This window comes from Arctopsyche grandis, chromosome 10 (assembly GCF_051622035.1).
Source record: "Arctopsyche grandis isolate Sample6627 chromosome 10, ASM5162203v2, whole genome shotgun sequence".
Classification (NCBI taxonomy): Eukaryota; Metazoa; Arthropoda; class Insecta; order Trichoptera; family Hydropsychidae; genus Arctopsyche; species Arctopsyche grandis.
In genome coordinates this window covers 17186792-17299165 of record NC_135364.1, presented here as the reverse complement: position 1 = coordinate 17299165, position 112374 = coordinate 17186792, and the positions used below count along the sequence as shown (strand labels likewise).

Here is a 112374-nt window from a genome sequence, read left to right as displayed (position 1 = left end):
TGTGGCTCAGTGGCGTAGCCAGGATTTTGTCAAGAGGGGACTTTTGACAGGAAAAAAGGCAAGATAATTTATATTTAATTAATATAGAATCACATCATAGAAAAATAAAGTAAATACGTAATAAACATATGGTATGAACAAAATTCAAATAAAATAAAAATAATGAATACTTTGAAAAAGTACGAAACAGATCCAATCTTCGCGTATTTATCTAATATTTTTTCTGCACTAAAATTTACAGCCAGCAGCATAGCTCGGACGTTAAGCTTCTGCTCACCGTCAAGAAGGTGCCGGGTTCAATCCCTGAATGAAAAATGAATTTTTCAGAGTATGCTGTTGGTCAGACCTGGATTTGTGACTCCAGGTTGATTGTTTCCTATCAGAGTTTGCCAATTTTCTCTGATTTCATTGTTGAAACGGTTCCCGGAAAAAAAAAATGGCTAAAAATCCTTCCTACCTACTATGTCACCACTATTTGAAATTTGATTGATGTACAATAAAATTTTATGTACAATTCATAGATCTCTCGTTAATTTGCGAGTTTTTGCAGTTTCTCGCAATTCAACGACTTATAATAAAAATGCTGCATTTGTATTTGTAATTGGCCAGGAAGGCGCATTAGGATTTACCTGTAAGGCCTTCCTGGTATATATGTAAAATAAAAAAATAAAAATAAATAAAATATCTAATAAAGCAAGTCCATTTAGTCGATTTTCCGACATCGTATTACTTAAATATGTTTTTAGTCATCGTAGTGTGGCTGTTGTCACCGGAAGTGTTGCTAGAATTTTTAGATGTATGTAAATATTGAAGTATTGCAAATTGCTCTAGTACTTATATATTGCCACCACATTTCCAACTCTCCAGTTAGAATGCAAGGCCCACAAAATATATCTTGGTTGTAAATTTCCCCCGAAGTCTTTATCTTATTTTTTAAAAAACTTGATGGTTGAGAGCTTTTTCCATCAGGAAGCAAACATTGTAAATTTTCAAGTATATGTTTACGTCCTAAAAATCTGTCTTGGATTTGGGATAGAAAACTATCCAAAAATGGTACAAACGATCAATAGCGACAGGAGTGGGATATTTTGCTGCTGACTGCACTCCACCAAGGGGGGGGTTCAGACCCCTGGACCCCCCCCCCCCTTCGCTACGCCACTGCTGTGGCTAATATGTTAAAATAAAATAAAATATGTAGTCATATACACAAACATACATGCAGGGCCGTGCGGTAGATTTTCTCAGTATGCCAATTAGTATTCGAAATGCCGTCCCCAAATTGTTTTTTCTAACCTTCGATTATGATTTAAAAAAAAGCACAAAATTTACGAATACTATGTTTATTTTGAAAAATAACTATTTTAAAATAATTAAATCAACTATAACAATCTATTACAGTTTTACCTTTCTAACTTATATACTTTAGCAAATTCGTTAATCGGGGATGTGTAATCTAGAGTGGCAGCTAAAGTAGATTGAATAGAAATTAGATTACTAAGTTTGTTTGGCTTATTGAATTTCTTAAGTAGTGTTTTATTAATTTTAATTTGTAAAAAAATCTTTCCCCACTAGCTACAGAGACGGGTGTGTTAATAAAATTCTCAGAGCTACAGCAGCATTCGGACAAAAAGTAATTAAGCTATTTTGACACAAATAATTTGAAACATACCAAGGTTTTATACTGAATATTAAAGTATTTTCGACTGAAAGAATTGACTGGAGACTGGCACAAAAAATTTCTAGCGTTTGGTCTCATATATGTACAATTGATTCATTTTTTCTTCTATTCTATTTTTCCAATATTTCCATTATTTTTATACTTTAGTTTAGTTATGTAATGTGCTATTTAATCATATTATAGCTTTCATTCTTTTCCTTTTCATTTGTTTATTTTGTATTTACCTTTTTCATTTGTTTTTTATATTTGTAAATTTCAATTTCTTCTTATATTCTATCTTATAACCTTTTCCAAATATTTTAATACTATTGTTTAATTATGCAATGTACTACATATTTTGTCATGCCTTTATTCTTTACTTTTTAATTTGTTTTCCTTATATTTATCTTTTTCATTTTTGTAAAAATCTATTATTGGACTCGGATGTTACATATATTATTTATTTACTTTTTGTTTTTTTTTTTATACCTATCTCTGTACATCCTGTCTGTTGATTTTTCAATTAATAAAATAAATAAATAAATAAATAAAATATCCTTCAGTTTTAAAATGTCATATATATAAACTAAAAAAAATTGATATTGGTTTCCAGAAGAGGGAAGCATTCATTCAGAGAATTACGAGTTATGTCCAGAATATAATTGAAAAAGTTTTTAAAATTTCTTCTATTAAGAGTTCATCGACATTTCGCTGGTGATGCCGCCCCCCTTCAAGGTGCCGCCTAATGCGGCCGCATCACTGTATCATAGCACAGCGCGGCCCTGCATACATGTTACTGTATAATATTATATAATAACATACATTTTTTACCTTATGCACGTATGAACCTATAGATACTCATGGTGTATAATCAAATATCATAAAAAAATTATTGCTCAGTTTTGTACAGAATTAATAATAGTAATGAAATATTTTTTTGCCTAAAATACACATTAATGTATGTGTGTGTGTGTATATATATATATACACTACCGTCCATATGTTTAAGACCAAACCTATAACTCGATTTCTAATGTCCATTAAAATAATTTAGCGTAAAATAGTTCAAAGAAATGGGTATCATTTGTTTCCCTACACCCTTGGATTTAATTTGAGCAAAAAAAACAGGGATTATCCCATTGGTTTGTTGTTTTTTTTATATAAGGGTTCAAAATGGGCTCAAAGACACCGCGTGACGAATCGACACATGTTGCAATTCGACAACTCTACTATACGCAGTTTATGTTACGAACTTTTTTTGTTATTTTATCCTGCTGATATGACATCGAAACAGTTCAAAATAATAAACCCTAAATTAATTTGGTTCAGTTTAATCTGATCAGTCAGACTTTGAAGTCGTACTAGCGGAAAAATTTATAATACATAAAGAGGACAAAAATTTTTGAAGAAATATGGGAAAAAATAAAAATCTCACCATGGAAACTCGAGGAGCCATTATTGCTCTTTACAAACAGCAAAAAACCCAACGATATATCGCCGAAAATTTGAATATTTCGAAGACTGCAGTACAACAGACGATAAAAAAATTCCAAAATTCTAACAACATTATGGATTTATCAAAATCAGGACGTCCCAGAATCACAACACAAGCATTGGATCAACAAATGATATTATTGAGCAAGCGAAATAGAAGGATAACGGCACCAGAAATCGCCTCTGACATAGAAAAGACAGCCTTCAAAAAAGTATCGGTCACCACGGTTAAACGTCGGCTGATGGAAGTGAAGCTGGGAGGGCGCATAGCAGTAAGAAAACCATTATTAAGAAGAAATAATAAAGCGAAAAGATTAGCTTGGGCTCTTCAGCATCGTAATTGGTCAATTGAAGATTGGTCAAAAGTGATTTGGTCCGATGAATCGAAGTTTGAATTGTTCGGTTCGAAAAGACGAGTTTACGTCCGGCGCACTCCCCAAGAAAAAATGATGCCAGACTGTGTGCTGCCAACAATCAAGCATGGTGGTGGATCCATAATGATATGGGGATGTTTCTCAAGAGCTGGAGTTGGGAATTTAATCAAAATTGATGGAATTTTAAAAAAAGAAGGGTATTTGAAAATTTTAAAAGAACAAGTTTTGCCGTGCGGCCGGAACTTATGTGGGCATGATTTTATATTCTAACAAGATAATGACCCAAAACATAAATCAAAGCTATGCATGGACTTCTTACAACAAGAAGAAGAAAAAAATAATTTAAAAATCATGAACTGGCCTCCTCAATCCCCCGATTTAAACCCAATAGAACTTTTGTGGGACGAATTGGACAGACGAACCAGAATCCATCGCTCAACATCCATAAATAAGTTTTGGAATCATCTACAGGAAAGTTGGAAGTCCATACCTCCCATCACACTTCAAAATTTAATAAATAGAATGCCGAGACTATGTGCAGCAGTGATTAAAAGTAAGGGTGGGTTTTTTGACGAAAGTTCAGTTTGACGTTTTTATTTTTTTATAATTTTATGTTTATTAATTGTTGTAATATCTTTATTTATTTTAATAAATGCGTATTTTTTGAACATAACTGAGTTTATATTTTTTAAATTGGTCCAAAATTGTGTAAAATATGCTCCAAAAACACTTTGGTCTTAAACATATGGACGGTAGTGTATATATATATATATATATATATATATATATATATATACATATATTTACATAAGAGAAATATGTAAAAATCAGCTTAACTTACTTTTTTATATTTTTTTATAAGCGTGTCGAATATATATTAAGAAAATCGACTGATAATATTAGTTTGTAGCTTTATATCAGATTCACGTCTCGGATATAACCTATCCGCAATTTGGAACACTTCTTATGAATGCGGAACATTATGAACACAGGTACACATGTACTACATGTGTAAATCAAGTAAAAATTCATTTATTTTCAAAATATTTATTAGAATGTTATTGAAAAGAACGAATTAATATTCAACTTGCATTTATGTATACATATTTTAAATAGTTCAAATAAAAAGTAGGATCATATGCACAATAAATAGCATTTTTTTTCATTTACCAAAACAATGGACATATGAGTTGATCGCTGATAACCAAAACTGTATTATTTCTATCTAACTTGTTCGCGTCTAAAACAGCATAAGCTTTGGACATTGTATTGGGAAACGGGAACCTGTTTCTGGTTAAAATCCACACGAATTCTGTAAACCCAAGAAATTACATTAACATTATCAGTATATTTTAAAATATTTAAACAATAAACTAAAACGACATGTACTGATATGATATAAGACAAAGCTTGAACACGAATAGACGACTGAAAAGCTGCTGTAATCCGTATCCAAAACCCACTGTGAAACTGGGAACATAGCTGATGGGAAAGAGACTCGAAATTTTCCTTGCCCTCTCTTGCTAACAAACCTCGCAGATCCCGTCATCGTAGTCGAACTCAAGTCGCTTGAAAAATTTGCAGAATCATTAAAATACGTACCTATAAAGGAAATTAATCAATGTATGTATGTAGTGCGACTTACGTATTACCCAATTGGGTATTAACCACCACAATGGATTCATTTAACGTCTTGTATGTGGCTATGCCACACCTTTGATTATATCCTTGAAAGGAATTGGGATATTTTGCCTGTTCATACCACTTTCCCATAAACTTAAATTAATTTACATATATTATTTAATAGCAGTTTCCATGTTCATTTTAAATAAAAATTGTTTAATATACTATTTTAATAATATTGATATATACTGTACATATGTATATAATTTGGCTAAGAATATTTTACAATCAACATCCAATAATAGTACTGAAAAACATTCTTCATTCATGTGGTATCGACTAAAAATTGGGTATAATTATTTTGCGACAAACATATTTTTTTAATTTAAAAAAATTACACGTACATATGTTTGTATGTATGTACATATGCATGAATATTTTATTTTATTTTTGTAATAAATGGTTAGTGAAATGCCAGAAAGAATAAAGCATAAATAAGAATAAGATGAAATCATATGTAATTGAACATTAATTTTTTGTCTATGGATTTTTAATTTTTAATACCTGAAAACTACCTGAAGTTTAAGTGAATACCTTGGAAATGCTAAAATTTTGTTTGATTGAAACTGGTGGACATGGACCAGTGCTGAATTGTTGGGCCTGGCACACTGCCACCAAGGCACCGAATATGTACAAATATTTGATCATTCTTCTAAAATAGTATTTTCCTTTTAAAAACATATACAGTAGCGTTAATTCAAAGTACACATGAATTAAATAGATTACCGTAAAAATTCTAGGCGCCTAATTAAACTAGCAAATGACTTCTAATTATAACCGAACACTTCTATGCCTTTTATTGTGCAGTGCTACGAATCGAAAATCGTTTTTTTACAGAACCGAATTAGACATTACTTAGTGGGGTACTCGTTATGTGTAATAATGATCATAGAACTAACATATTTAATATAAAATTATATATTATTTAATATGTAAATAAATAACATGTAAATAAATGACAGTAATCTACAGATAATTTCATAAATACTGCTGCTTTTGTATTTAAAAAGTGATGCCTCATAGCATTTTATTACATGATAAAATAGTAGAAGTAGTAAATAAGTATTTATATTTGGCTCAAATAATAGACATGTCCGGTAGTACAGAAGACGGAATAAAGAGACGTATGAAATAAGGATAGAGTGCATTTGGATAAATTAATGTTGTTTTTAAAACAAAAAAATGACACTTTGCCTGAAGAAAAAGATCTTCGATCAATGCGTTTTGCCAGTGATGACGTATGGATGTGAAACGTGAACATTGAACGCCAAGATGCTACAAAAAACCCAATGCACTCGAAAAAGCATAATGAGGAAAGACAAGAAGTGAGACACGTGGGAGAGAAGTATGACAAGGGTAGTGGACATAGTGGATAGAGTAAGAAGATTGAAATGGCAATGGGTGGGCCATATGGCTAGAAGAATGGATGGATGGTGGATAAAAGAATTGTTAGAATGGTACCCGAGAGAATTCAAAAGGATTAAAGTAAGACGCGTGTTGGAGAGGCCTTAATCCAGCAGTGGATGGTGAGCGGCTGTAGATGATGATGATGATGACATTTTAATATACCTATCTGCAAATTGTTTATGCACATAAATGTTAAATATTTTTATAGGTACATAATATTTTGATAATATTAATTAAATTAATTTAAAAAGTATTTCTTATAAAATTAATATTATTACCCAATGAATACCTTTGCATTAATTAATTCATTATGTCTAACTATTTGTATTTACAAGGTGGTTTATGCTCAATGTATTTACCTCCGATAAACGTTTTAGATTGGAAATAACGTGAAGAAACTTTACATCGTTAAAAAAATTTACATACATACAAAACTAGTACATAATTAACAGAATATAAATATTTTTTATTTAGTAATATACATACGTACATACATATAATAGTTATTTGGGTAAATAATTTTATATGCCTTCCGAATTATATTTAATCAAAAATATTTTATTTGCAACAGTACAATATACACACGGGTAATTTATGTACATATAAATAATATATTGAACCACTGTTATTATTGAAATCACTTGAATATTGATCCTTCTAGAAGCATTGTTTATATTACAAACATTAATTTATTTTTTTATGTACATATGTAAAATTTAAATAACATTTTTTACTTTCTTCCTTTGCGTGTTAATTTAACTCTATCTATACTATACTATACTTTCAACGCATTTTTTTTTTAATTAGAATTTTTTTATATAAGATATCGCGTATGAAATATCAATACTATTATATAATCAAAACCTTTTACATACATATATTACTAAATGTAACTTTTTATTTACATTTAGAATATTAAAAATTTCAACGAACGGATCCATAATACAAATGAAGATTTTTGTTTTTTGGATAAGTCTAGGAAGATAAATGTTGAGAAGCGCTGAAATAAATAACAGTGGCCTTGATTGATTTCAGTTAAAATACCCTTCGGCTCGTATCAACATCAGTTCAAACAGTTGCATATTCGCTTTTTGACGTGGAATTTGGTAAGGAGAATAGAATAAGCAAAATTCAATGAAAATATTTTAAATAGATTTCATTTTAATGTGAGAAATATTTATCGATCATTTTAATTTAAATTTTTTGACTGAATGCATTTCTATTCATTAAAATAATAATTGCACTATGGTTGAAAAGTTAAAATATTAGAGTATAAACTTCAATGATGGTAATAATGATTTTTTAATTTTAATAGCAGATATTTAAAAAATGATGAAATCCTTGTGGTTCCTTTTCGGCTTTGCTGTAGCGATTCAAGCACAAGTTGCCATGATTGGAAAATGTCCTGATTTACCAGTAATAACCGATTTTGATGCAAGTAGTGTAAGTTTCTTTATAATATCCATATACTTAATACATTAATTATAATAACTACATACATATAATACCTACAAAAACGTTTTAAATGCAAATTAACCGAATTTATAGAAGATTAAAAAAAAAAATATATATATATATATATATATATATATATATATATATATATATATATATATATATATATATATATAATATACATATATTCAATAACGTTTTAAATGCAAATTAATCTTATTTGTAGAAGACAAAAAATAAGAAATTGTTTCCAATAATGTGTAAGATATTTTTAATTATTATTATTTTTCAGTATACTGGAAAGTGGTATGAATATGCAAAGTATTTTGCAGTATTTGAACTTAATGGAAAATGCATCACTGCAACTTATACTGCTGTTTCTGGAGGTGTTGCCGTGTTAAATGAACAAATTGACATTAAGTAAGTGGATATCATTTATGTATATCAAGGATATGTGGATTTTGAGGGTGGTTGAGAGTGGCAGTGGAGAGAGTAAAGAGATTGAAATGCCAGAAGGCGGGTCATGAATATAGGCTCGAGTTATCCAACATCAAATACTCGAGTATCGAATAGTAAAATCTTAAAATACATTTCAAATGATTTATCAGCCTATTAGTTGTCGATCCTTTAAATCCATCGCTTTTACCACATTTATTACGTACGGTGAGGGGTTAATTGTGCTCATTTCTTAAAAAATAAGCCCAAACTTCTGATCCCTTTGATATGTCTAGAATAGTATACATTTATACAATAATTAGTGTTCCATTATTTTTATATAATAAATAGTAAATATATTTAGCAAATCACTAATTTCCGGTTATTGTAATAAAGTTATATTTAATTAAAAATTAAATATAACTTGACAAGTAAGACTATGGAGACTATGGCTAAGGATATAATTTTTTGAATGTATAAAATTATTATGTGTAGTAAATATATGCACTGTCATTAAAAAATATACATATATGATATATGTGTTTCATAGGACCAACCAACCGAGCTCGATCGGAGGAACTGCTAATTTCACAGAAGATCCAAGTGTAGCAAAACTTTCTGTAGTTTTTCCATCAATTCCGTTTGGACGACCTGCCCCATATTGGGTGTTGGATACAGATTACGATAATTATGCCGTAGTCTTCTCTTGCACCGAATTTTTGTTTTTCCATACGGGTAAATATTTAAAATTTACATAAATATGTACATACGTATCACCGACATATTGCACTTATTATGAACATACATATGTGTGTGTGTACATACAAATGTACATTGTCGAAAATATGAAATAAAATTTTAGCCTGTTTTGATATTAGACTTTAAAAATTCGCCTCGTCTGAATATCTGAACAGAAAAATAAAATACAATTATATTTTTCAGAAATCGTATGGATTTTGACGAGATCACCAGTTCCAGATCAAGAAATTGTGGACCAGGCTTATGGTGTAATGACAGAAAATGGTCTTAAAACATCCTTGTTAATTCCTACCGACTTGAGCTGTTTTAATGTACCTACATAACTATTTTAAAACATTAACTTAATGTAGAATTTTAAATATGGTTGTAATCAAATTTTAAACATTAAAGCATTGCAAAATATTTATATAATTTCACTTATTCATATATAGCTTTTTTTACGAAAAAAAGAAACACTTACATACATATGTTTACTAAAAATAGATTAACAGCTAATTACTGTAATTTTGGTGGATCTTTTAAAGTGGGTTCCAACTTAAAATACAAGAGTTAAGAGGGCTGGACCCCAGAGCCTTGTCCATACAAACGTATTAGACTTCTCCCTTCCTCAATTATGGCACTAGAGAAATTATTTTTTAATATGCTATTTATATCCACTTTTTTGATTAATCAAAAAATCAAAAATCAAATAAATCAAAAATCAATTAATCAAAAAAATAGAATCATGCCTATGGTGGATATCCATAGGATATTAAAAAAAAATTCGGATGTGACCAATCCCTGACTTAATTTATGTATGTATTTGAGGAATATAAGAAGGTTACAAAACAAATTTCGATATTGAACCGTACAGACAGATTATGAAGTACTAATAACTATGACAGCATTTTCGATACAAATTGAGCGCAAATGTATGGAAACTGGCACAAGACAAGACTTCCGGTCGTCAGATTTTATTCAATTTTTTTTATTAATTAAAATCACTAACAGTATTATACACAATAAATATCAAGAAGATTAAAATAATTTAAAAGGTCAAAATAAAATAATGAAATATTAAAAAAAAAATACTACTTCCGGTTTACGAATTCTGACCAAAACCTTATCAGCTTTAAGTTAGTACATAAAGAATACAAATATAAATTTTCAACTTGATACGTTCAGGGGTGTGGACAGAGTAGTGGTCTCAACATTTTTGACCTTTCCAAGAGAAAAAATGCCCACTTCCGGTTCATTAAATTTAGTGACTTTTTTTATATTTTCATCACATTAATACAAAAATTATACTTGAATTTTTTCGTGAAGAACACACAAGTTAAGGGGTTGAAAAAAATAGTGGAAGAAAAATCGAACAAGAGTAAACTGCCACTTCCGGTTGAGGGATGCTTACCAAATTTTAGACATACTTTTTTATTACACTCAAACTTGTAGATATGAAATTGCAGTTCAATAAACTAAAAGATTTCTGAGAAAACCATAAAAAACCTCGATTCTCTAGAGTAAAAGTACTACTTTCGGTTCAGATAAAAATATTTAAAAAATATAAGATTATAAAAATTATTATTTCTATTAAATGTAAAAAAATTTCAGTCCGATTCAGTTAGTGGTTTGGGAGATAATTGAATTCAAAAACTATAAGGGGAGGTACCATTTCCGGTCAACTTAAAAATTTACGTCGTGTCCATAAGAATTTCTGTAACCAATACTAAGTTTGAGTTCGATAGGACTAACAGTGTTCAAAAAATCCCCAAAATACACACAGACACACACACACACATTTTTTCTATATCATGAAAACGTGATCAGTGATCGTTTCTGAGTTCGAATCAGTAAAAATCTCGAGTTCAAATTTTTGCATGATCACAAAACTTCATCTATTGTTACTACGTACATAGATAAAGTAATACTTTCTCTAGTGCCATAATTGAGGAAGGGAGAAGTCTAATACGTATGTATGGACGAGGCAATGGTGTCCAGCCCTCTTAATTGACATCGTTAGCAATCTCTGAGCAAAGGGGTAAAACGAAATGTACATATCCACATACATTTGTACAAAATGCATTCTTGACTTAAATTTAATATATTTTTAATTTCGTTGTTGTGATCAGGATCCTTCTTTTATAATACAATGACAATATTTGTAACACTTTCGCCACAGATTTACACCAGGGCGTCACTACATATAAGCATCGATAAAATAAAATAAAACATAGAATACATAATATATAAAAACAAAGGCAAAATAAGAAACAAAATAGCAAGCAGCATAGCTTTGTGGTTGCGCAAATGCTAACCACGGAGAGGTTGCTGGTTTCGATCCCGTGGATTTACCTCGATTGTTTATTCCAAGTATTTCTGTAGTGCTGCTGGTCAGACTTATTTGTGACTCCAAATCGTCGTTTCCCATCAGAGTTTGTCATTTTATCTGATTTCATTGTTGGAATGGTTCTTCATTAAATTGGCAAAAACCATCCTGCCCACCATGTGTCAGCACTATGGGCGAAATCACACTGCGCAGTATGTGGAACGTTTTTTTTAAATAGTTTTAAACAAACAGAAAAAATAGGGTGTACCATTTAAAAAATGTATAATGTATTAATTTCTATATGTATGTATATGTTAAATAACATATGTCGCTCAGGGGCAACCCGAAAATAACATCATGGGAAAATATCAAAATTGGATATAATAAAACAGGCGAAGAAGCTATCAAGTTGGTACATGCCACAGGAGAAGAGAACAAACTGCGGTGTCTAATTTAACCGAGTTAGTTGGGAACATCTGAGCTCAATTCTGCAAAAAATTCAGGATTACTCATCAAACCAACCAGGAATTTATAGACATATTTTCCTAGATACACTCTACGTCGAATTATAACATTAGTGTCTATCAGCGTTTCTAGCAAATAGGCACTAGGATAGCGCCAAGGATATCGATATATGTATACGTTAATATTTATTACTAGATTATCATACTCGTTTTCAGGAACGTGAATCCGAAGACAGTATATTTACATAAATTATAATTATTTATGTGCTTATATGAAAATGAAATAAACATAAAAATATTTCACAATAAAAAATAGACAATTTCGATTATTTTCAAACAGTACAGTGTATTATAATCTCAAAATTTCGTATATTTTTCTACTTATGTATGTATACATACATGAGCATGACGAGTTTTAAACGTTACAATGTAGTCATCTAACAATGAAAATAGAACGTTACATGTAGTCATTCAACAATGAAATCAGATAATTATTGTATTATGTGGTCCTGCAGTGGAATTCGACCAATGCATACACGTACATACATATGCATCTAAATCAATTCTTAAACGTTTGCGGCAAACGCAAAATTATATAAAATAAACTTTAGTAAAATTACTATCGTAAATATATGGAAATATATCGTTTATATGGAATTAAACCAATTTGAATTTAAATTTTTAGAAAATTCTTGGGAAATGACCAGAGAGAGGTTGGCTCCTGGAATAGTTTTGCAACGCACATATGGTGTTTTGGATAAATATAAGATTTCGCGAGCATTCTTCGTAAAAACCAACCAGGAAGATTGCACAATCCAACCAGTTCCCATTGAAGCCGTAGATCCAACTCCAGCAACAGATGTAGAAAGCAAAGAGACAAAGAAAAATGCAGGAGTGGTCAAGAGCTCCGGTTTGGTTGAAAATCCAGAAAACAAGCAAGAGGTAACACATATGTTTGAATCAAAATTTTACTTAGTGTGAAGTTTGTGTCGATTAAAATGTAATTATATTTCAGGTCGGTGCTAAAGTGAAGAGCAGCCAGGAGTCTTCAGTAAAGGCAGAATCGGAATAGGAACCATTGACAGTTCCAGAATTGATCCAATCTTTGGTAGACAAAGCAAAACCATCTGCTGATCATCATCCAGATCATGTTGTAGATCCAAAGCCCGAAACTGAAGATAATAAAGAAAAGGAAACGCCCGAAGTGCCTCCCAAGAATACTGCAAAACCGGAAAAAACCATCATTGCCGAAAAATCTGAAGTAGTAGAAGAGGAAAAACTTGAAGTGAAAAAGTCTGAGATTCCAGTGGCTGACGTCAGCAAGGTCGATCCTTGAAACAATATTATTAGTAATTAATTTATGGGTAAAATTAGTAGTTGTATTAAGTTAAATTAAATGACTGCATATGTGATAACTTCGATTGGTCAAATGCCAATGGATTATGTAGTTGAATACGATATACAAACGAGTATTTGGTTATTTTAAGATCATATTAAATTAACTTACTCGTGTTATATAAGTACATACTTTGTATTGAAAGAAAAACTGAAATGATATAAAAACATTGTTTATATTCCAAAAATTAAATTTTGTCTAATCATCAATGTTATTGGTAGAGATTTGCATCAATTAAAATGTTTTTTTTTTTAATATAAAATATTTTAATCCCAGATAATACTTTATTTGTTGGAGATACATTGGAATCGTGTGTATTTGAATAAACTTTTTCACATTATTTTATATAATCGGGGTGGATCGGATTTCTAAATGAAAAATTTTAATGATAATAAATAATAAAATATATATTTTCACAATAAAAATACATATTTTTGGTTAAGTATACATATACAACATGTGTACGAATCTAATAATTCGATGATTTATTTTATTCGTAAATACATATATGTATAGGTATAATTGTACACAATATTAGTTTAATTTGTTATTATAATCCTTATATGTAAATATAGTCTGGTCTAGTACCAGAATATATGATAATTGTAAATTTGGTTAGTAAATTAATAACATATTATATAATCTTTGTGAATTAATTCTGTAATTATATTCTAAACCATTACACGACTTTTAAAATAAAATGTTTTACATGATATTACTGCATATTACATATTATGTAATACTGACACATTGGAATAGTTTAATTAGTCTTTTGGTCTTCTAAATTCGGCCCTGTAACAAAATTTTTTTACCATTTGAAGAATTTGGCAATAAAAGGACACATTTTGGCTCACTTTCATTATCCAAGAAGACAGCAAAGTCAACAAGACAACTCGGCTGAAGATTGAAAAGTTTATGTAAGTATTAGCTGAACCCGGCATGCATTGCAATGCCACAATAACGCATGCAAATCCCGTTCCCGTTCCCGTTCTCATTTGTCGGTAAAACGCAGGCAGCAAACACGTTGGTCGCGATGCGAACATTTGAAATTATAACGTTGCAATGAGACTCATTCCCATTTTTCCCGTTTCCGTTCCCGTTTTTGGGCAATTTTTTTTCACATTAATCTTTCCAGACATGCATACAACAAATCCTGAAAGTTACATCGTAATCGGTTCCGTGGTTTAGGAGCCTATTCGAGACACACACACAGACATTAATTTTTATATATACATATATAGATTAATTAATATTATTATTGTTTAATGTTTAATTTTGTGCATTATGTCGAAATTTTGTTGTAGAAAAATGTTGAGGATTTTGATATTTTTATCTGTTGCTGTGGCTGTAAGTCAAGCACAAGTATTCGCCTTGGGACCATGTCCAACAGTGACCGTAAAACAAAATTTTGTTCTATCTGCGGTAAATATGAGCCACAATTGAATTTTTATAATCTAAAATTTTTATGTGTATTTTACGATTATTTTTAATATTTCAGTATATGGGAAAATGGTATGAATTTGCCAAGTATCCAAATTTTTTCCAGGATTTTACTGGAAAGTGCGCCATCGCCGAATATAGCCTCAACGCTGGAATAGTGAATGTTGTCAATACGGAGCTGAGTTCGTAAGTTGAAATTAAGTGGTCACATTGTTGAGCAAAATTTTGAAATTCGTAATTCTTGTAATTCAATATGGATAGTTATTACATAACCGATTACAATTTCGGTTTTATTAAAACATGCTGAATTTGTTATTATATACATGCATACGTATATATGTCAATATTTAACCAAGATTATCATCGTGTGGATTTTAATTTAGCGATTCAACCAAAAAATCAATCTCAGGCACGGCTAGTTTTGAAGGTGCCACGACTGAAGGAAGATTATCAGTGAAATTCCCGAATTCTCCTTTCGCGGCTCCTTATTATGTTTTGGATACTGATTACATCAACTACTCAGTGGTTTATGGATGCGCAAACTTTTTCTTTTTCCACGAAAGTGATTATAAATCGTTATCTTTTTTTTTTGAATATTGGAAAATATGTTACGGATAATAAATACGTTCATTATTTTTTTCAGATTTCGTCTGGGTTTTATCAAGAAGTAGATTTACTTCTCTTGATACGATTACAAAGGCTAGTGCTGTTTTGGATGCCAACAAATTAGAAAGGGATATAAAATCTTTAATTCCCACTGATCAATATACATGCCCCCTGATTTGGTAAATAAACAAATAATATAGAAAGTTGGATAACCCAAATGATGACATTGGATAGAAGAAATATTGAATTTTGTAATATTAAAATATTGACATGTAATTTGTAGATTAGTAATATTAAGCCGGCGATTAAATTGAAACATGTTATATGAGCATATGTATATGAAAATGACATTCATAGTTTTTATAATAAGGCATATTAAGAATGTTCAAACTGAGCTTTTAATGAGTATATATGTATGTACATACATAAATATGGTCGCCTAGCATGTTACAAACGAATAGCGGTCTTCAGATGAATTTCATTTACATAGTGTGTAGTATTGTAGATATTTGTGTAAGAAAAAATAAATACTAAGAAGCATAAGATTTGGTTTGATTTTATAATATTTTATAATATAACCAGCAACTTAGATCAATGCTTGGCATGTAATGCTTTCAATTGTGTGGTCACGGGTTCTATCCCCTATGCTGCTGGCCAGAATTTGGATACGTAGCTCCAAAGTCGACCGGGTCCTATCAAAGATTGCATATTTATCTGATTTCATTGAGTCGGTTCCAACAAATTGGCAACCTTGTCCTAAAACGTACATACATACATGCATATACATATATATGTACACATCTAATAAATAATTTCGAAAGATACTTTGTATGTACATATGTATGTAAGTTTGTAAGTATTTTTGGTTGGAAACTTCGAAAACAAAACAAAGTTTCTATGACGACGATTCGTTTTTTTTTTTATTCAAATAAATTTAATAAAAAACAAATTAATATTTACTATTAGATTCGCCATGTACAAGCTGTTTATATTACAAATACTGAGCGAAGCCGAGTAAAATAACTAGTATATTATTTATTTATTTATTTTATTTTTTTATTTTTTTATTTAATTTACACCAAGAAGGCCTAACAGGTAAACCCAATGCGCCTTCCTGGCCAAAGACAATTATATAAACATATATGTACACCATTCAAATATACACAAATACTTCCACGTATACACAAATACACATTCATACATACATAAATATAAAAATACACATATATACATATACATACATACACACCTACACATATATATATTCACATATACATACATATATATATATATATATATATATATATATATATATATATATATATATATATATATATACATATATATATATATATATATATATATATATATATATATATATATATATATATACATATACACATACACAATACATACATCCATATACATACAAACATTATACATGCATATACACATAAACACATAAATCATTACAATTATATATGTATATAAACGATACTTATACACAATTTTCTCATGTGGTGATCTATTAGTGCGGCGCACCGACATCTCAGCGCAAACCAACTTAGCGCCGACCTTTTGGCGCAGACAACTCAGCGCAACGACAATTCAGCGCATAGACTATTCAGCGCAAAATCAACTTTTTTAGTAAGTTTAAAATTGGTTGAAATGCACGATATATATATGGTCACCCATTGAAATGCATGATAATTTAAATCAATGGTCGATAAATACGTCAATACATACATACATACGTATACGCGTACATTTTAGATATGAATAGCAGAACCCATGAAGACGGGCTTACAAATATTGGTCTAGAATCCGTTCATACGTAATATTTTTTACTGTCTATCCTGGTGTAGAAACTCTTTTTAAGAAATATTTTTTGCGGAACTCAAAAAATCAAAAAAGCAAGGATTCTCTCATTTTTTATCAAAAGCAAAGTTCATAAAGAACCTTAGTTTAGAGACCCTGCATACGTAAAATTTTGAAAGTTTAGAAACCCTGCTTAAAAATAAATTTTTGCGGCCTTAGTTGAGAAACCCTGCTGGCTTAATATTTCAAGGCACAAAGAGTGTCAAATAAATTCATTCGCATTTATGAAATTATCATATCATGTAAATATGGCCGACAATTTCAATACAGTTATTCTTTTTCGAAAACGCATTTAAAACTTATTGAAAAAATTGATTTTGCGCTGAATTATTGTTGCACTGAATAGTCCATGCGCTAAATTGTCATTGCGCCGAGTTATCTGCGTTGAAAGTTCGGTGCTAAGTTGGTTTGCGCTGATTTGTGGTGCCACCTTATTAGTGTGGAATTTTATCCTAAAGATACACTTTTAGGATAAAATTCCGTTGGATATATTATATACAAATTTTATATTTGTTTTGTATTTATTCTATCAATAATGTACATTCGTTTAACAGATTGCTCCAATACGATGAGTGTGCTATAAAGATTAATAATTATTTATTAATTACTTAAACAGGTATATGTACACCCATTTATTAAACACGACATCTATGGTCAAGCGATTAACAGCCATAGAGAAATCTATAGACATATTTTTTAACCATTTTCTAATCATCGAAAATCGAGATGCTGAATGGCTCGAATTTTGCGAAAGGGTTAGGACAAGGTTGCCAATTTGTTGGAACCGACTCAATGAAATTCTATAAATTTGCGATATTTGATAGGACACTATCGACTTTGGAGCTACGTATCCAAATTCTGGCTAGCAGCATACGGGATAGAACCCGTGACCACACAATTGAAAGCATTGCATGCCAACCATTGATCTAAGTTGCTGGTTATATTATAAAATCAAACCAAATCTTATGCTTCTTAGTATTTATTTTTTCTTACACAAATATCTACAATACTACACACTATGTAAATGAAATTCATCTGAAGACCGCTATTCGTTTGTAACATGCTAGGCGACCATATTTATGTATATACATATATACTCATTAAAAGCTCAGTTTGAACTTTCTTAATATGCCTTATTATAAAAACTATGAATGTCATTTTCATATATGCTCATATAACATGTTACAAATTAATCGCCGGCTTAATATTACTAATCTACAAATTAAATGTCAATATTTTAATATTACAAAATTCAATACTTCTTCTATCCAATGTCATCATTTGGGTTATCCAACTTTCTATATTATTTGTTTATTTACCAAATCAGGGGGCATGTATATTGATCAGTGGGAATCAAAGATTTTATATCCCTTTGTAATTTATTGGCATCCAAAACAGCACTAGCCTTTGTAATCGTATCAAGAGAAGCAAATCTACTTCTTGATAAAACCCAGACGAAATCTGAAAAAAATAATGTACGTATTAAGTATCCGTGACATATTTTCCAGTATTCAAAAAAAAGATAACGATTTATAATCACTTTGGTGGAAAAAGAAAAAGTTTGCGCATCCATAAACCACTGAGTAGTTGATGTAATCAGTATCCAAAACATAATATGGAGCCGCGAAAGGAACATTCGGGAATTTCACTGATAATTTTCCTTCAGTTGTGGCACCTTCAAAACTAGCCGTGCCTGAGATTGATTTCTTGGTTGAATTGCTAAATTAAAATCCACACAATAATATTCCTTGTTAAATATTGACATATGTATATACATACATATTGTATGTGCATGTACATTAGAACAAATTCAGCTACTTGTAATAAAACCGAAGTTGTACATTCTATTATGTAACCACTTAATGGTTACATAATGTGACCACTTAATTTCAACTTACGCATTCAGCTCCGTATTGACAACATTCACTATTCCAGCGTTGAGGCTATATTCGGCGATGGTACACTTTCCAGTAAAATCCTGGAAAAAATTTGGATACTTGGCAAATTCATACCATTTTCCCATATACTGAAATATTAAAAATAATCGTAAAATACACATGAAAATTTTCACATTATAAAAATTCAATTGTGGCTCATATTTACCGCAGATAGAACAAAATTTTGTTTTACGGTCACTGTTGGACATGGTCCAAAGGCGAACACTTGTGCTTGACATACAGCCACAGCAACAGATAAAAACATCAAAATCCTCAACATTTTTCTACAACAAAATTTCGACATAATGCACAAAATTAAACATTAAACAATAATAATATTAATACTTACATAAAATTTTCAATCTTCAGCCGAGTTGTTGTCTTGTTGACTTTGCTGTCTTCTTGGATAATGCAAGTGAGTCAAAATGTGCCCTTTTATTGCAAAACTCTTTGATTGTTAAAAAAATTTTGTCACAGGGCCGAATTCCGACGTCTAAAAGACTAATTAAACTATTCGAATGTGTCAGAATAACATAAAATGTAATATGTAATATAATATCATGTACAACATTTTATGTATTTTAATAATCGTGTTATGGTTTAGAATATAATCATAGAATGAATTCACAAAAAATTACAAAATATGTAATTTACTATCCAAATTTTCAATTATCCTATATTCTGGTATTAGACCAGACTATACATATGTATAAGGATTATAATAAAAAATTAAACTAACATTAACGATTAAGCTTTGTAATTTGTTTCTTAATTAATTAAAATTAATTTTAAAAAAAATTTCATTTTTAAATAATTTAATATTATCGTATTAAAAATAAGTGATAGTAAAAGGGCTACGGAGTGCGATATTTGAAATCATCGATGGAATATTTGCAAGGCTGTGCGTTGACGATGACGATGCAATGTCGGAACAAGTAGGAAAGCTTTTCAACAAACCCAAAAAACGTATGTGAAGCCAAATAGACTAGTGGTTAGCATATAATGCTTTAAACAAAGTGGTCACGGGTTCATATCCCACTGGTTTCTGTGGGCCACACCATGGATTTGTGTCTACGGGTCGATCGTTTCCTATCAGAGTTTGCCAATTTATCTGATTTTCATTGAAACGGTTCCAACAAATTGGCAACCTTACCCATTTTCTCAGCAATCTCGGATTTCGCTGAATTGTATAAAATGCTGCAAAATTTTAAATGTAACCATGATTGTCATGTGGATGTTAATTGATATGTATTTACTGAATTGTTAAAAATGTAACTGTGGATGTTAATTGATATGTATTTACTGAATTGTTAAAAATATGCTTCAAATTTACAAATTTGACCATAGATGTCTCTATGGATGTTGATTTATATGTATTTACTCTGTATATATAATACAAATGTACAATTTTTCTGGCCAGGAAGGCGCATTAGGGTTACCTATTAGGCCTTCCTGGTATAAATAAATATTGTGTAATCATCGAATTGTTAGATTCGTACATATGTATATACATATGTTGTATATGTATACTTATTCACAAATATGTATTTTTACTATGAAAATATTAATTTTATTATTTATTACCATTAAAATATTTCATTTACAAATCCGATCCGCCCCGATTATATAAAATAATGTGAATATGTTTATTCAAAAACAGACGATTCCAAGGTATCTCTACCAAATAAAGTACATATTATCCGGGATCAAAATATTTCATATTCAAAAAAACATTTTAATTGATGCAAATCTCTACCAATATTGTTGATGATTAGACAAAATTAAATTTATGGAATATAAACAATGTTTTTATTTCATTCCAGTTTTTCTTTCAATACAAAGTATGTACTTATATAACACGAGGAAATTAATTTAATATAATCTTAAAATAACCAAATACACGTATGTATATACATAGTAATCAACTACATAATCCATTGGCATTTGGCCAATCGAAGTTATCACATATGATATAAATGATCTCTAAATAAAAGACGAAATTTAATTTATAAAAATACTTTATTAATCACTTGTACATCAAAGTATAATTTACCATGCATGAAACGATTAAATCGATCATAAATTCCAAGTAGGAACACTATTTGGCACTATGACTTGGGGTAGTCATTTAATTTAACTTAATTCAACTACTTATTTTACCTATAAATTAATAACTAATAATATTTTTTCAAGGATCGACCTTGCTGATATCGGCCACTGGAATCTCAGACTTTTTCACTTGAAGTTTTTCCTCTTCTACTACTTCAGATTTTTCGGCAACGATGGTTTTTTCCGGTTCTGCAGTAATCTTAGGAGGTACTTCAGGCGTTTCCTTTTCTTTATTATCTTCAGCTTCCGGCTTTGGATCTACAACATGATCTGGATGATGATCAGCAGATGGTTTTGCCTTGTCTACCAACGATTGGATCAATTCTGGAACTGTCAATGGTTCCTTTTCCGATTCTGCCTTTACTGAAGACTCCTGGCTGCTCTTCACTTTAGCACCGACCTGAAATATAATTACATTTTAATCGACACAAACTTCACACTAAGTAAAATTTTGATCCAAACAAATTTGTTACCTCTTGCTTGTGTTCTGGTTTTTCAACTAAACCGGAGCTCTTGACCACTCCTGCATTTTTCTTTGTCTCATTGCTTTCTACATCTGTTGCTGGAGTTGGATCTACGGCTTCAATGGGAACTGGTTGGATTGTGCAGTCTTCCTGGTTGGTTTTTACGAAGAATGCTCGTGAAATCTTATATTTATCCAAAACACCATATGCGCGTTGCAAAACTATTCCAGGAGCCAACCTCTCTCTAGTCATTACCCAAGCATTTTCTAAAAATTTAAATTCAAATTGATTTAATTCCATATGAATAGACGATAGTAAGTTTAGTTTTATATAATGTTGCGTTTTCCGCAAAGGTTTGAGAATTGATCTATGTAGATACATACGTGTATGCACTGGTCCAATTCCACTGCAGGACCACATCACACAATAATTATCATAATCCGTATCCAAAACTGAATATTGGGTATCATAAGGTACTGGAAGGGATGTATATTTAACAGACAGCTTTCCTTCGCCATCCCTTCCAACGACCTGAAGTTGACCCTCGAGCACGCGCTTGACTCCAGTACTACAACGAAAATGTGCAAAATTTTACATCTTAACTCAAACTCAATTATGCAAGAGTAACGCCATATATGTATACTAACAATGCACTTCTGATCTCATTGGAGACCCAGACCCTGCCATCGGGCATCTTCTCGTAGTTGGTGGTAACGCAGCGGCTCCCGAGTTCGGTCACCGTGAAGTACCTCTCAGCTTCGTGCCACTGGCCCAAGAACCGGTTCATATTGAAGTTCGCCATAGGCTGAAAATTGTACCATCGTTGATTGTCAATATTTGCTTGGTCGTGGTCGTCGATGAGGACGTAACAGTTTGTTGGCACCGGCCGTAAAAGTTGTTGTCCGGTCAACCGACTCGGGTCAATGTTAACACGACTTGGGTTAAAAACTCTTTGTGGCATCACAACAATAACGCGATCATCACGATATGATTTCATATTCGAAACACGGTTACCATGCATACATATGTACGTATTAGGGATCCGAATCGAATATTCTAATATTCGAGTATTCGAATTATTCGTCTGATTTTTCAGCCATTCGTTATTCGCATATTTCATCAACTATTCGAATATATTATAGTTATTTTTTTAAAACATTTCATAAACAAGTTATATTTCGCGATTTTACAATACATATAAATTTATATCATATTCGTATACACAAATGTATTTTAAATGTATCATGCGTGTGCAAGTACATAAAATGGTCGATTGAATGCCACGTGCCGATTCTCAGAATTCTTCCCGAAAATAGAAAACAGAACGAATGAATGAGGTAATAAGACGTTACTAAATAAATTATTCCAAAATCTGAAATTATATCATTTGCAATTGAACTGATGGAAAAAATACTAGTTTCAGAAAGCACTTACTCTACTGACTCTACTGACGAAGAAATTGAAATTAACACTAACAATTTCGAAACAATTATGGAACAAGAATTGGTAAAAACCATTTCAAAAATTACACAAAAGAAGATTTCAAAAAAATTGAAAAAAAAACAAAAAGCCTGTATATCCTGGATACCATACCCTACTAACAATAAAGCCGACATCAATAGCGTGTGAACGAGTATTTTTTACTGCAGGGTGGAAGAAAACAAAAATTAAAAATAGACTCGACAATGAAACATTCAACGGGTTATTATTTCTTAAATATCATTTTCTGAAACTAGATTAAGATTCTTCCATATTATATTATGTAAATTTATTTTCAATTGCAATTTTCTCAATTTTTCAAACTATATTATATTTTATATTATTTTAGTTTTATATGTTTTTTTAATTTTCTTGATAAATTTTCTTCAAATTATGTTTCTTGATAAATTTTCTTAAAATAGTGTAATCGATGTTTAATACATATACATATAATTAATTTATTTTTAAATTTTCAAATATATTCGAATAGCACTTGATTTACTATTCGATATTCGAATAGTTGAAGTCAATTGAAGTTAATTGACAATGAAACTATATTTCGTATATAATAACTTTTTTGATTTAAGATTTATTGATAGAAAGTTGAAACGACTGATAAATAATGAGAGATACAATTATGAAGTCTTCTAAATAGTCTAAACTTTTTGGAGAGTTTTCCAAATAGATTATATAATACGAACTTTTTGCTATTTATTTTAATTTTTAACGTAATATAATAATTTCCAACTTTACAAAATACATATTTTATGTGGATATTTCCATACATATGTATATACATTAATATAATGTAAGTTAATTTAGCAATGAATGTATGAAAGATTTACATATACATATGTATGTATATTGGGCACAATATACATATATATTATATCTAGATAAATTTAAATATTAATTAAACAATAGTTCGATCTTGGAATTACTTCTACTTGAGATTTGATTTTTTTTTTTTTTTTAAATGCTTTTTATTATTACGAAATTATTCACAATACATCTTATATCTATTTTAATAGCTACTGATCTACTGATCATTTTCTATTTTACAATTTAATTTAATTTGTTTAGTATAGTATTATATTATTCTAATGTTAATGTACAGCGTAATTGTTAATGTACAATGAGATTTAAAATAGTCAACCCATATATACAACCTATTATTTTATAAAACGTGTTTTTAACTGTCTCAATACCAAGCTTCCGGTGCAAATTTATGAAAAACCTAAAAGAAAAATTTTAAAATGACCTAAACTGGAATTTCCGTATAAAATTTGGAACCCTCATTTTAAAAATGACATTGTATGTTTAGAAAACGTCCAACGAAAATTATTTCAATCAAAACGTTCTTTAAACGGTTTAATAAAGGCGACTGTATACTACAACGCAACTATTATGTAACTAGTTATCCTTCTTGTATTGGCGATTCCACAATAGAAGAGACAATTGTGTTTGACGTTGAACGAAGAATTAAAAAAAAAATTGTCAAAGAAAATAGCTTAAATAAAAATAGCCTCGACTTTAAAATATAAATAAAAATATACATACTGACAGATGGTAAAACATTTAATTTAAAGAAATCGTTCGTTTAAAAAGATATAGCTAAAAAGCTATAAAATCAGCTTCGACTGAAACTGAAAGAATTTTTCCATTGCTGGAAATATTTGTGCCAAATCTAGAAATAGGCTTTGTATTATCATTTAAATATTTTAGTATTCTCAAGAAACTCTTTCAAATAAATTTATTTATATAATTACATTTTTTATATTTTATAGATATATTTTTTATTTAAAAAAAAAAACAAATTTTATATTTATAAAAAAATAATTAAATTGAAAATAAATTTTTTCATCATATGGGATCCCGGAATCCCGGGAACGATCCCGATATCCATCCTGTTTACGGAAATTGAAAAAGTCCGGGAAATCAGAAACCCTAATACACACGCAATATATTCGAAAGTTCATTTAATATTTAATTTATAATAATAAATAAATCTTTATTGAATTCGTTAAACTTTATCTCATTGTATTATTTTATAAAATTATCCTGTGAATTTTATTTGGAAGTTTTAATAATCAGCAAATAAATACGCGTAAATAAAAATGTAGTTTTTGAAAATTGTACGTATCAAAATTTTCATTTATTACCTGATAGTCGGGACACCATCCGAGGTTCGGTATTTGAGCCTGGACCACTGCGACGAAGAGGAAAAGCGTAAAAATTTTCGCCGACCACATCTTCGTTGAAACCTTAAAAACGGAAAAGCGTTCGCTCCACAACTGCAATCAATCCAACCACTCCGTTACGACGTTCCAGAAGCAATAGCCTGTCGAACCGATATTCAACCATTTATATACACCAAGAGGCTATTGGCCTGATGATGTAAATACTTGCCCTTCGAGGTAAACGATGATACTGGTACATAATCTATTTCAGATACTGGTACATAATCTATTATGAAAGCAGTAGTTAAGTTTATTGTGCGTGCGCATGAAATTTTTCACTGGATATTCAGTTGGCAAAATGTTACGTGAAGTGAAAGATAAGTAATTTTCTGTAAGATTTATCTTACTCGTGAAAATACACTATATCTTTATATGTACATATGTATATTAAATGTATATCCACCGACAAGTCGATAATAACTTATTTTAACTCTGCCCTGTGCGCATAACGCATAAAATTTCTTTGTCCATTTAAGGATGGAATTTGTTAAGTATTGTTATTGCAGAATTTTGGCATGAATTCGTTGAAATAAGGAGAACAATAGCTCGTCTTGAATAATTGATAAATCTTTACAAAAGCTCTACTTCCACAAAATAAATGACCGGCGATCTAGTCCGCGAACCGGCCGTTTGTACCGCTATTCCGAAGCCTTTATCTCGATTAGTCGATCGTAGAACCTGATCGGATAGCATGATTTGTAAAACAGAAACCGGCCACTTTTTAACTACAATGCGTGTTATAGTTTTTTTTGAAAGATACATACATACATACATACATGAGAAGAGTCATTAACTTTACAGGCCCAATTTAATAAATAAGAAAATATGAATATGTGTGTGTATGTGTCTACGATAATGTGCATATATATGTATATATATATATATATATATATATATATATATATATATATATATATATATATATATATAGATATATATGTATATGTAAGTTCATGAAATGACAATAACCATGATTCAGGTTTTAAATTACTCACATATTATACCTACATGTGTACAACATATAAACTTTCATGAGAATAAAAAAAAGTAAACACGCCGAAAATAATTTGGAAACTTGAACGCGCGTGTTACCACGAAACCCAAAAATTCTGTATTTCCTACAGTATTTTACGAATATATGTATGTATGTATTCATTATCGCTGAATACTTGCTTATGTTATGTACATATTTAACCGTTTTTAAGTGGAATATACCGTAACGCTCGAAGTGTTTACGCGCAATTTTCTGTATTTTCTTTGTGACCTGAAGCTTTATCGGATAGAAGCTCTTGTCCATGTGGAAGCCAATGGCCTGCTTTGCCCTTCATAGGCGAACAGGTGACCCGTGTGAAAGCCCCACCCAACTTCGATACAAAAACTCGAAGCACTTAACTATCTCGATGGAAGAATCGTTCCCCATATCTCAAATGTTGACTACAATCTCATACCAAAACTAGTACTAGCGAAAATTCCAATATGTTATTTTGTAACAACTTGATTTATCGCTGTGATTTTTTTTATGATAGTACATTCGATACGAATGCTTAATCATTGTGTGCGTGTTTTTGTGTTTCTGTGAATCTTGTGTTGTTTGCGTATTAATAATAACGGTACATTTACTTATGCAAACGGAGCAACGGCTTCTCTATGCACGTTCCAACACAAAAAGGCTTCGCCAATTACACAATGCATACATAGCTTGTACTTGACATTACAAATTAGATTAATTGAAATGGGTAAGTAAAGTAGGTTGTGTTAACACATATTAAAAATATATACAATTTAATAAAAATATTTTTATTAATTTACTAAAATTTAAGAACACATTTGCTTAACAAAATGTTAATAAACTAAACTCTTTACCAAATTTTTACAGTTGCACTTACATAACGTTACTATTTACACTATCTATTTTTTTATAATTATTACTTACAATAACAAAAATTAAATTAAAATTGTGTAAAGAAAAACTATTATTTACAACAACACCTTTGTTTTTTATACATAAAATATACTTAAACGTTCTCAAAAAATATATATATAATATTTATTTATTTATCAGTGTAATTTTATTCGTCATCACCATCAATATAACTGTTATTTAGGATGCTTTTCCAAAAATTTTTCATGGCGAATCGTTTCGGAAAAGACTCACCCGGCTGTATCACATCAAATCTTACTAACTAGTTGAAGAAAAAATATAAATATAATTTTTAATCTGTTATGGAATCAATAATTTGGAAATGATTTTGAAACTTATAACAGTAAAAAGATGGTAGAAATAAGATAAACAATACATAAATATATTCTAGCGGATATTTTTAACACAGATCAGACTTTCGTTTGTAGATAAGCTAGTAAGGCATACAATTTTGATATAATTAATTAGAAATATTTAAAAAATATATATATAAATTGAACAATGCTAACCACATTAGTAAACTTTAATTCATCAAACAGCACAAATAAGCGAAACACGCTCTCTAAATGTTTGGCAATCAACTGTAAGAACGTCATGGACAGTACATTTGAATCAAAAGTACACTCAAGTGATAAACACCAAATAAAATAATGATCAACACAGGTATATAAAAGTATAAAACCTTAAGTTTTATCCGAATTTTGAGTATATCTTTAAATTTTCACCCGTTTTTAAATTCGAGCCAATAGAGTGCATCTTACAATTTCTATTACTGCAAACGTATACATAAAAAAGAAATACATAATAATTATAAAATACAAGAATTAAATAAAAACGTTACGCCACAGCAACTTGCAAGCCTCAAAAACTAAATTTTTCAATTTAAAAAAAAATTTCATTTCGAAATTGGACCAAAAAAAGTGCAGTAAATTTTCTTCATTAAATAATTAATTAAATAAAAATTAAATTAAACGTTAACTAATAGTGCATGCAAGAAGTGAATTATATGCATTTTTAATACTGAAATAATAATATCATGTGATTTGTAATATCGTGTGTGTGTGTTTTAAATGTGGGTGCATTTATATGTGTGAGAAGTGAATGTGTTAAAATTCACGTATTAAAATTTAACTGCACTTATGCGTTTAAATTTTAGTAAAAATTAAAATTCAACAAATGTGTACACGTCACAAATCAATTGATCCAAGAATATAACAACGAAAAAATAAAAAGAAAACATTATAAATAGTGTATGTTCTTAAAATTACGCAAATAATAAAAAAAAGATTCAGAAGGAATGGCCAAAGATTGTAAAGGAATTCTATTTTCTATATTAATTAATATCTTTAATTTTATAATCAGAGATCGGTTGACTTTAATCGGTGGCGTAGATGACGTTATGTTATTAACGTTTGATTTATATAATTTCCAAATAAAACATTAGATTATTTAATGCCCAATTTATTGTGAAATAACTCATCTATAATAGTAGTGACGGATGAAGAATATTAAACTTTCAACCATAAACTTCAAAAATACACATGTGTATCTTACTCATTGTAATATACCTATATATATATATATATATATATATATATATATATATATATATATATATATATATATATATATATATATATATATATATATATATATATATATATATATATATATATATATATATATATATATATATATATATATACATATATATTATATTATAATTGGATACCAACCAAAGATTACAAAACGTTCCAGAAGTCACTACTAATATTTACCACACATTGCTAAAATAGTTTTAGCATCTCTGGTCTGAAATTTTTTTCCTAATAAACAAAAGCTTATAACCGAAATACAATAATTTACATCATAAAGAGGTAGATATGTGATCAAGCATATATAATAAATAATTTGACGATCGTTCAAATACTTGTATCTAAGTAGAATTAAACTGGCAATAATTCCTCAAATAACAAATAAACGGTACATAATCAAAAATGGCTATAAAAACTTTTTTTATGAAATTCTAGTGATAGTCGATTTAAATAAAAAGAGGATTTCGCCATTTTCAATTCTATACCGCAATAAAAACACCACAGTCCATTTTGGATTATAAATAATGAACTAATTCAACAAACAAATCTGTCAAATACGCCACAAAGTCATGAATCTTTCGATTATATATTAATATTGGAATCTATTACTTGTACATTCGTTTCATTGTAACATTCACCTAATAAGCAAATAATAAAATAACATTTAATTTATTTACACACTTTCAAAGTGCACGTTATGTGGTTTTTCATTAAAAAATTGTCACACAATTTTGCATATTCATTCATCATGCATTATAAAATAATATAAACATTATTATTTTTTATTATAAAATAAAAAAATAACTTTAACATCTCATTGTCAACAACAAACATTATTTATTAGAACAGATCTATTTTAATTTTAATTTTTTTTTCTTATTAATCTTTTTTGTTAAAATCTTTGGTGTATATTTATTATAAATATACGGAAGAATATTAACAAATATTTTGTGAACACATTGTTTCTCATTAGCGTTTTATTAATTAACAACATCATGAGAGCGGGTTTCGGGCCGATCACGCAAAAGGTTAACGTTCAATTTCTTTTTATATCATACAATATATTATACTGGCAATTTTTACACATCAACACACCCTTCAAGAGTTTTTTTATTAATTTAAAACACATTCGACACAAATGACACTATCGTTTTAATATCACAATATTATTTATGTTTATTCGTACATTATCACTTCCTAGCTCAACATCATAAATAACCAAGCTTTACTTTTTAACATAAATTAATACTTTCGTGTAATTCAATACATGAAGAAGGAATAGAGAGGAATTGATTGAAGGTTAAAAATGAGAGAATATGAATAAGAAAAGTTACACATAAAAATAATGAAAGACAATTAACCGATAAACCAAATCGAGCCACCTTATTCTAGTATCAAATAAATAAACTCGAAGGGTGTATCAATATTGTAAATATTGTTGACCTCTGACGCGATCGCCCCCGTCAAGTCCGTCATCGAAAAACTAAAACTAAGTCTTAACAACATTTAATCAAAAATATTATCCATATCGGTGGAACGGTGTTCATGTTATAAAATGACACTATCTCAAAAAAAAACTATTAATACACAAATTCAAAATAAATACTATATCTGTTTTCTATAATTGGTCCCCCCCCCCCTATTTCCTCCGTTCCTCCTCCCCTGATGTGTTATAATTTTTAAACAAATCATAGCACAATTGGACCACTGGGGTTTGAAACAGACTATTAATCGAAAAAACGTGTTAAAATCGTGGATATTTTTATAATTGCCGAACTCAAGTCCTATAAGTCAACTGAATGTGCATGTAAATGTAAGAATTTAATATTTCTACAGAGAATATACATACATATAAATACATATGCTTGCTTCGATAACAAAAATAAAATATTCAAAAACATTTTTAATATGTAATCAAACCATGAACGAAATATTCGTGCAATTATTTGAAATTTTTTTACCACAATTATCAAACACGTTCGATCGCCTACTAGTCATTTTATATCGATGTTTTGTTTTCATTTTATAATTTTCTTTTAAGAACACAAGTAACAAAATAACGTTTCAGGATTGTATTTAGAACTACTATGTACATTCCTGAGGCAAATTCATAACAAATCAACCTCAAAATATCAACAGTTTAAACAGGTCAGCCCCGGGGGGCAATAAGGCCTACTACAAAAAAAATCACTGGGGAGATTCACCGTAAGCCTTTTTCACACAAGACTTTTTCTCCTCGCCATTGTTATACATATTCATATACAAAATCATATAAATATATACAATCCTCGCATTTTTAACATACATAAAAATTCACATCTAATTTGGTCCTAATTATTTCTGTACATATACGTTTACATATTTTGGTGGGGATGGTGATGCTATTCGTGCAGATTTTTACTGAGTAGCAGATTATTGTGCGGACCGGACAAGTGCCGTATCAACTCGGGCATCGCCTCAAACGATAACTGACAGAAACAACAGTTGAACCGGCCGACAATGTTCGTACGTCCATCGTTTTCACTTGAGGATATGACGTTTCTGTGTACAGAGCACAGATGCTTCAACAGATGAGCTTTCTGCTTGAACATTGCAACACACAGTCGACAAGCGAACGGTTTTTCACCCGTGTGCACGCGGAGATGAGTTTTTAAATTCCAAGACATGCCAAACTGTTTTCCACAATATTCACAACGATACTCTCGCACTGGCGGTTGTTTACTTGAGCCCTGCTCTTCGTCTGGAGGTGGGTAAATAGGTGGTTGATCATCTGTAGCACCGACTTGAACTTGACATAGAGGCCAAGCACCCCAAGATCCAGCACTAGGTGGTCGGTGGTCAGGAGGCGCCGGCGCCGGTGATAACCCTCGCTCTGATAGGGGAAGCGGAGCCGATGCACTCAATGGATGAGCCAAAAGCCGAGGACCTACTTGACCTATTGTCTTTCTGTATCTCAGTTGGGTCATCTCTTCAATATAACTAGGCGAAAAAGGCACAAAGGGTGGATTCTGGGTGGGCGAGTTGTGGAAACCAGGTCTTCGTTTCCTATGTGGTGTGACTACGTAGTTCTCTGGAGACGTCTGCACCAACGATATGAGATCTTGATCGGGCGGTTTCAGTTGACTGTAGTCTTCGTGTTTTAAAACTCTTGAATCTAAGTCTAAAGGTTCAATATAGTGAGATTTTCTTTTGACTCGGGCATGTGACGCCGCATGTTCATGTACTCGCAGCGCTAATTTTTCGGCTAACTGTCGCCGGTGAAATTCCTCTACTTGATATTCTTCTGTGCTTGAAAATGTTGATCTTCTTCGTTGGATTGGCTGTAAGCAACAACAAAAAAAATTTTATATTTACACATTATTTTTAAGACATATACTACTATCTTATTGTCAACTATTTAAGTTTACCTTGACTGTTAATGCATCTGTATCACCATCCCGAGAGTTTTCCGTTTCACTATTGACCTGTTCAGAACTTCGTGCTAGAGACAAGTTCACAGGATTCAATGAGCTTCTTCTTCTGACACTGACTCGACCACATTCTTTATTTTCATCACCTAACTCATCGTCCAACTCGCCCTCCTCCTTCTCATCGTTACTACTCTCTGTAGACATGACTTCATTTTTAACCTTAACTAGTTCGTCCGATTTTGTCTTTCGACTTTTGTGTTCGGTTTCCTTACTGCAGCCAGCGGACGGCGTGGTCCTCTCACTCTCCGAGTGCGATGAACCACCAGGAACTGTGTCGTGTTGTGATTTGCTGCTCTCATTGCTGTTGATGTCAGTTTTCGAGGACGTTCTTGATCTATCCGGTGGCTTTATGTGATGTCTGTCATATTCACTGGGCCTCAAATCTTTCATGGATTTCCATACGTCCGATTTGATACCCAACAATTCGAACAACTCTCGCATATCATCTACTTCTCCAGACTGAAACATAGAAAAATCAACAGTAAATATATATTTCATAATAAAAGTAACACAATAATTATCATGATATCACAATAAATTTTAAATTTGGAAAGTTGTATAATAAAATTTATTTTAAAAATAAATTTCATGGTTACATTTAAATAAACATCAAATGTAACATCATTGTATTTGTTTATGATTGAATTTAAAATAATAAACAATCCTACTATGAAGCATTTACTATTACAATTTTATTATTTAAGTACAGAAAGAATAAATCTAAATAAATAAGTAATTAGATTGAGTAAAATATTTAGATTTAAATTATCATTAGTATTAGAAATAAAAGTTTATTATAATTGTTATTTAAAACAATGGCGTCAAATCTTACTAGTATTTTAAAATATCAACAGATGCCTCAGTTTAAACAATTTAAATATTTAAATAATTAAAAAGCAAGTAATAAAATTCTAATGACTATTTTAAAACGCAACCAAATTTTTATAGAATTATTTAAGATGAATTTAATAATTTGCACAACAAAAAGTAAAACAAAAAAAATAAAGTAAATGATTTCTTGGATACAAACCTCAATATACGCCTGACCACTGTATATAAAGTCCAATAGATGTCTCATGAGTTTATTTTGTATACCAGACATATGAATAGCAATTGGATAATCCTGCAATGGTGTGTCGTCTAAAATTTTTCTGTAATTGAAATTTAAAATATTATTAATTACATAAATATATTTCTATTATAAGAGACAATCTACTGATATAGAATAACAGTTCCCAAAAGACATAACAAACTATACAATTTTCTTTTGGGACTGCTAGGACTTTTCAACTATGAAAATAGCAACTTCGTTTATTGCAAAACGATGATATACCTGATGAGGGGGCTTGCAGCAGCGACGACGATACGATGTGCATGCAGGGGTGGTCCACCCTCGCAATGGAAGCGCACGTCTGCGTGCCGACCACCCCGCCAGGCTGCACCCACCTCCGCAGCGATGCACGCGCGATGCTTGCCGTAGCTCAGCGTCAGCAGCCCCTCCACCATGCTGCCGCCTGAAAAAAATATTTATAAAATCTTAAAACATTGCCGAAACCATATCCAAAATCCCGTCTTAATCACTGCCTTAATTCGACTGTAATCCGTCGAAATGCCGAATGCGGTGTGGCGTGGGTACAAAGACCGAATTCAAGTCTTTCAAAGTTTACAATACATGTTTATAGTATGCGATAAATTAAAGTTAATTACTCTCTTACTTGTCAGAGTGATGAAGTTGGCATCGGTGTAAAAAAAACAGAAACATTTTAATTTTTGATTAAAATGTACCGCGATCGTAATCTGAGAATGTAATGTAACTCGGCGTGCAGTTTCTCACGGTCAAAATGGCGATTCACACAACAGAGTAGTGAACTTAAAGTGCATAAAAAAATTGTATGACTACCAAACAGTCTACTAAGGCTGCACATAATCATTATGAGTAGTCACCGGAGCCTGAGGGGGCCGTGTATTGTTCAAAGGTTGTAAATGCATTGTTAAAGGTTTGCCGAACAATGGATAGCACTGTGACTATCTTACCTCTAATTATGAGACACATAACTCTCAAAAAAAAATTTTAAAATAACGACCGAGATTGTTTTTTGTAAATCTTTCAATGAATTTTAGACTAATTTATAATACAAAAATAGATTTTAAAAAATAAAAAAAATGTGAGCTCGTTTTATTATTAATCAAGCAAGTAAAAATTAAAGCAAATATGTTACATTATTCAATGCTTTATTTATAGTCATAAATATCAACGGCTGTCAATTAGTAAGCAATTTATAATCTATAATAAACCTAACCCAATCTGAAATGTATTTATTTTAAAGAGATAAGGTATATACAGACCCGATGAGAGGCGGGAGGGGAAGTTGGGGTTAAAGTTCCAGGGCCCGGAATACTTGAGGGGCCCCATTTTGGGACGTTCGACTGATCAATATTGATATTTTATATTTTTCTACATAAAAATACATATATTTATTTAATGATAAATGTTTATTATTTTTCGATCCGCGCATTCTTTGTGAAATCGTACCTGATATATTATACATTCTTATTCGATTATTTAAAAAAATAGCATTTAACATATAAGTGGGTATTTTTCTAATAGTTCTGATTAAAAATATATCTACATATAAGGTTTTTTTGATCTTTCATAGGATATGGAATTATTTTTCCAGGGCCCGGGATTCCTCTTGGCAACCCTGGGTACATACATTAATGGACATGTTTTTAAAATTGAAGGTGAACGAAAAGGCATCCAAAGTAAATAGAAGTTTAAAAAAAAGTATAACACATGAAATATTACTATACTTACTCCAGTTAATATATAATATGTACCATTATGTATATTTAACATAACTAGTTTATGAATAATTTATTCGCAAACCAGTTCTATAGTGGGAATCAATTACGTATGTGTATGTATGTACATTTGTAGCAATAATCAGTTCAATGAGGAATCTTCCAATGTTTATAAACAAAATTTCCGATGAAATTAGCTGTTTTGAACGCATCGTATTTAAGTAATCGATGGAAGCATATGAAACGTACGAATCTATTTTACTTTTTATACGAAGTACTCTCGGCATTTGCGTAACGCGCGTTTTGCGAAAACGTTCTCGTTTCATAATTGCTCAACAAATCTTCGGATAATAAGGCAATTTTCGCACATTGAAATCTCTCGTCGATAATACAGCTCACCTTCGCGCCGAGCGGTTAGCAGCTCCTTTCACATTTGCAAGCGGTTTCCATTGTCGCACTATGGCCGCCGCTTTTAACAATGGCCGAAGTTGGAAAAGTCCCCCACCAGCAATCGCCAACAGCGGATGAAAGCAACAATCGGCTCCAAATTCAACAATAGCCATTCGAAAATCCAAAACGAACTCGGATCATCGTTAAAAAAACAGCCCGATCATCGAAAACCACCGATCCAATCAATCATTCAATACAATGAAGAAAATCCCGGAAAAATCGTAGCACAGCCAAAATTTTCAAATGCAAATATTCATTTGATCCAATCTTTATATTATGAAATATACAAATATGTACAGAGCGTTACGAAAGCGTGCTTGATTCGTTGTTGAATTGTCCAAAATGTGTGTAATATGAATTATGGACACTTGTGAGTATTCAAGTACGTGCGATATGGAATCGATTCCGAAAAAAAGAAATTGGGTCATAAATAAGTGTGTGTAGATGATTATTGTTACCAAACGTGAAACGAGGCTATCTTTCGACAGTTGCGCAAAGAATACATGGAAGCGAAGATAAGAATATCGAAACAAATAATCATGAGCCCCGTTTCCATAGGGGAAGTCGGGAAAACTCCTCGACTTTGTCTACCTATATAAAATCATCGTATTCGAACATGTGTATGTATGTACAATACAGATCAGGGATAATATTATCATTGAACATTGGATAAATAATAGAAGAGTATATATTAAAACATTATAGGATGTAAGGAATATTCGAATTCACTCCTATTTTTCGACACTTTCGTTATTCATTCTCTCCAATTTTAACTTATTTAATGCATTGTTTTAACAATTAAAATGAATATATGATATGTATTCTAAGTAAAGTTTTTAAGGAATATATATATTATTCTGTTTTATAAAAACAATTTACTAAATACGAAGCAAAAAATTTTCCACACATTAATTATAAAATGTTTATGATAGTAAAATTTATAATATCAGTCATGTGAAATTCGTATAAAATACGTTGTATATTATTAAAAACAAGGAATTCAACCTTCTACTATTTAAAAATAAATACAATTTTAATATATAATGAATATATTTAGTGACATTTTTTAATGAAAATTATGTAAGAAAAAATAATAATTTTTTTTGACAGGTATTTGAACCTAGGACCTTGAGAGCAAGATACGTGGTCATAAATGTATGTATGTATGCATTAGAGTGGACCTCACTTTGCCTAAAAAAATATTGAATAAGCATAAAGAAAATTAAATACATAATTTATCAAATTTCTTTTTTTTTTTTCAAAATACTTTTGACGAATAAATCTCACGATTTTGGGGATGATATACATTTTGTAAATCTTCGACACTCATTCTATATATAACTTTAAAAGAATTAAAAAAAGAAATCCCGTATATGAAGCTTTTGTAAGCAAAGTGAAAGCTCCAGGGAAAAAATGAATTATTCATACATTTTACTCCAAAATTTACAAATATTTCTGCACCTACTTATAAAACAAACTAGTTTGTTCATACACAAACTATTGGTTTTATCTTCAAATAGACGATTCAAATAGTGTCGCATGAAACTTTTAGCTATGAAAAGTTTTGAGCTGTCAAAACCTTTGAGATGTCAAAACGCAAAGTATTTAAAAAGGAATTTCCATGGAAACCACATTACCACATTGATGTACTTCTCGTTTCTGCTTATTGTAAAAATATTGCAATCCAGGATAAGCATACATACATACATAGAGGATGGTACAAACGATTGAGAATACTTATTTTATGCACATTTTAACTGGCCAGATTGGTTTATGTATGAACTAACAAGTATGTTCATGAACATAGTTTGTTCTTGTATGTTCATGACATACATATGAACATATATACGGACTTTTCAAATATGTAGTTTCATACAAAACTCACATCACAATTTTCTATTCTCCAAAGAGGAAATGGAAAATCACTGGAAAACATTACACCAACAACTACAGTAGCAGGAAAATAACATGGCATAAATCGTATTTGCTTGAAAATAGTACTTCCGGAGTAGTTTCCCGCTGCCTACTGAAGGTTAAATGGTAAACATCACATTTTATATGAAAACTCGATCAGTAACAAACGGCCCAGTTTACACTGCATCACCACAGACGAGAACATATTATTTCACACATCTGAACGACATGTGCACGAACGACACGGTGTGCCAGCGACAGCGAGACCTTGAGCGGACTAGAGAAGTGTGCCACGTATCTATGCTATGTGTATAGTGAATGTGTTTTATACACATGGCGAATGTACATTTAGATATGTATACACGGTAAAATCAAAAAGTACTACGAATGAATGTACAATTGAGAAAATTGAGTCAGGTCATATTCTTGGCGATCATCCACCGAGTCTACAATAGATTGGAATTCTGTGAAACGAAATTTGGCTGTCCATACTACTGCTGCTTATTTTTTTTATTTTTTATTTTTTTATTTTTTTTTATTTTACATATATACCAGGAAGGCCTTACAGGTAAATCCCAATGCGCCTTCCTGGCCAATTACAAATACAAATACAGCATTTTTATTATAAGTCGTTGAATTGCGAGACACTGAAAAAACTCGCAAATTAACGAGACATCTATGAATTGTACATAAATTTTTATTGTACATCAATCAAATTTTTCAAATAGTGGTGACATAGTAGGTAGGAAGGATTTTTAGCCAATTTTTTTTTCCGGGAACCGTTTCAACAATGAAATCAGAGAAAATTGGCAAACTCTGATAGGAAACGATCAACCTGGAGTCACAAATCCAGGTCTGACCAACAGCATACTCTGAAAAATTCATTTTCATACTATACATATACAAAAACGTTGCATTTATGCAACGTACGGAATGAAACACGCCGATTACAGATGGCTTTCTCATTAAAGCCGTCACTCATACATCAAATCGAACATGTACGATATATTCCTTATACTTTTTGATCACATCTAGCAAACGAGCGAGAGTGTGTGTGTAATTTGGTCGGTGTCAATTGCTGTTGCACAACTCGGTGGAAGATGGGTACGACGGAACGTGAATCGAAACGCGTGCTTCGGCTCGCATGAATGGGCCAATGTGAGTGTAGTTGCGGTCTACCACTGGGTATATGTATATTTATACATATATATATATATATATATATATATATATATATATATATATATATATATATATATATATATATATATATATATATATATATATATATATATATATATATATATATATATATATATATATTTAGTACAGTGTGTGCCAAAATTATGTGCGACAGAGACGACCGTCTAAATTCGGTCTGTTTGGCCACGTGGTTGCGCAAGCCGAGTTTCCGTGGAAAGCTGCTCTGCTCGACAGATTGTGCAATCGAACAGTAACGTGACGACTCGTATTTTCAACTTCAAAACCTTGAGGGAAAAGTAATGGCTCTTCTAGATAAGACTTTGTATACCCCATCATGCAAAATTACGGTTTAATAAAGTTTACTGTGAAGAGGAAAAACTGATGTATTCAAATGACAACTTACGTGAACAGCAAACATGATTGGTATTTGTAAAGAAGCATTATAGAAGATTACTATATAACTATTCAGATATACATACGTATGATATTATTTTCAGTCATAAGTATGCGAAAGTTAGCCACTTTCGATCTCCATCGAAATTTATATGAAAGAAAAAAAATCTTGTTTAAAGAAAATGGTAAGGAAAAAAGAAAAGAATTTGAGTTAACAATACTAAAACGGATTATGAATAAGATAAAATCAGAAAATATCGAGAGTTTTAAAAACCCATATTTAAAAAAAAAAGTTGTATGTAGAAAGGATCCAACGACAAATTACTGAAATGGCTTCCGATCTAAAGTCACTTTCATATGATATGAGATTGAAAAGAATTAATATTTACACTTTGGAGACAAGAAAAATGAGAAGTGATCTAATTGAAGTCATAATTGAAATTATAAATAACCATTACAATTGTCCTATGGTAAACCTCCTTACTTTTAACAACACTCTTCTTAGAGGTCATACCCTCATACTCCAAAAATATATTTACTTCAAAATAATTACAGACTCCATGTTTTCAAATAGAGTGGTTAAAGTTTAGAATATTTAGTCTGTCCAATAAATTACTAACTTAAACTTTGTTGAAAATAAAATTGATGATTTAATTTAAATAAATGGAGTTTTTTAATTGAGCCCTTTTTAATCAACATACATATATAAGTTCATATTTTGTATTTTCTCTTGTTTTTTTTATTTTCATCTATTTTGCGTTATTTTCTTATCGATTTTCATTGTTTTTGATTTTTATTTTTATTATCTTATTTGATATTTGTATTTCCGTACTACTGTATGATTATCAAACCCCTTGGGTCCATCGGTTTTGCCACCTTTCCAGAGTATTCTTAAATAAATAAATAAAATAAAATAAATTCTGTCGATTATGTAATAAATATAAATGCCCGATCCTTTTGCTACTAGATTTTCATCTGGTTACCAGGTGAAAAATCGATGGTTAAAAAAACGGTGTTTTTTTCTGTATTCATAATCAGTTAAAAATAAAAGTAGGCAATATTTGTCTACACTTGGATAAAATTGGAAACAGAATTTGGACATATGTATTGTAATTCGACGGTCATGAATTAATCATTACGCATTGGAAGTCTTCGGCGAACGAGCTCAAGGCTAGATTGTCTAATTCTACGAATCGAATGGGAAAACTGATGACCTTCCAATAATTTTCTCGTACATGGGAAAATCCTACGAGAAATATAAACAAAACCTACTGCTAAAGAAAACTACGTAAAAATAATCACAGCGATGACCTTTCCGAATAAAAATTATACAATTTTTTTCAAGATTAGCATACGTATGTAAATTTTATAAACTGTACAGGAGAAAATAAACAACTTGTAATATCGTAATATGATATGCATCAACGTGTACAGATAAAGATCAAAAACACACCAAAATTCTTATAATAAACGAGTACGTATAATACAATTTAAATTTGCATAAGAATTCTGCAAAATTCGTTCTCATGATCGTCCTCAAACTTTCACGTGTAATATTAACAAAAAGTAATACACATAAATCGTTCATTACCTTGCATAAGAAAGTAAATGGCCGATGAAGCATAAGCCCATGAAAATTGTAAAACGAAGAGATGAGATCCCGGAAACCACAAGCGTAGGAAGCCACTTTTCTGAAAAGAGACACAAAAAACATGAATTAATGAACCGATATAAAAACTAACACCATACATAATAAAAACAAAATAAAACGATAGTAATAATAATTCAAGTTTGAAAAGGCATTCATTCCGTCGTAAACTCTCCTCCATCATCAAACTCGTCATTTGCATACATAATATTTAATTAAATTGTACGACAGTGTCGCGGAAAAAAAACCCACATTGAATTAAATTTGATTCGAACTCGTATAAAAATGATGCATATCTAAAATTATCATTTTTAGTGAGCCCGAGCTTTTCATATTACTACACAATCAAGGATAGCGAGTTTTTTTAGCACTCATAACAAGACAAACGTGAATGCCATGGGAACTTATTGTGATAAAAAAAAGACTCGGGAAATGTGTGACTCTAACATTAGAAATAATGTGAACTACATTTTTTATAAGACAATAATCACACTCAGAATCTTGTATCATCCTAAATCGCAATATGCAGAAATTCATAAAATTTACTGGACTAAATTCGAGCAAGTGATATTCATTGCATGGAAACTGTAAAATGCAATCAATTTATGCATGTATGTACCTACTGGTGTGCTTTTTTGTCCAAGACAGCAATGCTCCGCAAGTCATACATTTTTTATCAGATTTGAATTTAAGATACATGCAGTGGATACATTATAATGTGCAAATGATCGTATTCACGACACATTCATATATATTTAAATAAATTGAAAAATATGAAAACTTCAAGCGTTTCTACGACAGTGAAATGTATTAAAATCGGATGAATGATTTCGATTATGATTTTTTTTTTCATAACCTTGCCATAATATTTTTTTCGCTTTCTGCTTATTTTTAGCATGGACGTTACGTTATAAATATCGATGGAAAATAACCAGAAATAATCGGAAATTTTTCCGTATTTTCTGTAGTTATATTTTGGTCTTGGAAAATATTGCTAGGATATTTCACTCAATAATAAAATAACTAAAAACAATTCGTGAACGTCTCCACATCTTTCTTTGGAAATTTATAGCATTTCTTTGACTATTTATGTATGTATGTAAATATTACTGACTAACTATTTATGTATGTAAATATAAATCGTTAAGGATAGAAAGCAAATAAAATACATATGTACATATGACAATGGTAACGAAAAAAGACACAAAAAGGATGTTAATACAAAATTTTATGTCTACTACCAAAATTTATATAAATATGCACAAAAAATTTAGGATTCAAATGCATATTTATATAAATTTTATATCTTGTATGGAAAAAGTTGAGTGATCATCACATAAAATATTGACACTGTGATTAATTTTCAAGGACATTCCGATTTCACATTCGCGATACAGGAAATGAAGAGAAAATTTCATGATACGTACGTATACATAGATACATACATAAAAGTTATGCAATTTAATTGTCAATAGGGAAAAAAATATGTGACGACCTTGCTCGTTGAATACATTAATTTTTCGACGCATAAATTTACATACGATTAATTTTCTAACACGTTAAGGTCCTGCCACAACGTGAATACGATTATCACACACATCATATCTCATACAGAATGGGTACGTCGCATAATTCGATTATTTCTTCTATTAATATTCCTAGCGCACAGACCTAAAGAGGATGTCTCCAAATTCCTCGGCCAAATTTGGGAAGCGGTTCAATGTCAAACCGTTTGTATTATAAATAATTTGGCTAGGAGACGACCTTATTCCGCTCACGCAGAGAAATTCTACTAACACACAGACACATATTTACATTCGCCAATGGCGTAATAAATTCTGCATTACGATCGAATGTAACCTTTAAATTCGGTGGCTGTTTTGATGTCGATGAATGCATATTCCTATTTTGGATAGTGGATGCGTCAGACGGCTGGCTATGTTGAAGCCATGCCATTTGACGAAAACTATATCTAAAATCCGCTTTCGTAGTTCGAATTGTTCGGTGGATGCTTTCCAGTCGGACGTTGCGCAAAAGTTTGCATTTTCCGATCGGAATAGTTTCGACAGAATGGCTATTATTGGCCAATCTGCTTCGACGGTCAATTTTGTCGAAAGTAACCGTTTCAAAAATATCATTTTCACACAAAAAAAGGATTCGAAAGAGAGTTACATTCTCTACTGATACATCAATTATTATTGTAATCAATAAACACTAGAAAATATACATACACATATCAAACGATTGAAAGTAACACGAAAACGAAAGAAGAGTTTACAACACATACACAGCACAAACCATCAAGTGCGCGTAAACAGCAGTTCGAAATATATTCTTTAGTACGTTCTATATGGACACATTCATATGTTCCGTAATATGTACGTGACATATGCGTAATAGCAGTAGCCGACACGATATATTTATATTAAACAGCAGTACATGTCACCGAAACGTATGCAGTCAAGTCAAGCAGAACCGGTTTTATTTGGCGAGTGCACCCGTACTAACTAAAGTGCTGAAACGTCAGATTGTGACAATATTGACTCAACGATATGACGCAAGCAATCGCGCTTTGGAATGTATATGTAAACTGATTTTACTTTACACTCGTCCAAAACAAGAATGAATGTACCGAAAACGGACGGTGCTGTATAGTATGAATATAAGTAGTCTTTTCCATGCAGTGCTGTGCCGAGCTGTTGACGTTCAGTGCTAAATAATATAAATAGACCTTAAAATGGAATTACAATTAGTTCAAATGATTTATATTAATCTCTTTTGGGCAATTAAAAAATATATCATCATTACAATTGAAAATAAAAACTTCTGACTTCGTATTCAAATATAATATTTAATGTTATAAAATTTGATGCAGACTAAAATTTTACATTTCAGTCACGTTTAAATACAATAAATACATACAACATACATACATATGTATGTTGAAAAATCAGATTTAATTAGCAATTGCCCAAAAATCTACATATGTATACGTATGTATTGACATTTTTATAATCATATGTACATACATACATACATAAAAATAAAAAGAGACAATTCTTCAATACGTGTATGTATACCTATGTATATAGGTAATTGGATTAATTTCTACTGACAGTACTTAATTTAGATTCTAATCCACTAGTTTTATCTTTTAGCATAATTTTGTTAATATAAAAATACGTGTGTACAATATATTATGTATTTACATAATTATCAATGAATGCAACACGTCATTATGGTGATAATAGTAAAACTTCATTAGAAATGAAGGACTGAACACCACAATAAAATGTGGTTTGAGATTAAACGTGCGAATGCGTGTATAATATTCACTATCAGCATTTTCCACATTTTATCAATCCATTGTCTTTACATTATTATATTAATGAATACAATTTTTAAAAAACCACGTGGCAACAATGATCGTCAAACATTATATATGTACATATGTACATGTTACTTTCATGTCTCTAAAACTAAATAGTAAACTAAAAGTTTTAAAACGATCGGATAAAAAACCAAACTTTGTCTCACAACCAAATCGTTTGCACGATAAGAAGAGGTATGTAAAAAACAAGTAACCTTGAACTTTTAAACTAAATGATCAATAAATCTTGACTCAATAATCGTTTAGTTTAAAATTAATTAAATCAGCACTTGAAATTGCACACATTCTCGATTTTCTATCAAAAATGATTCAACAATATTTCTACACACTAAATAAAACAAGAACAAAATTCAAATCAAAGCAAGAACTCTCGCTTTCAAGGATTTTTCCATAAATACACCTGCAATCAATAAAAAAAACGTTCAATTCGCTATCGATTGTATTGAACGATACTGCACTCTCACTGACCGTGTGTGCAGTTTTAGTACATGTACAAAAATGAATGGAAGTTGAATGCACTTAAATTGCGGTCACACACACACATGTGTGTAAGTATGTATATAAATACACTAAAGATAAAGGTAAAAAGTGCAACCGAAACAATAAAAGCAATGAAGTAAAAGTTAATAACGCGCACGTTCGATTACATTGCGATAAGAGTTGCGCCAACCCTAATTATATCCGCGACCGTAACGCTTTTCCGAGTGATTTTCACCGGTGACCCAATTTTCCATGGCGATTTTCCGACTTTCCGATTTCGCCGACGGCCCCGCGCACATTATTTAATTATGCAACTTTTCGCACATACAATTTATTTATTGTTAAAAACTAACGTTGCGTAAACTCGTTGTATGCAGTTGTGTTTTGTTGGCGCAATATACATATGTATTAAAGTATTCATACTGGACATATTTGGTATACATATGTACATCTACATAACCAATGTATGTAATACATAGATGGACTCTAGTACGTATGGTGTCGAAGGTCCCCACTGTTAATGACAAACAATACGTGGTCGTTGTAAATATGACATGCCGCGGTCAGATTTAGATTTAGTACAAGATACATACATACCTACATACATAAATTGCTGCTTTTCAAACTTTTCCTATAGGAAAATTTTTAACAAAAACCTACATGCTTAAGATCCTAAGCTATCTGCATATGACTAATATTTGATAGTGATTTTCCTGCTAGTTTCTTGTGCATTTACAGTCGAAGTGTATTTTCAGTTTTAATATATTCCAACTACCGTTTTAGTTCATTCATATTCGAATATAGTCCACTTAGTAAATTATATACACTTTCAATAATATGCGTCAGTTATAATATAAAAGTACTTTTGACAGCTCTGATGTTTTTACGAATGCTTAAGAATTCAATAATGCGTTAATATTTTCTAGGTATTGCGAAAAATAGTAATGAGTATCGTGTTACGATAACTCTAAGAATGTGTTAAAAAAATGTGACTTTCCTACTCAATTTACTAGTCGAGTGACATTTTCACGAAAACCTAACTTCTCCATCTAACCTGGTACCAACTTACTGTTTAACTGTATTTTCAGTTGTAACATATTTTGACCAGTTGGAATGTAATTCGCAATTAATCAACTTACGTGGATTAGACATAATATATTCGAATTAGTCAAAATACATATATTACAACTGAAAATACATTTCAACTATAACGGTAGTTGGTACCAGATAAGATATATCTTAACTAGTCAAAATATCTTACAATTAAAAGATAAAAGTTCAGCTGTAACATATATAATACATTTACCTTTCATTGCTCTGCTTTGTTATTACTATTTTGCTACAACATAAAATTTCTTGCGGTTTTATCTAGTGATAATTATTAATCAAATTATTTTTATATGGGCAACTTTATATTACATATGTACATATGTATAACGATTACCTTTGATGTTTTAAAAAAAACTAAAACTCATTTTATACTAAATAGCCTTAAGGTGCAGACAAAGTGGTAAGCGTCAAAAACATCTCCGGCTTGCCTAGTATATACCGTAGCAATCCTTCTCCTCGAGTGTTTTCAGTGATATTTTATCCTTATATTGACATTAACAGTGATCGATAACGATGATTCCCATATTTGAAGAAATGTAAGAGAAACTTGTCAAAATTATAAGACACGCCTATCACAGCTGCATTCTACCTAGGCATGTCGTGCCGCACTTATTATCGTGCTTTTACCATTAGACTACATCTGATATACTTTTCTATTTTTTACTTTATCTATATACATACATATGTATATACAGATATACGACATAACAATAGATTAAGTATTGCGTTCGTGAGAAATATCGATTGATATGTAATCACTATCGAAGCATTAATCACGTTATGATTTTTAAAAAATATATTTGTATTTTGGAAATATGTAATTTAAACACTGTTACTCTGGATCTTCATATTGATTAATTAAATACTTACCGTTTCGCTTTAAAATTGTTAAAAAAAACTATTAATATATAAATTATTCCCGAATTTCACTTCCTTAAAATTTCATTATATGTTGACGTTAGTTATTAGCCTTCACACTTCCTTAAAATCCATTAAATTCTCTTACTTCATTTGTATTATTGATACAACCCATATTTAACTAGCTTCTTACATTCATATGTACATACATACATACATACATATATGTACATACATACATATACATAAATGTAATATAACTAAAATGAGTATTTTTTCCTCTTAATTTAGTTTTAATAGACGAATTATAAATAACATTTCAAAAGTATTTTAAAAACGATATGTTTGTGTAGTAAAACTACACGAAATAAATCGTATATGTAAAAATAATGTCTTCGAAATTCATATTGGACAACAAAACTACATGCATGCATAAATCACAATTTAAAATAACAAAAAAAACATCACACCTCAACAATAGGCATCATTGAATCAGTGAAAAATATTGATTTACATATGTTTATATATGTATTACAAAATTTATATTTATATACACATATACTGGAACCATTTAATTCTAACGTTCTAATTTCCCAACATTCAATTGTACATGTACATAGATATCAATCAATCCAAAATAAACCGTGTCATACAAACAAACAAACCACCAATGTCTTTGATGTTTTATGTGGTGTGAACTACGCACATAAATGGGTCACAAATCCCGGAATGCGCACTTTCGTATTTGCAGTTCGAAAATGCACATCTACTGACGAATATAATTGCATGCGATTATAAGTCCGATACAATTGCATAGTCGGTGTTGCAATAAAGTTGCACGTGCGCGCGCGTGCACGTGCGTGGGTGAGCGCGAGCGCGAGCAAGATGACGCACTCATCCGCTGCACTCGCGGATTGCAACGAGTCTGACCTACATAAGTGACTGCATACACAAATATATCATCATCATCGCCATCATTATTATGTATGAATTGACGAGTAATGAAATAGTTCACCGGTGAAAACATTGGCCATTGATTTACATATTAGCACCAATGAGTAAATATATTTAAATCGGAAACTCCTATGGGTTTGAATATTATTAAGCACTTCCAACAATTATTTATATATTAAAACATATAACAAAAAAAATTTGTGCATTCCGTACGGTAGCCATTTTATGATTTCGTTAACTGTAATTAAAAATTAGCATTTCCCATCACTGGGCATATGTATGTATTCTTCCTGGTTAGGTGATTGTTGCCCACAAAGCGCTCGCCCTAAAGTCACTAAAATCTCTATAACGGAACATCTGGCAGCCGAAAAGTCCATCATACTAACGATAACTATCACACTAACGAGAACTCGGAGTGCCAAATATTCCGTATTCGCGATTTCATGGCAAAAATTATCTTTTGGGCGATTGCAATATGCGTAAATTACGCACATTGCAATGGCGGATAGGAACCGTGCTTTTTCCAGAAATCAGGGCGTTTTGGATCTATTTACAAAGCTAGAGTGCAAAAAAAAAGTTCTTCATAAAATTGAACAAAGCACAGCGAGCAATTGACAATGAACGGCACACTTCAGGTCCTACCTCTAAGCGTAATAATCCAGTTACCATTCTTCCTCGCATTTATTGATTGATTTTCTTCTTAAATGTCAAATTTTGCATTTCAAATATGATTTACGTGTTCATTGTCAAATTATTTTGATGCACCTTTATTTAAAGAAATAATAGATAAGTTTATAGTTATTCAAGTTATACAATGTACGTCACAATACAAAAATTTATACAAATTCCTATAGATGATTATTTATTATACATACATATGTAATACGGCGATTTTTTTTTTGATTTTCATCGATGAACCTAGTGGAAAACTTTCGTCGAATCAAGGGAATGTTAAATAAAAAAAAATACATTTATTTAAAACAATGTCCTGTGACTTCAACCAATCGTTTTATCTCGACAAAAATTTCGAGAAAGTGAGTTTTTTTCATATATCTCTTTTTCGAGAATAGTTTTGATTTTTTTACTGTTTTTTTTTAAATAAACACTCAATACTCAATATATGTACATACAAACACTCAATATATGTACATACCTTAAAATTGAACACAAAAAATGCCCAAAAAATTTTAAGAAACAGAAAAAGACCAAAATGACAGGTTTGTAAATTGAGATCAATCAATAAATTGCATATTTTCTACGGTACAGGTCTTTTTTTAAGTTAATTATTCAACATAACAAAACGATGAAAAGAAAATATTAAATAATAACAATGAATAAGTACCTAAGATAATATTTAAAAAATCGGGAGCTCAATAATAATGCAATTGAATTCAAGATTCATTTCAAGCAACTTTCATCATAAGTAATAGCACAGACAACATAAAATTTTACGATACAGATTAGATAAGACTCGTCACTACAATGGGGAGATAACTTTACGCAAATGCTTTCATTATTACGTGTATACGTAGTACGTACGCACACTGAAAATCTTTAAGATAAGCGAATTTTCACGCTTCAAGATAAACGAAGAAAGTAAAAAGAATCACTGGAAAATAAACCGGAAAAATACAATGAAAAATCTTCACGTTATAACTATGTATTTACTATGGAATCGTGTATGTTTGTATTTATTATTTTTTTGCATTCATAAGTAAGCATATGACTAGAATTATAATTTGCAAAAAATGTACTCAATAGTATCAGGAATACTCGGGAAATTTTCCCCGTCAGATTCGCTTTCGTGTAACTGAGATAAATATGGAAATTGCATGGTATTCAAGTTGAGTAGGTCACGCTCATCACGTAATACTACCACAATGTAACGGTAAGTAATGCTCCTGGTTTTATTCCAGTCGGGTAATACGTATATATGCACATGTGTATATAGTATTACGGGTTGTAACGTGGTATGGTCCAGGGCAGGGTCTGTATTAGTGAATGGATGTTGTGCAGCTCACTATTTTGCAATATACATAGTCGACTGCGCGCCGCCACTGTCAAAACGTACGCAACGCCATCAAGGAAGCGCCCGGATGCACACCTTGCACTTAACTGGATATTTATCGTCAAGGTCGTTGGGGAATATAATACAATTTAAATTTGAATGCGAACATAATACGATATTTGTTTCATGTAAAGATTTAATTTAATGTCTGCTGCGCAAAATGTAAAAGAAATTTTTTAAAGATGTATGGGACGCTGTATGCTCGTCATAACGAGAAGAGTAAGGAAACGGAATACGTGGGTAAAGTATGACAAGAGTAGTTGAAATAAGGGAATAGTGAAGACAATTGCCGGGTCACCTAACCAGAAGAACAGACAATATGTTGACGAAAGAACTGTTCAAATGATACCCGAAATAATGTAAGAGGATGTGAAAGACAGGCGAGAAGAGAGATGGGTGGATTAAATAAGATAAATGTTTTTAATGACATGGATGAGAGTCATCCAAAACTAATGGAAACGTGTTTTGGAATCCTTGATGTTGTATTATGTAATTATAATATAACTTCATATATTAAATAATATTATAAATGTTTTATTTCATACAAGTATGCAATTATTAAAATATGATAATAAAATTTTAGCTAATGAAATAACTAAAAAATTATTTTTATAACCGGATTAAATTTGTAAATAAGATCCGCAATAAAATTATTACTAATTTGTTTTCAAATCATATTTATAATTAAATAATTAAATTCCATAGTCCAAACATTCTATCGGACTTTTATTTGACCTTAAGAATATCAAATGTACTTCTTTAACGGTAACTCATAAGAACCGAGTTTAAAATACGACCTATCAATATTTATTTATAAAAAAGTAAGCTTTAAATTACGACTCCTAGAATCCGATACAAATTGTATATGTAAATTAAAACGGTGGGAAAAATATCCCTGTATTCTATTCTTCTAGTGTGCGAAAATAAATACATTATGAGTTGGTGTAAATTCTGTGACGGATAAAAAAAACATAAAAATTAAAGTGTATACTTGAGTGATTCTGAAAGGGCCAAATTCAAATTATGAATCAAGGGCAAATGAGTCAACATCGAATATGCTTTCTAAAAGTTTTAACTTTGACCCATTTAGAACAAAACCATACAATTTACTCGTGATTAATAACAATTTACTTTTCACAACACCAATCTATGTACATCATTGGCTGCCCATCATCATGTGCTGCAGGGCTGCAGCCCTTCCAGCATATAATGAATGTTCTTAATTCAATATAAAGAAAGTATTCGTAAACGTATAATATATAGGCTGATGATTCACGGATTACCTCTGATCTATGTACATATAAACTAAAGAAAAAAAAACAAAACAGCATGCGAAAAAACATCAACAACGAAACCAATGCGCGGAGAGGCGGAAAAGATCAAAATATTTATAATCCATCGACTGACAAATGATGACAGCCGAATGCACATAAATTTACACGACCCTCTCGAAAGAGGCCAGGTCATAACGCCGGAGCGAGAAGGGGGTGAAACTTGAATCAAGGTCACAGAGAAGTGGAGGGGGCGTGGTCACGTGCGGTGCGGCCTTGAAATGCGATTGGTGCGGAGTTTCTTTTGCATTGACCGTACGCGGAGAGCGAGCGCACGGTAACGTTATGCAACAGCCGGTTGCGCTATTCGCTATTTATAGACCAACGCAACACTGAAAGTGCCCATGCAACGTGCTCTATTCAACACTCACGCACCACTATCACGCTCACGCATCACGCATCACGCACCACGCACCGAATGCACTCCTCTCAAACTCGAAATGCTCACAAATTCGAAAAAAAAATAAACATTGGACCCCTAATGGATATGCCCTATTTATTTCAACGTAGAACTACATACGAAGATAGGTAAAAGTCGGAATTCTCGACAGGGCGGACCCTCTAAGCTAGGAAGCGAGGCTCGGTCGACCCGCTCCTTCCTGTCATTGGTGGCTCTTTGCGAGTACTCTAGTATTTCCGTGCCCTGAATTAACTCGACTTTTACCTGATGAAATACTCCGATATAAACTGCCCGGTTCGCATATAATTTCGGACGGTTGGACAGCGTACGGAAATATTCCACATATTTGGAATGGAATATACACTCATTCGTTTGTGGTTCAATACAAATTCATCTAAATATGAATCAAAACGGGCACGCGTTGTGCCAAATTGACGCCTCATCTTTCTTTTCACACGCATCCACATATTTTCCACATTTTGCGTATGCATTTCACTATCATTTGAATCCACGAAATTATAACCACTTTTTCCGGAATTCGGCACGCTTCCGATCCGCTCACTAGTGATAAGTAGAGGTAGGATAGTCACAGTGCTATCCATTGTTCGGCAAACCTTTAACAATGCATTTACAACCTTTGAACAATACACGGCCCCCTCAGGCTCCGGTGACTAGTGATAAGCAGAGATCGGCGCGACCGTGCAATTTTCCAGGAAATATGGTTTGCCCATTGTCAATTTCAATTTTGAACCTTTTTTATGCTCTCTAGCTTTGTAGATTGACAATAGGCAAACCCTCTTTCCCGGAAAATGGCATGGTCGCGTCGATCTCTGGTGATTAGTCACCGGAGCCTGAGGGGGCCGTGTATTGTTCAAAGGTTGTAAATGCATTGTTAAAGGTTTGCCGAACAATGGATAGCACTGTGACTATCCTACCTCTAGTGATAAGTATGACACGGGTAGTGGATATATGTAGAGAATGAAGAAATTGAAATGAAAATGGATGAGTCTCAAGTAGGACGAAAGTAAGTGCTAGAATGCTACCCAAAAGAATGTAAAAGGGAGAAAGGAAGATGGGTGGACGAAATTAGAAAAAATGTGTTCAGTTTTTAGCTCGCAATTTTACTGATTTAAAATTCAACACACTTCCAATTAACCCTTTTAAACGAAAACAAAAAATAGTCTGGCCAGAAAACTATCCCAATAAATATGTTTCAATAGAAAATACTCAATATAAAATAGTATTAACAGTGGGAAAAAATCCCAAGTGAAAATACGTACTTTCGACGACTACTTAGAGAGATTTGACAGCTAAAAAGTACTACAAATGAAAGATAAAACCCGACTATAGATTCCAAATTCATTTTGAAAAGGAAATTGACAGATTTTGAAACATCGACCGAACAACACCAAGATATAGAATCTCGAGCCAATCAACATTTTTTTATTACCAGATTCGAGTTTACTGGGCATAGATCTATAAGCAAAGTCATATCTCGTTTCTGAACCAAAAAAAAAAATCGTCATTTGTCGAACAGTGTAATTAGCAATGCAAAATTTACAAAGGAATAGTTTTATCGTGTTAACATTATAATACATACATATAATCTGGTGATAAATGATACGCAATAGTTTTCCCTATGCGCTAACGTTCGTTGTGGTTAGATTATTTTCCTGCGCCATTGCGTATCACATTTTCAATTAATTATCATGTGTATGTGTGTGTTTTTAAGGAATTAAATTGATTAAAATGGGAAGGGTTTTTTATGTTGTACTGTTTACGTGATAGTTCATAATTTAATATATGACAAATTTAATAAAGACATTATTTAACATTTCCCAAGAGGCAATCTATTATTAATATTAACGCGAAATATCGTGTGTTGGTTTAATTGAGGATTACATTAAATATGAAACATATCTAAATATAAACCGCAGGTTTAACAACTTTCTGGTTTTAAAGCCACAAAAAATAAAATTCATTAATCAAATAGAATTGTACCTATATTTGTGAACTACATATGTATGTAGGTCTTTAAGTTTGATCCAGTTTAGATTTTTTAATAAACCTGCAAGTTTCCTAATAAAATTTTATCTAACTTTAAAACGGTTAAGTCTGAATATATGTACTTAACCGATTATTCCATTAATATAATAAAAATAAATACATGTACGCTTTTAATAACTCTTCACATACTTCACGCCCATCAAAAATAAATAAGAATGTTGTTTAGTCTAAATAATTTAATTAAAAATAATCATCATATTCTTGTCTGCATTAAGTTATTTTAAGTATAGTCTGTGCAAATACCTGTACAATAACTAAGCAGATAGATTACAATGTAAACGTATATTTAGTGCCACTAGTGGCACTCAACAGACAGCACAGAACCAATATTCATCATGCAACGACGATTCGTTTATAAAAACGAACGTTAAAAAAAGATAAAATGATTTCTCTGCATCCTAAATCTTACCTGAATGTTACCTGAGATAACCAGTCTACCGTAATAAAACCAGATCTGAAATCATCTATACGCTTTATAACTCATATGCCCATTCTTTAGAAAATAACAAATAGAAGAAACCACCCTACATACTCATACATACGAGTATGTATGTGAATATACTGCCGCAATAAAACGAGTATGAAATTCCTTCGCTTTGTCTCGGAAGGAAAGAGATAGAGCTAAAAAATAAATGCAGAAGAATTCGCACGAGCCACCGTTTGGCAACACTGGAGATTTGTAAACAAACACTCGTCACAGGTGGGATATCATGCGAACGTAATTGAATATTGTGCGTCACCTTCGCGTACAACCAATTACTCACTGGTGCAAGTCGATTTTGCACTTTTATATTTGCACTATTGTGCATTGTCGTCTAGACCTGCCATAGAGTCAAATTTGAAGCGTGAAATTAAAATTAATTTGACCAATAGAGGCTAGTTGAAGACGCGCCATTAATTCTCTTATGGTAATTTGAAGGTGATACGAGAGTTATTTCACCGCATTTAATTGGTCGTATAATAGATAGTAGCCAGTGGAGACACGAACGTGAATCAATTAAGGCGTCTTGGGTGTTGGAATATGCATAGAGTTGATATCATTAATTAATATTAAATTCAACGGTGCATGTGCAATGTATGATGACTTCATCGATATAATATTGCAAATATGTAGTATTCAACAATATTCATAAAAAATAAATAGAAACGTTTTACCCGATACAATCTTTTTCGTAATGAAAGAATTATAATGTGATATATAAAAATATGTATACTCAATCGAAACTGTAGGATACAAAAAAATATGACATAATAAGTATCTAGGTAATTGCCTTGAAAATATCATCTTTCGTTCCGAATGTTTTTGAGTGCGATTTATTGCCAAAATATATCACTTTTTAGACCAAGACAAAATCAAAGATTTATGGCATTCAATGAAGAGTTGGTAATTTTCAGTTTTTTTCTTTTTCAAAAATTCTATTGGCATATTTTTTATTATTATATGATGAACTTCAAAGGCGTGAAAAACACATAAAGTTCTAAGAAATTGTATTATAAGAGCATTTATAATCTATAAAATATCCTCCAAATATCAAAATATACACAAACGTTAAATCTTCGTTTAAACGATTTGCAAAATATAACTAATAAACTGGGAAAGAAAAATCGAGAATTGGTATTTTCCGAATTTTAAATACTCGAACGTATTTTATTGTGTGTTCAAACAACGGTCAATCCGTTTTCTTTTATTTTAAATTAAAAATAAATGCATGATTAGAAACATGTAATTTTTGCATCAATATTTCCCATGCGATCGATCGTTTAGCATTTGAACAACTCTTATATTAATATGATAAAATAATATTGTACGAATGGAGAGCGTTGCCTTGAAGTCATCAGAGGAAAACAGCCTTCGGTTAAAATGCAACAACTCAAATACCAAAAGATAAGCTAATGTGCACTTTCATATCGCACTTTCTCAATGTGTTGCGTTGTGGTAAAATTCAAGGCAAACCACCAGTTTTGGTAATGTGGAAGTCAATCATCAATCAACACATTATTTATGCACCAGGGAAGATACTAAATCGAACTACATACATATGTATATATCCAGTCACATTAACATATGTATTTAATAAAAAAAAATAGATCAACGGGTACGAATCATGCGAAGAACAAAAAGTCAAAGTCAAAGTGTGGTCGGAAAACGGGCGGGCTATTATTACCTTTTGGGAAAAGTTGCAAAACTTAAATATAATTAGATTTGACATTTCCTGAATCGAATGGCGACTTTGATCGATGCCTTACATATAGCCTACCTTAGGAATAGAAAAGTCACAGTTGAAAAAGCGTATCGATATATCGATAAATCATGCGAACAGTTGATTAGGCCAATGTGCTTTGCATGGAAATTGCCGCCGCACGACACACAGTAATAATTCAATCTGCGAACGCAATTTCAGGTTGTTTATTGGCAATTATAACTACATAATATTATATTTTATAAATATATATGGATATATTAATATATGTACATACATAGCTTGGCCATTTGTGGTTTCACTATGTGTGATGTATAAGTGTATGTCTTTGTGAGTTGTATGCATGTACATACGTACAAGTAAATATGTATATATGTAGACAAAATGGAAATATTAAAACAATAACCTTGGAAGAAGCTGTATCACTTCCTAGATTAATATAATCTTACGAGATTGAGATTGTGTAACAGCTTGATGGAAGCAGTTAGACTACTTCTTCTCTCACATTGTGTGTTCATATACATATGTTTAATAGTGTGTGAAAATATTATGATACGATTAAGTTTAAACATTAACAAACTTCAAATAAAAAGGTTTGGAAAAACATAATGCACATATGTACATATGTATGAATGTATGTGCTAATTTTTCAGTAGAAATACTATAAGGATACTTATCGAAGCCTTGAAAATATCTGAAGATATAAAATTTTTCATTTAACGAAACTTTTCCTAGTTTTTTTGTATTAGATTTAATGAATTAATTAACACGTTTTTTCATAAATTACATACTTATGGTGTAATTAAGTCATTTTTAATTGCTATCATTATCAAACTCGAATACGATAATTTGATGCAACTTAATCAAAAGCTAAAATCAACGAAAAATCATCATATAACACATACATACATACATATGTGTAAAGAATCTTTATTTGGGCAATTTATTAATTAAAAGTCAATAATTATTATAAAATCGTATGTGCAAGGTGCACACATATTGAATAATTAGTTATATGTATGCACATACATTTGTGTCTTTACGTAGGAGGCATTTCTAATAAATATTCAAATTTAATATTTTGATACAGTCACGTTTTCTTTCACTGATAAATAATCGTACAAAACGATAAAACTGAAATACACATCGAATATATAGCCTACGTAATGTTTTAAAAAAAAAGACAATTTTTCCCACCTGTTGATTAAAAAATCGCCAAACTAGTAAATAATATAAGCAATATTACGTAAAAGATTACACTCAAGAATGGCAAAACATCAACAATAGTTGACTCATGAATCAAGAGCGTACTGCCAAAAATGAAAGGCCCCCAACACTTGTTTACCTCAGTGTCAAAACGACGTAGCACAAACCTTCGGAAAATGGAAACCTATACGAAAGACTATCACCGATGAACTAATCGCAAGTTATACATAATAGAGCGCTCGTTTTTTTTCCTGAATAAAGAAACCAGCCTGTCTCGGCTGAGATGCGAGTCAAGAAAAGACTTTGTCGAGGCCAAGAATGTGTGGGCCACATCCTCATTGGTACATGAGGATACTCAGCCGAGTTGGTAATGGACCGCAAGATGTAGGCAAAAAAAAATCACAATTACTGGCCTTGACTGAACACATTCGCACAACTTTTTCTCGGCAAGAGCAGGAAGTGCGAGACGAGCGAAACTCGACGAGATGACGAGAAACCAGAGGCATTTCAAACGCTCAAATTGTTGTATAAGTGTGTGTGGGTAATAAAAATCGCTATTAGGCCAAATCGGATTACAACACATGATATATGAAGACTGTCAAGAACAACACGTTTTAATATCCATATGTACAATATTTTTATAGGAATTTCATTTGCACTTGTAATAGTGCATGCTACAACTTAATACTCTTCACTTACACTAACATTTCACTTCAAAATAGATATGTAGTTTAAACTTACACTTACATGACATTGTTGGTATGCGCGAGGTCTCAATGACTATCAGGCACTAATGCTCCCAAAGTCACCTCATGATTGATTATCATGTGATAAACCGAATCCGATTAACCATATGATTGCTATCTATAGGTACAATCACGCCAGTTAAACGTAACTGTTAACAATACATAGAATTTTAGTTTGTGTTTACGTGTTTATATGATAAAAACGAAAATCTTCGGGGTTCATATGTATATTTTTCATATTTTGACTGTATTCTTCACACAAATGGATTCACTTAACTATTATGAATTCAAACGGTCTTTGGATTTTCTGTAGATTTAAGAAAAAAAATTCACTTAAAAAGAAAGAGGTAATCCCACTGTAAACAAATATATTTTAGAAAATAATCCAAGACCCCTGCAATAGGCAGTACAATAGGTAGTAGGCATTCATATTTAGAAATATGTACATATGTATCTAAATTGGGCTCATTATTCTCTTGGCATCCTTATCAGACATGTACATGTATTTCATCAACATCAACATTTGCAAAAAACGAAACCAGAAAAATTTAAACGACAATATCTATGTAAGTTAGTATTCAAATTGGGTAGAAATGTAAAAAGCCGCATTTGAAATTGGGTCATACTCAATTTTGAACTATGTCCTTTTTACTATTGCATTATACATTGATGCAGTTGACGATTGAAAGTCGAGACCCCTTGTGTATTTTTGATGTGGTAACAAATCAAAGAAGAGTTCGAATGACACAACTCATAAAAACTATCTATTGTTATCGTTTTACAACATTATGATACAGAGGCCACACACTATCGCAACACTCATTATTACGAGCGTGCACATATTTATTTATTATTCAATCTAAGTCGTCTTTATACAATGTAAATTACATACATATGAGCGGATCAACCTATCAGCAATCATTTCAAGTATTCTCAATAGAAACACTTATTTTTGACCCTCAATATCTCTTACGTATACACGGTACGCTTCGATATGTATAATTTTCACAAATCGTAACAAATATGTCGACTATTAAATTTAATTATTTTAATTGAATAATTTTGGATTACCATCAATTAAAAACGTGCTCGAGAACTTGACTTTTAACTACACACAAAATTATATAAATGAAATTGGCATTTTCCGTTTTAAATACTTATTAAATCTATATACATATATCTAGGTATAGTAAAAGTCAATTATGCAGGAGGATCGTGGAAGAATGTGTGAATGTATGTGAGCTCCACTGACCAATAATATCAGACCTAGCCCTTCTATGTCATCATCAGCGACCAATGGAGTTACGCCTTAGGTGCATCACTCACCCTACAATGATTCTCCAACTTAATTTTCTTCTACTATATATGTCTATTAACTCACCATAATCAAAAAAATATGTATTGGACATGTATACCAAAAACACTTTATTTTTAAATATTTTATTTTATATTCAAATATTTTAAATGTTGCAATATTAAGCGACAAGAGGTTCAAATAGGTGTGTGAAAATTTTAAAGGATAATATTACACGATTTTCATCAGCGAGATTGAAAAAAGTGGTTCAGAAATTGCACGCAGAATTATTCACCGTTCATAGAATGCGGCTCGTCGTTGCGTCATTGCGAAAATGTTGCATTTTCACGCATGATAGCAGATGTGAGCGAGCCGCACAGGATACAATTTCACCGAATATACAATTTCAGGCCGACCAGAGAACAGATAGGTTGATAGATATTTTGGGCACGTGTCAGAATCGGGATTGCAAAATACAGACGAAATTGCTCAAACAATCGTGGCGCCTGCAGACGTTGGCGTGATCCGATTGCACAGCACACACATTCACAAACTAAAAACTTTTATTATACCTAAAATTATATCAGAAAAATTACCATCAACATTTCAAATAGATCAAGGGAACTCGATATGTAATTGCCCTCGTGTGCGAGCGCTCGCGGCGAAAGGAAATGATGCTGTTTCGAGATAAAAAAAAAACGAATATTGAAGTACGCATGTGTGTGTATGTAATGTTGTTTAAGCAGAAATAAATGTATCCATTTTCATATTGTAATCGGACGTATGTATTATTTAAAATAGAAAATGCGAGCGTTGTCGCTGTTATAAACGAGTGAAACTTAGCCTTTAAATGCAAATACTTACTATGTATGACGGTGCAATCAGTATACCAGGGGTTTTTATACAGTGGTTCGTGAACCATTTTGTTCTACAGAATGTTTGACTTAATCAAATATTGTCATTAAACGATCAAATATCTAAATCTATAAGGCTCAAAATTGATGTTTCTGAAAGTTTTTATATTATCTTTATAAGCAGTGGCGGATTAACGCACAGGCGGGGAAGAAGCAGGCCTCAGGGCCTCAATTGAACAGTGGTCCATTTTGATGTATGATTTTTTATTATAGTTTCTCTATGCCAATCCAATACGATATCATAAAAAAATTGAATCACTCACAAAAGCGTTTTTCATTTTACTAAATGCTTCACATTTCAATATTTGCACTCATTGGCCAAAACTTATTTATAGCAGGAATTTCGACATTGAATGTCGTGTGCAAATAACGTTTTACTTTTATTTTATTCTTAAAATATCGCAAACGGTAGTAAAAATCATTGAGGGCATTTATGAGCGCACGTACGCTTTTCCGAAAATGCATTAACCACGGCTTTTGTCTTCATTCGATAACCGACAGAGCCTGTATATAGAGTACAGAGATTTATATAGGGGCCACTGTCTATAAGCACCAGTCGACTATTTTTTAAGTCTTGACGAAGATGAAAATTAATTAAATAATAATGTACTATTTTCAAAAAATATTCAATAAATCGAAACATTCAAAAAGAAAAATATGTTATAGCGCTCGACTACATTGTGAATAAAAATTATGGTCAAGAATTCAGAATGATATTTAACAGACTTGTTTTAGCTCAATAAATAAAAAATGTTTATATTAATTTTATGGTGCTTTTTTGATGGCATCGACATAAAAACAGACACGATTGATATTTGCAATAAAAAATTGACAAATGTATAAGATTGTATGAATACTAAAATGTAAAAATGAGTACATGCTTATTATAACAGCAAATATTAAATTCTTCTGAAATTAAAAAAATCTCTTTACCCATTATAATAAGTACACTAAGTACTAAAATTTCCTATAAATAGCAAAATAAGTTGAAATTTACCACCAAATGAAACATTTCCTATTATGTATCATTCATTGAATTGTAAAGAACATTGTTGTCAATCGTGACTGTTTCAGTATACAGTATACAGTATACAGAAATACGTAAACAAAGACAGATTAGTGCGACGTACATATATGTATATTAGATCTCTATCTGGTATATTATTTAATAAAACTTTCAATTGGTTCGTTGATCTAATGTACTATTGATAAATTATTTCATGTCAAAATAATATAATCTGACATGCAGAAAATGAAAAAAAATCTTTGTTATAGAAGGTGCATAAAAACATTTGACTAATGCCAATTGTGGAAGTTCAGGGTCAAGGTTAAGTCGTTACCTCTATTGATGATACATCTGATTCAGTGACATTGAAATTTTAAGTTGGATTTTCTTTTTTAAAAAAAGCCAATATAAATGTGTATAACCATATTTTTAGTAGTAACCATATTTCATACACATTGGCATTATAAAACAAATATTTGTCTACAAAAATAAAATGAATTTGTCTTACACAATACCTACATAATATTTCTAAATCAAGTTCCCACTATTATACTACGTAATATGGTTATTCGTCATCTTCCATTTGAAGATATAAATCAAGGAAAATATATTTATACGGATTTTCCATTTTATATAGAAAACTGAAGTTTGATATTAATGATACATGAAGATATGTATAGTAGTATTTTTTTTACAAAAAATCGAGATTGTTCAATAATTAATTAAACCGTTTTATAATACAAATCAAATCGACAAATTAGACCAGTTTTACAAATTGAATCGTGATATGAACATCTATTCGATATTAATATAATATTCCGTAACGAATGTGATGTCACTCTCAAAATCATCGCCTCTTCTTCATTCCCACATTACCAATGCAACTTCACATGTTTCTCGAGATGGTGATAATATGAAACAGGTAGATAGATACTAGTTCAATGAAATTTAATAATATAAAAACATTGAATGTTGATTATCTACAGTTCGCAATATTTCTTCACACTCAATCCGTCGTACCGAACTGAAATCGACATTCTTTTGGAAAACGCTAAAATGTCAAAAATGGTCATTGCGACCAAGACGATGACCATCTACGATCGAGAAGCTCAACATTTCGTATCCTTGAAATACCAGGCGTCAACCGAGTAAAAGTTAACGACAAGTGGCAATCGAATTGCACATAGAGTGGGTACAAACGGTAGGCGCCAGATAAAACCTAAATCGCTCCGGCGAGGAATGTGTTAATAATATTTCACCGTTTGCGCAACACCGTGGCATCGACATTATTATTGCTCAATTGAAGATTCCACACACATGCCCAACACGAAATACATAAAATGACACGCAACAAAAATCGCCACACCGATTAACACTTCATTAACAACACGACAAAAATCGTCCCACGCTGGTCAAGACGACCCCGAGGTCGCGAAATCGATTGACCAAAAGTGCATTAAAAAACACAAGATATATTGAAAATTATCATTTGTCCCTCTCTCTTCTCTGTAAGCATTCCCGCCGATTCCTCCAAGGTCTTCTCCTTTCACGCTTGTCTTCTTGCGTGGGTTTCTAGTTAGCCGATTTGCGAGATCGTGAATCTCTATGCGAATGAAGCGGAAGAGCGACGTATCGAAAATATTGAAAAATTATTCTGAATCACCCCTAATTTTCCTATATAAGCATATGCACGTGCTACTGGAAATTACCTGATGTTCAGCACAACGAAAACAAATTATAAAAGTTATGGGTAATTGCCGAAGTGTGGCACGTGGCGATCAATGACCAAGTGATTATTTTAGTTTCGACTTTATACATACATATGAAAAGAGAAGGACTTTAATAAGATATTTAAAAATCACCTCGTGAGGTTTATATGATTACATATTCAACATGAATATGAATACACATAATATATGTACAACGAAATGTACAACATAAGAGTAAAAACTCTAATCTCCTATTTCTATGATCAAAATGTGTAAAAAAAATTTTAATAACAAGTTTTTTCATTCTCTTTTAAAGTACCTTAGCCTTCAAAATATTCGTAATTAATGACGAAAAATTAAAAAAAAATTACTTCAGTTTTTACGGTATCTTTTGCATATCAAGACATATTTTTTTCACGTCCCTTCGCAAACCTCACCCCCTACTGTGTTTTCGTTGATATTCTGGTATTGACACAGGTTTGACAATGGTCGATAACGCAGATTCCCATTTTGAAGAAATGTAGAAGAAATTTGACGACTTTTAGTCAAAACAGAGACGAATGGAAGCGTATTAGAACTTCATCCAGTAGCTGATGGCGTATGGCTGTGAATGATGATATCGATGGCTTGGTGTAATTTTTAGATTGTAAGTGCTGGAATAATTTAGGTTTTTCCTTTCAAGGTAAATTACGTTGAAAGGAAAAACCTGAGTTATTCCAGCATCTACAAACTTCAAATTCAAAAATGGACATACAATATCTGTGCACCAAGCCATCGACATTATAGTCTTATAGTCTTAATCATTTTTTTTATTGAAAAGATTTAGTTGAGTCGTTTTTGCTATTCACTAGTACCGACAGCAAAAATCACTTTATTCATATTAAAATTGTTAATTAAAAATATTTCATATGACTCAAAATAAAAACAAAAAATTACAATATATACAAAAATCTGTCTATTTATATATAATTTTAAAACATTGTGTTAAGTACATATATAAATACAAGTGATATTAATGTAGGTTTTCACACTTAATATGAAACGTATAAAAAAATCGATCATTTGTTTAATCACATCTAAGAATATAACAAATACTGAAACTTAACTTTTTTATAAATAAACTAAATAATGTACTGATTTAATGCCAATTTTCATTCATATGTACATATGATCAAAATCCTTCCTAACAACCGACATTACGAGTCTACCAAAAATCACCATAAAAATATTTTTCCCACACAAAATTTAAAAAATCTAAAATTCCACTTAATTACCAACATTTCAACGTGCACGTTGAACAGTTGTCGTTTATGTGAATGTGTGTAGCAAGCGTATGTTGGTCGCGTCCCAAATTGCGAACAATGAACGAGCTGTTGGGCAACAGTCGCGTATCAGCCGGCCCTCGAGCGGCGCCCTCAATTGGGCCACACAAACCCATACAACACGACTTGCACTACAATCTAATGCCTCGTTTACACCGGAGAACATCACCAGTGATACTGGAACGCATCTACGATATTCACAAGCCGGCTAATTTCAGTCTACGGTCTCTTTGAATTGGGTCAAACCCCAGCATTCGACGGGCGCGCGTGTGGTTCCCAGTTCTGGGAATTTGATGCCAAAACTTTTGTTCGGCACATGTGGACTCTATGTAGTTGGTCGAGTGTTCAAATAAACTGCTTGTTTCCTGGCCCCTGTATGTGGTAGCTGTAGAGCTGTTTAACTTCCTACGAAACCAATCGTGCATCGCTTCTAGAGCGGAAGTGCAAACGCGCCGTGAAACAATGCCTCGAATTAGAAATCATGATCATAATGATGATGATGACAATAGGTATTGGGACGTCTCCGCACAATTATGACGTCACTTTCAATGTTGATTTTTAGTACATTCAAAACAATCATTTTTAAATTCGATTCAATTATATATTCTGCATTGACTTAAAGTTTTTAAGTAGGTATCTATCCACAGTCAAGTTACATACCTTTTTAATTATTATACATTTTTCATTTAAATTAACTATATGTCCTAATTGCCAGGAGTATGGCTCGGTGATGGCGTTTATGTTTAGCACCGAAAGTTTACTTTACGAGAGTAATCTTTAATACTGCTTGTCAGACTTGGATATTTGTATAACTTCTTATCAGAGTTTGCCAATTTATCTGATTTCATTGTTGAAACGGTTCTTCCATCAAATTGGCAAAAATCATCCTATCCGCTGTCACAAATATCTGAATTTGATTTAAGTATAATATGTAAAAAATAATTTAAAGTCTAAATCAATAGATGTCTCTATGGATTAATTCATTAATTAATTAATTGCTAATTTCGTGTTCTTCAGCTTCTCGAAATACAGAGATTTATGTAATAAAAATGCTACAACGTTTGTAATTAATTTTCTAGGAAGGCGCATTAGGGTCTACCTGTTAGGCCTTCCTGGTATACATATATATATACATATGTAAAAATAAAATAAAAATATCGAAACCATCATCAAAAAGTACAAAACCGTTATTTTTACTTTTTTGTTTCCCTGTTGGCCAAAGAAATTTTTGTTCGTAAGTTTTGTATAATAGATATAAAAAATAGTGTATGTCATGTATGTATGTATGTAAGTGGTATTGGTAGCAATGAAATACATAGATGCAATTTGTATGAATACGAAATCCCAAAATAAATCGTAACGTTTCCGGTTGATGGAAATTGAGTGAAATCTTACGAATCTCAATACTTTTACATAAGTATTTGATAAAATGTATTTATTTACATTATTTGAATAAACTTTCATACAATGGTAAAAAAAATATCACAATATTGGCGACAAGTCTTTTGTATGAAAGTCCAAATTTGAATAAAAATAAACGAACGATGGCAATAAAAGGAAAAGCAACATTGCAAATAAAAACCAATTGGTAATTACCATCAACAGTCATACTTCACAAGAACCTTAACCTATGATTAGCGAGAGACAATAAATATGCAAAAAAAAACCAGTACCGACCACCATTACACGCGGTGCAAAAGTGGAAAACTACTCTCAACGCTATTAAATATTGAAATAAAACAAAAATAGCACGCGTAATAAAAACCAACCTACGATGTAAAAATAGATCCTGATCACACTTTCAGACCTCTCGGGCTAATTATAAAATAATTTGCCCTCTCCACCTTGGAGTGTCCTTTTTACCTTTCAAGGTGGTTCGTATCATCCGGTCAAACGTGCATCCTCAACATACCAGTTCTGTGAAATGGGGGGCAAAAACGTGAGAAATCGCACAAAAGAAACTGCACAAGGATCCAAAGCGATGATAGGTTATTGAAAAAAAAAATAACAAACAGAACAATAGGAATCATTCTGTAGTAGCGTCAATTCAATACCCAGATCGATAGTGTAATTTATAGCCACTTTCTCTTCAGCATATTCCCAAAGAGAAGAAAGTAAAAACTCAGTAACTCAAACCGTCATATTTCAAACCTTGAAGCGTTGCGCAACAATGCCGCCAAATGAAAAACATTCATCAGGTAAGTGTGTAGGTACTTTTTTTTAATTTGTTTTCAATGTCGATGACGCTAACGAGACGGACGTTAATTCAAATTAGCGAATATTATTCGAACGTGTTCTAAGTCACGATTTCGATTAACGATCGATTGAAATTGTACTTTTTTCTAAATTGAAAAGAGCATTTTGTATTCATTTTAGATAGAAGTTGTCCCTCTACTACCATCATCTGCGGAACGTTCTCGCGATTCCCTCAAGGTCTTACTTCCTTTCACGTTTCTCTCTCGACGACATGGGATTCTGTTTCGAAACGAGCGGAAACATCAAGTTGCAAACGACATTTGCAACATGTATAATATATATTGCCAAAATAAATTATTACGCTCTGACAGCACCGTGTTAAAATATTCGGAATCGATTTGAATAATTATTCAAATAAAAAAAACATATAAACAATTGATATTTTAAAAACGGGCTCGTGATTGGTGGGGCCGATCGGCGAAGAACGAACTTTGCCGAACTCGTCCGAACGAAAACGAACGAGTGTCGGGGTTTTTTTTCATTCTCTCGAACTGACGAAAGTAAAAGTGAACAATCCGGCCATATACCGCGCACGACTAATCGCTACAGGTGTCTCGATTTCGAACTTAAATTAACAAATGCCTTCGTATAGTATCTTTGATTACAATCTGCAAGTGATTTGCATGTCAATTCATATCATTTGATTTTAATTTCTATAATAAAACCAGTGTGGTCAATTTGAATAAAATCTACGCATAATTTATTTCATAATAAATTAGGCGTATTTTATTAATTATTATACCTTCGAACAATTTTGATATCATTAGACATTACATCCAATTGGATTATAGTGCTAGAGAGGATAAGAAGGAAGTAAAGTTTAATCCCTTTGATATATAATACATCGATAATACACACACTGATTCTATACCGCTATATTTACACGATTGATTTCTATATACATACATATAATATCGATATAGCCCTTTTATCTTAATAGTTAATTATTTAAATTTGAAGCCTGATTTGAACACTTTTATTGATTGAAAAAAGAACAATCTTACACTCTCAAATTCGTTCAGGTATACAGTATAATAGATTATTTACTTTTCTTTAAAAGTTACGCATAAGCAGATATGATCAAAAAAATATATTTTATTTATTTCAATATACTCGTATAGATATTTTTTATTAATCAAATCTTAAAATGTTCACCTGGTTAATTTTGAGACCCAAATTACCATTATTGATTCTAAAGTCTCAAAATACATATGAAAACCTTAGAAATTTAAACATCATTTATGAGAATTTGCAACTGTTTGGGTATAATATTATATATGTAATAGTTCGATATTTAATTCAAACGAGAACCAAGACATCGAAAACTGTTTCCAAACATCGTATAGAAGTCAAATATTGAACTGAAACTAAACACGCAATTAAAAAGGCAAAACTAACTACTTTTTTAGATAAGTATTCGAAATTGAATGATTTTGGTTCATCTATTCATCTCTCACAACTGAAATAATAATCAAAAATATATATATATACATTAACGAATGGCGATTTTGAATGACAAATCGTTATTTTTATTACTCAAATTCAACTCCCACCGTCTCAAAGAACAACTGTATGACTAAATATGTAGATCATCAATGAAGGATTCAAAGAAAAACAAAGTTAAATAAATACATACATACATACATAGATTGGTGAAATATTCAAATCAGTTACGTTTGACAGATGGTTTGCAACGAAAAACGCAGGCATTCGCTTCCAGGAAACGATGAATCCTAGCTACAAATGTGACCGGATATAAACCGGCGATCTAAAGACCAACCGACCGGTTGGCCGGTTAGTCACGAATCGGTCGGCTCAGGTAGACGAATTCCGGTGATAAGGACAACCGATCGTTTCACCAGAAGCCACAGGTGAGTGTGAGTAATACTTCAAAATATGCATCTCAAATTGCGTCTCGATTTCACGGCCAGGTCGCAAAAAAATGACAAAGCAACATACCGGTCGAAAAGGAGGTCAAGGTCACCTCGACGGAAAACGTGAAAAAAAACCGGAACAAATACATGCATTTTCCTTGTTATCAATATTATGATGTTGCGGTGGCGGAAAATACGCTTGATTGCGATGTCTGTATGGGTGTCTGTTTTCGCTATTTTTCCGGAAACCGACACGCCTACTGCTTTGAAACTTCACATTTATAATTTTGTGGATACACTGCACGAATGATGAAAATTGGATGTATTTTCGCCAAACGGAAATACCGGTTTACTTCGTGTGTTTATGTGTGAGTGAGCGGCTTTTCCGGCGCGATTCCACACGTGGTGTTTAAATTTTTACATGTATTTAACATTATTAATATTGAAATTGGGTAAATTTATATAGACCGGAAGTACTTATATAGTAGTGTAAAAATTATTTAAAATATGATTTTCAATGCATTCATTTGCAACGGAATTATTTAGCAATATATACGTAAATTTTTAATTATATGTAAACGATCTCTTAAAAACATTTAACGAACACTATAAATTGTATTTTTTATTTTATTTATGTATGTACATGCTAGATTAGATATCTCATTTCTTCACCGAACTACATCAGCAGTATGATTTTATTTCATCATCCAAATTGTGGATTGTATAAAGGTACTTATGTATGTATATATGAATGTACATACCATATGTAGTTTGAATATTATAAAACATAGCACAAGCTAAGATTGAATCATTGCCATTAACCAATTATAATATGTAATATTTGCATATCTGATTCAAATGTATCGAAGCAAATATATACGTAGTAAATCCAAGATGGTGCTAAATTTTTCTGAATCATCCACTTCCAGGAATTTTAACTAATCATCGTAACAACTACGATGTGTAATAACGATATAATAACACGTCGGAATTTTAACTATAAAAATTCATCAATATCTTATCGATGTCAATGCTACAGATACTATCGATAATTATTTTTCAAAATCACAAAAACTGCAAAAATTGATAAGAGGAAATAGTTTAATACAGTGTCACATTTTCTTCAGATAAATTCAAAATGATAGTGCTATGAACAACAAATTGTAATTATCCTATTAGTTACACCAAAACGAATAACGGAAAAATATTGACTCGTTTTAAATCTCAATCTATAATAATAATATTTTACTTATATAAATTGTTTATTAATATCATTTTACGGGTCATAATGTTATAAAAAATATATTTACGTCATATCGTAACTTTCTACAGAAAACATTACCAAAATTAAATTCTTATGAAATTCGATAATAGAATTACATATATAGAATATCATATGTAGACCTTATAAATCAAAATTCATTTCCTCTGGATACTTTCTTTGAAGCTTCTAAGATATGACTCATCTCACACGTCTCATTTATATAAATAAATTTAAATATGAGTTTGCCATTGCTCTATATCTACATATATATTTATATATCTATATATCTATATCTATATATTTATCTAAATATGAAGATTTTAACACCGCTCTCGATAAGAAAGAATTGTCAAATATACATACATATGAACATATGAAGCATCCACACTACATACACATACAATATTGTATTTATTATACAATCCCGATTGAAATCAGTCATATTTTTTCTTAGTCTGAAAAGTATCCGTCGTATATTTTTAATACATAACCGAGATTTTGAAATTCAAATGAGCCTTATGCATTTAGAGTGGCCATGGAATTGAGAGCCGGCGGCGAAAGAAGTTGTTGACCGGCAAAACGGGGAAGGTCACCGCGGATTTTTGGCGTCCATGACGTTTGTCTGTGTATATATCTCAACGAGTTTCCTCATGGAGATGTGGACGACATTTGAGCGAAATTCGGTGTACGTATATCTTAGGAATTTTCGCGGGAAAAACTCGTCTCGATCTGACAACCCGCTTCGTACCTCAAACTCCAATCTGTTCGTGCACTTCCTGCATGCGAATGATCGTGTGGGTGTATTTGTTAGATTGGATGTAGCCGGTCTCTGGTCTCGTTCGACTCTTGGAAATGTAATTTAGTTTTCCAACGTTCGCAGTTTGGAATTGTCGAATTAACAACCTTGATTTTAATCTCTTCGGCGGCTCGGCGAGCGTAACAATGTAATAAATTTTTGACCGTGAAATTTTCCATTGAATTGTACATAGTTTCCGATTTAAAAATAAACACCATACATTTCGTTTCGATTCGTTGTGCAATTGTGTGAATTTTCACAATTGTTCGCCGTATTGCGCCGTCCGGGGAAAAGCCGGAAAATCGACTGGCACAATTCGTTTATCTGCACGTGATGAAATATTTTATTTTTTTATTACAATCGGAATAATTGATTTTTTTTAATTAAACTTTTACCAACGATTTTTAATCAAATATTTGTATGTAATATTGTACTACATCCTATATATGTACATATGTATGTACATATATGTTTACATATTTGAAACTACCCTAACCAAAACCTGTACACATTTACTCGCATACGTGTTCCTATTTTTTTTCGTAGATGGAATGAATTAAATCATTAATACAACTCAAAGAAAAAAGTGATTTACAAATCAATAATACATGAATGAATGTCACTAAGCATGTACCAATTTGACTTGTAATCGCAGACATATAATGTTAAGGTTAAATATGTTTTTATATATAAAAAATATCATAGGAAATACATAGACATATAAAAAAATAAGAAAAGTAGAATAAATATTATCAATGTATTAAAATCTGCTCGACCACATTATCATAACCAGCATTTAAGTATTTAATATTGAGCAAGTTGTTGAAGAGTAGTACAGCCCTTGGATGGGGTGAATTTAAGAGTATACTTGTTGTAGCCTTGATGCCCATAAATAGCTGACGATTCCAGAAAACCCAGTAATTTTCTGGTGCCAAAAGTTGAACTCCTTCAGGATTGCAGGATTGTAAATTTATGTTCTTTATATTTTTATAAAATGCTTCCTAAATAAGATATCTCTTGGCTTTGGCAAAAAGTTGAATTCCATAACTCCTAAAAGGCACTAGAAAACTGATTTGAATAATATCCATGGTCTTCATAGATTTGGATAGTACCCATAGGCAGGGCCACCGAGAGGAATCTCGGACACTGTAAAAATAAGTCCATACCCTATGACAAACCAAAAAAAAAACTTATACATTATATTTTTTATATGCAACCAATCTATCAGAACTATTAGAAAATACTTTAAATGCTATTTTTTTTAAATAACAGGTACGATTTCACATGGACACAAAGAATGTGCGGATCGAAAAATAATAAATATTTAGCATTAAAGAAATATATGTATTTTTATGTAGAATAATATAAAATATCAATATCGATCACGTAGTCCGGGCCCTGGAACTTGGCAGAATGTCGATCTCGCCTGAATCTCGGCAACCCTGCCCATAAGTCAGATAGTTTTGAATATCTAAAAACGCTAGGACGTTTGATCTATACTATGGCAATCCGGGCCAAAACACATCCCCTGGAAATTGTATCCTTGTATTGACAATGATTCCCATATTTGAAGAAATGTAGGAAAAATTGTCGAAATAATAAGATTGTACGAATTAACAATGATATGAGGACAAAACATGATTGATACATCAAAATTTTTGTCTATATGTATAAGTAAGTGTCTGTCTTTCATGTGTGAATGCTGCCAAGTTAAAACCATGCAATAATAAATTTCTAGTTTTTGGCAACCCTAAATTTAGCGAAAGATGGATATCAATGAGGGAATTCTACGTCTATAAATGGACGCTAAACGACTGAGAGAAGATCATTATCAATTTTTAAAACATTTATCCTCTATCTACCATCCGGCAAAATGACAAATGATGCCTAGCACAATAGGCATATTATGTATGTATGTACATATATACGGCCCCCGTAGCAAATATTATTAGTATGTAATTATTTCGGATTAAATTAAATTCAAACGAAATGCTCGCGTCGCGGTTTGACATGCCTGACAGCGTGAAAAGCGCACGGTCGGAAAAGCTGTCGAGTGAGATCGGGTGTTGTCGTATCCGTTCGGTCGGTCTCCGAGTTGTGTAATAACGGCCCAGCCGTTTTGTAACACCGACACAGCAGTTTCAAGGTCGACACAACAGTTTTTAGAAAGTTAAAACGCCGCAAACGACTACTCCCACTACTCACCCACCCTTGCTCTCTCACTCACACCAACGCCACTCCTCCGGTCGATTGTTACTCTGTCCCTCTTTCCCCTCATCCGCGATCACTCTCTTTGCCCTTCATGTTTGGAAGTCGCGCGTCCGTCGCTTCGATGGATTTGCGCGATATTACGAGCATGAACGAATATGCACGAATATGTACGAGCCCATTTCAACTAGAATATTTTTTATTCAATACTTCAATCGAAACAAATGAAATATTTATTAAATATTTATAAAACTTCATTTGTCTTGCAAAAATAGCTTTTGAATCAACTATTGAAAAAACACGACAAAAGCTGAACACGTTGATCAATTTATATGGTAACCATGTAAACATATATCATTTATTCAACAAACATAGCTTTGATCAACTATGTATTGCTAACGATTCAAAGACTTTGTGAATGAGTTTCGCATACAACAACAAAATCATCTCATTATAAAAGGCGATTTCTATTGATCAGCTAAGAATAGAAATTACATGTTTACATAGATGTTAACAACAAAGCTCGATCAATATACATATGTTTAGATCCAGAATTTACCTACTGCCAAATTAAATGAAATGTTTTAATTTATATGCAAGTTATGATTAAATTGTCTCCAAAAGAGAGCTGCATTTTGTAAATTTAGTGGAAAACGATGAGATTCTAATTTTGGATTTTGCCAATTAAATTATAAGTTTTTGAATAGAGAAGACATGTATAGATTTTAAAAAAATATGTAATTTTAAAACAATTAACAATATATTTAAAATCTAATATATAACATCGAAAGAGAATTTGTATATACGTTTGTTTGGTTCGTAGAATCCGTGAAGTTCAATTTAATAAAAAAAACAAATGAATATTCAAATAAATTTAAATAAAATAAAACTATTCAAATAAATTTAATCAAATGGGTATTATTAGATTAGCCATATTTAAGCGGTTTATATTACAAATACCGAGCGAAGCCGGGTAAAATCACTAGTATAATATACATATTTTCTAGTAGCAATACCAGAGTATAAAACAAACTATCACATCATCGATAACGACTGTCGACTGTTTTACTACGTGGTTAACTTTAGTATTATTAATTAATAGATTTTTGCAAACATATGTATGTATAATTTGAATTATTTTATTTAAATGAGCGTTTTTCGCAAATAGTACGAGTCAATACATGTGCTTGTACAAATTAAGCGACTCTTGTTGTTTATGTTTTCACGAGGCTGAATGGGTTAAAACGATGTTAGTGTTATTGGCAAACGTGTCGAACGATTAGCGCGCTCGATTAGACTTCGGTGACTATTTTTGTTTAGACTAGTGAAATAGGTTTATTTTTCAACGAGAGATAATAATAATAATTCTGGAAATTTTAAAAGTTCTCAATTAATTTCGAGAGATACGTTTTCAAGATGACTTTCGTCAATAGATAAATATATTTTTATAATGATTGAAAATTTAATAAAAATATAAGCTTTACAAATAAATTGTTGTTCGAATGGCGGAAAATTATCTGTTAGAATTTTTCTAACGGTTTCAAAGAAACGATCGAATGAATGTATCATCTATACTTGAAAACTATTTCTTATTCAATGAATTGTCATCTTTGTTGTATGTACATATATCCTTTTTTACCGGAAATCACACTTTGCTATAAATGTTTGTACAATATCGATCTATATGTTATAATACATATACATACATATGTAGGTATAAATATAATACAATAGTTGTAACTATTAAGTTGAAAATCACCTTGAAAAGTTAGAATGTAAGAGCTTTTCCCGAAACAAAATCAAGCAAACAATTATTATTACCTTTGACAAATTATTTCAATTGATGCCAAAATCATTTTATGACACATTAGCAACCTGAAATATTATCCCAAAACAAAATTACATGAAAAATGAGTTTTCCCAAAAAAAAAACAATACAAATGAATTGAATATAATTCAGCACACTAATAAGCACATATTAATGTAATTCATTATGTATGGAGTAAATATGGGTCAAGGTCATCTAAGTTTGTAACGAAAAAAAATCAAATTCGCCTAGCTTAAAGTTGCATCAAATGCGTTTTCCAAATGCAGCAAATTAAATATATGTAGTGACATCAAATCAAATGGCACTTGCTAGACTTTGAAATGAAACATTTGCATACATGAAGTGTAATTACTAGGCGATTGACGTCCTCATGGATACTAGGAAATGTAAAGCAACATTGATGGCACCGACCACCTGGTGTTTTGACGAAGACAAAGTGTATACACACAACCCGACGACGACAGTATAAATATTTAAACATCATCACACCGCGGCCGATGAGTTTGAACACTTATTAAAAAAGGCAAATTTATCGTGAAAGAATAAATGTTTGTGAGCAAATAGCGAAAAGAGTGTTGGAAAAAGTTGGTATTATGTATTGTATATATCCCGAGGCAAACAGACGGCGTCCATATTATTAATAGCTGACTATTTGTATTGTCTGTCTGTCTGTCTCTTTATTGCTTTTACGTGTGTGTACACTTTTCCATCTCACGCCTTCCTGTTTCATTACACTTATGTGTATTGCAATTATTATTGCTTTAATAATGACGTTTTTTTTCTACCTTGCGTTAATTTGTTTGAGGCTTGGCCATTGTATCAATATTATGTCTCGCAATTCAGTTGAGCAACTAAGAAAAGTCCTGAAGAATATACACCGTTTTCGTAAAATACATAAATTAAATCCGATCTGCGCTGCGCTTTCGAGCGTAATAAATAATCTGTTTGCTCAATCTTGCGATTCACTGTAATTTACACCGAGGAAAGATCTTAAATTTAAATTAGATATCCTTTTTTGGTTAAGTTTGTTCATGTTGCAGGAAAAATTTCAGATAAAAATCTTAAAAAGTAAACAAACTTATGTTTTACTTTTATAAAGTAGGCCCATTTACATATAATATAAAAATTTTTTCCTTGATTTATTTCAATTACTTATAATAAGTATGAATAAAATTAGTAATTGACTATATATGTATGTCGATAGATTGTTAGTATATCATTTACATATATGTAATCATGTAAATTTGTGTGATAAAATTTCACAATGCTCCACACGTAATTTTTTTAGCTCTAAGTTCAAACAAACATTTATTGAATAAAAAGATGGTAGATGATAAATCTTCATTACTTCCCGGAATCGTATGATACGCTTATAAAGAAATGGGAAACAATTCGTCAAACTATCAATTCCGATGCATTATTGCAAACGTAAACCAGGATTGTTGCACAACAACAGATAACGCTAATGGCATGCTTTGTTTATCACAATGCCTCTAATTCGACACTAAAAACACAACAAAGGGATTTTTGACGTGAAAAGGTAAACTATTGTGACATTTACAGGTGTCAATCGAGTGAAACTAAATTGAACAACTTGCAAACTTGCGAAATTAGTATCTACCTGCGAAAATTCACAATACAAATAGGGACAATACCTGTGAGCAGGATTCGTTCAACTCGCTAGTGAATCCCTATAGAAAGGCAATAAATAAATTGCACAACATGCATTTGCAGATCAAAAGAAAAATGGTATACCTTAGTTACGACAACGAAAGCAGTGTCATAATACAGCAATGAAGATTTATTGCACGGATGATATTTGCACAACCGAAAATCGGATCGATCCTCGCAAAGTTGAGAAACTCAGCATGTATTCTATTAGAGTACATACATTTGGACTACGATTCATTGTAGAGTATACAAAAGCTTACAATTGCAATGTGAAAGGATAAAAAATAGCAAGTCAGAGCAATAATATGTTATTTTATAATATAAACGTGAGGAAAATGAATTAATTCCCTTAAACATAGTTTACACTATAATAAAACATTACTATGCAAGAGCACTATAAGATTTTAAATTGCCACCAATTCATACAACCCCAAACATCGAAATTATGAAAAAATACAAAATGGATTAGGTGAGGGGGGGGGGCAATCGATAAATGAAAGAAAAATAGCCACTATAAATATTGACAATCGAAAACATATTGTATTAGCTGCCGCCATATATCATTACGTTAACTGCAATAATCAGATTCTACGGCAAACAGCGAAACGTTACATCTGAATTAATAGAGCGTGTGGTATCGCTGTTTAATTTCGCAATTTAAACCCGATGAACACGTGTGCAAACACAGCGGGTATCGGCCATGTTTACAAACAGACGCCGGCTTTCCCGACAACCTCGTCTATCACACACCCCACCCATTGAGAAGTGGGGTTATCAATCTTGAAAAGCATCTTCAAAGGATCCCTAATGTGCAAGACTAATGTACACGTTTTATGTTAGATTCGCGAAAGCATACACTCACTCACGGGGTTTAAGTGAAGGTTAGATACAATACTATCAATTTGATAGAAAGAAGAATTTAGGAGCGAGTGAAGAAGATGAAGTGGGAGGTGTATATTACGAGATTGCTAGAAGATTAACTAGAGACATATTCAATGATGAATTAAATCAAAGAGAAGCAGATAAACCTTTGAAGTCACATAAAATGTTGGGTTTCATAGTGCGTGCAAGTAAACCTTTCCAGAGTGCATTAGTACTCCGTATCCTATATGATTCGCTAGTACGAAGCATTCTTGAGTTTTCTTCTATTATATGGAACTCTAGTGATAGGGTCCATTGTTTGAGAATCGAAAGAGTACAGAGGAGGTTACTCAGATCCTACATGATAGTTTACGGTCGCTATCTTTAGCTCTATCCTAGAGCTTACCTGCTGAGAGCAGTAGGTTATATTAATAATTCCTTCAAGTCACGGACGTAGAGTATATTTGGGATTTTTTTATAAATTACTGGTTGGTTTGGTGAGCAATTCTCAAACTCTTGCAAAATTGAACTTCAATGTTCCCAGCCAACTCAGGTACCAATTTGATGGTTTCGTCGCCTGGTGCTTGGGGCATCAAACTCCTCAACTAGATTTCCGTTAGCTTGGATTTGTTCAATCTATGTAAGATATGCTGATATTTTTGACAGATTGTTCAAATTGAGTTCGTAAATGTGTTTTTACTAATTGTTCATATTTCATCAATTTTTTTTATTATTTTTGTTCTTTATTTTACATAATTTTCATGTTTTATTTTTGTTTATCTTTTTAATATTTTATTTTTATCTTTGTATATTTTAATTATATTTTCATGTACGTATATATTCTAGCTATAGTGACGCTCTGAAATATATCTACAATGTCAACATAGCTTAACTGTAGTAAATAAATAAACTACATATACATATAAAGATGTAGCCCAAATTAGGGAAAACCTGATTCCATAGATAAAGTAAAAATAGATTGTATATATGTACATATGTATGTATATAAAAGTAAAAATATGGTATTTTTAATATATGGAGATCCAGAATAGAAAAAACATTGTTACAAAATGTTAGGGGAGATAGTTAAATAGGAAAATACATATGTACATATTATGAGATTTTGATCAATAGATAATATAATATATAATCTATTGACCTAAATCCCATAATATCTCAATGTACATAGTATGTACATTGAAAACATTTATACCTATATTTTTACAAATGCTGTTATTTAAATATGCAAGAAAAAGCGTGTTTATAGTTCATTCATACCACTCACTTTATCTATGTATATCTGCAGTAATAATCAACAGCAGTTATTGCAGTATTGTACAATAATATCTAGATTGGAGATATCCAATCAAAACTCAATGTTACAGTAATTACTGCAATGACATATAATTATAAATAATCACAATTTAAATACTTTCTAATAATATTATCGATGTTAGTCTATGTATATGCATCTTTAATGAAATAAACGTGACATCGTCACAAACGACAAACGTGACATCATCGTCACGTCCAATCAATGCATTTAATGATCCTTTACCAGTTTTTGGGTAAATATGATACTGATTGAATGGGGAAGATATAATTAGTACTTATAATCATAGAGGGAATTTTCGAGATCGAAATCAAACATACAGAGATGAATGGATCCAAAAAGAAAGCGAATTGCTGCCCCTTCCTTTAACTCTGCCCTAAAAATCGCAAAAAAATGTCTTAATCTTGAGAAAACTCACTTTCGAAATTTTTTTGGAACTAGTGACATTTGAATATCGCAGCATAGCATATTTCTTGCACCGATGTAATTGAGAGTGTATGCGAGCAAAATGCAAACTTAATTGAGTGTGTACGAATTGGATGCAAGATGATAGCCATGTCCATAGCCCACGCTAAATTCGATCTTAGTACATTTTGTCGTATTCGTATTTATTTTCGGCTTTTTCTGTATTAACATTTAAAGCCAAAATAATGAAGAGATTATGAATAAAATTTCGATTTTCTGAAAACGCCATAAAAATGCCTATTGTGAGCATAGTTCACTTTGTGTTTCTGACAAAACGGCGACTTTGAATTCTCGTTAATCATTCAAAATTAATCATTATTAAATTTTTAATAATAAAAAAATTTAATTAAAAACAACTTTTTCAAAATTTTCGTCGAGATAAATTAATTGATTGGAGGCATAGCACATTGCTTAAATTTGATTTTTTTTTATTTAACCTTCACCTGCCTAAGGGCGAAATCACACAGGAAAGAACGGCACGTTGTGTACTTACATATCTCCCCGCCGTGGGGGTTCTCCTACATTTCTTCAAATATGGGATACACCGTTATCGATCACTGTCAAGCAAGGATAAATACAAGGATAACATTTTACCGAAAACACTCCGGGGGGGGGGGGTGATTTTGCTGCTGTCCCTTTTGACATGCTGTCCCTTACACAGCCTCTCGACCAATACCATTTCGTACAGACAATAGAACATTGTACGTGCGAAATGCTATTAGTCGAGATGGAGTATAATAGACAGCAAGTGCGTTTTACCTAAGTGTCTTCCTACAGCGGATGGACTATAGGTCAATCGAGGTAAAAACCAAAATTCTCATTTTTCGCTCCGACCTACATATGTATACAGTGGTGTAGTCGGGCCAGGTCGGGCCTGGTCGCCGCCCTGGCACTTTGATTGATATGTAAATTGTTTTTCGAGTACAATTAAAAAACATAGATAAAGTAAAAATATGTTGGGTAATGTCATATAAAATTTTGTATACCAAATATTGTAACCAGACTCTCGTTCTTACATGTGGTGACCACGACCGAATAGTAATCTAAGCATAGTCAAAGCTTAAAAGACAGCTTAAAAAACGTTTTGATGAAATTCTTAGGGTTATTTTTATCTAAAACCATCGAAAACTTGGAAAGAAAACATTTTTTGAACTATTGACCAGACGCACTTGAGGATAGATAAAATAAGGGAACTCCGCTTAGCAAATATATAGTCATCTCTAAATTCACATGTTAAAATTTATATGGTTTTAGCACTGCTAATAGCAAATGTTGCTGTTGACACATAAACACGGGTTTGCAAAATCAAAGATGTTGAAGAGGATGCAGTTTGAGATGAGGATAAAATATTAAAAAAACATCACAATTTTAACAAGAATATTTGTTAATTAGCATTTGACTTTTCTTATAAATATTTGAACTACTACCAATATTAGGATACATATTTTTTAAGCATCGAAAAAAGCGAGGGGGGGTCGTAAAAATTAAACACCACCCTGGTTCTTTTTTATTTAGCTCTACACCACCGTAGGTACATAAACATACATACTTTTCAAATAAATAATTCTCTCCCTGATCACCTCTTTACCGATAAAAGCTCGGTTTTCCCGATATTACTATATGTTTGTAATATATTTACAAGCATGCGATCGAACCCAACATATTTACGAACGAATATTGCATCTGAGGTACACTTGTTAGCCTCGAATTTAAGAACTTGTATTCGTTTGGCGGTGTGAATTTGCCCAAAGGAACTAGGGAATGTGTCGAAAGGGCCAGAGGAGATTCTAGATGCATTCCCGATTGCAATATCAGTCATGATAATTGCAAGAAGGGTGTGGTGTGCGTGGGTATCGCACAGTGCGAACTGACCTGCACAATAATGGAGTGCGCGCGCGCAAACCTGACCTGCGCAACCGGCGACGTCGTGGCGCGTCCCGAATTACTACGGGACTGGCGCTGACTCAACTACCCCGGACCACATCAATAATAATCATTACATTACGGAAAATAACTTCAAAATCAAAACAAGGAGATTGCGAAGACCCGACCATACTAGTATCACGATAAACCTACGTATGTACCTATACATAGATTTACATATGTAATTGAATGGCTACTGGTGGGTAGCACGTTCAACACTGCGACTGGCTCTTGTTATCTCTTGATGTGTTAATGCAACTACATACATACATAGGTTCAAAGAAAACGGAATATGTATTTATTTGCATGACATTTTATTGAACTTACAACCATTTAATTTACAGTCGCTTTTTACTTACTACATCATGTATATAACACATAGGGCAACACTACGTTAATAAGTCATACGATAGTCGTTGACAGTTTAACGTTTGAGCCATGACCAAATTTTACATCGAACATTTTATTTAATTACAAGCTTTTATTTTATTTATTATAAAATATGTAAAATAAATTTAAATTCAATGGTTATTCAACAGTTTTTCAATCTAGAAAAATGTATATTAAATAAGTAAATGAAAAAATAATATTGCTGTTAAAAATAGACGAGTAAAAATAGACAGCATTGTCTTCCGAGTACTTATTTTAAAACTTGAAAAGCCATGTGGACAATGTGTCTCCTTAATACTTATAAAAGAAGATTAATTAAACTACAATATTCTATATTAAAGAGAATATTCAAATTAATGATCAAAAAACAAAACAAATCCGAAAAGTTTAATGTGAAAAATTAATTATATATTTATTTATTTTAAAAAGCAGAAACAATGTATTATACATAACATTGACACCAAAAAAGTTTCTGAAGATTAATAACAATAATGAAAAAAATTAAATTCACTGAAGAAAAGCATTGAATAAAGGTAGATACAGAAGTATGAATGTACATATGTATCAATTGTATTACTAAGAAAAAGGATCAATATGAGGGGGAATGTTGTTAAAAGAAGAGCAAGTTGATCTACATAAAAAGAAATTACAATAATAGTCGGTAGAACCGGGATTATTGCGAAATAATGAAGAATTACGAAATCTGATTGGACATTCGAATAGGATCTTACTTAATAAATAAAGTCTATCAAATATTACAATTAGAAGAACAAACTTCGTTGATTATATACTCATTTGAATCAGAGGGCTAAGATATTTTAATTAAGTTAGCACAGCCCTAAAAATTGTTTAATTTTTAGTTAAATCTTATCTCAAAATTAAAACGTGATTAGAAATCGATACTGAAGACAGATATGCCAAAATCTCGAGTTTGAATTATCTTGCGAAAACAAACTTTGAAACATCGTTTATATGTACGTATGTACATATGTATGTATGTTATTATTATTTGTTACAGTTAAGCTATAGTGACATTACAGATATACTCCAGCGCGTCACTATAGTTAGGCATAATGTATATATGTACATATGTATATAAAATAAAATAAAAAAGCCTAATGGAAAAAAATCAATATCGTCTTCGAAATCAATGGATTTAAATTATTCAGTTTTAGGCAAGATGCGTACTCTCTGTTCTCACTGAGCCTCGATTAAAAAAGCAAGCATCCGTTGAATGAATACAAATTCAAATAAGAGATAGTAAAATTTTGACTGATCAAAATTGCAATTGCTTTATTGATTTGGCCCTCAGTCTAAAAAAAGTAGATATCTGCACGTAGTTGGCAGTTAATCGTCAATCACGTTTGATATCAATCGTAAAATGATGTACAGTGTATGTTATTCTCTCTTAAGTATTAAATACACATTTACTTATGTGAAAAACTAAAATATACATACGTAGGTATACCATGTGAATTATTAAATATAATATGCGTATCCAAATTTCGGCAGTCACTTTTCTCAATGTTTATTATATATAACGAAATGGCGATGAATTCAAGATTCGAATAAGTAATCGGAACGAATTTTTCAATTTTTAGATGCACCGAATGTATGGTTTGACATTGCCCAAATTTTTAAGGTCAATAAATAAACGTGGGTAATAATATCCACTTCACACACATCAACTAAACATTTACGTGATTGTAAGTACATGTATAATTATATTAGTACGAATAATATTTATATTATTTTTCACTTTAAAATATCACGTTACTCACGAAATTTGATTATTCACGCATGATCAAACCAAATATTTTTAATGGTAGATTACGCAGTTGCGTGAAATCAAAATAAAACCTCGAAAATAAAATATATTCCGTCATAATTATTCAATTTCCGTTAATTGAGTACAATTAATTTATATTATGCGAGTAGATATATACATTAATCGCTACATTTACGATATTTTGCTAATGAAACGTCTCACTTAGTGTATGATTTATGATTAGCGGTATATTATGTTAGGTCAGTTCTCATTATAATAGCGAATCATAAATTTTTAACTCATGAAATAAGATTCAATGTTATACCTAATGTAATTTTATTGACATTAGAATTAAAGATTTTAATCGAAAAGAAGTAGCGCCAATAAAGTTTCAACACTTCAATAAATTTAACCGCACGTTTACCATATTTGGCAAACGTCTCTTGAAATCAAATAAAAAACTTGCTCTTCGGTAATTGTCAATTTTTTTCCTCTCAAAACTTCTTCGCTAGCACTCAAATATTTACTAATCATTCCAAAAATTTTACCGAAAAAATTACTTTCTGAACTAAAAATGTGCGTACATTTCTGAAATATGTAAAGAAATTTTAATTGAATGTAAAATATACACAATTTTAGAGGATTTGTTGGAGGTTTTGTCTATTTTTCAGTGAAACGATCTTCCACAGAGTATATTGGATGTGTGTAGGCAGACATGCTGACCGTATAAAGACACGACATCGAGTTTCGAAATATGCCAGCAATTCTTCTTGAGCAACAGCGGTAGGTGTCTGGGCACACGCAACGTAACATGAAAGATTGAGAAACTCCGTGTTGAAAGTGAAAGACAAAGAACCTTAAAACCATTAAGAATCGTGAGATATTGTTGAAAAATAGGCAAAACAGAAACACACTGAGTTGCCATTCAATGTGAACATACACACACACACAAACATATGGAACTTGCCACATTTATTGTTGCCTTATATCCAGACTAATCCAGGATTTAAATAAACCGTTTAAAATATTCAAATAGAATGGAAATTGATGGGCGTGTTTGGAGAGAGGTAATTTGAAGTCAATTACACGCCACGTCAATTATTATCGACGATGCGGCTACACACCTGGCGCGAGCCTTCTGAAAATATATATATCTAATAAATCTAGGTTTGTGCAACTCGCGTGTGATTTTTTCCAACCGGTTAGAGTAGGGCAGAACAAGTAGAGGGCGGTTGGGCAATCGGTTGGTTGCCGCAGGAAGCTCCGCTCTCTTCCACGAGGAAAGACCTTGGCTTAGAATGCTGAACCGCCGCAACGCTTTACCACAAGTCAATCGTCTTGGTTTCCAATAGAAGCACTCGCAAAATCGCGTCAACGTGATATTTTCTCATTTGAGCCAACCGGTTTTCTCCAAATCGATAAATTCCAGGTCCAATTTTCGAAATTGGAATATTTCCACGAACATAGAATAAATACTTCAGCTCCAAGTTCTGACATTGCAATGGATCGCCCAATGGCATTTTCAATCATTAAAAATTAACTCCGTCTTATTCAAATATTTACATTACAATAATTACTTTCATTGGGTGTTTACGAAGAACATAGTAATTGGATAAAAATTAAATCTTCTTCCAAAAAAGCAAACTTTGTACAATACATCAGTGCAATCAGCAAAAGTTGTGTATTTCTGGTGAATACGAATTTACACCCTTACTAAACTATTTAAATTTACCTTAATCTAATACTAATATTTTTCTTTTCACCATCATTCACAGCCATTTGCCATCCACTGCTGGATGAAGGCCTCTAGCATACTTCCATTCCCTCTATTTTTGGCAACCCTCATCCATCTCATTCCACACTTTTTCTTATTTCATCCATCCATTTCCATCTTTAAACATTCTCTGAAGTACCATTCCAGCACTTTTTCGTCCGTCTATCGTCCGTTCTTCTAGCTACGTGCCCATTTCAATCTCATTCACATATAATCACTATAAAATAGAACAATTGCGTACTTACATGATACAAACTAGACCTTCCAATTGAAAAATATTCAAATAAGTATTCGACCTAGAAACTTATTTCGAAAGTATACCTACATATTTCCTTCAATGTTATAAATAGCTAACGATTTATAATAATTAACTAACCAGAAGAATTAGAATATTAAAATTTAATCGAATTCTCAATCAGTCCATTTTTCATTTAATTCAACTTATCAGAGAAAGTCAACGACTTACGTAAAGTATAATTTTTCTAAATAAAACAATTAAAAGTGCTGATCACAAAGTAAATTTGCCGATAGTTTTTGACCCTGAACATGTTTTGAGAGATTACCTCCCTCCACACCGAACCAACTAGTAGAATCTAGAAGGAAAACTAGACAATTTTGACATTCTCAATAAGAGTTTATCAATTTGACGAACACGTGAAAAAATAACGATCATTATCTTTTTAAATCCAACCATGTCAAAATATTTTTTTTAACTTGTTAGAGGCTTACAATACGTGGTATATTTAGTAATCTTGTTCCAATATTCCCCCTATATCTTGAACATTTCAAATCGTATTGTACATACTATGATAGCTTAATCATTAATAATGTAACGATTGGACGAAAACAAGCAAGAGGGAGAGGTATCGATGGCCCTGGACGCCCTATTTTCCGCTCGACACACATATTATTATATCGCTGTAGAGATAAGCCCTTCAAAGATAGCTCCTTCCGTCACTATCATTTGGCAATAGCTTAAACCTTGGCTTGTAGATAAATACTTGGCCGCTCGCCACATCATAGCTTCCACAATAGTGTTTGCCTCTCCTATCTAGAGCCACGTCTCTCAAACTGTACACATCATCATCAGAAAGCAAATAAAAATTCAACTTACGATCGCCTCTGACGCTTTCCAGTCTCCTAGTAGCTAGTTCACTTTGAATTTAGGTCACTGTAACTGTCGATTTGCACATTAATTTTAAACAATTTATCACTGTGTATATATAATTTATAGATTCCACTGTATTCACAATTATTTTTTATAACACAAAAATTTATACAGGTTTAAACTTCCTTTTAAGTTTGAGTGGATAGCTGCTTTCGATGATGCTCGAACAATAATTCCAAAGTTAAGTTGTTTCCCTTGTGTGTTTTTATAAATCATCACTTAATTTACAATAAAACCACCTCAGATTTGTGGCAAAAATTAACTATTATCGCATCAGTTGATACGTAAAGAATTTTACTCACGAACGTAGGAAAAGTTGGTATTATTCAATATTTTTAGTTTGAAGTGTTATTTATTATATATTTTATTTATAACAAAATAATATTTTTATAAAATATATAATATTATTATATTAAATAAAAATTCACAGCGAATGTAGGAAATATTAACACTTCTTGTTCTCTGCAAACCTGAAATTTGAAAAGAAAAAATATTAATTTAATTTAACTGTAGATTGACACTGCGCACTTTTTAAGTTGATGAAATAATGTAGTATGTATGTATGTATGTATGTATTCACCAAGCGACCGGTTAACTTTTACCGGTCGGAAAATAGACGGTAATTAGAACGAATGGTCGCAATATTTTACGATATTTATTTACGTTGCAAGAAAAAACATTTATATACATTCACTGTAAAAAATGTCGAACAATTAAACATACATAGGTATCAAAATCAAAACTCTTCGTAATTCATCAATTACACTGCATAAAAATATTTAATCAATTAATTAATTTAAAATATGTAGTTAGTTTTGAGAAACTCAAGATACCAAAATTTAACGTACATCCATTTGTTACGTCCTCATTATTTTTTTTTAATAAAAACTTTCATACAATATTATGAAATATTTAATTACTACACATATGTCAAATTAAAAGGAAATTCTTTTCCATCGACTAATTTTACCATTTTTCCATCACGATTCATACAAAAATGAACTAAATGCCACTCAGTTTCCAATAATATCTTTAAAAATACTTTCATCGCATAGATTTACAATCAAAAAGAATAGACATTCCAACTGCAAATCATGAATTCAGATCAAAATCCGAATAAATATACGCAATTAACAAAATTAATTTTTAATGACAAGTTCAATTTTTATAGCCCCGATTAGGATTACATATATTCAACCTATAAATTTAGTTCATTAACTCAACGTCACTCACATATACGCCTTTTTACATTAAAAAAAACTATTATACTATTTTAATAAATAATTTCAAAATTCAAAGACTCATATATGTACATATTATAAATTATATATTTTGAACGACTTTCAAGAGTCTTTAATTCATATTACGTATTATATGTATTATGAGCATTTATAAGAATTGTAAATAGGTTTTTGAGCTCTTTATCCTATTATGCTGTACATTAACATTAGAATAACATAACACTATGATTACTAACACATTTAAATTAAAATTGTAAAATAGAAAATGATCCGTAGATCAGTAGCTATTAAAATAGATATAAGATTTATCGTGAACATAATTTAATAATAATAAAAAGCATTTAAAAATCAAAATCAAATATATTTTGAACTACATATTATAAAAACTTTAAAATAAATTTAATATTATATAATAAATTTAATATAATATTAAAAATTATTATTTTTTCTATCGTTGTTATCATTATGTATGTATAGTCAAATTGTAAGGACAACACATTCACAGAAATTGCATCCTTGCTAATAAAATTTTAATTTGCCTCTAAGCTACCAATCCAAGCACCTGAATTACGACAGCCATCAAAGCCGCGAGGGCGCTAGTTGCGCCACCGGCACTCCCTTCTACATCTACTATATACTTATATGTACATCACATGAAAGATGCGAAAGTTGTAATTGCATATTCGACTAACAGAGTCGACCGATGACAACCTCGTCGGACGAAAGAGCCAAACGGCGCAAGAAGTGTTGCAGGCGAGCGAACGGCTACGTAGTTTCACAACCGCAACTCGCGCGCGCACGAAAGTCAATATTTCGACACTATCGCCGACGGGTTTGCGTAAACCACCACTAAGCGCCCGAATAAAACACACAACATTTCAGAAACTCCAATCCAGGGAGCGAAAGAGAGAGATTTCCAACGGTAGAGACTAGAAAAAAATGATTCCCAAACGCATCCATCTTGATCTGCGTACACATCTTTTGTCGGACGTACTATTCCCTCATAAAATCTTTCAACACTCTTTCAAACATGCTCGAGATAAATTAATAAAGTGTTAAGGTGTTAATTGAAGCAAATAAAAATCATCTGTGACGTATTTTTGACCTTAAGGTATAGGTTCACTTTCGGCTATAGCGAGTAGCGACTACGATTGCAACTAATAAATCTTCACCCGTTCCCGAAATTTTTTTTACTATAAATAAATATTCAGAGGATGTGATATTTTAGGTCAATATTACGGCATACTGACCTCAATGTCGTAAAAACGCATAAGAATTAATGACGCGAAACGACTTCATGTCGCTAAAAGTGAACCTAGACTAATGTAAACGCAAAGATACTATAGATATAAACATGCATAAAATAATCCAAATCGTCTGTTTCGTATCAAATAAATTTTTAATAATTCGATGAACTTTTAAAAAATTTTCTATACGGTTCATTTTACATTTATATATGAAATTGACAACTTCATAGAAAAAGTTCGTTATTTGAGTTCTAAAATGAAGATCCACCAATCCATATTGAAATATTGTTAATTTCAAAGCTTAAAGATTTCAAGCCATCTGCTGTAAAATCTATTCCATGACTATTTAGAAAACGACTGTAATAGAAAGATGTGACAAATCGAGCACATTCTTAAACATCGGTAATGAAAGCATCGTCATAATTAGAATTATGGGTCATCGATGTGATGATGTGCATCTCTGTCTGCAGGAGAGGGAGTGTTTAAAAATGTGTCAGCAGCTCTCCAAGGCCGACGAATGTCTTCTAACTTTTTTTCTGTTTAACTTTTATTTCGCCACGAAACAAATTCCGAGTTGGAGACAGTTGCGACATCATCGGTCCATTGTCGATTGCCCTTTCCGAGTTGTATCCGATTGAGCGAAATAGTTGCTACCACAGCACAGAACCGAAATGGCCAAATTTGACAACGTACATATTATTCATGAACTGTTGAATCCTTAGAGCTTTTGAGAAGCACTTTTGAGAGAGCTTTTTCTGGGAATTTTTTGAGGTTCGCAGAAGTGGGGGAGAGTCTACGAGCATTTGTCAGAAATGCTCTCAAAATTCCTTAGATACGTTCTGGATGTTCTTCGGAAATGATATGCGAGTGATAAATTATTTGTATTGAACAATTTATAAGACATTATAAATTCCATTGACAAATATTTTATTCATAATTATTCCGGATAAGTACCTACATACCTAAGTATCAATAAGAACCAGATATACTAATTATGACTAGTGAGATAAACGTGTAAAATCTTCACCTAAACATAAATAACTTAAATAGCAAAATGATTCTACTAAAAAATTATTAGCGTGTTTATAAACCGAAAATATGTAGGTATGTAGGTAGAAATAAAAAAAATATTTTAATTACATAGGTATATCTGTACACCACATGGGACAAAATAAACACATACCCTTTCCAAAAGTATACGTATATTTCACTTTTAAATACATAATTATTTATATATATTATAAATAATGTAACCAACCTATAAATATGGAAACAATCAAGAATAAAATCACTATTTATATTTAATATATATGTAAATATATAGGTATACCTTTTGTTTATATTTGTACATTGTGCCGACTGTATACATATATTATAATATTATCTGTAATAGATACAGAAACACGAGTTTAACATAATGCTCAATGTTCAGTTTGATATATAATGTTCGCAACATACAATGTTCGCGTCTTTTGATAGTTAATTGAAAAGTAAAAATTTCATATTGATTAGTGTTTTGCAAAGTTAAGTTCCTATCTAATGTCTTATAGCACCTGCTACGATAATAATTGAACGCCAAAAACCAGAAATATCACACGGAGACAGTAAAATTACAACCGACATTGCAAAACGAACCACTTGCGCAATCCAACACGGGAGTCTCGTGTTTAATTGCAACGACACATTCATATGCAGACAATGACGAGATCTAGTTCCATAGTTCACAATTTCCATTTTTAGCAGAACTGGAGAAAAATTTATATAAATTTGAATTGACAGTGAGAATTTCACCTGAGAATGAGAAGTAAATGGGTCACGGTTTCAATTTAAGACAACAAAATTCATACAAAGAACAATCAATTCAGATGACGCGTCAAATTTGTATCTGTTATCTGAGAACTACACAATTACATAGACTGAAAACAATATATGTCGATCGTTTCGATACAAATTTCACATAGGGCTCTTTTACTCGATAAGTATCATTTTAAGATAAAATTTTTTTACGTATTTGCACACGTGAGCTGTTTTTAAAAATTAATCCGAATACCCGCCATCCATCTCAAGTGTTGGCGCCAGTGCGCATCATCACTTTTCGACTAAATGTTTCTAATGAAAATACAATAATAAAAAAAAACAACATTGTTTATCTGGCTTTTCACATCGACCAGTAAGCCAACACCGAATCTATTTGATAAACTATCAAATATTTGTACACTCGTTGATAACAACGGCTTTTTAACAATTACGTGATTCACTATTTATTTCTTGCGATAGTTACGCGGCAATTTTAAAACTTGAATGAATCAGAATTCCCCAACCATTTTGAGCCGAGTTTTTTAATACTGCGCAATTATTTTATTGTATATTTTTTATAAACGGCTAAAACTTTTTTTGCGTAGTTAATATATTAGAAACGTATCATGAAAACAGCATAAAATCTATGTATGTACATACATATGAATTTCAATACAATTAATATTTCTGCATACATATAAGCAGTTAATTTAATACGATCCAAACATATGAAAATCAATGAAGTGATTTAACCCCCGTCGCAATCGATTTATTTTGAAATGTGCAACTCTGCGAACGACCATAAACTCAACTTTCACTTTGGTAAACGTATTTCTCGCAATTAGTAGTTCCGATTACAGTGTATAATTTTATTACTAATTGCGAAATATGGATTGAACCAGTCGATTGCCATTGATTTTGATCGCATATTGTAGGCCAGCGTTTTATTACCCGTCTCCAATTCACAATGGGTAATATAATACGTAAACTAGGCAACACTTGTGTACCTAAGAAAGCAGTATAATAGTAAATAATTAGAAGGATAGTCTGATTTAAGTTTTCTATATACAATTGTAGTTGTGTACTGTGTGTATCATTTATTGTTAAACAAGCTACACGCAGTTAAACCCAGTATAACTAACTCGACAATTAATATATTCGAATTAAGTCTACCTTATATGTACGCAATAATGATTTGAATGTACATTATTATTGTACTTTTAAATAAATGAAATAAATCAATCTACTTTTAATTGTGTCCTCAAAACATCAAAGATCAATATACACGGGTGTGTGAATGCACTAGGTACGAATACAGAAGGAAGGACTTAAATAGAAATGGTTTCAATTGAATCGTACTGCTGAACCGTATTGAACCTCTCATTGTCGTATAATAATAGAACGGTCGACACAAAGGAAATAGACTATAATTCAGACTGGAGTGTAAAAATCATGACCAAATCTGAAGGATCAACGGAGGGCGACAAGGAGAAAGTCCTGAGGGTCCTAAATTGGTCCAAACAGTTGTCGGGGCGGCTGTGGAAGACGATTTGAGCGAAAGAGGGGGAAGCGCACAACCTTGACATTGAGCCGAACCGCCAAACACCGAAATTGTTCAGAGGCGTCTGTCTAGATAGAGTAGGGGCCGATAACGACGACACCACCGTAGACCATCCGCAATCCGACCGGACTCGAAGCCGACAAAAAAAGAGTAGACAACATACAACAGGCCGTTTCAGAGAACGAAAAGAAGCGAAGTGTGGTGAGCGGCCATGTTTGCCATGTCGCGCTTTTTTTCACCAGCCGATTCCACAATTTTGCACAATTTCACAGTTGCACAAGGCGTTTTCGCATTTTTCCAATTGGAAACGACCACGGCCGACCGTTTCCTACGAAACAGACGATTAGAAAACGAGGGCGATGCTAGGGCATGCAACAGGTTGTTTTGCATACAAGTCAAACAAAGCGCACTGAAATTGATTCAACAGATTGAATAGAAAAATAAAAACATCTCGAATTGATTAATTTTACACGATTGCACAATACCACTTACATCAAACGAGTCAAAAAAAAGCATCATATAGTATATGTATATACAATAACGCTATTCCGTCTGTGTGTCTGCCTGTCTGAGATAACGCACGCCGCACTATATTAGTCGTTCAGGTAAACCATTGCCAAAACGTATGTACGAATACAATAACAAAATAAAAAAACTTTTATATAAACTTTTCCGCTTGGCACAGAATTTACCGCCATCTATTAAAAATTTTCCATCGATGTTTTATATTGTTTATATGTAAGTACATAGGTAGGTAGTTTTTTACCATTTTTTTTTTCATATCAAACAATCTAATATAAAATTTCGAAAGAGACTTTGTAAGTAAGTATCATTGGTCGGAACTTCGTAAACAATACAAAGTTTCAATTGGATAAATATTATATTATTTTCGATTCAAATAAATTTAATAAAAAAACAAATAAATATTTACTATTAGATTGGCCATGTTTACGCTGTTTATATTACAAATACCGAGCGAAACCGGGTATAACAACTAGTTATACCCGGTAAATATAAATACGAAATTAAATATATTTAAAAGGTATTTGAAAAAAATTCGACCGCGCGAGGATCGAACACATGACATGACGACACGTTTCTTTTAATTTTTTTATTTATTTAATAACTTAATATGGCAACACACCCATGCGATGATATGTCATCGGTTACAACACTAATAATAATATAAAAGACAACACACATTTTGTATTGAAAGTGACGTCACAGATAGCACAAAATAAGTTGAAAAAAAATATCATGGTGTGAAAGCTTCAGAGCATGCACATGACATTTTTAAGCGGCGAGAACCATTCACACTGTTCATATTCCTATTTAGCACTTTGCACACATTTGACACTTTTGCAGAAAAGTTTCCTTGCACAATAGTTGTATGTAAAAAATATGGCACAGGATACATTACCCGGTGGTTAAAATTTCGCACCAGCTCGTGGGTGTAATCCCCGCGAAGTGACAGAGCGAGAGTACACAGTCCCGCGGCGTAGTCGTGCGTGCGTAGTACGCGGACAGCGCGTAGTACACGTGCGCACGTGGACCGACCGGTGAGATGGGTGGGTGGGTGGGTGGGGGGGGGGGAGTTTGGACCGATCTGCGCTACGACTTTGTGTCGAAAGTGCGGGCGAGACGGGTGCGGGCGAGCGGCCCGCCGAGAGCGCGGCCCGTGTTTGCGCGCTGTCGCCCGCACTCGCGACGCGCGGGGGGATGCGGGGGTGAGAGGGCGCGGGGGTGGGGGGGCACGACAGGGGGAGGGGGGGTGTTGCGGTGCGCGGGGCCGCGGCTGTGGCGCGCGCTCGCCGCCCGCGCGAAAGTAAAAGTGAGCGGCGGTCGCGACGCGGGGAGGGGGGGAGGAACCAACAGGAGGCGGGGCGAGGGGGGTGCGATCCCCCCTCTCCCTCACTACCGACTCATCTCTCTCTTTCTCTCTCACTCTTTCTTTCCCCCCCCCCCTTACACACTCCCCTTTCCAGTACTATTCATTCGTAGCATTTCTTTCCCGCTTTCTTGCGTCCCGTCCCGTCCACGGTTCAGGGTCGCGTGGTTCCTTTCGCTTTCGTCCACTCGATTGCCGGTTTCGTCCAGTCGATTGCACGACCGCGCTCGAGCGCACTGCTACCCCCTCCCCTCCGCTGCTTTCAAATGTCATGTGAAAAGTTTCATTTGTTGATAATGTTTATTGATTTGAAATTTGAATAAACACAAAAGCATTCGGTCACTATTAATCCTTTGAAGCATAGTCGTATCAAAAATGGCCCATCTTTATCTGGGGCCATTTTTGATATCTGGGGGTGCTGCGGTTGATTAAAAATAAAAATAAATGTATATTTTACTATTAACATCAAAATGATTATATGTATTTTATTTCATTATAAAATTGATTCTTCTGTCTTTTTTCCTTGAAAAAAGGTCCATCACCTTTTCGTAAAATTTTTCACTGTTCATAATCATTTTTTTTCAATTGACAGCATAGACAAAGCCGTCAATCTTTCCTGTACCATTGTGTTTCTTATATATGTATGTCTGTATTATATTTATTGATGAAAAACACCGTTCTGGATCAGAGGTAGTTGAAGTTGTAAGCAGAATTTGAATAAGTTTTGTTATTTCCACACGAACTTTGCATAAATTGATTTGCAAAAATAAGTTTTAAAAATATTAATAAATCATTAATACTATGCATTTCTTTCCTTGAGTAAAACACTTCTAATTCAGTTTGAAGTTTTTCTTTATCTAGATATGATTCAACGGTTAGTAGTAGATCTTCCATTGGCATTTTCTTTCAGTACTTTTCAAAATTTTCTTTATTAAATAATTTGACAGCTTTTAATTGATAAGAAAAAGTATATCTTTCTTTTATATCCTTAATAATAACATCGCACATATTTTTGGCTCCTATAATACATATGTGCGATAATATATGCATCACATATTTTTGGCTTCTATTCGCTTTAAGAATCTCACATTTGTATAGGTAATGACATTAGTAAAACTTTTTAAGTTTTCTTTAATTGAAAATGCATCGATATTACTAGATTGCATTTGGTTATAAATCATTTCTAGATGAGGCATTAACTTGTAAAAAAGTTCTGACTAAAATAAAAAATTGTATTTAGTAAATTGGTAGAATCTGTTATTGTTTTATCAGTATTTTCGGAAGAATATTTAAGTTCTTGAAAACATTGGCTCAGCTTCTCTTGATTTTGATACCATCTGAAATACTTAAAGTGACGTGTAGAAGGAAGTGTAGAAAGGTAGAAAGTGTAAGAGGTGTAGAAGGAAAGACAAAAGGTGCAGAAGAAATGAGAAAATGTGAGGAGCGTGTCGAGCGCGCGAGAAATGTGTATAATACTGTTGGGAGTGCAGTACCGATCAAGCTTCTAGCTGCCCCCGCGCCCCTCCTTCGCCCACTCGGCATATTCCATCGAAAACCGTACTGCACAAAATCATAAACAATGCCTCACTTTCTGATATTAGTACCGCGATGTATGATCATTATTGGATGTATAGGTGTGCGGGCGAGCTTAATACACGCTTAAATAATATTGATATTTTCATATAATATACATACATTTATGTATATAATAATATTAAATTTTTCTCAATTTCCTTGGGGGTGCTGCAGTACCGCAGTACGTATGGACGAGCCGCCACTGGATATATGTACATATGTAATTTATGGGTCTACGTGACGAGACAGAATGTTAAATTACAGAAAACACAAATATCGGAAGGCAAAGATCGAAAATCGAAAGATCTTAAGTCGAAAGATCGAAAAAAAAGGGTGCATGGTAAACGGTACATACTCACTTAATTTGCGCTAACATAATAGTAAACATTCATTTTTTTTTTTATTAAATTTATTTGAATCAAAAAAAATAATATTCAACCATCGTCATACATAGAAACTTTGATTTGTTTTTGAAGCTCCCAAACAAATCTTACAACCTTACTAAGTCAAACTTTGTGAACCATTGAACCATTTTGAACCATTTTGAACCAGCAAAAAGTGAACCATTTTTTATAGGTTAAAGGAACTTGGCTGCCGATATCTGTTAATGACTTTCTTCATTATTTTATTATTATACTAGTGGTTTTACTTGTATGCAAAAATGCGTATGTTTTCCCTTTCCCATATATTAGTAAAATTTGGATTCGTATATATACTTAAGTGAAAAATTATAGTCCATGGTAACAATTAAAAAAAATGATTTAATGGAAAAAGAGATTGATTAATCAATATTCGAGTTAAATTGCTAAATCTTCGTTATAAAGAAGCTAATAATAATTATTGTATATTAAATACAGTTGCAATCGGGTGTTTTTAAATAGGTTTTGAATTTCATTGGAATAAAACAAAGACAATACTTACATGCGTGGCGTCATTAAATCTTCAAAATAAGCTGAGCATGGTAGTTTGATCTGCTATTAGCTATCCAAATCTTAGTCTGACATTCGACCTATCCTGTACAATTTTTTTATCAATATTGAATGAACAATAATTGTCAATTTTCATATTTTTAGTATATATCTGTGATAATTTAATGATCTATTAAGTCGTAAACAATTTTTAGCCTTCAATCAACTTTTCGCAATTACACAACTTTTACTTCATAATAATACGTAAAACTTTTTCATATTGTAAATACGCTAAAAAGAAGCGGTGTAATAAAAGTTTTTAATAAACATATAAACATATATATATATGTATAATATAAAATATGATTCATATCAAATATTGTAGAAGGTTAATAAAAAATATAAATCTGTTTTTAACCATTTGAATTGAAGATGCTAATTAAAATTAAACAAAAAATAAATGATCAATTGTAATGCAATTTGTAAATATATAACAAAATAGATTTAGTTAACCAAAGTAATCAAGTGCATTATATCAAAGTTATTTTAATAAAAAATAATGCATTACAACCTGTAGATGCATTACATCCTTTCTCGTTATAATAAATGCAATTTGATTATCTTCATCTGAAATCAAATTAATATGAGACTATTATCATCATTATTATTTGTATATACCACATAGATAATTTATAACATCCAAGGATGCTATTTTTATTATAAAAATAATAATAAAAATCAAACTCAAATTATCTCAACGAGTCACGGAGCGCGATAAATGCACATGGCACTCTTTCGTAATGAAGAAACCTCACCTTGAACGGCATTCATTGTCTTTTAAAATTGCGGAAAACCATTAGAAATTTTTTCTTCGATTTTTCCACGTCGAAAGACAACGCCATTTTGAAACAACCATCAACTTTTACAAGATAAAATATAATATAATACATCAACAATGCCAGCAGACTAAATGTAAATATATTTGTTGATGTTGTTTGTATCGGTGTGACGAACAATTAGCCAATCGATATTATTAAATGTATATATGTACATATGTATGTTGGTTCTAAAATGGAACAAGAGTGAAATGATCAATCGCAATAATAACCGTTTGATAATGTTTGACACAATTAGGCGAACGCGTATCAACAAACGTTCTCACTATCAGCGACCCACATTTCGACGGGAGAGACGAGAGGACGAGAAGGGCCACCGGTTGCGTCACACATTGTACACACACAAAGGCCAGTGTTTCTCATACCGTTGCTGAAAGTATTCTACAGGATGAAACGACATGCATTGTGGCTCATCTCTTCTCCATTTTGATCTGTTCATATGCAACCTCACATTATATCACTGATTTGAACTAAATATCCGATCTTAACCAAGATCTTAAATCTTTCAGAAACATTATACCTCAATTTATTATACATACTTCCTAATCTCAAAAATCTTCTTTTGGATACCTTAATTGGCTGGGAAATTCAATTTCCAGCAAGCATTGTTTTATATTGATAAATATGTACATACATGCATACATACCTTACTTGATAAATAAAAATTTATATTGATAAATATTTACATATACTTATATTAAGGTAAGCACTTGCGTACCTCAATATAAGTTTTTTGTTTAATATTTAATTTTATTGATTATATTTTTATAATAACATTCTAACTACTGAATTGAATACATATGTACATTTAACACTCCTATAACGTGCTAGATATTTTCTCCAAGAAAACGTCAACAAAAAGCAAAAAGGCAAATGACAGAGAATGAATTTTCTAAGAAATCGCGATACAAATATTATGATTTCACTTTGTTTCATTTTCTTTTCTTTCCTTACATTTCTTACACCTTTTTGCGATCCAGAACTTCTTAGAAGGGTTTTTGTTTTTCAGTTAACGATTGCACTTAACGAGCATCCAGAGCAGGTTCATCACAAAAAAACTTGTCTAAATAAAACAATCCGGGTGTAAATACACATAGATAAGAAACTTATTTGTTAATATGTTGTCATTAGTTTCCTTTTCCCGATCGGTCTGTAAATGTATCTGCATCCCTGCACACCACAAATACTTACCAAATTAATCATCGTCATTCACAGCCATTCACCATCCTCTGCTAGATGACGGCCTCTCCAACATGCTTCCACTCGTCTCTGTTTTGAGAAACTCTCATCCATCTCACCCCACACTTTTTCCTAATTTCGTCTATCCATCTTCCCTGCGGTCTTCTTTTTACCCTTTTGCATTCTCTCGGGTACCATTCTAGCACTCCTTTTGTCTCCCTTTCATGCATTTTTCTAGCCACGTGGCCCAGCCCGCCCATTGCCAATTCACCTTATTCATTATTAGAGGTAAGACCGGAAGCGTACCGTTTATTGTTCAATTGTTGTAAATCCTTTGTAAAAAAGGTTCGGCAAACCTTTAACAATGCATTTACAACATTTGAACAATATACAGCCCCCTCAGGGTCCGGGCTTTATTCATTATATCCACTACTCTTGTCATACTTCTCACCCACGTGTTCCATTTCCTTTATTTTCTCGTTATACTGAGCATACAGCGTTCCATATTTCTTTGAATGCATTGGACTTTGTATACTAACTTGGCGACCAAGCTAGTATCTGAATCAATTTTGATATTGACTTCTACAGAATTGCTACAAATTATATTACAGACCACCCCAATGCATCCCAAATGATCACTCAGTGATCATTGATGACTGATGAGCGACAAGTACTTCAGATTTAGAGCAATGGAGCAAAAAATTAAAAAATATATATTGATTTTTCGATATCTCCCAATTTTCTATCAAATGTGGAAATGAGAGGAGGTAAGATACTCAACTTCTAGTAGTTTACGGTTTAGCCTTCGCGACTTCCTCGGCTTCAGCGAGAGAGCGGAAGCGGTGCTCAACCTTGGCGCCGATGATCTCAGCGATGCTAATTTTTTTTTCTATTATACACATACTCACACACACCTATACATTTTATTGTTACTGGACAACAATGCCATCTCACGCCGCTTGCATCGCCGCCTAGCCGGAATATACTCACATCTTCCTGCACAACCGACGACGCAAATTGCATCTCTGGACATTGGTGGATTTTCGACTATGCTCGAGTGATTTTGTGGCGGGGGTCGCCAACCTTTTCGCATCCAAGGGCACTCTCGAAAGCTTGGGAGAGAGTGCCAATCATCGACTCAATGGTCTCGATGTGTTGAAATTTATCGGCTTTGAAGGTTGGTGGTATATATGTATGTATGTACGAGTAATTTCTGTGTATTTATATGTAACTTATTTTAATTTTAATGGTTACACTTCAGTAAAATACGAACCGATAAAAAGAAGCTCATTTTCGTCTAAAATATTCACATCTGTTGAATTTATGTACATACATATGTATACTGAATTTTGAAGGAGATTTTTAACTTATTCTATGTACATTTATATTTATCATTTAAACGAGCTTATCTTACGCTCGGGTAAGTACGCTCATTATGCTCCCAATTGTAAACAAATTTAAAATAATTACTAAAATTAATAGACAATATTATTCAGGATGAATCTCTAAAGCTCAAGTCAAAACTTCGAAAAAAAGTCGCATGCGTAATGAACAAAGTAATCCAAACCTACCCCCTCTATGAATCTTCTCTGGACTATTCACATACGTTTAACTCGTTTTTCGAATGTTTTAAGTGACAAATATACAGCATTCTACCATAAAAACGTTAGTGTGTGGACACAGTATTTTAATGTATTTTATTCATTTTTTATATATATTTACGTATAGGTTCCCAATTTCTGAATTCCATGAAAATGTCAGCATTTTATTTTGTGTATTATGTCGAGCGCATTAGATTGTCAAAAAATTAACCATTATGAATTCCACTTAAGACTTCGTGTAGAAAACGTATTACGAAAAATTCGAGGACAATTCCAATTAACCATAATATAATTTTACTTAAAATTTGAGTATATTTTCATTTATTTATTTTATTTTTTTCGCCTATTCATTGAAAAATTTCCGAACACGCAATCCAAAGATAATTACATAATTATAGCAGACTATTCTTTTATTTGTTCTTCAACCTTCATTTTGACAAAGTGGTATTTCCTTCATATTTGACATTGCAAAAGAGCGTACGAGCAAATTCTCACCGACCCGAGACCAATTTTTGATACTCGAAACGATTAAATTTACATTTACAATGCACAACATCGTTGATTTCAATACAATGTAGCTATTTGCTGTCTATAAAAATACATACATACATAAAAAATGAGCTTAGAAACCCTATTTTTGTCACTTGATAATCACTGCAAAGTTTCCACATCGGCCTTGATAGTACTGATCGTATTCAATAGACAACGAAATCTGATATATGTATATATATATCATAAGACCTAGTGCTATTTACCAATGGCTTACTAGCAATATTGTTAGTAATTAGCCACACAGCTTCATTTTATTATATTATACACACGTACATTGATTTTTTTCTAACAAACTATCACTCTGTCTATCAACATCTGTTTGACTCATACTCGGTTACTTTTTGACTAGAAACCAGATATTCCGATCGAGTTAAGTTACCTAGTTCAGAATTAGATTGGTCAGAATCTATTCTGCTATATATTATAGTTGGCGATATTGCCTCGTTTGTGACCTGAAAGTAGTATTACGCGCCTTGTTCCGGCTCCGTAAAATGAAAGGGAAACTTGTAGCGGATAACATTCGTGGCTCGTTAGAAGTACTCACAAATTACATTCGATATCCTTTCACAATATCCTAGCAAGTAGTTGCCTATGAATATAGCCTTATACGATAAAATTTAGCATAAATTTCATCCTCAAAGTTTGAGGTATCGACGCGAGTGCATTCTAACTAAGCGGTCCGTTTGAAGTTTGACAATAAGAATGCTTAGAAAAAATTGTTATATTTTAAATGCAATTCCTTGAAAAATTCCGGCAAACATTCATATATTATATTGCACAATTGAAAATGTTTTGTATGTTGTAATTATCCTCACTTTTAGTTTCAACCGAAGCCATGCCTACAACCGAAGCGTTGAGCTTTTGTTCGCCGCTTTTTGTTCTGCCCTGTTTTTGCCCAAAATATTCATAAACTTTATTGCACTCCTTGTTCAAAGGGATGCTTTTAAATTTCACTAGCAGTTTTTGCCCCTATTTCCGATATTCAAATGCTTAAACCCTTTCCGAAGAACCCTATTGAAGGTCTTTATTACCCTGCATTTGTGTTGTTGCATATTTACAATGGAGTTTTATTGCACTTGTCTAACAAAAAGGGACGTTTTCATAAATTTGGCGTCTATCTTTATTTAGCTTCTACTTTAAAATTGGTTTGTATGTTAAAAAAAGTGTCAAAAGAACGTGCTCGTTGATATTATTATACATACACATGTGAATAGGCAAAATAAACAACATAGAACATTTCTACTGCGCATTCGGCGCAAGGTGGAAGAAAGGACATGGAATGTCAGTTACTGTTTTTAAGGTCAGACCAAGCGAAGGCGTGTCTTGCCACATCATCATCGCTTGCATTATAAAATGCACTTTATTTCCAGCATCAATCAAGAAAGAATAAATTGCACAAGTCATTTCAATGCGCTGCGAACCAATTTTAAAATAACGAATGTCACTTGCGGTAAGTGCAAATTGTGTTAATTCGAATGTTTCGAATGTAGCAGAATTTCATGCCCCCATCGAAATCGATGGAAATTTTTCGAATCGATAGTGAGACATTTTATTAACGAATATTCAATGCCATGTGTTTGTTATAGGCCCGATAAAAGATAAGATCGATGTACCAATCGGAACGCTTTGACGTTCTCTTTCAACCAATGGGAGAGATCTCTGCGAAAAAACTGACCAATTGAAACACTTCAAGTGAAATTAATCTATTTTAAAGAAACACTCATCAGTCATCACTAGAGTACGGATAGCCAAGGTGCCGCTCATAATTCCATTGTTGTAAATGCTTTGTAAAAAAGGTTCGGCAAACCTTTAACAATGCATTTACAACATTTGAACAATTAACGGCACCTTGGTTATCCGGGTTTTAGTCATCACTAGTGGCCGGATCCACAGCGCGCCGTTTATTGTTCAATTGTTGTAAATGCTATTGTTCAATTGTTGTAAAAGGTTCACCCAACCTTTTTTTTGTACTCTAGCTTTGTAAATAGAGCCAAACCACCCCGATTCTTATAAAAAGCACGGTGTCTATCCGCAGTCTAGTCATCACTAGAGGTAGGATAGTCACAGTGCTATCCATTGTTCCATTGTTGTAAATCCTTTGATAAAAAGGTTCGGCAAACCTTTAACAATGCATTTACAACATTTGAACAATACGCGGCACCTTCTGGGTCCGGTGACTAGTCATCACACATTCAATAACTAACACAATGAAGCTAAAGAAAAGCTTGTAAAAATATATGTGTTAGTCCAATTCATTTCGTTCGTTCATGAACAAACTAATTTGTTCATACACAAACCAATCCAGCCAGTTATAGTCTACACAAATACCAAAATTGAGAAATTAACTAGTTTGTTCATGCGCAAACTATTAGGCATAAGTTTAAGTATTCTCAATCGTTTGTCCCATCCTCTATGTGTGTATGCTTACCCTGGGTTGCAATATTTTAAAAATTAGCGGAAATGGAAGTCATGACTAGAGGTAGGGTAGTCACAGTGCTATCCATTGTTCGGCAAACCTTTAACAATGCATTTACAACCTTTGAACAATACACGGCCCCCTCAGGCTCCGGTGACTAGTCATGACTCATAGCAACGTTGTAATATGGTTTTCCTTTTAAATACTTGGCGTTTTCACAGTCCAAAAGTTTTGGCAGCTAAAACCTGGTGACCCCAAGTGAGTCTATTTGAAAATAGCCTTTAACTGTTAGCACCATAGATATAGAATAGCACCATAGCACCATAGATATAGAATATGTATTCTATATCAACGTTAGCACTTAAACTAAAACCAATATGTATGAACAAACTAGGATGTTTATGAATGAACCGAAGTGAACACTTGGACATACGTATACTCTTAGGACCGTATTTATATTTAATAAGGCCAAATCTTGTACTCATGTGAACTTTATATGTTTCCAATAACGATTCATTTAGTTTCTAATGTCAACATATTAATATATGTAACTCATGTGGGTCATTCTTTTAACAGAACTACTTCCAAATATTTCTTATAATTCACATCTATTTATAATAATAAATCAATAGTATCCATGTGTCATACATATGATTCTCATACCAATGATGTTTTAACATGTACCCTTTTCCTGATTAAGTAACCAAAACTATGTAACTAGTTCAAATATTTACCCGACGAATAAGCAAAAAAATCTTAAAGCACTTGGTTCGTTCGATACACATTCACGATACATTCTATACGCCTTACGACGGTATACATTTTCTGGAAAACAAATATTGTAGAATAAGGAAGTACAAAGTACAAACCGATCCAATGCTACCTCACCAAGTAATATTACAAATCTTCCAGCATCACAATATAACATAATCTGTATCATTTAAACACTACCTGTACTGCACTGTCATCGCAACGGACTACCGTCATCATCATCATCATCATCACAGCGGGCGTAATTACACGATACCACCACTTTTTTAAACTATTATTTTTGTCATCGTTTTATACGTATCGCATGAGCCGAAACGCTTTGAAAAGTAAATTAATGGGCTGCTTACGGAAAAAAATTCCGAGTTTTTGTGCAATTCTAGTATATTATACACGAACGGCGTACTTATACTACCAACACCCATACACATTTCGACTCTCAAATTTCCGACGCGATAATTCATTTCACCTTGAAAAGACAACGAGCAGCATGAGAAAAAGGCGAACAAAAGAATGGACCGGACAGTGCAGCTCGTCCTTCGCCAGCAAAAGAAACTACACATCAGACACACAGGCACACAAATGGATTATGTGCAATTATGCACACCGGCTCAGCACTCGACTTGGAAATGTTATTGAAAAAAAGCAGCGGATTTTGCATAAAAAAACAAGGTAAAAATTACACGCGTATCCGTCGTCGTATCTATTAATCTCGCTGTAATTAAAAGACGATGTGTTTGTGTATAGGTAGTGGTCGGGGAACTTGCACATATCGCAAAAATTGGTTTGTTATGTATAAGGTCATTTTTTTATGAATTTTCCCCTCGAGGCACAAAAAAGGCGACAAAAAACAGAAGACCTGATCTTGAACTGACATTCATACGCCAAAAATGAAAAAAAAAGTATAGAATATTATAGCGATACACAGTGAAAAGTATCAGTAATGGAATGTTGAAATGTTGATGGTATATGTGCGCCTTAAGGATTTTCCGCACTAGTATTTGTGTGTGACGCTAAGATCTTCGTTGGTTTATTTTTTAATATAATTTTGTGTTAAATTATTTTGTATATAATTTCTTCAACAATTTTCTTATTGATTCATATTAATAATACTTACAGCATACCAAACTCTACCTCAACAAAATCTCTTCTGAAGAATAATTTAAATAAAAATTGAAATAATTTACATAAAATTAGAGTTTAAATCAAAACGCAGCTAAAAACCAGAGTTGAAGCAGTATTGTAATGGAATGGAACCCAAAGTAGGAGCGCAATCGGAGCCCCATAGATTTTTGTTCCTCCAGTTTTTTTAATATTATTTTTTTTATGAATGTAGGTAATTACTTATTTAAAACTAATCCTCAATTAATTTCTATTATATCACAATTTTAATAAATCTTTCAAAAAAATAATTTTTGCCCAATTAACACATTATTCTGAGTATATGTAGAGTGACGCAGATTTATTAGAAATTACAAAAACGATTGATACGCAGACTTGTTAATCTGTTGTTAAAATTTATTTCGTCCAATATTATTGTTTAAAATTTATTTCGTATAGCCTGTGGGCTTTGCCACCTCCCCTAAGTATATTAAATAAATAAATACATTTAAGCTAAACCTTTTACTTACTGCTCTGCACTTATTTTCCGATGGTGAAAATCTCTATACAAATTTTTCAAAAATCTCGCACTCTGATGCAAATACATTCATATGTACGTACATACAATACATATGTGTGTATATTCCAATAGTCGGCGAGATGGCTATTCGACCTTTAGATATAATTTCAATTTGGATTGACCACAAAAAATGGTCGTTACATCAGTACGTATCAGACATCCTAACCAACTCAATTACACCACTGCATATTCTAGCCAGAAATAAATACATCACCACTCTACTTTAAGAAGAAGATCACTGCAACAGGTGATTGTCTCACATTGAAACGGTGACATAAATATGCGAATATTATTATAATAGCGGTAGCGCCGTTTTGTTATTATGCGCGTACACAAGTGTGTGTATTCCTTTATTTTCCGCAGAACCGCGAATGCAAAAGAAGTGAAAGTGAAATGTTATAATATAATCCAAAACGCGCTTGCTCGGGATTGCGCAGTTATTTCATAATTTTATTACTTTCGCCGGGCGGTCGGTTGTGTGCCAAAATACTCTAAATGTCTTATCAGAGATGCCTACAGTTTTACTTTCACGAACTACTCTGTTTCTGTGCGAACGGAAATTACGTTTACAAAATACGCACAACCTTATCGCTTCCGCCTTCACGAGATAGTCTTTCACTTGCATTTCTCACCGATACGCCGAGTTCCTACACTTTTTTTATTTAATTTTTATTTTATCACCATTTTTTAACGATTTCGATGACAATCTTGAAAATCGATAAGATATTGCTAAAATTTTGCGAATCGGAAGTGATAGTGTTTGCTCTTACATACATATGTACGTTGCGTTGTGCCTATGTTTAATTTTTAAATGCGTTAAAATGAACAGAAACTTATTCAATTGTATTGGGTAGAATTTATACGTAACATATCTCTCGCTTTCACCTTGTCGTAGGTCGGACTTTCGTATATTTTTTCCAACTACATATTTACTTACTGGAAACGTTTTTCATCTCGTGAATGTTTTACCTTGCCTAAACTATGTAATCTAGAATCTGAATAATATTATCTGCCATTTCTTCCTTTCCTCCTTTCACCGTATCACTTCACTTATATCTAGCCCTGATAAATATAAATGGACTATAAATTCTTTATTAATATTTTCAAGTACATGTAAAAGTCAAACATTCATACAATCGACGTGGTAAATATTTAAATGAGAATTTACGAGTGTCTCATTTCCTTTTTCACTCCACCATTAATCATACGTATATGTACATACTTTTGAACAAGTATCTAATCAAAATAGTTTGCTTCATCCATCACTTTTACAAATTAAAAAAAAATTTCATCAAAATATATATCCCCATCATTTTGTTCCAGTTTAGTCAATCCTCAAAGTATTCAAAACTTGTACGTCTTTCCGTACATATACATGTTTTCTGTATTAGCCAAAGTCTACTTGTTCTTTTGACCACTTCTGCTTTTGTCTAAATTAAAACTAGACAAATACCTCATGCTATTTTATCTGTACCTATGTATATTTTTTTCTACAGAATATATTGTTAAACGCGTTAGTTCTCTTTCTTGCTTTAAAACGATTCAAATAAACGAACGTACGAACTAAAAAACCTTTTCTTGTGAGTATTGACCTTCCCTTATTGGCTAGTTTGCAGAATGGATCATTAAAGTTACATTGATTATAATTATTAATTAATTATTTTATTCAAAATTATATTAAAATTTAACTGAAAATCATTGAAACTTGATTTTCAAAGATATTTAACTACTCCCATAATAAGATATGCGAAAATACGAAATGCGCTGTCAGCAAAATAAAGACTTATGTAATTATTTTTTCAATTACATTCAAATCCAAATATCACCAAAGACCAATATCATTTCCATTCACATCCGAAACAGCCACATAAACACGGAGAGACGTGAACGATCGCGTTCGTCCGACCTGTTCGACATCGTGGTCGACCACGTGCTCTGCCACCTACCTGGGCTCGTCTCATACCGGCTAATTGAAGCCCAAGAGATAGAGGGGAGGCAGGCAGGTGAGGGAAGGGGGGTCAATTGTTGCCATTTCCACCTTTCTTCGGTCGTGAGAGGTGCATAATGAGCACAATAGCGCAATGGGCCGGCGCAATGTGACGCAATGGCCAACTCGCCCATAACACCTCCACTCTGGCGAAAGTTCATTTCTCGAACACTCTCACCGCTCTTCACACACATGGCTGTTAAATTCTACGTTTTATATATGTATACTATTTATAGCTGTAGATGGCGTTTTCCAGTTTTGTTTTGGTCGTAGGTGGAGTATCGAGCCGGTGATAATTGGTTGAAGGTGTGAATCTGTGGTTCTCGATGCAAATTCAAAATTGGCTTTATTGTGGGTACTTACAATTATGTGCTATACTGGAGCATGGACTCAAGATATGTAAGTAAGTATTTATAGCATCCAACAATACTTATAATAATTTAGTCAGTGCACCATATAGATGCTTTTCTCAAGGCGAAGCGCTTTTTGGAAATCGTCATTAAATATTTGCATGTGTCATAATTTTTAGATCATTGTATCAAATATACATATACATATGTAGATTACTATATAGAGGCGAATTTTTATTTAGCGAAACATAAACTTACAATTTTCAATTTAAAACCACCGAATTCAGTATACCATCTAATGGTACTCCAGCTTTTTTTTTCGATTTTGCCTCCCCAAACAACGGCAAGCAATTATCTTATAATTCAAAAAAACTTTCTCTTCCCCTATGAAAATATTCTGAAATATTATGGTTGCTTCAGTATATACTACATTCCTACTTGTAGTTAATGAAATGGAGTTATTGATGATTAATTTGATATTCTGGTGGAAGGGGTATAAGGACACACCTCCTGAGAAACCCTCATAGACCCGAAACCGCAAAAAAGTTAATATTGTTTTTAAATTAACACTACATTGCAGATATAATCTAAATGATTATAGTACTATCAAAATTAATAAGCGTAAAGATTTTCATTAGAGAAATCATTCAAAAATTATGAGTACCTTATTAAGAAATTTAATCTTAATAAGTTACTCATAATTATATTAATTATATTTTATTTATTTCATTCCATCACTGTATCTACATATGAGCTTTTGAAAATATCATTTCAGTTTTCAAGTTTCAAGTTTGCATTTACAGTCATATTTCAAGTAAGTATATATAGATTTCGATGTCTTAAATAGTTTTTATAACTAGGAATATTTGAGAAATATTATATATCTATATGTACATATATATATATATACATATATGTATATTTATACATTTTATAGTACAATGCATGTATAGCGATCGAGATCGACTCTACCCGCGACGAATGCTATCGTGTCTTCATAGTTTGAAACCGGTCTTTGAAATAGTGAAAAAACTCTACTTGTAATGGTCCAAAGACTATCTCACATACAAGACCATTTTTCTTTCTTTTTTTTAATATTATTGTTGCTTATTGTATTTTTATTTTGCATTCACGTTGTTGTGTCGTGTGTTGGTCGGTCGTGCAAGCGTTTAATAAATTGCGATTTTTTGTGAAAATAAAAATGAAAAAAAGAGCAACGATAGACGGGCATATTGAGAAGCTCTGGTAGTAAATACTGGCCTTAAGGCGATCCGACGAAACTGAAAGTTGAGGAAAAAAATATGTTGTGCAGAGGCGGGCGGGTCGGGCTTTATGTTGAGGATCTGGTCGACAAAAACCAGCGCAGGTAACCAGGGAGAAAACAAGGGTGACTTTTTCTACAGGAAAGCGAACGCAACACTGTGCAATCCAGGGCTTGACTACTGTCGGTATTCGATATGAAATTATACATTTAAATTTGATTAGATACACTCACAAATGTACGACTGTCTCATCTACCTATAAAGGCACTGCAATGTTTTGAGCAGGACTGATAAGATAAGTCGTAGTTTGGTCTTACAAGAATTCGCACCTAATCATATGATAAATTGAACTAATACAATTAGTGTATTGACGATCATGAAACAATAAATACAATACACATTCACGTATTTATGTATATGTGAAAAGGCCGTGTACTTTGTGGTATTTCAAATTTTCTACTTCTATGGGTAATGAATAATGAAAAGTAAGTAAAAAACAAAGATGTATTAAAATCGAATAAAATTTAATGTTTTCCAGCTACATTTGCTCCATTGACAAAGAGACATAAAATAGCTGAAAAGCCATTAAATTTGTCTTTCGCAAATAAAATTTTAAAGCTAAAATACTGTTTGGGCTATTTCAAAATATTAGCTATTAAGATTTAAATTCGAATATTCTTCACTAAGGAGAAAAGGTTTAAAATCAATGATCATTGTTGGAGAGATGACTGTCTATGACACGACATAGGAAAGGTAGCAGCGTTGGTCCTGAGAGGTGGAGATTCTAAAAGAAAGCAAACTAAACGAGCAACGTTGCCAACAAACACATATGAACATATACAATTAACTCACTTAAGCATTTAGGTATTTTATACATATCTACAAAATCTCTACAATTGAACTTTCCAATTGTAAAATAAATCTCAAACACTAAAAAGTGACAGAGAATTTATAATATTATAGAACAAATTACATTTTGCGATCATTATCTATTTAGACTACATACATATGTATGTATGTATGTAAATGGTCATAGTTCATAATTGTCCAGTATCATATTAGTATCATACAAACAAATTAATTTTGAATGTGTATAAAAATAATCGAATAAAAAATACGTACAGGTTTTTTATGCGATATCATATAAATATAATTCATATGTAAATTTGAATCAAGTGGCGATTTGCTATTGTGGACTTAAATTGGTGACATTCCGAAAGGGTTATTGTTTTGATTGCAGTTAGCTAATATTAGGCAATTAATAGGTAAGAAATTGGTGCAGCACACTTAGCTAATCGGAAAGGTCGGGGAAATCATGGTGCTGATATGTAAAATGTTTCTCGCTTTAGCGTCGTACACTTTACGTGCGTAAGAAAGAGACAACACCACTTTCGCACGGTCGTAGCTCGCAATGCTTCGTTCCGTATGTAGGTCGCCAATTCTCTGTTTCTCGTATCTATCACGTAGTTGCGTAGTGCACCAATGCATCCCAAACTGTATTTCATTGATATTCATCAAAAATATTTTTGAGTGATAGTGTGATGATTCATTGATGATATGTGTACTTAGTAAAAGAAATAATAAATAAATCATTTATTTTTTTCATATTCTCTACCTACTGCAACCTGTCAAAAATGATTTATTTTTACTTCAAGTTGATTTTTATATGTAATTAAAAGAAAAATTATATTGTTTATTTTTGAATGAATTATATTTTATTTAAAAGTTTATAATAATTGCAATATTTTACAATATTTCATTGTTAAGAGGGCTATACACCCGAAACCTTAATTTTGTTACCGTTCCTTTCTTCATATATGTATATTGAGTGAATGCGACAATATATATATCTATATATATATATATATATATATATATATATATATATATATATATATATATATATATATATATATATATATATATATATATATATATATATATATATATATATATATATTGAGTGAATGCGACAGTTGCGCTTCGACCAGATAAAACGTATTTTAAATTGACAAAATCGAGGTTTCGCATTCTCCTCCAAAACTGGACCAATTTTTAAAAAAATTTCATCATCGGTATGAAAAAGATACTTTCTGTGCATCTGTCGGCGTAATTTTTTTTAAATTGACCGTTAAATAAGCACGCTGGACTAGTTTCGTGGGTGTAAAAAAGAGGCGATTCTATAGATGTTTGGCGGCTCCTAGCTCCTATAAAAAATAATTAATCAAAAAAATAAAACGATAGATGCACCCCAATGGTGGATATCCATAGCATATTAAAAAATAATTTCTCTAGTGCCATAATTGAGGAAGGGAGAAGTATAGTACGTTTGTATGGACAAGGCGCTGCTGTCCAGCCCTCTTAAAGTTTTTTATTGATTTTTTTTAATGGCATAACGTTAAAAAGATTAGCAATTTAAGTTGTGGTATTTATCTTAATAAGTATTATATATGTATGTTCTAAGCTTGACTGAGGGCATGGTAAACAAAATAAACCACGATTAATTTAAAAATATATGACACGACTAAATGGCAATTAATTCCAAATTATATTAAGTTAAATAAATTAATTCATCCCAATTGATATTAAGAAAATGAACTTACATCTCTAAAAACATAAATTACTGGTGTCACATTTAACTATGACGTTTACTAGAATATGTTTTTGCAGACCAATAGTATAATTTTCTATAAAAAGAAATCCTATTTTCGTTTCCTTGATTTTCATTTCACTTTTCGAGGCCAACCGTGCAACGTTTCCAAACAAAGAACTCATATAAGCCAAGCTAGCAACAACATCAAATTTGGACATTTCAAGACCGAACTATAATTTACTTTTTCGCATGAATGGACTTTGTTATTAATTTCACTTTTATCGTGCGATAATATTGTTTTTTATAATAGTAATTTTCATAAAGAAAAAGTAAAAAAAAACAAGCGATCGATTCAATCGATGACAATCAACGGACGAGCAATCAATCGGATTGTAAAATGAAAACGAGGTTAACAGAATGAAAATATTATGTTGATATTGTGCAATAGCCAGTGGCGTAAAACAAAACGACAAACTGCCACCAAGCAACTACTATGTATGTAGCTATTAGCTACAGTCGTCTTGCACTTAATGTTTACAAAACTATACGCTCCGATGCATCTCCTACAATAATGAAATTATTACAAATTTAGGTATACGAAGAATCGCCTTTTGTCCGATGACTGTGTGTGAAATTTCTGCGAGTCAGTCAGCTTATCTTGATTGAACTATGTCTACGACAGAATCGACATTTGTTGAACTATTCCGTAAAATCGGCGATAAGGATTTAAAAGAATGTATTGTTATATTATAGAATGGGCAAATACTTAAAATTCCGCATTACATCAGAATTAAATATTTATTATACATACATACATACATATATGTATGTATGTAGATCGAATGTGTTCACTATGACGTACGTATGCAGAACCGTAACAAGGCATTGGCAACGGAACATTTGCCAAGGGCGCAAAAATTTGAAGGGCGCTCGGAGCGTGAAGCAAAACTTTCTTACGACGAAAAATACATTTCTTAAATGTTTGATTTAAAAGGACCGTTTGTTAGAGGGAACCCATTCGTGCAGGTCATTACATTGGAAAATAAAGATCCGAGCACTATTTATCACATGGAGTGGGATTTATAAGGATATTATTCAAGTATTATACAAGCTATACACATATTTCTGACAATGCCAGCGACAATAGCCACGGATGAAAGAAGTTTAAGCAATTTCAGAATAATCAAAAATTATTTCAGATCTGTAAGTTGTCGAGATCGCACTTCTGATTTAAGCCTTTTGTCAATAGAACATAAAT

The 112374-nt window shown here is 32.0% G+C and overlaps 3 protein-coding genes across 4 annotated transcripts; 1 reads left to right on the top strand and 2 right to left on the bottom strand.

Moving 5' to 3' along the window:
• The first annotated feature begins 7930 nt into the window (after nucleotides 1-7930).
• On the top strand, nucleotides 7931-9660 carry LOC143918208 (apolipoprotein D-like). Its single transcript, XM_077439978.1, has 4 exons — nucleotides 7931-8058; nucleotides 8363-8490; nucleotides 9056-9240; nucleotides 9448-9660. Exons 1-4 carry the CDS (start codon nucleotides 7945-7947, stop codon nucleotides 9585-9587), a joined length of 567 nt encoding a protein of 188 aa, XP_077296104.1. The 5' UTR covers nucleotides 7931-7944; the 3' UTR covers nucleotides 9588-9660.
• An 11633-nt stretch (nucleotides 9661-21293) lies between these two features.
• On the bottom strand, nucleotides 21294-25638 carry LOC143918037 (apolipoprotein D-like). The gene is made up of 5 exons (XM_077439698.1): nucleotides 25505-25638; nucleotides 22511-22668; nucleotides 22247-22431; nucleotides 21873-22129; nucleotides 21294-21799 (listed from the first exon to the last, which is right to left on the bottom strand). Exons 1-5 carry the CDS (start codon nucleotides 25592-25594, stop codon nucleotides 21479-21481), a joined length of 1011 nt encoding a protein of 336 aa, XP_077295824.1. The 5' UTR covers nucleotides 25595-25638; the 3' UTR covers nucleotides 21294-21478.
• A 4354-nt stretch (nucleotides 25639-29992) lies between these two features.
• Nucleotides 29993-85995, bottom strand: LOC143917780 (transcription factor Ken 1-like). 2 transcript variants are annotated; one of them, XM_077439362.1, is made up of 6 exons: nucleotides 85561-85995; nucleotides 40922-41021; nucleotides 33902-34082; nucleotides 33599-33719; nucleotides 32506-33027; nucleotides 29993-32418 (listed from the first exon to the last, which is right to left on the bottom strand). In XM_077439362.1, the coding sequence occupies exons 2-6, from the start codon at nucleotides 40926-40928 to the stop codon at nucleotides 31480-31482; spliced, it is 1770 nt and encodes a 589-aa protein (XP_077295488.1). In that variant the 5' UTR covers nucleotides 40929-41021; nucleotides 85561-85995; the 3' UTR covers nucleotides 29993-31479. The 2 variants fall into 2 exon arrangements, with proteins under 2 accessions (XP_077295488.1, XP_077295489.1); XM_077439363.1 differs by lacking the exon at nucleotides 85561-85995 and adding an exon at nucleotides 57792-57836.
• Between the last annotated feature and the right edge of the window lie 26379 nt (nucleotides 85996-112374).

What these genes read in the sequence shown, in the direction of transcription:
- LOC143918208 (XM_077439978.1), top strand. Translation starts at nt 7,945, where the DNA reads ATGATGAAATCCTTGTGGTTCCTTTTCGGCTTTGCTGTAGCGATTCAA. An exon ending in CCGATTTTGATGCAAGTAGT is followed by an intron (nt 8,059 to 8,362) that starts GTAAGTTTCTTT and finishes ATTATTTTTCAG; the next exon opens with TATACTGGAAAGTGGTATGA. An exon ending in AATGAACAAATTGACATTAA is followed by an intron (nt 8,491 to 9,055) that starts GTAAGTGGATAT and finishes TGTGTTTCATAG; the next exon opens with GACCAACCAACCGAGCTCGA.
- LOC143917780 (XM_077439362.1), bottom strand. An exon ending in GCTGCAAGCCCCCTCATCAG is followed by an intron (nt 33,720 to 33,901) that starts GTATATCATCGT and finishes TTTCAATTACAG; the next exon opens with AAAAATTTTAGACGACACAC. An exon ending in CAGATGCATTAACAGTCAAG is followed by an intron (nt 32,419 to 32,505) that starts GTAAACTTAAAT and finishes TGTTGCTTACAG; the next exon opens with CCAATCCAACGAAGAAGATC.
- LOC143918037 (XM_077439698.1), bottom strand. Translation starts at nt 25,594, where the DNA reads ATGTGGTCGGCGAAAATTTTTACGCTTTTCCTCTTCGTCGCAGTGGTC. An exon ending in GATGGTGTCCCGACTATCAG is followed by an intron (nt 22,669 to 25,504) that starts GTAATAAATGAA and finishes TACAATTTTCAG; the next exon opens with CCTATGGCGAACTTCAATAT. An exon ending in AATGAGATCAGAAGTGCATT is followed by an intron (nt 22,432 to 22,510) that starts GTTAGTATACAT and finishes TTTTCGTTGTAG; the next exon opens with TACTGGAGTCAAGCGCGTGC.